General features: G+C 38.9%; 6 protein-coding genes across 6 annotated transcripts; 3 read left to right on the top strand and 3 right to left on the bottom strand.

Moving 5' to 3' along the window:
- The first annotated feature begins 3,696 nt into the window (after positions 1 to 3,696).
- On the top strand, positions 3,697 to 4,989 carry LOC127440419 (guanine nucleotide-binding protein G(I)/G(S)/G(O) subunit gamma-5-like). Its single transcript, XM_051696965.1, has 3 exons — positions 3,697 to 3,864; positions 4,294 to 4,451; positions 4,536 to 4,989. The coding sequence occupies exons 1-2, from the start codon at positions 3,784 to 3,786 to the stop codon at positions 4,417 to 4,419; spliced, it is 207 nt and encodes a 68-aa protein (XP_051552925.1). The 5' UTR covers positions 3,697 to 3,783; the 3' UTR covers positions 4,420 to 4,451; positions 4,536 to 4,989.
- A 3,407-nt stretch (positions 4,990 to 8,396) lies between these two features.
- Positions 8,397 to 11,265, top strand: zp3b (zona pellucida glycoprotein 3b). Its single transcript, XM_051697276.1, has 8 exons — positions 8,397 to 8,801; positions 9,038 to 9,153; positions 9,229 to 9,332; positions 9,875 to 10,055; positions 10,275 to 10,392; positions 10,479 to 10,564; positions 10,648 to 10,904; positions 11,000 to 11,265. Exons 1-8 carry the CDS (start codon positions 8,397 to 8,399, stop codon positions 11,263 to 11,265), a joined length of 1,533 nt encoding a protein of 510 aa, XP_051553236.1.
- A 668-nt stretch (positions 11,266 to 11,933) lies between these two features.
- arl14 (ADP-ribosylation factor-like 14) lies at positions 11,934 to 14,267 on the bottom strand. The gene has a single exon (XM_051696959.1). It carries the CDS (start codon positions 12,976 to 12,978, stop codon positions 12,370 to 12,372), a length of 609 nt encoding a protein of 202 aa, XP_051552919.1. The 5' UTR covers positions 12,979 to 14,267; the 3' UTR covers positions 11,934 to 12,369.
- A 5,450-nt stretch (positions 14,268 to 19,717) lies between these two features.
- On the bottom strand, positions 19,718 to 36,202 carry LOC127440412 (protein phosphatase 1L). Its single transcript, XM_051696957.1, has 4 exons — positions 35,249 to 36,202; positions 24,342 to 24,516; positions 22,219 to 22,380; positions 19,718 to 20,873 (listed from the first exon to the last, which is right to left on the bottom strand). Exons 1-4 carry the CDS (start codon positions 35,645 to 35,647, stop codon positions 20,524 to 20,526), a joined length of 1,086 nt encoding a protein of 361 aa, XP_051552917.1. The 5' UTR covers positions 35,648 to 36,202; the 3' UTR covers positions 19,718 to 20,523.
- Positions 36,203 to 44,713: 8,511 nt separating this feature from the next.
- On the top strand, positions 44,714 to 60,851 carry LOC127440411 (otolin-1-A-like). Its single transcript, XM_051696956.1, has 4 exons — positions 44,714 to 45,158; positions 45,453 to 45,542; positions 51,119 to 51,190; positions 59,257 to 60,851. Exons 1-4 carry the CDS (start codon positions 44,714 to 44,716, stop codon positions 60,135 to 60,137), a joined length of 1,488 nt encoding a protein of 495 aa, XP_051552916.1. The 3' UTR covers positions 60,138 to 60,851.
- A 1,925-nt stretch (positions 60,852 to 62,776) lies between these two features.
- LOC127440409 (structural maintenance of chromosomes protein 6-like) lies at positions 62,777 to 114,655 on the bottom strand. The gene is made up of 27 exons (XM_051696953.1): positions 114,600 to 114,655; positions 113,547 to 113,681; positions 101,704 to 101,821; positions 101,335 to 101,440; positions 100,941 to 101,077; positions 92,474 to 92,535; positions 92,308 to 92,388; positions 92,107 to 92,208; positions 91,823 to 91,942; positions 91,230 to 91,328; positions 86,870 to 87,016; positions 84,156 to 84,244; positions 83,889 to 84,053; positions 82,980 to 83,158; positions 82,281 to 82,482; positions 75,143 to 75,257; positions 74,879 to 75,039; positions 74,330 to 74,465; positions 73,918 to 73,998; positions 73,660 to 73,830; positions 70,703 to 70,840; positions 70,470 to 70,615; positions 68,198 to 68,323; positions 67,888 to 67,993; positions 67,490 to 67,642; positions 63,750 to 63,847; positions 62,777 to 63,452 (listed from the first exon to the last, which is right to left on the bottom strand). Exons 2-27 carry the CDS (start codon positions 113,679 to 113,681, stop codon positions 63,356 to 63,358), a joined length of 3,270 nt encoding a protein of 1,089 aa, XP_051552913.1. The 5' UTR covers positions 114,600 to 114,655; the 3' UTR covers positions 62,777 to 63,355.
- Positions 114,656 to 144,179: the final 29,524 nt, after the last annotated feature.

Genomic DNA, 144,179 nt, shown 5'->3' on the forward strand with positions numbered 1-144,179 from the left:
GGTGGTAGACCAGAACCACTCCATACTGCAGCTGAGAGGACAGGTAAAGGGAGAAATGGGTCCCAATGCCCTATTCCCTTCGAAGACTTTACTATTCAGTGTTAGATCTTTGTAGGCCTGAAAGGTGTTGGGCTCAAAAATAACGTTCATTCGGAACTCACCATTGATGTCATTTTTATAGGAAATTCTGTTTGAAGCGTTCTTACAGCATGACTATCGTGATTGTTCTCCCTTTGAAGTGCCCTTCTGAGGCTGATTTATCCCATTTGGAACGCAGGGGTATTAAAGGTGCTCTCAGTTACTTTTTTAATTGTGTCGACTTGGATTAATCTTGACACCTAGCAGTGTGGATGCTGCATCAATAGTTTTCAGTTACTGATGCCATTGTAGATATTCACTATTCACAGTCAGTAATGACTAATTTAATTCATGAGTTAAAGTGTCCAATATCATGGCAAACTGAGATTAATCGAGTAGTATCTAGCACAACAGTCTGGTTCCGAAGTAAAAATCCTATTATTTTTTTCCATAGACTAACTGATTTTAAACAGTAACTTAAAGACAGACCTACAGTGAGCTCCGAGGTGATGGTATATGCTCCTTTTAAAGCCATCAGTCTGCGTTATTTTAACTTCATTGTTTAAAAATCGTGTTTGATAGCGAAATTCCTGGTAAGCAACTACATTACTCATGGTCCCATGGTATACACTACAGTATATTCCCCTGGTATATATTCCCATCGTTTTTTTATCCAATTACTTCATTTGCAATGCCTCATGCATTGTAGTTTTTTCCCTCGTAAAAGACGGTAAGTACATGTCTTTTACCTTTGTCTTTTTGTCTGATTTTCAAATACTTTTTTACCTAAAATTAAAGTTTGTAATGTTGTGATTCGCCTCGGAGATGGTTGGTTTGGTTAATGACTTACAACTCTTTCAGAATTTTAAGAAATCCCTATGCAAGAAATGAATGGGGAAAATACTTCAGGGACCCAGATGGCTGAAAAAGTGGGCAGGCATTTTTGCGCTCTGGCTGGTCATGTGATCCTAACATGGCAGCCCCCATGAGGGGACCCTCTCCATGTAAAATAAAACTGCTTTTATAAAGTTATGACTAGAATCTTAATCTCAATTAAGTGGTCAAGATTTTATACATACATTTTAAAATTACAATTAATTTCTTTAGAAGTAAAACTTTTTAATTAGGAAAAAAAAATTACTGACTGAACCTTTAATCCTTTCTCAGAAAATAAATTAACCGTTAAATGGTTCTAATGCCAGTTCTGAATGTGGAAACTGAACTAATCAAGCCCATAATCAAACTTATCTTTTGATGTAATGTAGAAAATTGTCATCCTTTTTTACTTGACAGAAAGTGTACCAACCAGGTGCGCTGAACATTAACTTTGAGCAGACACCTTCGACTGATCTTTCTTCCTTTAGTGGCCACCAACATTAACATTAAAAATAAAGTTGGTAATTAGCATATTAGGTCATAATATAACACATTAAGTAACATATATAATTAGTTTATTTATTTATTTATTAATAATTAAAGGCTATGCCTCAAGCTGCAAAAGACTCATGTGAATTTAAATGTTTACTATTAGCTACACTGACGGCCAAATGTTTGTAATAATGTACAGATTTTGCTCTTATGGAAAGAAATTGGTACTTTGCCACTTTTGTGAATAATTCAACTGATCATAATGTATAGTCAGGACATTAATAACATGAAAAATTACTATTACAGTTTGAAAAAAATACTTCAAAGAGTTCTCATCAACAAATCCTCTACATACAGCAATGACAGCTTTACAGATCCTTGTTATTCTAGCTGTCAGTTTGTCCAGATAGTCAGGTGACATTTCACCCCACACTTCCTGTAGCACTTGCCATAGATGTGGCTGTCTTGTCGGGCACTTCTCACGCACCTTACAGTCTAGCTGATCCCACAAAAGCTCAATGGGGTTAAGATCCATAACACTCTTTTCCAATTATCTGTTGTCCAATGTATGTTTCTTTACCACTCTAACCTTTTCTTTTTGTTTTTCTGTTTCAAAAGTGGCTTTTTCTTTTCAATTCTTCCCATAAGGCCTGCACCCCTGAGTCTTCTCTTTACTGTTGTACATGAAACTGGTGTTGAGCGGGTAGAATTCAATGAAGCTGTCAGCTGAGGACATGTGAGGCATCTATTTCTCAAACTAGAGACTCTGATGTACTTATCCTCTTGTTTAGTTGTACATCTGGCCTTCCACATCTCTTTCTGTCCTTGTTAGAGCCAGTTGTCCTTTGTCTTTGAAGACTGTAATGTTCACCTTTGTAAGAACTCTTCAGTTTTTTGGCAATTTCAAGCATTGTATAGCCGTCATTTCTCAAAATAATGATTGACTGACGAGTTTCTAGAGAAAACTGTTTCTTTTTTGCCATTTTTGACCTAATATTGACCTTAACACATGCCAGTCTATTGCATACTGTGGTAAGCTTCATTTAACGAACCAAATAGCTTTCAACTGTGTTTGATATAATGGCAAGTGATTTTCTAGTACCAAAATAGCAATTTAGCATGATTACTCAAGGATAAGGTGTTGGAGTGATGACTGCTGGAAATGGGGCCTGTCTAGATTTGATCAAAAATGACTTTTTTCAAATAGTGATAGTGCTGTTTTTTACATCTGTAATGTCCTGACTATACTTTATGATCAGTTGAATGACACTTTGGTGAATTAAAGTACCAATTTCTTTCTGAAACAATAAAATCTGTACACTATTCCAAACGTTTGGATGCCAGTGTATATTTTAAAAATATAAAATGTCAGATTATAACATGCAGCCTAAATAATGAATTTACCACATAATGATAATCAAAATAATGTTTTTTTTTTTTGCAAATACTCCAAATAACTCTTATATGAAGAAACATCAAATTACCATATTGTGGCAAAGCACACGGTCCGATGATTGAGTAAAATAGGATAGAAAAACATTGCAAACAGGTTGATAATTAGAGAATACATTTGAAGCAAAATGTCGGGGGGAAAAAACGCATTATCGTGATCTCAATGCAAATGAAATCTTTCAGGTGTTTTTAAAGCAATGATGACTGAATAGTAGATCAAAGGTTGCTGAGAAGAGATTGTTTTGAAAAGATCTACCAATCATTTTTGCTTTACAAATAAGACAAACCAATCTTAGTACGACAACAGCCTAGGGCGCATTTTATTGGACTGTCGCGTTTCCAAAACAATTCCTTTTTGTTCTCACAAAGCATTCTCCGCCTGACATTCAAACATTGTGAATTTTGAGCAATTAAATATTTTTACAGCATTACAGACATATACAGTACGACATAATTTATTACTGTTCAATAAATAACAGTCATATAATATAAAGATCCATAGTTACTAAGCTTAAAATTACTACAGAGGTAAAGGCATAAATAATTAATATGAGCGGCGTATAATATGCTCATGAATATTAATTACGTTCACCCAGTAACCTTAACTGATTTGCTGAAATCTGACGTTGGTAAGTGGGCGCTTTACAACTGACGAATCAACGCGTCTACTATGTTGAAGGCTTGGCTCATGACTGGATGAAAGAGAAAAGAAACGTCACCAACATGAGCGTTTTAATATTCATAAACCTAGCCGTCGCCATAGTAGGGTTCGGAGCTCGGACGAAATCGTTTCACTCGTGTTCTTCCGGACTGAACCAAACCGGAAACGTGCTACGTACAGCTTTTGTTTTCGCTGTTGCACATCGTTTTGAAATATCAGGCATCATGTCGGGCACATCAAACATTGTTGCGATGAAGAAAGTCGTTCAGCAATTACGCTTTGAAGCAAACATTAACAGAGTAAAGGTTCGTGGTTGTTTTTGAGATTTCGACTGAATCTAGCGAGTTAGCCGCCGGGTTGAGCTTGGGCGTGGACCTGTAGCCCGTTAGCTTTCCTCAGTTACATTTAAGTACTATTGCTAACTGAATGTAAAAAGCTTCAATAACGCTAATAATTATTGATATAAGCCAGGTCTAGCTGGCTAGGATGGGTAGTTTATGTAGACTAGCCCAACTTCATTGAAATGTGAAGATGTAAACAGAATTTGGCGTATTACTATTATTTATTATTATACGGTCAAGATTTCTTATATATGTGCAGTCTTGCAGTTGTATTATGTGGTCGTATTTAGCAGTGTTCAGTTTGGAAGTTAATCATGCTTGGAAATATTGCCCAAACCTTCTTGTTTGTCCAGTTCCAAAACTCAAATATTGTGATATTTTGGATATTTCAAGGTTTCTCAGGCGGCTGCGGAGCTCCAGCAGTTTTGCATTCAAAACGCCTTACAAGATCCTCTGCTGACCGGGGTGTCTTCAAGCACCAACCCCTTTAGGACACAGAAAGTTTGCTCCTTTTTGTGAGGGTCCATGATGGCTTTTTTATTTTGCCTTAGGTGAGGATGCTTTTTTATTAGACTTGGTTGGACTAGAAACTAAACGGTATAAAACTGAAACTAACATTTGAATTGTCTTCTCAGGCTTTTTCCTGTTCCTGTGACATCTCTGCTGGGAAAAAATGAAAACCACTGCCATGATGTGTAATAGAAACAGCAACCGCACAAAGCTGTTCACTTGTCAGTCAGTACCTCACGCCATAAACACAGAATCAAGAACTGGAAGGATTCACCTCTCTGGCCTTTATTTCAGTTATGGTGCATTTTCCTGTCAGTTTTCATTTTTTAGAGAAGAAACTTCTTTTTTATATATTCTAACTTGTAATTGACTCTCCCTTCGACAAGCCTATTGTTCTTAAATTTATGCCTTAACAAGTGGTAAATGACGCTCCAGTTTTGTGGAGGAAAGGCTTTTGTATTTTTATCTGGAACAGCAGAGGGAAATTAGTAATTTATTGTGCCTTTTTAACAGTGTAGTCTATTTCTATCTTCTCTGCCTTAGGCTTTTTATAACCCCAAATAAACCAATTGATTTCTACATGTGTCTGTTATTGTTTTTAATAGTCTTAAATTTCTCACTGTGAAGAATTGCTGTGAATAAATTGAGAAATTCATATAAGCACAATGTAATGATTTTGGATATGTGTGTGTGTATATTGCAACTCACTGCCTGCATAATAGCAATCAAAATTTCTAAACAGTTTTTATTTCGTATTACCATTGCTCATTAATATTTAGTGTCTTTCAAAGATTATTTTCTTAAATTGATATTTTCTGCTCCTATAGTATATATTTCATAGGCAGAGACCCTTCATTTTAGTCTTTAATTGTAAAATTACATTTGACCGTGGGCCATTTTTTCCATGGGCCATTTATCAGGAAAAGGCAAGAGGGCATGTTTATTTGCATGCACAGTGTTCAAAATATGTTGTAAAATAAAAAAATACAATTCCAATTTGTGCATAAATTGATAGACAATTTCCATATTTTAAAGGTTTATGTGTATAAAATGTAACAAAGTTTTCATGTGTACTCAAATTAAAAGCCTATTTGCCTGTACTATCTTACCTGTAAGAACTGTACTATCACATGACAAAGATAAAATAAAAATCCCAATAACATTAAATCCAATGCCAATAAATCTGTTTAATATTATTAGTAATCTTTGGTAATACTTCACAGTAAGGTTCTATTTGTTAACATTTGTTAATGCATTAGGGATTATGAACTAAAAATGAACAGTATTTTTAAATGGCATTTATTAATCTTGGTTAATGTTAATCTATAAAGATACAAGCTCATTGTTTGTTCAAAATGCATAAACATATGTTAACATATGCATCCCTTTAAAATTTATTAGTAGGCCCTGTATGTTGAAACATTAACCAAGATTATTAAATTCTGTAAAAGGTTCATTGCTAGTTTGTGTTAACAGGCGTAGCATCATTTTAAAAGTGGGGGGACACAGACCCAACACTTACAGTGCAGAATTTATATATTTCAGTATATATTAATATACAAGTATTATATAAATATATGAGTATTATATACAGTACTGTGCAAAAGTCTTAGGCACTTAAGATGTTTCACAAAAGCATTTGTCATAAGATGGTTATTTATATCTTCAGTTTTAGTGTGTCAATAGGAAATATAAATGTTAGACTCCCAAACATTACTTTTGCAAATAGAAAAGATTAGAATAGAAGAACAGGGAGCCCTGCAACAGATGTCATGGCCCTCACAGAGCCTTCCACTGAACATCGTGTCTGTCTGATATTACATGGAGACAGAAGCAATTGAGACAGCCGAAATAGATAGAAGAACTGTGGTGAATTCTCCAAGAAGCTTGAAACATCCTTTCTGCCAACAACCAAGAAAAACTGTGTCCAGGTGTACCTAGGAGAATTGGTGCTGTTTTGAAGGCAAAGGTGGCCACATCAAATATTGATTTAGCGTTTTTGTTTACTGGACTTTGTCTGACATTAAGTGATAAATGAAAACTATTTATGGCATTATTTTTGAAGACATCCTCACTATGAAACAATTTCACAAGTGTCTAAAACTTTTGCACAGTACTTTACTTGTAGTATTTGTAGTATTTTAAAGATTCAAGTATTGCAAATTAAGTGCTAAATTAGCTGCAAAAATAAAGAGCATCTTGTGAAGCACTTCTGTTTCACACATGACAATGAAAGTCTGAGCACAAGCTGGTCCTGAATAAATTATATAATCAGTTACAATAATGACAACTGTGCATGTGCACAATATAATTTTTTACTCTGTGCTAGTGCATTGTGGGATTTAAATATATCCAAGTGGCTCGAGTGTTTTGACTAGTTCACCAAAATTCATTCAGATCCATTTAATGATTCGTTCAGTGTCCTCTGGTGGTACAGATTTCTGGTGATGCCACCTGGTGATGTCTTGTGTGAAATTAGTCACTGGATCACTGAAACAACGATTAAAAGAAAAATTTAATCCTTTAAAATGTGTATGTCTACAGACCTACAAAGAGACTTCAGCGGAGGTTTATGGATTATAAGAACAAAGAAAATCTATCATTTCCCTCCAGTTTGTGAGCTGCTGAGCATGACTTTTATCAAAAGACAACAATAGTCTTATATTATGAGTTTCAATAATGTCCATATGTTTTCATGTATAAAAAAGTATGTCTACATATCTATTCACATCAGTAAAATGCCTAAGTGTTCTAAGAACATCTATCTTTTTTCCTACAGTTTGTCGACTGCACACCAACATAGAGGTAAAAAACAGGAGCTGATTTTAAAAATAGCTTTACATATTTAACACAGATCTAGTAATCTGCTTAAACTGTCAAAAACATCTGATTAAACTATTACCTCACAAACACAACGTAAAAAGCATAACTTAATGAAGACTCACGCGCTGATATAAACTCCACTTATAATGTGTGCTTAAAAGAAGGATTGTCCTTTGTTTTTTTTCTGCAGTGCATTTCAAGTAATGCTGCCAATAAATAACTCTCGTTTGTATGTTCCTCATCTCTAGATTATTCATTTAGATCAACATCAATGCTAATAAAAAACATGCATAAATGAGCATTGTTGAAAGCAACTTTGTAGAAATGAACGGAGCCGCGTTGATTAGACTGTCTGACTGACAGCCTATAATGTAAGGGCTGTTTCGCTCATGACACTCACCTGTGATGGATGGTCGCTCAATCAGCCCAAAGTAACAAAACACAAAAAATACTGTATACAAATCCACCATTTGGCCTTGGTATTGGGTTGGAAAAGTGTGGGGGACCAAATCACCTTTTTTAAAGAGTGGGTGTCCCCCACAGCCCCACTGGCTGCTACGCCCTTGCATGTTAACTAATGTAGTTAACTAGAGTTAAGGAATACAACCTGATTGTAAATTGTTACTTAATATTTTGTATAAAATTAACATATTAAATATAATATATCTGAATGACAGGGTTTTAAAGGGTTCCAACTCGTTTTTTTTTTTTGACAGCCTTTTTGTAATGTTTATTGTTTAGATAGATATACATACTGTATAATTATATATAGGCTATATATATATATATTAAAACATGTTTTAAAATTATATATTGTTTTAAATAATATTGTTTAATGGTGTCTATTTATAATATATTATAAATAATAAAATATTTATTTGTAATATTTTACGTTCAGCTGGGTACACATGTTGTAACGCATAACCAATGCCAGTGTGATCTTAACGCAGGTGCATCAAATTGCATTTAAATATTTCATCCAACCCAACAAGGCCAGAACAAATCAACGTCAGGTGTCGGTGTTTTGGGCCTTGTGATTAGGCGGTTATTCTTCATTCAGACAGTTTCAAATTCATGCAAAACCAGGTTATTTAGAGGCATTTGTTATTTTTCCACAGCTCGTTGGATGATTCTGTACCTGTAACATTAACTTGTTTGGAGATATGTGGCTCAACAGAAGCGTAACGTGGTGTACTGTCTTTCTCACGATATTTTTGCTCGTTGAATGTCACCCTCGCGCATTCCAGCAGAGCCAGTCTTTTGTAAACCAACAGTTATTGAAAAGTCAGTTTCAGGCCGTGATTCCGCAGAGTCCAGCTATAATAAACGAGCCCGTTCCTACGCGCCGGCAGAAAACGATAACCGTGAATTGCCATGAAGAAGCAATGGAGATCGTGATAAAGGCGGACCTATTTGCGACTGGCCTTCCCGTGTACGCTGAGGAGCTGTGGTTGGGTTCGGACTCGATGTTGAGCAAAGTGTCTGGAGCATCATGTCGAGCTCTGCAGTCTGGAGAGTCACAGTTTACCATATTTGCTTATTTGAGGGATTGTGGAACCAAACTATCTGTAAGTTGGCATTATAACTTGAATAAACTTAAGCTGGTCTCTCAGCCTTACCGTTTGACAAGTGGCCAAACCCCCTCAAACCATTAAACCAGACCAGCATTACTAGAGGAAACCAGACTGGTGGCCAGCTAAGATCATCAAACTACCTGAGGAGCCTACTTTAAAATGTTTTTTGTTTTCAGTGTAGTAACCATAATACTTTGGGGAAATGTCTGGTATACAATTTCTTATTACAGATAACCGATGACTTCCTGGTGTATTCAAATGTCCTGATGTACACCCCTTTCCCATCTCCTGATGGTGTACTTCACACCAATGGTGCAGCCATACCTATTCAGTGCCAATACCGGAGGTAAGTGACAAACCTCAGTTTTCCTAATGGTTTGTTAGTCCAGCCTGTAACTTCATTGTTGAAATCCTCTTTAAGGTGGTATAATGCTGACAGTGCAGCAGTGGCGCCAACTTGGATTCCATTTGCTTCCTCTGTAACCGCTGAAGATGTTCTGGAATTTCACCTCCGACTGATGAGTGGTACAGTACTGGAGTTTCCTTTTTATTTGTGCACAATCTGCATGACAAAAGTAGCAGGGGTGTCTGGGAGTGTTGTAACCAGGACAGGTACTAGGATGTGATGGGGGAGGGGGTCATCCCCCTGTAGTCCTGTCATGGTTGTAATGCATTTCAGGGTGTGTGGTTTTTTTTTTTTTTTTTTTTTTTAAATGTGCCTCATATTCCCAAATTTTTTGCTACAAATTATGGTAGTTTAGAAATTTACAATTTAAGATGTGTATCTAATGTAGACTACAATAAGTGCAGTAGTTACAACCTACCCTGCTACTAAGGAAAATCTAATCAAATGAATGATTTTGAAACCTCAGCAATTGCTAATTCTGATGACACCAGTTCTCGTTCATGAATGTTCATTAAAATGATTGCAAATAAAATGAGCCACATCAGAAATTCTAATTCCTAATAGTTGAGGTCCCAACATTAAGTCATCTTCCTCATCCTTTTATTGTTTAAATGGGCTAATCGCTAAGTTTTCATACACTGAATGGTTCATTTGTCTTAAGATGACTGGCAGTATGAGAGGGGCTCAAATGTCTACTTTCTTGGGGATACGATACACCTTCAAGCGTCCGTGACCTTGGCCAATCACTTGCCCCTACTTTTATTTGTCGACCAGTGTGTGGCTACACCAACTCCTAATGTGGATGGTAGTGATCTCCGATATTCCTTCATAGACTATCACGGGTAAGTTTGTTAAACCTTAAGTACTGCATATCCATCTACCAGATTTTTAAGACGGGCCTTTCAGTGAGAATCATCAAATAGTGATGTGTTAAGTATGATGTAACCAGCTTTTTTTTTTTTTTTTTGGGTGGTTTTGTTGCCCACTCTACTAGTGGGTACATGTAATTTCACCATTACAAGCTTCTGAAAGGGAACTCTAATCATGTAGACCATTTTCAGATGTCTTTCAGACAGTATGCAATCATCCTCTCGCTCAAAGTTCCTGCAGAGGATCCAAGGGAACAAGTTACAAATACTATTGGATGCCTTTAAGTTTCACCGGGTGGCAGGCAACTTGGTGAGCAGAACTTTAAGGTTTCTTTAACAGTTTGTCTTTTGTTTGTAATTGTTCTGCAATGTTTTGTGCTTTTGCTTGTTCTGCAGGTGTACATCACATGTTACCTAAAGGCCATCCCTGCTGCTTATTCCGTGAACTCTCGGAATAGAGCTTGTTCTTTTATCGATAATAGGTAATGGGGGGGAAAAAAAAAACTCTTTCTTAGATGTTAATATTACTCACTGGTTCCTTGTATAAGATCTCTGTACCCTACAGGTGGCAGTCTGTAGATGGAGATCATCAGGTGTGTGACAGCTGTGAGCCATCCAAACAAGGCGCAGTGAAGCCTGAACCAATCCAGTCTTCACGCATCACACTGGCCCCTCCCATCAGGAATCCAACCTCAAATGTGGGGCGTGCTGACTTCTTTCATGTGAGGCCTGGTCAATCATTACAACCCATTAAAGCCCTTATTCAGGCGAGGCAATCTGCATATGGCAGTCTATCAAAGAGAGGAACTGACTCTAAGAAAGGTTGGCACAATTTCAATATTTCATTATTCATATTCAGAAACTAAAATGCTGCTTTGTAAGAAATGTAAGTTACCACTTTTTTTCTTTCTATAAAGAATGGCAAAAGATTGCCACCTTGGGTCCTCTGGTCTTGATTCCAAAGCAGCAAAAAACTACTACTAAACCAACTGGATCTCTGCTCAGCCTAGCTGAGGTCTCCACAGCATCCTTTACTGAGGAGCCTGAGCTCTTCAATTTAACAGAAATCACTCCTGTGTCGGATGAGTTTGAAACCACTGAAGAAACCCAAAGCTTCAGTCCATTAGATGAGGGCTTCTTCCTTGATGCTCCTGATTTTGAAGATGGGAGTGGGTTTCAATAAAATGTGCCCCCTCCCATTTAAAACCCAATCAAATATTCATTCTCATAAAAATAAATCTTTTATAACATGTCTTTTTGTGGTCTGTACTGTACATTTACCTAACATTTAAGTTGGTTGTATTCATGAATTAAAGTAGTAATCTGGGTTCACGTTCGTCTCGATGGACCGCATTTGTGGCGTAACATTGATGCCACAAATTTCTTGACTCATTTTCAACCCCCCTCCCCCTTTTCTGAGGTTACAGTGAGGCACTTGCAAGTGAATGGGGGCCAATTTTTGGAGGGTTTAAAGGCAGAAATGGGAGTCTTCTATAAAACCACTTCCATTAATTCTTAACTCCGATGTAATATTGGAGCTGTGAAGTTGTTTATCACTTTAGGTTTTGTTGACATTGTCATGGCTCATATTACATTATATGTACTTGTAAGGTGGTGTTAACACTAATCGGTTGAAGTTTGAAACTTTAGATTTTCAGTTTCTTTTCAAAGTATGTGTTACTGGAGGGTTTTTTTTTTTTTTTTTTCTTTTTTTAAAGTTTCACACTGCTGGAAACAAATGAAACCAAGGTATTAGATGAGAAAATAAACTGATCAGTTCCACGGCCTAGACTGTCCCTTATAAAACTTTAACCTAAAGTCTTCATGTTGATAAAGTCCATGGATGCATTGTCAACTTCCCATATATCAATTCACATGACACAGTAGGATAGTGTACATAACCTTCTATTGGTGCAAATTATATTCATGAATTATGACTCAAGGTACCTTTAGCACCTTGCATGGTTCCTGTTTGCATGAATATACCCAATTCGATGATAATTAGTAGGATATACATAACCTTCTATAGATGTTTTAACAAATTGTCATGTCATTGTCAACAAATTTGGATCATGGCACTGTCTGGGTCCTTTTGTTACTGTAAAGGCATGCCACAGAGGCAAATACAGTTGTGGTTAAGCTATTATTTATAAATATAAGTTAACACTGGCATGTTGCATGGTTCTGTTATCAATATATCAAAGTCAATAATCCACATTGTCCAACTATATTTAGCAGGATAGTAAACAACCTTCCATAGATGTGACAAGATGTTGCCATGTGTTGGCTATTTCTTCATTAACATCACAGATTTTGCTCTTATGTGTTTCACAGTCTCTTTGATGTTATGGTCCTCTGGTGTCATTTTCACCAGGTGTGCAATTCTTCTGAAGCCGTCCACCAGACCCGCTCCAGTCAATGCAGAACAAGGCTGAATGAACCAGTCTCGGTCACTGCAGCTCTTTCTCAGATTAAACTTCTCTGTGATCTCTATTACCGTTGCAGCTCCTTCAATATCTTGCTTGTTGGCAAGAACAACCACCGGCAGTCCCGTGAGGTGGTCGCTCTTTAAGGTCTGTTCCAGCACTCCCTTTGCCTCGTCCAGCCGCTTCATGTCAGAAGAATCTACAACAAACACAATTCCAGCTGTGTCTTGGTAAAAGTTCTTCCAGTGAGCTCGCATCTTAGCCTGGCCACCGACATCCCACACGGTCAAGGCAATTTTATCCCTGTTCCTCTTGGCCTCGATCATTTCCACGTTGAATCCAATTGTTGGAACAGTGTGGAAGTCTTCATTGTATTTAAGTTTGTAAAGAAGCGTTGATTTACCAGCTCCATCGAGTCCCAGGAGGTTGATACGTGCTTCAGGTTTATGTCTGGATCCCGTTTGGCCCATTCTAAATGTCAAACGTTCACGTAAACTAAAGCTCTGTCTTCTCTTGACGCATGTGAGTTTACCTAAGATGTTGTCTTTATTACTCAGTGATGTATTACATCTTGCTTATCTACACAGAGCTGTGTGATTAAAGGGTCAAAGTATGACAAGGACACCTCCCAAATAATATGCTGGGAATCCCTGGAATGGTGTCCTTTTTCATTTTCTCTTTACAGAACATTATTTAAAAAATCTACACATTTAAAACTTTATAAACTATTATATGAGTGAAACAAATCAACAACCCAATACACCCATTACCTTACATAAATATATTTTATGGAATCTCATGTCAAATATACAAACAACGAAAAACAAATTATATATATTTTTTAACCAATCTTAAGTTCAAAATCCTCAGGTATACAATGCCATTTAACATACAAAATTTACAGTTCCAGTTACATTTGATTCAGCTATTAAAACCTGCTATCAGAAGTGTTTTTCACAATGCTCAACACAATAATTTCATACAGTACTTTAAATTAGAATTGTTCTTTTTAAAAGAACAAAGAAACCAATCACAATTAAAGTTAAAACTGCCTGCTGCCCTGGCACATGTCCCCACATTTGAAATAAAATAAGAATGGGCTCACAGTTGCCTTCCAATTACATTTATCAGCTGATAACATTTTGGACTTCATGCATTACCATGTGGACTTAATGCATAACCACAGGCTATAAATAAAAAAAAGACAATGTTTTGGACAAAAGACCTTTTCGGAAATAATTGCCAGCATTTCCAGACTTGAATTATGTAGATCTCTTTCAGGCATTCAAGAATCCTTGACATCCCAGATACTTTTCCACTGGATTTACTGTGACCGTCACCTTCAAATATCTACAGGACGGGTTTTAGGGAGAAACAAGACTTTTTCCCAACAGTAGAGAGCCAAATCCAGCACCACATCCACAGGATCTATCTTTGTCTTCCGATAGCTTTATCAATCCATACGCCACCGGTTGGATCTGCCACGAAAACCAGTCCCGAGCACACGTCATGACCGTTGCAGCCGCATCGCCTTCTGTCCGATGGAGTCTCCACTTTATTTTCATTCTGAGAGAAGTCCACTCGCACTTTGCCTTGTGAAGTGCCAGGAACGCGTTTCTCAGTGAACTTTATAGTTGTAAGTGACGTGATCTCGTTAAATTGCTCATGCACTTGCTCAGATGTCTTTGAACTGCACTGACCCATATTTTCGAGCTTCCAACTGCACGTGGAAAAATCCTCAGAAATGTGTGCCTTTTAAGATCGGGAGAGTTTGTGCCAAAAATGTGCGCAAATTCACATTTATATGTTTCAAACTATTGGGTTTACACCCCCTTATAGCTGGCTGTCAATTCCAGTAAGAGTGTGTAGGAGCAGATTTATAGAAAGCTTACTCAAGTGACAACAGGCAAGAGTCATAGGGGCTTTAATACTGCGCTCCACAATGCGGGTGCTATTCTGAGGCATTACACCTGGTCTGGGGTCACGATGGATTGCATATCTTTCAGCCGTCGGAACGCTCAGCGTCACAGTTGAAGCTTGATATGGTACAGTACAGATATAGCGCTGCAGTGTAAAGTTACTGGTACTTGGACCCGTGCAAATGATACATGTACCGAGCAATATGTCATCCAGGGAGCATGCAAACATGCATACATCACATAGTTATTTTGTTTGTTTTTCATTACGGTGATTCCTACTAAGCAATATATTTTTATACGTACCCATCAGCCCAACTAATTATGTTTGGCTCCATAACAGAGCTTTAAGTTTATTTTATTCATTTCTTAATTTTTCTGTTAGCCAGGAAAGCTTTCTTGATGGAAATAGATATACAGTATATATATATATATATATATATATATATATATATATATATATATATATATATATATATATATATATATGGTTGTGCATAATGGTTCCCAAATGTTCCCTCAACGTTTCCTTTACCTCTAAATTCTTGGAACCTTTCTGCAACATCTACATCTACAAGCCATGTCTTAATTTAATGCTGTACTGCACTAATGTCCATGGGTGGCGCTATGGGTGGCTAACAGGACTTAAAGGAATAGTTCACACAAAAATGAAAATTTGCTGATAATTTACTCACCCTCAGGTCATCCAAGCTGTATCTGAGTTTCTTTCTTCATCAAAACAGAATTTAAGATTTTTAGGATTTCATTTCAGGCCTCCTCCTTTTAAACAATGCAAGTGAATGTCCTCCATTTTTTGACGGTCCAAAATGCATATTTAGGGACTCCAGTCGACAGATAAAGTTCTTCTGAACCCAAATGATTTATTATTTTTTAGAAACAAAACAATACTTATATCCTTTTTAACTACAAATATTCGCCTCCGTACATCTCTGTGACGCGCTCATGAGAGGGATGACGTAAGCTCGTTTGTAAGGTCACTCGTCACATGGAGGAGGAGGCAGGAAGCACGTCATTGTTTACAAGAGATGAGCACTTTACAAAAGTTTAGTTGTCTTTGCTGTAGATTTGTATTTGTATAAGTGTATTGTTCAAAATGGTCGTTTGGCATGTGTATCCTGGATGCTTCAACCTTCAGAAACCCCAAAGAAAATGCACGCTGGGAAAAATATTAACTTTTCATCAATTGCCTATACATGATCATGAGTGATAGAAGCTCTGGCTTATCGCGCTGAACCTGGATATCAGTACACCCCTACATTCTCTCAAATATTGGAGGGTGTGCAGTGACCATTTTACCCCTGAGGATTTCAGACCATCGAAAGAAACAAAGGGTCGATATCTGTATTCATCAGCTGTGCCCGTGCTGTTTTTCCAGCGAACTCCGGTATGTGTGAAAACGTTGTCATCCCTCAGGCTCTGCACCTCATCACCCGATTTCTAATTCACCGCACCTGCACTCAATTCACTCACTCATCACTGCCTGCAAAAATAACTCACCTTCACGCCACTTCACTGTCAAGTCTCACACAAAGGACTCGCAGTGTTTATTTACCTGTCTGTATTTGCTCTTGATCTTTGTCGATATCTGTTTAGTGCTTACCCTGTTGTTTTGCCTGTTACCACTTCTTTAGTTTGTGAAGCTTCTCTACTGTGATATCACCTGTACCATTGATCTCACTGTATAAACCCTGTAAATCCTGTGAATATCAGTAAAATCTCGCACTTGGTTTCACTAACTACAACTTGTGTGGCTTGAATTCCTGACAGTCATATAGCCTATATATTTCTGCTAAAGAAATTAGATAACGCAACGGCATTGCTCCGAAATAAAGGATGGTTATTTACTGCAGTAATATTTTTTTTTTATTATTATTATTTGGAAATTATTTTTATTTTATTTTATATTGTTTTGAAATTGTTTTGGACTGTTTTGGTTTGTGAACGGGGCTTGGTCTGTGGTCTGTGCAATTTTCTCTTGTAAACAATGATGTGCTTCCTGCCTCCTCCACGCGTGACCTTACCAACGAGCTTACGTCATCCCTCTCATGAGCGCACATCACAGAGATGTACGGAAGCGAACATTTGTAGTTAAAAAGGATATACAGTAAGTATTGTTTTGTTTCTAAAAATAATCAATCGTTTGGGTTCAGAAGAACTTTATTTGTCGACTGGAGTCGTGTGGGTTATTTTGATGCACCCTAAATATGCATTTTGGGCCGTCCAAAAAATGGAGTACAATCACTTGCATTGTTTAAAGGCGGAGGCCTGAAATGAAATCCTAAAAATCTTAAATTCTGTTTTGATGAAGAAAGAAACTCAGATATGTCTTGGATGGCCTGAGGGTGAGTAAATTATCAGCAAAGTTTCATTTTTGGGTGAACTATTCCTTTAAGCCCTGTTTTTTTTTATTTTTTAGAAAAACCCGGATCAGTAATGATATGGGGGTGCTTCAACAAGGATGGAATCTTTGTGAAGGATGCATGAATCAAGCCACATACAAGGTTATCCTGGAACAAAACTTGCTTCCATCTGCTCTGACAATGTTCCCCGACACTGAGGATTGGTTTTTCCAGCAGGACAATGCTCCATGCCACACAGCCAGGTCAATCAAGGTGTGGATGGAGAACCACCGGATCAAGACCCTGTCATGGCCAGCCCAATCTCCAGACCTGAACCCCATTGAAAACCTCTGGAATTTGGTCAAGAGGAAGATGGATGGCCACAAGCCATCAAATAAAGCCAAGCCGCTTGAAAATCAGGGTTAATCCACTAAATATTGGTTTCTGAACTCTTCCTAAGTTAAAACATTAGTATTGTGTTGTTTTAAAAATTAATATGAACTTGTTTTTTTGCATTATTCAAGGTCGGAAAACACTGCATCTTTTTTTGTTATTTTGACCAGTTTAAATTTTCTGCAAATAAATGCTATAAATGACAATATTTTTATTTGGAATTTGGGAGAAATATTGTCAGTACTTCATAGAATAAAACAAAAATGTTCATTTTACTCCAGTAAATCCAGAGAAACTGATAATTTTGCAGTGGTCTCTTAATTTTTTACAGACATGTATATGTGTGTGTGTGTATATATATATATATATATATATATATATATATATATATATATATATATATATATATATATATATATATATGTGTGTGTGTGTATATATATATATATATATATATATATATATATATATATGTGTGTGTATATATATATATATATATATATACATACATACATATATATACATACATATACACACACACTGATCAGCCACATTAAAACCACTGACAGGTGAAGTGAATAACATTGATTATATTGTTACAATGGCACCTGTCAAGGGGCGGGATATATTAGGCAGCAAGTGAACAATCAGTTCTTGAATTTCATGTGTTGGAAGCAGGAAAAATGGGCAAGCATAAGGATCTGAGCGACTTTGACAAGGGCCAAATTGTGATGGCTAGATGACTGGGTCACAACTCCAAAACGGCAGGTCTTGTGGGGTGTTCCCGGTATGCAGTGGTTAGTACTTACCAAAAGTGGTCCAAGGAAGGACAACCGGTGAACTGACGACAGGGTCAAGGGCACCCAAGTCTCGTTGATGTGCATGGGGAGCGAAGGCTAGCCCGTCTGTTTCCGATCCCACAGAAGAGTTACTGTAGCACAAATTGCTGAAAAACATAATGCTTGCCATGATAGAAAGGTGTCAGAACACACAGTGCATCGCAGCTTGCTGTGTCAGAGTGCCCATGCTGACCTCGTCCACCACCTAAAGCGCCTACAATGAGCATGTGAGCGTCAGAACTGGACCATGGAGCAATGGAAGAAGGTGGCCTGGTCTGATGAATCATGTTTTCTTTTAGATCATGTGGACGGCCGGGTGCGTATGCATCATTTACCTGGGGAAGAGATGGCAGCAGGATGCACTATGGGAAGAAGGCAGGCCGGCAGAGTGATGCTCTGGGCAATGTTCTGCTGGGAAACCTTGGGTCCTGGCATTCATGTGGATGTTACTTTGACACGTACCACCTACCTAAAGATTGTTGTAGACCACGTACACCCCTTCAAGGCAGCGGTATTCCCTGATGGCAGTGGCCTCTTTCAGCAGGATAATATGCCCTGCCACACAGCAAAAATTATTCAGGAATGGTTTGAGGAACATGACAAAGAGTTCAAGGTGTTGACATGGCCTCCAAATTCCCCAGATCTCAATCCAATTGAGCATCTATGGGATGTGCTGGACCAACAAGTCCGATCCATGGAGGCCCCACCTCGCAACTTACTTCAAGGATCTGCTGCTAACGCCTTGGTGCCAGATACCACAGGACACCTTCAAAGGTCTTGCGGAGTCCATGCCTCGACGGTTCAGAGCTATTTTGGCAGCACAAGGGGGACCTACACGATATTAGGCAGGTGGTTTTAATGTTGTGGCTGATTGGTGTATATACCTGTGTGTAAACATTATATATATATATATATATATATATATATATATATATATATATATATATACACACACACACACACACACACACTGTATTTATATAGTACTGTAAATATAACTATACACCTTAATAAGCCTACAGTAGTTCTGTAAAAGGGAGCAGTTGGTGCAATTGTGAAAAAACATGAGGCCCATTATACCTATATTTTATACTTATTCCCCAAATGAAAAAATATTTAAAAAAAATAAAAATAAAAGAAATTAAACAGATTAACATAGTATAATATGATTCAATTGAAGTGGGCAGACAACCTTATTCTTAGTATACTGTACTACCTCCATTACTAAAAAAAAAAAACCACAGTAATACACTTTCAGACTAATAAGAATTAATAATAAAAAGTTTTATTCAATACAGTGTTTGCCTACTTATGATTAGGTGGGCAAGACTCATGTTTGCCCACCCCAGCCCATGCCTACATCTGGCCAGGCTTTGAAGTGTCACATGGATGTCAGTAGCTAGGGCAACTCATTTGCTAGCTTGCTTGGGATACATTTCATTAACATGCAGGTGACAAAATCAAGATTACAAAGCAGACATATTCCAACAAATACAAAGGCTGAAATGAAGGAAAAGGGCATTTTTAAAAACGTGGGTCTTGCAAACAAAAGAAGCCAACTTGGCCCTTGAACTGAAGGTTGAGGACAGCTGCTCTAGAAAGTAATGAAGGGAAGAAAGTACTAAGAATAATGAGAACAATCATTCACTGTTACATTTAAAGACAAATGAGTTACAACAGAGAGAACAAAGACAAGTCATCTCAGATTCATATTAAGTTTATTTATTGCTTCAAACTCCCGCATACATTTTGCACAGTGCAAGAAATTAGACTTTTGGGGCTGTTGGCAATTTAATTTTTTGTTCAGTAAACTAGTTGTTAAGGAGAATGAAACGCTGTTTGCCAGTATTAATTAACTATCTACAATGGACACATAAAAATTACATAACACACCACCTTCGGTCCAACCATGTTTGAATTCATATTACAAACAAACATAGTGACTTAAAAGGGCAGGAATGACTTAAGAGTTCCTTCTGACAATAATGTATGCAGTTGATACAGACTTATAATCAAATTGTAACATTCTTTCTTAACCTAACATCACTTAATCTATCCCTCACTTACAGTATAACTGATGAGCAGCACCAGTGTGAATCAGCATAGATCCACTAAACTGATATGAGTCCAGATTGAAGAGCTAGATATGCTATCATCACAAAAACAACAAAGAAAACAAAATGAAGGTATAATATTAAAAACAAAAGTGCATCTTCAAGGCAATAAAGGCCATTTATGCCAATTGCTGTTTAATTCACAAATAATATTGATCTTTGTAAGGAATGCCGGGAATAACTGAACGAAAAGTAATGTTTAAAACATTTTAAAAAGTGTCCATTTGGCACAACAAAAACTGAGAATGCATGTGTTTGCACATGCATATGTGTGCCTAAATGGTTTATTATAACTGTGAGAACATGTTGTGCCTCTTATATTACACTGTCTTGCCTCTGGCAATACACAAGAATGGAAAAACAACTGTGGCTGTTCATGGGTTCAGAGTCAAACTATTCTCCAGTTTTGCTCCCAGAGCTGCTCTTGAACTTCACCACCATGACCGTGATGTTGTCGGGGCAGCCGCGGTAGAAGGACTGCAGCACAATGCTCTTGGCCCCAAAGTGCGGCTCATCCAAGCGTTCACGGACAAAGCGCACCGCTTCCTCATTGCTGAATGCATCCCACAGGCCATCGGAGGCCAAGATCATGAACTCGGGCTGTAGCTTGTCCAGGTCAAAGGTCAAGATGTCAGGGTCTGGGATGACCACGTTCAGGTTCTTCAGAGGGTAGTCACCCAGTGAGCGCGACATGGCAAGGATTCCCTGAACACGCCAAGAACCATTGAAACTGATGAAACCACCTGATGAATAAGAAGTTTAGCAAGATATCAGAGACATACTGTGCTATAATAATTTAATGTGTAGCGTAGGAAGCCATCTATACTCACAGAAAGCCATCATAAGGACTTGTGCTAGTGCTAATTTGTCAAACATTTACAACTGCCAACTTAGGAGTTTTGTTATGTCTGTGGACCTTTTTTTCCAGATTTTTAGAAGAATATCTCAGCTCTGTAGGTCCATAAAATGCAAGTGAATGTTGACTAAAACTTTGAAGCTTCAAAAAGCACATAAAGGCAGCATAAAAGTAATCCATATGACTCCAGTGGTTTAATCCATGTCTTCAGAAGTGATTCAATCGATTATGGGTGAGAACAGACCAAAATATAATGCCTTTTTCACTGCACACCTTGCCATTGCAGTCTCTAGGTACTATCATGAATTCACAGTGCTCTAGATGGCACAAGGAAGTGTAATCGAGCTTGAAATCATGATCGCAAAGGAGACTGCTGATGTCAAGATTTATAGTGAAAAAGGAGTTATATTTTGGTCCGTTCTCATCCAAAATCAATTATATCATTTCAGAAGATATGGATTAAACCACTGGAGTCTTATGGATTACTTTTATGCTGCCTTAATATGCTTTTTTGAGCTTCAAAGATTTAGTTACCATTCACTTGTATTATATAGACCTACAGAACTAAGATATTCTTCTGAAAATCTTCATTTGTGTTTTGCAGAAGAAAAAGTCACATCTGGGATGGCACGAGGGTGAGTAAATGATGGGAGAAATTTTTGTTTTTGGGGGAACTATTCTACTACAGGAGATTAAAAAAAATTTATTAATACACTAATAAGAAAATTATATTAAAATACACATAAAACAAGACTTTATGGTATTAAGAATATCCTTTAAAGATGTATAAATATACAAATAAGGCATCTTATGCACACAAATTGGCATATTCTATTGAAAATGATTTATACTCCACAGCAAATGTATCTTTTGTTTTTGTTTTTTTATTAGATTTTTAATGTGATCTCTGAGTGGTTGGTAGTTATCTGACTCCTATTAAATGGTTGTACTTTATCAAAAATATTTAACAAAACACTTTGTATTTATGTAAATGATCATGCTTTTTGCCTTTTTTAGGATAAAATGGGCCATAAAATGCCATAGTAAAAAGATTTTCAAAAACCTCTCTGAAAATTATCAGTAATATCAATTAAGTCTATTATGAAACAATAGATATTATATTTAGTATATTAAGAAAAATATAATTTCAAGAAAATATTATCAAAAGTCAAAATAATACAATATTTTTACACTTATGCCTGTAATTGTTGATAACTTGAAGACAAACTCACCTGCTCTCTTGATCCTCTTGCGCTCCTTCAGCTGGTAAGGCTTGTGGTCATGGGACAGTGCCACAGCATTGCCATCCTTATCACAGAGAACACCGCGAGAGTCCCCTACATTTGCCACGGTCAGTTCCCGGTCAGACAACAAGGCTAGCAAACACGTTGTGCCTGGAAATGAAGGGGTGTAATTCAGCCTACGGTTTACCATTTCCAGCCAATGCTGAAAGATATAGTAAGATCAACCTAAAACTGACATACACCACCATATATACACACACATGGCCAAAAGTATGTGGACATATTTCAGCTCAACCCATTCCTAACAGGTACAGTGCATCCGGAAAGTATTCACAGCGCTTCACTTTTTCCACATTTTATGTTACAGCCTTATTCCAAAATGGATTAAATTCATTATTTTCCTCAATTCTACAAACAGTACCCCATAATGACAACATGAAAGAAGTTTGTTTGAAATCTTTGCAAATTTATAAAAAAAATAAAAAAAATAATCACATAAGTATTCACAGCCTTTGCTCAATACTTTGTTGAAGCACCTTTGGCACCAATTACAGCCTCAAGTCTTTTTGAGTATGATGCTACATGCTTGGCACACCTATTTTGGGCAGTTTCTCCCATTCTTCTTTGCAGGACCTCTCAAGCTCCATCAGGTTGGATGGGGAGCGTCGGTGCACAGCCATTTTCAGATCTCTCCAGAGATGTTCAATCGGGTTCAAGTCTGGGCCACTCAAGGACATTCACAGAGTTGTCCCGGAGCCACTCCTTTGTTATCTTGGCTGTGTGCTTAGGGTCGCTGTCCTGTTGGAAGATGAACCTTCGCCCTAGTCTGAGGTCCAGAGCGCTCTGGAGCAGGTTTTCATCAAGGATGTCTCTGTACATTGCTGCATTCATCTTTCCCTCGATCCTGACTAGTCTCCCAGTTCCTGCCGCTGAAAAACATCCCCACAGCATGATGCTGCCACCACCATGCTTCACTGTAGGGATGGTATTGGCCAGGTGATGAGTGGTGCCTAGTTTCCTCCAGACATGACGCTTGCCATTCAGGCCAAAGAGTTCAAACTTTGTTTCTCATGGTCTGAAAGTCCTTCAGGTGCCTTCTGGCAAACTCCAGGCGGGCTGTCATGTGCGTTTTACTGAGGAGTGGCTTCCGTCTGGCCACTCTACCATACAGGCCTGATTGGTGGAGTGCTGCAGAGATGGTTGTTCTTCTGGAAGGTTCTCCTCTCTCCACAGAGATACACTGGAGCTCTGTCAGAGTGACCATCGGGTTCTTGGTCACCTCCTTGACTAAGACCCTTCTCCTCCAATCGCTCGGTTTGGCCAGGCGGCCAGCTCTAGGAAGAGTCCTGGTGGTTCCAAACTTCTTCCATTTACGGATGATGGAGGCCACTGTGCGCATTAGGACCTTCAATGCTGCAGAAATTTTTCTGTACCCTTCCCCAGATCTGAGCCTCAATACAATCCTGTCTCGGAGGTCTACAGACAATTCCTTGGACATCATGGCTTGGTTTGTGCTCTGACATGCACTGTTAACTGTGGGACCTTATATAGACAGGTGTGTGCCTTTCCAAATCATGTCCAATCAACTGAATTTACCACAGGTGGACTCCAATCAAGTTGTAGAAACGTCTCAAGGATGATCAGTGGAAACAGGATGCACCTGAGCTCAATTTTGAATGTCATGGCAAAGGCTGTGAATACTTATGTACATGTGATTTTTTTTCATTTTTTATTTTTAATAAATTTGCAAAGATTTCAAACAAACTTCTTTCACGTTGTCATCATGGGGTATTGTTGGTAGAATTTTGAGGAAAATAATGAATTTAATCAATTTTGGAATAAGGCTGTAACATAACAAAATGTGGAAAAAGTGAAGCGCTGTGAATATTTTCCGGATGCACTGTATATCAAATCAAGTCATACTGGTTTGGAATGACATGAGGGAGAGTATATTATGACATACTTTTTATTTTCGATTCAACTAATTCTTTAATACCCACACTTTCGAAATTAAATGTTTAACAAACACATATGGTTGTTGTGTTCGAATGTCCAGATCTTGTTGGCTATGTAATGTATGAAATATCCAACACATAGCCATGCCTGCTCACCTGCTTCATCATGAGAGGCAGAGAACTTTTCCACCATGTCCCGATCCACAGCCAGAATGCGCTGCTCTAGGATTGCGGGATAGGAGAGCAGGCTGTCTTTCTTTTCCCGCTCATAGGCCTGCAGCTGCTGTTTCAGAGCCTCGGGCAGGTGGGCCTTTGCGTAATCAGCGGCTGCCTGAGAGAAGAGAAATATAAAATACAGCAAAGACAATGAGAAATCTGAGCTGGTGTTCCTGTTTGTTGATATTACATTTAAAGACCTTCATCCTTGTGGAAAATCCAAGTTCATTTGTAATGCTGCTGCATAACTGAACCATTCAGTGTCACTAATAATGGAAAAAGCTTTTAAATGAAGGAAAGAGAAAAGAAATGCAGATGAGCACACTGATTGCAGTGAATCGAGTTGCTAATCAGACTATTCTACCACATTAACACATCTTAAGATGACCATCACACTTACTGTATTCTTACAAATGGTAAGACGTTTGCAATTCAAATAACCTTAGTTACCACTTAGGTATTGCTCTAAATACTAAAGCTAAAGGTAAAAAAAAAAAACTGGACAGACAACACAGGTCAAGTAAACATATCCAGGTCACATTTCATCAACAAAAAAATAAATAATAATAATAATAATAATGTCTATTTTTAGGACCATTACATTTTATTATTTATTTTTTTACATTGTGACATTTTAATGACTATTAAGCACCCCACCCCCACCCAAAATTCTCCTTACCTTATACCTTAATGCAACAAGTATCACTGTCATTTCCAGTGTTTTGCAGATTACTTCTGCAATGTAATCCAGCACTGAATACAAATTACAAGACTAAAACTGTAATCAGTAGTGTAATCTTTTAGATTACACCTTTAGGTAATCTAACTTGAATAATTTTGGATTCCTTATTTGATTTTTTTGCAATAAATCTAATCATCAAAAAAATCAAGTAACTTGATTACATCACATTTTCAATTTGACTTTTGTCATTTTGATCACATAATCCAGATTACATGTAATCCGGTACTACACAACACTGGTCATTACTGTTAATGCAAAAAAATACATTAATGTATTCTTTCATGATAGCATTTGTCTTTAACCCTCACGGTGTCTTCCGGTCACTTTTGCCTAAAAATGCTAGTTAATGTTATTCTATTGGACTGAAACTTTGTTCACACAGGGTATCAAAAAGTCCCCCCCAAAATGGCTAATTTTTAAAAACAAATTGTGTTTTTTGTTCACTTTGTTACACTTTTGGTGTTCCCGGTCAAAAATGACCAGTCTATAAAAATTGCTTATAAATCTCTCATTTTGCTATATTATCACCAAAAATTGGATTAGATCTTTTTGTCAACTCGTTTTCTTTCAATTAGCACAAGTTTTGTAATTCTGTTTGGAACTTATTGATCGTAGACCTTATTGACCTGATCTTATGCACCTAATTTTTGAAAAAAAAAAAAAAAGCATTATTTGTGGATAATTTTGGCAATATTAAATATGAAAACATTCTATACTATTTATCGCACTAGTGTGCTTTAATGTTTAACCTGGAAGTTTGTTTTGAAATGCTTTTATTTTGTACAAAATGGCACAAAGTCACACTTGTGTTCCTGGTCAAAAATGACTGGCCATTGAAAATGAATGGGGGAGATAAAAATAAGAGAACAATTTAGTGTTCAGGAGCATGTTCATCCATTAGATATACATATGTGCATGTGTGCTTGCAAACATAAAGGCCACGGACCTGTGCACGCACACATACACACACACATGCGCGCGCATGCACAAAAGAACACACACACGTGCACACTGGACATGCCAATCTCTTGAGTATTACATGCTTTCTTTTCCACAGAATTCACTTTATCCTACCCTGAACTGCATCCAACTTCCATCCAACATCATTACACACACACACACACACGAATAGTACATGCTTTCTTTTTCAGGGGATTTTATACAACCCTGAACTTTATCCAACATCCATTTATCCAGCCAATATCATCACAGACACACACAAACACACACACCTGAAATTTCTTTGCCCCACAGTGACCCCTCTCCAATAGAATCTTTCTTTCATGATCTTTCTTTCAACACACCTTTCAGACAAAATATTATGACAATATGTTTTGGAATTTTCATGCTCTCACAAAGAAGCAGATCAATAGCCGCTTTTCCACTATCGGGCCAGTGCGAGCCAGGGCTATCAACTGGCCAGCCGGGGACAATAGCTGGTGCAAATGTCACACACCTCACCGATTTCACAAGCAAAAGGGGAGGTCAAGCTGAGGTATCATGTTATCTAGTTATCTAGAATAATGTGTTTATATCATATGTAAACATTAGCTAGCTAGCAAGATATATTAGCAATAACAACTCCCGGAAGCCCCGGAAGTGACAGTGGGAATGCAACTATCCTGGCACGCACTAGCACACCCTCATTTGGCACGATAGTGGAAACGCAGCTAATGTTTACTAATATACAGAAGCTTTCCCAAAGCTTTATATAAAGTCTCATAGGGCCTCATTCACTTTGTGGCAGCACAATGGTCAAGCGGTTCTCTGTGCATGAGGCTCTTGATCACATACTTGATCATGACACTAGACCACTTGCCCTAGTTCATTTAAAAATAAAAGTCTTGTTTTCTGTGATCTTCCTCATTCATTTTCAATGGCCAGTAATTTTTGACTGGGAACACCAAGTGTGACTTTCTGCCATTTTTTTATTTTTTATTTTTTTCTTTAAACAAAATAAAAGTGCTTCAAAACAATAACCCATAAAGAATGCTTTTTTTCACAAAAACATTAGGTGCATAAGCTCAGGTCAATGAGGCCTATTATCAATAAGTTCTAAAAAGAACAAAACCTGTGCTAATTGAAAGAAAACAAGTTGATAAAAAGATCTAATTCAATTTCTTGTGATAATATAGCAATTTTTAATAGGCCGGTCATTTTTGACCGGGAAGACCAAATTAGGTAAAAAATTTATAGAGCACAAGGGTTAATTTATGCTGATTTAAATAAAAAACATGGCATTAGTATTTTTTTCTTGTTACACTGAAAAAATATTACTGTATTTTGGTAATGAAAACTACCATCGAAAATAATAGGAATAATAATAATAAAACAAACAAACAAAAGAAACATGTCCAAATGCATTATGGTAATGAGGATTTGGGGAAAATTAGCTGAAATGAATATTCCGGGTTAAATACAAGTTAAGCTCAATCAACAGAATTTGTGGCAAAATGCTGATTACCACAAAAATTACTTTCAACTCATCCCTCCTTTTTCTTAAAAAAAAAAAAAAAAAAAGCAAAACTCGATTACAGTGAGGCACTTACAATGGAAGTCAATGGGACCAATTTTTGAAAGGTTTAAAAGGAAGAAATGTGAAGCTTATAATTTTATAAAAGCACTTAAATTAAATCTTCTGTTAAAACTTAGGGAATATTTGAGCTGTAAAGTTGTTTCAATTTTAGGGTTTTTAAGTTTTAGGGTTTACGGCAGTATGTCGTCATAGCAACTAATGTGTAAAATTGGATAGAACTTTGCACAGAAAAGGTTAGTAAGTGATTATATCACACTAAATCATCTTAAAACACATATTGTTTACGCCTTGTGGCTAAACTTTTGAAACAGTGAGTATTTTAACTATTGGTTGACCAATATATCGCAGAGGCCGATACATTTTAAATTAAAAAATGTAAATACATTTCCCCTTTGGCCAATTTGTTTCTTGAGGGTGCCGAAAATCGCTGCTTGCATGTGAAACGACTGAGAAATATAACGACCAGTCACGGTTCGTTTTGTTGTTACGTGCCATCTTGTTACTACAATAATAGACCGGTGTGCAGCACAGTCTCATTTAAATGATCCGCATATCAGAGCCGCAGCAGATGCGTTTGAGCTCAATGTTAAAGAGCTCATCTGTTTCATTCTCCCGCTCTCTCCTTAACAGTTCCCTGTAACTTTTAACTGTCTTGTCTAATGATAAAAAGGCAAATATCAATAAAACTAATATCATATATATACCGTCTGCAAATATGAGCATATCTCATTTAAACAGATGTAATAAACCAGCCTCACACAACTTCAGCAGATCCAGCATCCTGTGGAGCACTCATAAATCTTCCTCTGAAGCATTTATTCTAACATGCTGGATATGCACGAGTGCGTGAGTGCAACCAAAGTCTTTCTAGCAAGTCAGTCCACTGTCGGACATGTTTGGAATGCTCTCGGGAGGCTATTTCCAGTCATGACAGTGCAGCTCCTATCTACTTGAATGGGAAAAGACCGAAATCTCCAAAACAGATGGCCAAGATTGCGATTAATGAACATATTTTAAATCAGCCGTACAATTTGACAACACTGGTATCATTAATGATGCTTCTTTACCTCAGACTACGCTAAAAAACACAATTTTCCCAGCTTTTATAGCTAATGTGCAAGCGCATTTTCAAGTTGATTGACAGGCAATGTCTGTATCTAACAGGTGATTTTACTCTTTTACCTGTAAGGCGGGACTTCCTATCTACATCTGTTGACTGCAGTTGTGCGTTCAAATTTTTCCCATTCATTTTAATAGAAGTGGTCCATCTCTGCTAAATAATCTCTGGTGCAACTTCAAAGTAAAAGCACTTCACGTGCGCTATGAGTAAATGTCTTATTCACTATGCACTGTATGTACAATTGGTTTGATTCAGTATTTTTTGAGAAAATGCGATTGCTAACATGGATATGCCATCCATGGTTGCTGGACTACTGTGTGTACTGTTATTTACTTTTTCCTAATATATTTACAATTTCTTAATGTGCAAATAAATTATTACAATTTGATGACTAAACAGAAATCAGAAGAAACTGCTATCTACCATTTAAAATACAATATTATTTTTTTTAGATTCTTTTTTACAAACTTAAAGTTTTGTGTGAAATTTTGTAAATATAGTGCTAAATAAGAGTTTATTTATTTATTTATTTTAGCAATTTTACGTTTGTTATTTACTATATTAAATTGTGTGATATATCGGCATTGTATCAGCCACCCTGCTCTCTGGATATCGACATCGGCCATTAAAAAAAATTACATATCGGTCGACCACTAATTTTAACCCTTACAGATTGGCCCAATTCACTTCCATTGTAAGTGCATCACTGTAATCGGGATATGTGCTTTTTTTTAAAGCAGGGAAAGTCTAAATGTTTTTTGTGGTAATTAATATTATGCCATGAATGCTATTGATTGAGCTTAATGTGTATTGAACCCAGAATATTCCTCTAATTGTCATGAAAATTTTCACAATGTGGAAAAAAATCGTAATGGTCCTAAATATGCTTCAATTGCTTAAAACAATATATAAATACTAAATTCTTTCTTTTGATTTTGGGGTGAAATATAACCTAGAAATGTTCTTGAAAGGTTTTGGTGAGATTCACACTCACAATAAAAGATGCCTTGTCATTTGGTAATGGTAAAAAAAAAAGAAAAAAAAAAAAGAAAAAAAAAAGATTTAATCAATTCAGTTTTCAATTTAAAAGAGGCCTAAGAGCTGCTGCCAGATGGGGTTTGCAGCAGAATACAGATAAAGGGACAGAAAGTCTCTGGAGAGCGAGTGCCCTTTCTAAACACTGCCAAATCACCAAAACATATTGAGAGAGTAACGGCATTATTTAATTCCCCAACTCTCTTTCCTCATCATCACTCAGGATAGTTTGGATTCCTGTCAGCAGCTCACACTATAGCCTCGTGCATCTTCTGCCTTTAAGCCCTCGCCAGTGACTCAGCAATGACATGCTATAAATACAATAATGATACCAGAGAAGCAAACATAATACTTGTCTGCCAAGAGAATGCTGCGGTTGCTTTCTATGCCCCTTCCTGGGTAACAGAGTTGCTGCTTGTTAGAAAAGACACTGCAGAGCCTCCTGATGAAGCCTATGCATTATTTACACAGAGGCACTGCTCATGCAGAACACTTTCACAGAATGAGCAGATGTTGCTCAGGGTCACTTTGCACATGGCACTGATTTTAAACCTGTAAATAGCACAGAGTTGCTATGAAGAGGACCCTCTCTGGTGTTAGATCAGTCAGTGACTGAATCCTTGAATTGTGAACAAAGTATTAGTTCAGTATGACCAGCATCTATGGTAGGCATCTAATCTGTATAATTCCAACATCATTATTTTTATGTATATATTCTTGCACACCTTGTACATTTTCTGTATGTTATAGCTGTGCATTCCTTAAAAGTCTCCATTAAAACACTGAACCACAAATTGAAGAGTTCTACTAAAATAGCACAATTTGCAGGATTATACTAATCCGCTGCAATACATCTGCAGGTGTGGCAGTCTGCATTATTCAAAGTCTGTTCATCATTGTGTCTTAGGAACAAAGAAAGCAGGGTGTTGGTGACCTGAAGTGACCGTAATTCACCAATCAAGATCCCTCCTACCGCAAACTCACTCTGCAGTCAAGCATCCATTTTACACCAGTCACACATCAACACAATGAGTTCTTTATTACCGATGCGCACCTGTGTTTTGATGATTCAGTGGCTTAACAGATCTCAAACATCTCAGTGTAAGAGCATTCGGGGTGATGGCCAGCTATTTTACCCCCAAACCAATAGAAAGAAATGTATGCATATGTGTGTGAGTGTATATATTTATATTTATACACACACACACACTACATATAATTATTTATGCATATAATTAATGTTTTGCATAACGTAAAATACTTTCGTTTTATTGTTCATTACAGTAATGAGAATTGAGGGGGATACTGGTCACAACGCAAAAAATCATATTCATAATAATTACTGCACTGCCAAAAACATATTACTCAAACTGTGAAGTATTTATACATTATGGTAATATTTGTTGTACTGCCTGTAAGTAAAAATGACAGTTTTACAGTAATGAGAATCACCATTGGGAATTAAAAACAACTCTAAAGTTAAATGTTGGGACGCATATGTTTTTTTGCTTTATTTTTTTTTTTTTATTGACATCTAATGTTTGATCCAACACAAGTCAGATTTTTCATACCACCATCACTAATTAAAAGCCCAATTTACTAGGCCTAATTCAAGATTATTATAATGAGGAGACCAGGTCACCAGGGAATAGAAGAGCACACAACAGAAGTGTAAGACAGGAGTTGATTAAGTCAACCGTGTTAGTCATTGTTAGCAAGAGCTCATCAGTAGCAGACACCATGGGGCAAAAGATGATGGAACAGAATGACTTTGTGTTCTTTACAGGATATTTTTAACAAACCTCTTGGATCCACTATATTAAAGACCTAGTTTTTCTTTTAAATCTGACATTTTTAATCAGAACTGTTTATCAAGGTTCCCGAACTTTTCGGCCATTGAATTTTCATGACCTTTCCAATCTTTTGTGATTACTGGATAAAGATTTGTAAAATAATAATAAAAAAAAGTTATTTTATATATATATATTATATATATATATATATATATACAGCCATTCCATGCCGAGATGTGATTCAATCAACTGGCTGTCAGCACTACCTGTTTCCCAAGAAACCAATTACAGCAGCCCTTCACTGCTATAATAAATGAACATGAGAGCATTGTATAAAAAAAAATCTGTCTCCTCAGGCAGCTTGCAATAAGACATCTTTTAAGAGTTTATCCATTGATGAGCTAATTTTTTTTCTTTCAAATAAATAGCCGATTTATCTGTCTGTCACTAATGAAATCTTACAATTGTTAGAAAATTCCAGGTTCAATACAAGTTAAGCTCAATCGACAGCATTTGTGGCATAATATTTACTACCACTACATTAATTTGGACTTTTTTCTCAAAAAAACAAAAAAAAAAAACAAAAAACAAATCTGGGTAACACTGTGAGGCACTTACAATAGAAGTGAATGGGGACAATTTCTGAACGTTAAAATACTCACTTTTTCAAAAGCATAGACACAAGATGTTAACGTGTGTTAACATGATTTTAGTTGATAACACCTTTTTTGTGTGAAGTTATAGCCAATTTTACAACTTTGTTGCCATGACAATGTAATGTCAAATGCTAAAATGACTGTAAAAATGACAATTTAAACAACTTTATAGCTCAAATAATACACAAGTTTTAACAGAAGAATGAATGTAAGTGCTATTCTAAAATTATAAGCTTCACATTTCTGCCTTTAAACCCTCCAAAAATTGGTCCCATTCAATTCCATTGTAAGTGCCTCACTGTAACCTCGATTTTTGCTATTTTCTAAGAAAATAAATTATTTTTGTGGTAATCAACATTACGCCACAAATACTGTCGATTGAGCTTAACTTCTATTGAACTAAGAATATTCCTTTAAGAAAACATTCATATTATTACAATTATAAACACTATAAACACATTGAACATCACTGTCATTGAATGTTTAGTAGTTTTAATCATTCTGAGCCTTGTAACTAACTTACATTTAACAACCAAAGAAAAATGAGCAGATATCATTGCGACAATGACAAACTAGTGAGACTTAAAATGTTTGGATCAGCAAATATTTCTGGGAGTAGATAGAGTGTAGATTAGAAGGCATTTTTCATGGGCCAAAGAGCATGAGGTTGGCATATTTTAATCCATTAACTGCTTGATTTGCAGAGAGGCCTGTGGCCATTTGTATAAACAAATACCACTATAAATAGATTTTAGACATTCCATATACAATCTCAAGGGCCAGCAACAGCCAACTCGGTTTTGAGGAAGATGGTTGATGGGTAAAATTCTTAAAATGTAAGATAATTTGTCAGAGCATTATATCAGATTTGCAAATCAATTAGTTCCCTTAGCATTTTGATTGGTTATCACACCCATAGGATCCCCTTAAATCTTGTAAGCAGTTCATTTCATTACATAACTTTACATTACTGCGTCTTTAAGGGCATTCTAACATCAAGCCAATCAGTGTTTGTCTGCCTTATACTACACAACATCTGCCTGAGTCTGGAAAATAAGACGGGTTAGAGCAGATGTCTTCTAAGTCCGGTGGGAGGGGAAATTGACTGAATGCAACAGAAAATGATCACGGGAATCTAAATTGGCACCATTAGGGAATTTATTTTCAGTACAAGTCTCACATAAAACCATTATAAAGGCAGTTGGTGTTAATCTCAGGTTCTAGATTTTACATAATTGCACTAAATAAACATCACTTTAAGTTAATGTTAATTATTTAGAAGCAATACCAATAAAAGAACCAATGCTGGAAGCAGGCCCGTTACCAACATCGACACTGAGGGTATATTCAAATTAGTGGGGGTTATGCAAATCTTAAAAATAACGGTTGACTAAAATGGTCTTTTTAAAGGCTGAAATGATAATGATATCTAGAAAGCAGGATGGCCGATATGACGCTGGTATACAATTTAGCGATGGCAAATAAGATGTGAAAAAATTGCTGAATTTAACACTTATTTTACACAATATTTACTCAAAATTCACTTAGCAGTCGAGCATGAACAGTTCATCTCAAAATAGGCTGATAATCTCGAATATTGGCAGACTGATAGGCTTGGCCGATATATCGATTGGTCACTATTACTTAGTAATTTTTTCCTCATTAAAAAAAGTTTTACTCCTAAAGAAATTAATTGTCATTTTGAAACGTATGTATAAAATCATTATCACTCACATGAGATGAAGACTCCAGTCATATTACTAACCTTATACAAATACCTACAAGAAGAGGGTCCCCTCCTGTTATTGAACACTTTCACTTATGGATTAAATTAATCATGGCTGACTGTGAAGAATAGTGAATATGTAAAATGGCATCTGTAACTGCTAACTATTGATTCTGAATGATGCTTCACCTATAATTGTGCGTTAACGTCATGTCGGAATTACTGTATTTACGAGATGGCAACTCGTAGATTCAGAGCTATTCACGTCCTCAGACCTCGTAAGTTATTAGTTTCTATGGCAACACTTATAAAACCAAAACAGCTTTGCTGTTGATAACAGCAAAATGTTTAACACTACATTAATGAATTCACCTCTATATTTTCTTGCAAAATGTTTTAGAACATAAAAAAATGCTACAGGCAATAATGGCATAATAAAATGGCGTATCAAACAGAAATGTGTGTTCACTACCTTCAACTGTTGACATCACGACCGTCAAGATGGAGTTTTCATTGAATTCCTAATGCTTTTTTACAAGTCGGAATCTCGTAATTACGGTAATTCTGACATAACGTGAACGCACAATTAGTATATGGCAAGGGAGTAGCCAGGAAATTTCTTTTGGATGGGCCTCAATAAAAATGGATGGGCCAAATTTTTGGCCCCATATTTTTTTTAACCACATTTTCAAACTACAGAAAGCTGGCACATTTAAACAGTTCTTTCACACTTTCAGAAATCAGAATTTTTTTGTTTATTTTTCTAAATATATATTTGAAGTCAAAGAATAATCTGTAATATTCTGGGTAATTTGAGTGGACCCAAGCCCACCCCAGCCCACCCTTGGCTACGCCACTGGTATATGGACATTCATACCCAGCTAGTACCTTAAACAGCCATTGAAAACATCTTAAAAAGACAGCACTTTTGAGATAATTCAGGGTGCTTTTTTTCAGTTTTGGAGCTTGACAGTCCCAGTCCCCATTCATTTTCATTATATGGAAAAGAACGGCCAGAATGTCCATCAAAAATTCTAATTTTGTGTTCCACGGAATACAGAAAGTCATACGGGTTTTAAAAGACATGAGGGTGAACTCTTCCTTTTAAGTTCCAATAACGTTAAGGTAATTTTTTGGGATGTTTATTTTTTTTATAGCCATAACCCAAAAGTCTGAGCTGGCTAATGGTTTCATTATGAGTCTATGGCATCTGCTCTCCTCAGCACCCCAATGTCTTACCTCTCCACCGTGGCCGTCAAAAATGGCAAAGATTGAAGGGTGGCTCCTGTTCACCAGATCGGTTAGGACTTCAAAGCGGTCCTCCATGTGGTCTCTTCGGCCCTGTATCGAGTACACCGCGACATTGTTGTTCCTGAACTCCCATGTTTTGGAGAACTCCGCGTCCAGGACGTCCAGACCCCCGAGTCGGTCGTTCATCATCATCTCCGCCACTTTCCCCTTCACCATCTTCACGGCATCCCGGCTGGACTTGACGATGGTCTTCACCTCGTCCGTGTGGAAGAAGTAACTCCAAAGGGCCAAGCTGATACACAACAGAAACAAGGTCTCTGGCCTGAGTAAGAAATAACGCATGATGCGACCCAAAAGAGACAAAAGCGTCATTGTGTCTCCTATCATCACACGCTCAAGACTGCACCCGGGGACTGAATGATAGGCTTCAAATTACTTCATCTGACCAATATTAAAGCCCATTTGCAGTCCGACGAATCAAAGACCGAACCAAACGACGGAAGTACTCTCTGCACTTTGTATATCAAATCGCCGATAGATCGCAGAGGGTTCCGCTGCAGTCCGGCTCCCGTGTCCTACCGACAGGCTGCATATAACCGTAGAGATCCCATTACCCCCAACGACAGCGAATACAATCCCTCCAGTAAAGCCATATGTGCCCCTAGTTACAGTGTTCGACTCTCTACATAGGCAATAACGCAACGCGAGCTGTTATGTTACTCGATTACGTATGTTGCGGATAGTTAAACCGCTTTATATCGCTAATTCGTCGATGCACATGCAGCCTGCGGATTTCCTCCGCACGCTACATCACTGAGTAACGCGTGCACCGTGCAGCTGCACGCATTTAAAGATCACATCGAACCGATCAGTTGGGTAGAGGAGCCTACGTCAGACTACATTTCAACGCCCTGAAATTTGAGGTTCCAAATTCCAGTACCGCAACTTGACGTCACAATCAATGCGTTTGAAAAGTCGTGACATCATGCCGCAGCTTTCTCCTGAAGAAAAACAGGTTGCCCACTCATTCATAATGGCAAAAATAACAAATGTCTCATGTATTATGACCTCGTTTTCCCATCTTATTGAGTATTTGTTATGTATTTATATTTCAGTAAATAATATTATATTTAGAATAATATATTTTAATTATTATTTACAGTATAACTTAAATATATAAATGCTGTCTTTTTTCTTTGATTGGGTCCCCACCCCCTTTTCAGTATTTATCCAATGCAGAGCTAACTGTTCTGTTAATGTGACAAAAATAATAACAATAATAATAATAATAATAATAATAATAATTAACCGTAATTAACGGGATAACATTTTATTTTACATAATATCCAGTTATAACTAAAGGGATAGTTCACCCAAAAATGAAAATTCTCTCATCGTTTACTCACCCTCATGCCATCCCAGATGTGTATGACTTTCTTTTTTCTGTAAAAAAACAAACAAAAAACAAATAAAGAGTTTTAGAAGAAAATCTCCAAAAAGCAAAAAAAAGGCAGCATAAAAGTAATCCATATGACTCCAGTAGTTTAATCCATATCTTCTGAAGTGCTATGATAGGTGTGGGTGAGAAACAGATCAATATTTAAGTCCTTTCTTACTATAAATCTCCACTTTTGACCAGTAGGTGGCGATATGCATGAAGAATGTGAATCGCCAAAAAACAAAAGAAGAAGAATGTGGAAGTGAAAGTGGATATTTATAGTACAAAATAAAAATCATAAATATTGATCAGTTTCTCACCCACATCTATCTTATCACTTCAGAAGACATGGATTTAACCACTGAAGTCACATGGATTACTTCAACATTTTGGCCACCATTCACTTGCATTTAATGGACCAAAACAGCAGAGATTTTCTTAAAAATATCTTTGTGTTCTGCAGAAGAAAGAAAGGCATACACACCTGGGAGACCATGAGTAAGTAAATGATGGGAGACTTTTCATTTCTCTGTGAACCAAAATGACACTTCTGACCACAAAACACACTTCTAAATTATTAAAAATTTGAAAAACTTGAATGGTGACCTGTCACAGCACCTTAAATATACACTCTCATTTATAAAGTGTAACCTAAAATCTTCATGTTGAAAAAAATTTCCCATTTAAAGCCGCTTATAGCCCACATTTAAAAAATATAGTCAGCTGAGGAAAGACATGGTGTTGTAAATCTCTTGTCTTTGTAAAATGCTGATGGAAACACTTCACTATTCAAAACCTGTTATTTTACTTCATGCACTGACTTGTTGTATGGGTTTTCCAGTGGTATCATGTGGTAGGGCTGGGCGATATGGCAAAAACTATTATTACAGTATTTTTTTCATGATATTTATCACAATATATATTTCATATAATTAACTGGGAAGGTAATGCATTCCATATGTTTGTTAGACCTCAAGAATAATGTTTACAAGGAAACACCACAGGGTAAGCTGTTGAAGTTCAAGAAGTATACTCATTTTAGGATTTAATTGTACACAAGTTGTGTGACCTCTTTTTGCCACAATTTCATCTTCTTCAGCAGACATTTGATTCTCCTCATGGTCATTCATTTTATATTTCCCTAAAGTGTTCTTCTTTCTGGTTTTGGCCTGACTCATGTCAGCTACTTAACCTGTACATGACGTTATTGCTGTAGCCTAAAATCATTACATCCACGGAAAGACTTTCTTGCCTGTGTCAAACAAAAAAAAAAAAAAATGGCACTATGTGACAGCTCTATGCATCATGAAAATATGTAAAAAAAATAAATAAATAAAAAAAAATAAAAAAACAGTAACAGTGTTGATGTCAGAGTTGCTGTGATTGCATTGTCAGCGCTTTCTTGTTTGGCACACAACGAGGTCATATTAGCCAGATAGCTAACTACCTAGCCTCATTACTGGTTTACATGACAGCAGGGCTAGGTAGCCACTAGTCAGCTAATATTTCCAAACCTTTCATGACTGAGATTCAGTAAGCTAATTGTGTAAAACTTTACTGAACTGCTTGCATTTTTAGCGACACACACCTGATCATCTAGATGTAAAATATCGGCTAAATATAAAAAAATTACTGAAAAGTTTTCAAAGTTTATTCCCCCAATTTATCTCCTAGCCCTATCATGTGGTAAAGATTCTAGTCATAAAATGCCCAATTAAGCATTCATTGTGATAGTGGATAAATTGATGCACAACTTTTTAAATGATTCCAGTGCTCTTGGACTTCTGGTATGGAGGCAGTCAGCATGAATTAATGGATGCACATCATATTGATTTAACTTTCATCACAAGTCCAGTGGGATTTATTTTCATCTTCCTCCAGTGCTGGAAGCTTAGTGAGGTGTAGAGAAATGGATCTTTGGTTTGACTAATGGTCTCCATTTTGCCTACCTGGCAATGTCATTTAGCCTAAGGCATTTGAGCCTCTTGAAGCTAATGCATATGGCCGCTGTAAGGGCAGGGGAGGGTGGATATCACAGGCTCAAGTAACAATTCACAGCACCATGACCCCTCTACACCCCCATCTCATCCCGTACTCCCTAATGGTGCCCTTGTGTACACAGAAACAACAGTGGAGTAGTCTAATGGGGACTGTAACTGGAGAGGGTAATACCTGCTAAAACATATTGCTCATGGAGCAGCTATCTCCCTGTTTGTTTTTAATGGCACTTAAGTGTAAAACTTGGGGTTAGGGATTTGAATCCCTAACCCTAAGTATCATGGCCGGGTCTAAATATTTAAAAGTACTTAAATATTGATCTTTTTTCACACCAAAAGCGATTGAGTCACTTTATAAGACATTAATTTAACAACTGGTGTCATATGGCTGAAGTTTATGCTGACTGTTTGTGATTTTTGGAGCTTCAAAAGAGAAATCGCCATCCACAAGCATTTTAAGGACCTACTGAGCTAAGATATTTTTCTATTTTTCTTCAAATGTGTTCTGCTGAAGAAAGTAAGTCATACACACCTGGGGTATCATGAGGGTGAGTAAATAATGAGAGAATTTTCATTTTGGGTGAACTATCACTTTAAAAAAATGCTAAAAAGCCTTTTTAGTGTTAATTTAGGATGACATACCACAGTCACAGCAACACTTTCAGACTACACTCACAGTGAAATCACAAACAGTAGGTTGACTTTTCTTTAGCTAACATCGGTCTCTGCTTATCGAAACGCAAAACACTACCCCCTGTGGCCAAAGCGGTATGAGCTCCATTTTTCAAGGTAAAATGCCCACAGAGGGTCGCCAAAAGCAAGTTGTTGAATCCCCTTGAAACTGAACTCCTCAATCCAAACCTTAAAACTAACAATCAATGGAGTAAAGATGTAATTTTAAAGGGAACTACAGTGCATCCGGAAAATATTCACAGCGCTTCACTTTTTCCACATTTTGTTATGTTACAGCCTTATTCCAAAATGGATTAAATTCATTATTTTCCTCAAAATTCTACAAACAATACCCCATAATGACAACATGAAAGAAGTTTGTTTGAAATCTTTGCAAATTTATTAAAAATAAAAAATGAAAAAAAATCACATGTACATAAGTATTCACAGCCTTTGCCATGACATTCAAAATTGAGCTCAGGTGCATCCTGTTTCCACTGATCATCCTTGAGATGTTTCTACAACTTGATTGGAGTCCACCTGTGGTAAATTCAGTTGATTGGACATGATTTGGAAAGGCACACACCTGTCTATATAAGGTCCCACAGTTAACAGTGCATGTCAGAGCACAAACCAAGCCATGATGTCCAAGGAATTGTCTGTAGACCTCCGAGACAGGATTGTATCGAGGCTCAGATCTGGGGAAGGGTACAGAAAAATTTCTGCAGCATTGAAGGTCCCAATGAGCACAGTGGCCTCCATCATCCGTAAATGGAAGAAGTTTGGAACCACCAGGACTCTTCCTAGAGCTGGCCGCCCAGCCAAACTGAGTGATCGGGGGAGAAGGGCCTTAGTCAGGGAGGTGACCAAGAACCCGATGGTCACTCTGACAGAGCTCCAGCATTTCTCTGTGGAGAGAGAACCTTCCAGAAGAACAACCATCTCTGCAGCACTCCACCAATCAGGCCTGTATGGTAGAGTGGCCAGACGGAAGCCACTCCTCAGTAAAAGGCACATGACAGCCCGCCTGGAGTTTGCCAAAAGGCACCTGAAGGACTCTCAGACCATGAGAAACAAAGACTGAACTCTTTGGCCTGAATGGCAAGCGTCATGTCTGGAGGAAACCAGGCACCGCTCATCACCTGGCCAATACCATCCCTACAGTGAAGCATGGTGGTGGCAGCATCATGCTGTGGGGATGTTTTTCAGCAGCAGGAACTGGGGACTAGTCAGGATCGAGGGAAAGATGAATGCAGCAGACTGGGGCGAAGGTTCATCTTCGAACAGGACAACGACCCTAAGCACACAGCCAAGATAACAAAGGAGTGGCTCCGGGACAACTCCGTGAATGTCCTCGAGTAGCCCAGCCAGAGCCCAGACTTGAACCCGATTGAACATCTCTGGAGAGATCTGAAAATGGCTGTGCACCGACGCTCCCCATCCAACCTGATGGAGCTTGAGAGGTCCTGCAAAGAAGAATGGGAGAAACTGCCCAAAAATAGGTGTGCCAAGCTTGTAGCATCACACTCAAAGACTTGAGGCTGTAATTGGTGCCAAAGGTGCTTCAACAAAGTATTGAGCAAAGGCTGTGAATACTTATGTACATGTGATTTTTTTTTTTTTTTTTTTAATAAATTTGCAAAGATTTCAAAAACCTCTTTCACGTTGTCATTATGGGGTATTGTTTGTAGAATTGAGGAAAATAATGAATTTAATCCATTTTGGAATAAGGCTGTAACATAACAAAATGTGGAAAAAGTGAAGCGCTGTGAATACTTTCCAGATGCACTGTATGTGACCTCCAATTTGTGCTAGTCATTGATAATGCAAACTCAATTACTTCCTGGTTTCAACGTGTGATCTGAACACTGGTCTCCCACGCTGCTGACACAATGTGCTTCCTGTCGCATCACAAGTGAAGGAAAACATGCTGGAGCCGATAAAACAATTTCTGTGATTGGAGATGGCGCTTGTCAGTGAGTTGGCATAATGTGGCCACCCCTAGGGTACTGGAACTCTCAGAAACAACATGCCGACTTCCCATGTGATCATGTTGACACTTTCATACACTACTTGCCTAACAAACACTGCAGGTGTAATTTAAAGGGTTCAGTTTTGTTTCCGAATGATGTCATTGCACCACTGGGAGACATCATATAAAAAACTGAAGTCTGAGATGAAAATCTTAACTCTATAATTCCTGGGGTCAGTTACCCCTGGAGATCTAAAAATCACTAGTGCTGAATTTCCTAATAGGGGTCTGCAGAAAGTCTGCCATGACTTTGATTCACGGGTCAATGTCCCATTCGCTTTGATTACTTAACTTTGCTTTGAGCTTCTGCCAAATGGACCAGTTACTTTGAATTCAGGCCACATTTCTGTAGAAGGCAGTTTTGATCAAGGGGTACTTCGTTCAAAATTTGTACATTTATACTGTAAGGAAGTAGACTGTGTGTAAAGACAGTTTCTTGTGAAGTGCAAGTGTTTGATGGAGGGATCTGAAGGCGTGTAGGATACATGACCATTCACCCCAAGTGTAAGCGTTTTCTCCGCTGAGACTCTTCAAAAATTCCCCAAAAGTCTCTGATTCTCTTTGATCCTTGGGAAAATCATGACTTACTCAAACCTTTGTTCAGCATTGTGGAGTTTGTAGGAATAATCATGACACATTGTAAGAAAGCATCAATAAACTTGGACTGATATTCTCAATTACACATTTTTATATGATAATTAAATATGAATTCTGTTCCATTATTAGAGGTCAAACCGTGTGGCATGTTGAGGAGGGGTGTGCTATCACTTTTCTCATCAATCGTGAACTTCGTTGACCATTCAGACCACCGCAGTAACAGCCTGGCAACTGCACAGCAACATGTTAAAACCACCCAGAACACCTTAGCCACCGTATAGCAATGTCCTGGCAATCGCCCACAATGTGGAGACAACTTTTTTAGGCACCACTCACATTTTCTTCAGATATACTAAAATCTTGTTTATCACTGACACTCTCATGTATGATTATATTTTGTCTAATTTTAGTTCTAAGAAAAAATATGGCAGACATTGTCATTTGAAAAATAAATGAACAGCATGCACAGGTGTGTGTAAGTACTCTTATGTGTAATTGCCCTTCTCAATGATATAACACAAGGGATACAGATGCATGAGAATGAGGTGGACTGATACTCTCAAAAGCCACCACATTAGCTTCTCCTCAGGTATCAAGTCCCCAGCACTGTGCCAAAGAATCTCATTGGCTGGACTGAGGGGGACGGGGTGGCACAGGTTGTTAAAAGGTAATAATCTGGATGCAGTTTTCTCTCAGATAAGGGGCAGGAGAGTCGGCAAGCAAGTTGAGTGACTAGGTGAGTATATGCCATATAATTTATTCTTAATCATTGTATTCCATCTTTATGGTAAATGGAATGGTGGAACCACATTTATTTAACGTTTCTCTCTCTTATTAGTGGCAGGCATCTGTATTGCTTCACTCATATTAGAGTTAGGGATGTGAACAAATCCCTATACCTCAGTATTAAACTTCAGCTTGTACTACAGACATGAATGATGCATCAAATCGTGGGGCTTGTTGAGTAGAGATGAGCTATTATTTATACAACCGCAAGTTCTGGTCCTCTAATCTGATCGGACAAGCAGCGCTCCAAGAGTGCTGGTATAAAAGCTGCTCAAACTACTACTCAAAAAGTGGAATTTATTAATGAAAGTAACTACCTTTTCTCTCTTTTTTCAACAAAATAGGCAAAATATCCAATTATGAAAGCTGAAATAAATGTGTTATGACAGATAGCAAATATCTGCCCTTTTGAGAGCTTGATCAATCATCATGAAGAGAAGCCAGGCGGGACAAAAACACGTTGATTTAATGCCCAATATCCAATAGACAATCAGATGCAGATGCAGATCCAGCTATTTTCATTGGCGGAGCAAAAATAGACAAAAACAACAGGCTATATTGTATCTAAAATGTAAGTTACTTCTGGTTTTTAGAATTATTGTATATAAACCAATCGCTGGTAATAGAGCGCAAAAACAGTGCCCGCCCACTTTTTCAGCTGTCTTGGTTCTGGAAGTATTTTTCCCATTCATTTCTTACATAGACTTTTCATAAAATCCTTCATAAAAGAGTTGTAAGCCATGAACCAAACCAACCAGAGGTGAATGACAACATTACAAACTTTATTTTGAAGCAAAAAAGTATTTGAAAATCTGACAAAAAGACAAAGGTACAAGACTGTGTACTTAACGTCTTTCACAAGGGCACGAACTACAATCCCATGGAGCATTGCGAATGACATAATTGAATATAAAATACTATTACAATATATTATTGATTTTAGGTTGATTATAAGTACGGAAACTAAATTGTATATGTTTATTGTGAAATATTCCAGTGTATCCACATATTGAAGTAATTTAAGGGTGAAGGGAGACCAACTTATTTGCTTCATTTACAGTGCATCAGGGAAATGGGCAGTTGCTTTGGGCTTGTTTGGCGGGCTTTCTTGGCCACAGTTCTCTGATTGGTAGATCTTTCTCTGTTGGACCATGGATAATGTAGTTGTTCACCAGGAATTCCGCTATCAAACAAGATTTTTAAACAATGTAGTTGAAATAACACGGACTGATGGCTTCAACGGAAGCATATACCATCGCTGAACAACCTCGGAGCTCATGGTAGGCAAAAATGCATTCTTTTATGGAAAAAATAAATGGGATTTTTACTTCCGGTACCAGACTGTTGCGTTCTGTTCTGTTCTACGGCTATATAAAGCTGTGCTGATATTCAATACAACATTACATTTGCCAATCGCTGAACAACCTCAAGAGCTCATGGTAGGTAAAAATGCATTCTTCTATGGAAAAAATAAATGGGATTTTTACTTCTAGAACCAGACTGTTGCGTTCTATTCTGTTCTATGGCCACATAAAGCTGTGCTGATATTCAATACAACATTACATTTGCCAGTGTGATATTGTTTAACTAAACAATCTGACTGATTTTCACCTGGCAGACAGGGAAAATTTCTCATAGACTTACATTAGAGGGGCCCGAGCCATATCTAGAGAACAGATTATCATGGAAACTTGGGGGTGGCAACCACCCATAACATGCAATCACAAAGAAACAACGTAAAATCCACTCTGAACACCCTTTTAAAGGCAGAGCAATGCCTTGGCAACCACCTCAGTGCCGTAGGCATGGCACGCACCAGTCACATTTCCTTTAGAATGTGTATAAATCTAGGTTCTCTCTTGTGCTTTCTTTTGGTGTCCACTTCTGTCATCAGCACTCTTGGCATCTGTTTGTGTGCAGCTGTTTGTACAATGCCCAAACTTCTCCACCTGGTCATCCTGGTGATGGCCTTGCTGGTGGTAACAACAGAGACTCAGGCATCAATAATGAAGACCACACAGTGGCCACGACTGAAGCCCACTAAAAAGCCTCTGACTCAGGATGAAGTTGGTCCTCCACAGCCACCTGGCCACTTGAGCACCCGGCAGATCACTACCACTATGAGCCCGACTGCCAGTGGTGTCACAGAAGAAACCACAGACTCCATGATGGATGTGTACTCCACTTCGCCTACTGACAGCACCACCTACTCTAGTGATGCCTATTCTGCTGACTACCACACTGAGGCCATGGTTCCTCCTAGGGTGGGCCCTGGGAACTACACGCTGGAATACAACGAATGCTTCTTTAACTTCTGTGAGTGTTGTCCACCAGAGAGAGGTCCTCCAGGACTAGTGGGAGAAAAGGGGTTGCCAGGTAAGAAAGATACATGGTAAACATCTGAAAAACAAAACAAAAACCTACTATTACAGCTAACCTTGCTGTAGGATGTAACATATGTTGTGTATTGGATGCTGGTTGCAGTTGGTCTTTTCAGCTGGTAAGTCAAAAATCAGAATGCCTTATTTCATAGATACCGATTGAAATTTTCTTGCCCTTGCCATGCTGGCTGTTGAGGAGGCTTTGTTAATGCACATTGGCCTAGCTGATGTCTACTTCATTAAATGCTACATGAAATTTTCCCCACAAGTTTTTATGTCATTGTGCAAGGTATTCCAGGGGCAAAGGGGGAGATGGGACCTCCTGGACCTCCAGGTAAAGATGGACTCACCAGTGCTCCTGGGCAACACGGAGAGAAAGGTCAGTATGGTACAATCCTTCCCTGGTGTTCAACATATGTGCCAGCAAAAGATTTTCAAAACATTCCAGTGAAAGGCGCTCCATTTGTATACACAAGATTAGTTCACATCTATTCAAATGTATTAATTACAAGGCTCTGGAATACTCAGTTCTGATTGGGCAATTGTGGCATTTTGTGGTCAAATATTTTTGTAAAATGACAGCAAAACTGTATAATTGACCGTGGTCCCAGGCAACATATTTCCTACATAGCTCTGCTAGTTTCATCTCTTATATAACTCCATGTTTTCTCCTCACATAATGAAATAAATCAATTTAATGTCCATTTTATCTATTTGTTTGATAAGCCATGTAATAAGGAGGATAATATACAATCAGCTGGTCATTATTGCTAAATAAACCTCTCAGGATGATACAAGACCTGTCCGGATCACCATGTCAGACTTTATATCGCAATAATGACCGACTGACTATCCATCATCCTTTACACAATGTTTGAAATACATGTTTTTCACCTTGTTGAAAGCAAGCAAAATCTATGCATCCAGCTTGATCTCAAAAATTAAGTTACTGTGGTGGCATTATTTAAAAATGACATTACATGGTTCATTACACATATTGCGGCAGTTCCAAGGCAAAATGTCCGCTGTGTGGCGCTAAAAGTGGTTTAAAGGTTCTCCCAAACAAATTATGTTTTTTGCCCCCTGATTAACACTTTATTGATTCCAACACATGAAACAGAAAAGCAAAACATAAATGCAGAGAATCAGCTTTTAACCCCCATTATTCCCCCTCCCCAACCCAACCCCCCAAAACATCCCTGTGGTCAAAGCCAAATCACACACACAAAAAACAAACAAACAAAGAGAAAAAAGAGAAAACTATAAATCCCTCTCCATTGCCCCTCCCCAAGAGCCCTCCAAAAAAGTTCAGATAGCTGCCCCACTTCATATCAAACACCCTCAGGTTGCCGAACCTTCTATCTGACATCTCTTAAAATGCTGCCACCCTGCCCGTCTACGTGCACCACTCCCGAAATGAGGGCACACCAGCCAACTTCCATCCCCTCAGTATGATCTGTCTACCGATCATGACACTGGCCAGGACCCAATTTCTTATGTATTTATCCCCTTTACTAATGACTGCCCCATCACCTAAAATACATAGTCTGGGGCAAAATGAAATTTGAGTGCCCAATACGTCACACATAACACTCTGAACCCTCAACCAGAATTACAGATGATGTTTTTAAGGTTAATGCTCTATCTATCGAGTTTTCAATCAACAAAACCTAACCGATAGTGTCATAAGAGCAAATATAAGAAAAAAAATGCAATTGCTGAAGCAACTACATCATTTACTGGTGCTTCTATTACACTTTCGACTAACGTGAAACTCGGGTGCTCATCAGGACTTCTAAACCAATCCTTTGCATCACAAGTGCAATGCTCTATCAGTTGAGCTACCGCGCAATTTGATCGCACTTGAACAAGCTTGTAAATGTTTTTGGGATCTAATACAAACGTTAAAATGTATCACCTTACAAGTACAATAAAAGTATTTAGATGTGCGAGGAACAAGGCGAAAACTAAGTGTTTTTGAACGCATAATCTGCCGTTTTACTCGTAATTTGCTTGAAAGTGAATAAAAGCCCTTGTTGTTGAAGCACCTCTAGTGTTCACCTAACCAGGAAACTGCCGCGATACATACAACGAGCCACATAAAAATCCTTTTGCAAAAATATAGGTATAGTAATGTGATTCTGAAACAGTGGCGATTTTAGGGGGTGGCCTGTGATGGCCTGGGCCACCCCTGAAATCTCATTGGCCACCCTGTGGCCACCCCAGAACTGATTGGTAGTTCATCATATTCATCAACACAAGAACGAAGAACCAATAGAAACACCTGTCAATCAAAGATGACATCTCAGGTCATTTGTTTATTTAGAGCCACACTGACCCAGGGTCAGTTTTATATTTCTGACCATTATAGTAGTGGTGGGACTGAAGCTGTGTGAGCTGATCTTTGATCAGTGGGGGGAGGGGCAGGTCGCGGGCAGCGGGCGCCAAGTCTGGAGTATAATGGTCAGTCAGAAGCACGAAGCTGACATGAGCTAGCGTCTACCTCCAACTTCCAATGAGTTGACGACGTCGATTTGTGGTCAAAAAGAAAGCTGTTATTTGAGAGGTATGTTCATCTAATCTAACGTTTAATTTATCCCGAATTTCCATGTGAATGTGAAAACATTTTTTCATTGTTACAGTAGCTAGGTTAAAGAGTAAGTTAGACCCTACACCACATTCAACATGTTATCTTTATATTAACATGAAATATGAAATGCCATGTTTTCTGATTTAATGACGGAGGTGTGTAAAGCGTTTTACAGATGTATATGTTCAATAACTAAAGTTATATATATGGCTAACCTGTGTGTGAAATTGAAGGGTTTGTGTTGTGACTGTACTTTACATGAGTTATTTATGTGTATTATTGGTCAGTCAGACCAATAAAATCTTCAAAGTTTTTATACCTTATTTGACATTTTAAATATGCAGAAGCAGGGCAAATTGCACTTAAATGCCGCAAATGATTTGACTAACTATTTTATTTGGTAATATTCAAAGGAATTGAAGCTATCAGAACATGTGGAAAATAAACCTGAGTAGACACTGTAAATAGAGTTTTGTTTTTAACTGTATTCAGAGCTATTTTGGGGTTTCCAGACAGACACCTATAAGCCCTCGTAGCCAGTTTCACACACTGATTTGTACCCAATTTAACAATATTTCTGCTGGACAGTGCAGTTATAGCTAATAAATGAATGAATAATTGATTGAATGATTGATTGAATTGCGCCTCAATCAGTTATCACCTGTACTTGTATCTTTTTATGATTATACACTATACCTGATGTTATATGCAGATTAATTCTCTACAATGAGAATAGCTCTTAAAAATGTGTAACTGACTTTTCCTAAACAATTAATGATTTAAAAATGGATGTTATGTTAAAATAACCAGAGATTCCCAGAAACTGTAATAGGTTGAAATAGAACAGGAATAGAAAACTGTCAAAACAACAGTCTGATATTGAATACAAACAATTCAGTTAATGCTAACATGAGTTTAAGAATTCATTTATTCTACATGTGTAGATGTTGAAGCAAAGCAATGCGATATTTACACATTTTGATCATGTGCCATTCATAAAGGTTCTCCCGGTATCGCCACCCCACACTAGGTCTGTGCCCCATCTTGGCCACCCCAGTAAAAATGTCCTGGACACGCCACTGTTCTGAAACCAGGTTGCATGCATCAGGGTAGAAAAGGCGTTAGAGGTTAGAAATTGCTATTTCAAATGTAAACTTCCATAAAAAGGAGCAAAAAGATATTTTAAAGAGATTTAAAAACTGTTTACACAAGGACCATTTTCCCTCACAGCTTCGCTCCATATTTGGGATTTGGTTTATCCAAAGTTATATACAAAGAATCAGAGATACTGAAGACAGTGTGCTCGTCTGTACATATAAATATGTATTGCAAGAAGGTCAAACATTTGAAGAGACCTTGCAACTTGGTTTTGGAGAAATATAGTTCTCCAACAAGGTTTAGTAAAGCAAGCATGATTATTACTATTGCTCATACTTACACAAGCCATATCTAGGGACCAAAATATCATTGAGACTTTAGTGTGCTCTTTTTACTCTTGATCACTCTCAATCAACCAGAACTTTGAATACTTTTGATCATGGCAGCAAGTTTTGCATGGGCCAGCACCTCTCACATTTCTTCAGGAAATATAAAACTCTTGTTATATTTATGCTTTACATTCATGGAGTGCATTTTCATGGTTATCTTTCCATGTCCATCAAAAAAAAAAAAAAAAAAAAAAAATTTACATAGCATAGATTAAGAAAAACTGAACCTATTTCTTACCTAAAGTGCTGCATGCTCACACATGTTTGCGAAACCTTCAATTTATATCTCAAGAAACTGAGACTGGAACTGAAAGTTCTTTGAAGTTGCTCAAAAGCTTCAATCAGCTTGCAGACCTCTTACATCTCTGAATCTTCTCGTCTCAACATGAACATGCTCTTCACCACTGGAGAAAAAAACTGTGTGCAGGGTATTTGTCCTCTTGTGAGCTTGTGTGTATTCCAGTTTGCCCATGCATTTTAAGTCTAGGCCTTCAGTGTGATTCATGCCATTAAGAAAACACAGTTTCACAATGAATAAGACACCGTATGCCGTATCATACATCACGTGGCAGTCAACTAATAATACCAACTGACATTTTAAAAACACATCCACGCACGAAAGCCAGAACCAAGGAGGTCTAATACTAAGAAAAAGCTCTCTAATAATATTTGCGATTTAAACGTTGCTCGCAATACATTTTGTTTCGTCAGGGCACACGGTTACTTTTCAAAACTTGATCCGACACTGAATGCTCAAGCAGCCTAATTTACACTTAGAAAACTCCTGATGTTGCTATAACAATGCAAAAAGCACTTACCAATTTACTTGAAGTGAAAATCAGTCCTCCTTTCCTGTTTAATTAATCAATCGCACGATCATGCAGAACAACTCGTTTTTAAATTCATAAGGATCTCTTTTATGATGACAGCCGTCTCGTCAGCGAGATCTCACACTCTTCGCTTTCAAATTACGTACGCACTTAAAGCATGATTGCGTCACTCAAGGCCAGCTAGAAGGCCTGGACTGGGACATATCCTAAAGACCACACCCACCAAGAACAAATAAATCAATCTGATTGGCTGATGAATCTGACAATCTGAATTTAGATGCCTATTCACTGTAATATTGTTGGAAATTTTGAAGGCCTGACGGGGTGGAGCTCAGACTCGCGCACTGCTTTGGCTAAGGAGCTCAGCTTCGGACATGTGATTTGTGAAACAGTTGTCACACTTTGTTTGTAAGCATCGAGGGATAAATTCTGATTGGATAAACTTTTTGTTTTTTGCTATTAGGTTTGTAGATGAATTAGGAGTGGAAAGTGATTGAAAATACATAGGCAAAAAGGTCAATGAGAATGAAAGGAAGAAAAATATTTATTAGGCATGTTACGCCAGCAAAGAAGGCTTTGCTGGCCCTGAGAAATCGCCACTGGTGTATTCTAATAGATGAAGATTTATTCTGACCAGTAGTGAACAGTGGTAGATACGCATATATCATTTCAATTTGGTGCTTGGCAAAATCCAAACTCCACTGATGACAATGCCTCTTGAAGGGAGAAGAAAATAATGGGAACATGATAAAATCTTAAACTTAGTTTATAGTACAGTGTTTCAGACCTAAAATAGGCCTGAATTCTAAGATTTTGATGTTTCCAACACACTTTACCCTGAGCAACAGATTTCCAGAAAGGCCTATGTTCTTAAAAACTGTTCATTGTCCTATTAAAAACAGTTCAGCTTGTATTAGATTTGTATGGGATCATACCCTGAAGAACTGAAGCCTCACCTCTAAATAATGGTACTAACGCAAAATAGTGTTGTTGTTAATTCACAGGCAATTTTTAAAAAGTTGTTAATATATGCCTGGTCTTCTTTCAGGAGAGAAAGGTGATCCTGGAGTGACTGGGCTGCCTGGTATTCCCGGCATTACTGGGAAACAAGGAGAGAAAGGTACATTCACCTGCAAGGGCTTTAGTCGATGATACACTATACAGTACATGTCTTATGCTGATTTTAATATTAACGGGTCATTTCTCAGGAAACAGTGCCATTTGTGTTTCCATGGCAATTCCCTTGAAATAATGGTTTGACCATTCTGACATATTTGAATGAGTAACATTATCAGTCTTTTGCCCAATTGGTTGAAACAGGAGTAGTTTCCCTTGCATTCTTCATCAGTTATACAACATGTTCACAATTATATTGTTTTTTTCGGCACAAAATATAAAAACACTAAGTGAATAATATGGAGGGGTGCAATAATATTTACCATAAACTATTTTATAAGCCATTATGAGCCATTTTTAATGTAACAGTGTTGTATTATTACACAAAGCATATTTTGAAAAATAAATGACATGGGTTCTTTTTTTTTTTTGTTAATTATAATGTGTAATTTATTACAAGGCACACCAAAGGGATACTACAGAATTGATCACAGAAGTATATGAATTCCACACTTACTGTGACATGGTTGAAATAGTGTAGTGCTTCATGCTTAAAGGTATATTCCCAGGTTAAATGCTGCCAATTGACAGCATTTGTGGCAGAATGTTGATTATCACAAAATATAATTTAGAGTTGTCTCTCCTTTCATGTAAAAAATAAATAAAAATAAAATCTGGATTTCAATAAGTATTTTAGTAGGATAAAATAACTTACAAGCCTTTTCTGTGTAAAGTTATATCCAATTATTGCCAACTTCGTTGCCATGATTATGTAACACCATACACCCTAAAACAACCGTAAAAACAATGATTTAAACAACATTACAGACCAAAATACACAAGTTTTAACAGAAGGATTAATGCAAGTGTTTTTATAAAATAATAAGCTTAAAATTTCGGCCTTTTAACCCTCCAAAAATTGTCCCCATTCACTTCCATTGTAAGTGCCTCACTATAACCTTGATTTTGTTTTGCTTTTTTTAAAATTTAAAAAAAGTTTAAAATCTTCTTTACACAAGTCCGTGGATGCAGACACTTCTAGCTACACAAGGTTGATTTCGTGCATTGTTGCATTTCAAAACGCAATTACGTGTTGCATTCTCAATGTTACCACAAGAGGTGCTATAGTGGACAGTAGTGTGAATGGTCTGCTTCAAATAGTGAGTTTCTCTTTCAAGCCAGCTACTGTCATGGTGAAGCAACAGTTTAAAGAGGATATTGCTCAGTATGTCAACATATTTTATAGCAGCTTACCTGAATAATAACATTCAATTTAATGGCACAGAATGTTTGAAATTAACTCTATTGCCCCTTTGAATACTGAGGTTTGTAATGCACAGTAACACAAGAATGCAAGTTTAGCACAATATATAGTCAGAGGTCAGTAGTAACGTGCTACATTTACTCAGTTACATTTACTTGAGTACATTTTTGGAGAAAATTTACTTTTAAAAGTAGGTTTAATAGTAGGTCCTTTTTACTCTTAAGTACATTTCTACTGAAAAATTACTTTTACTTTGTTACAATGGGCAACATTCCTTACATTTATGGTTTTGATTAAATACATTTTAATAAATGTGTAATTTATTGAAAGATTTCTGAATGGGACTTTTATGACAGCGAAACTTTACAGTTGCGCTTTGTCACTTGAGTCGAGTTCATTACTGCAGCAGCAGCAGCAAGCGCTAAAAACAAACACGCCGAGTTCACACATCCTCCATGAGCGGGGCGTGAGTGGTGCGTTTTTGTTTTGGCGGCCTTATTAACAGATCAAACCGTTCCCACTGCAAGCGTGAGTCACGAGGTGATGCATCTCAGAAGCGTCACAGACGCGGCAGTGAGCGGATAGTTTCGCCGTTGAGCCTATTTTTGCCGCGCGGCTCACGCTGAGCTCAGCAGCTCTGTGTGCTGTACAACACTAAAATAATCAGGAGATTATAGAAAAGCTAATAAAAATTATTCAATCCGAACAGAGTACACTACAATTTATATGTCTGCATGCAAGTTAACTCAATAAAATAACTTAAAAAAGGGAAGAATTAATAAACTGCCGGACCTTTTGACATTGTGTATATAGGTGTACAGTAGATGCCAGTGTTTCTCAACTGGTGGGTCGCGACCCAAAAGTGGGTCACAGGTCCATTCAGACTGGGTTGCAGACAGCAGGAAAAAACAATGCCATGTTTCTCCCATTGAAACATTTTCAGCAGACGCCCAAGTGAAATTTAGGACTGCTGAGGCAAATTTAATAATAATCTCGCATTCAAAAGGCTTTTCATCTGCAACGAGATATTTTTGCGGTGCGATAAAGCTGTTTTTTCGCATGAGTGTAATCGAAACAACTTGCGCCAATGATCTGCTCTAATCTACTGTATCTCTGGTGCTCGCGTACACATCAATGCCCATTTGAATTCTAGTGAGAATTTTTCTAGTTTAAATAGCTATGGAGGAAGTCAAACCTCTCAAACAAGCAGCCCCAACATTATAAACAGCAGTCAGTTGGAACAGAGCAACACTGTGCTATTTTTTCTTTTAAATTACACATCATCACCCTTACAAAACTGTTTCACGATTTTACTGTAGTAATAATAACTCTGATATTTTGACAAAAATTTAAATAGTTTCATATTAAATAATGTATTAGGTGGAATCTATACTATTTTTCACAAACACAAATTTATTATTATTATTATTATTATTATTATTATTATAAAGACTAGCTGCATTGACCTAACCATGGTAATAAGGAGCCATCAATGGTCTTTCCTGTGCTTACATGTCATTGCACTGAAAATATAAGGTCAAGTTCATAAAGGGCTTTAAAGTCTGGACTTCCAAGACTTGTGGACAAATTATGAACAACGTTTTCCTGTGTAATATATGTTTTGTTTGAATGATGTTTGAAATTAGGAAATAAACTGGATAATAAAAATAATGGGCTCATATAAATAAATATGCTCATCAACTTTTTAAAGGGGGGAGAGGAACATTTCTGTATCTTTTGTTGTTGACATCAACAACAAAAATAATGTCACTTGATACATGCATTTATACTTGAAAACCATGAACAGAACTACGCAAGATAAAAGAAAATACGACCCAGGATACATTAAATACAGGTTCTTGTTTTTTTTTTCTATGGTGGGTCTCCACTTGATGTCCAATGTAAAGTCCCGAAGTAAAACCAGTTGAGAACCACTGGTAGACACAACATTAACCAATCACAACCAAGTGTGCTGATAAAGATGAAGTGCACGTGACTGCCCGCTTTTGTCCTTGAAGCAGTAATAACCTCATCTTATTATGACCTTATTAAGGAAAAAAATTGGCATAGGACCCCATAGATAACATTACTTTCCGTGCAGAGGCACTGCTGTTTCTCGCAGAAGAGACGCAGCCAATGTGAACGTCCAATGCGATGATCAGGGTGATTCTGTATTTATGGGCTCTCATGACATCAGTTTCTATGTATACATTTTTATATCAGTGGTGAAATATATCAGTGTTTACTGTATAAATCCATGTAAACATCCACGTTAAAGGTGGAGTAAGTCATTTTAATCCAATAAAATTTCTTTAATGTGAGATGATGGTGCCGCGGATGGCCGCCTTGGTGTGGAGCTCTCCAATTCTTTTGTAGTTTTTGTTTGTTTGTCATGTGTTTATTAATTTTTTTCCCAATCATTTTTACCAGAGATGTACTGCTGTATATTCGGCAGCACATACCAGACAATCTTTTCCCAGTTTTTGATTATTCAGACGTTTTACTGGACATTTTAGTCGGGAATAATTTTAGCCGCGGGAATTTTCCTCATTTATTCTGGTGAGTGTTTATATTCCTCCACATGCGTGTGTGAACGCAGCGCTGCAGCAGCTGGCTGATCAGATCACAAACACGGAACAACAATACCTAGACTCAGTTATTATTCTCTGCGATTTTAACAGAGCCAACCTCACTCATGAACTGCCCAAATACAAACAGCACACTACATGCCCAAACAGAGACAGCAATATGCTGGATCACTGCTACACAGCAATAAAGGATGCATATCGCTCTGTCCCTAGAGCAGCTTTGGGACTCTCTGATCACCGTCTGGTTCATCTTCTTCCAACCTACAGACAGAAATTAATATCTGCTAAGCCTGTATTAAGGACTGTAAAGAGATGGACCAACAAAGCAGAGCTGGAACTACAAGCCTGCTTTGACTGCACTGATTGGAGTGTTTTTGAGGCTGCAGCCACAGACCTGGACGAGCTCACAGATACTGCTACATCATATATCAGTTTCTGTGAGGATATGTGCATTTCTACTAGGACTTGTTTAACATTTAACAACACAGGAAAACTCAGACAGCTTCATCATGCTAAACAGGATGCTTACAGAAGCAGGGATAAAATCTTGTATAATCAGGCCAAAAACACACTAAGGAAATCAGAGTGGCTTAAAGAAGCTACTCTGAGAAGCTGAAAAACAAGTTCTCAGCTAACGACCCTGCATCAGTGTGCAGAGGCCTGAGACATTACTAACTTCAAGCAACATCCCCCAACACTGTAGGATAATCAACAACTGGCTGACGACCTGAATGTGTTTTACTGTAGACTTGAAAAGCCCAGTCTCATACCCCACACCTGCTCTGACCTTCACTTCACACAAACATCAGTTCACTTCCAGCACCTGTACAATCAGCACTGGTGCCCCCCAGGGATGTGTGTTCTCCCCACTGCTCTTCTCCCTGTATACCAATGACTGCACCGCCAAGGACCCCTCTGTCAAGCTCCTGAAGTTTGCAGATGACACCACTGTCATCGGCCTCATCTGAGATGACGATGAGTCTGCATACAGAAGGGAGGTTGAATGGCTGGCTGTCTGGTGCAGTCAAAACAACCTTGAGCTGAACATGCTCAAAACGGTGGAAATGATTGTGGACTTTAGGAGGAACACCCCAACACTGACCCCCATCACCATTCTAAACAGCACTGTGGCAGCAGTGGAGTCATTCAGGTTCCTGGGCACTACCATCTCACAGGACCTGAAGTGTGAGACACACACTGACGCCATTGTGAAAAAGGCCCAGCAGAGGTTGTACTTCCTTCGCAGTTGAGGAAATTCAACTTGCCACAGGCGCTGCTGATACAGTTCTTCTCAGCAGTCATTGAGTCTGTCCTCTGCACTTCAATAACTGTCTGGTTTGGTTCAGCTACGAAATCAGACATCAGAAGACTACAAAGGAAAATTCGGACTGCTGAGAGGATTATTGGTTGCCCCCTACCCCCCCTTCAAGAACTATACACTTCCAGAGTGAGGAAAAGGGCTGGTAAAATCACTCTGGACCCCACTCACCCTGCCCACTCCCTTTTTGAACTGTTGCCTTCTGGCTGACGCTACTGAACACCAGAACCGTCAGGCACAAGAACAGTTTTTTCCCTTAGGCTATCCATCACATGAACAGTTAAAACTATACTATAATTACATGCAATACACAGCCTAGTCAGTTATATTATTTAATATATTCTACCTCTTCTGCATTACATAACAGATTTGTATTTGTACATACTATATGTATATTTTTGTCTTGTGTATTTCTATATATATATATATATATATATATATATACTTATATTTCTATTCACTTTTTATTTTTATTCTATTTTTTTAATTATTATTTCTGTCTTGTATTGTTTGTGCACTGGAAGCTTCGGTCACAAAGAAAAATTCCTTGCATGTGGAAGCATACTTGGCAATAAAGCTCTTTCTGATTCTGATTTGTGAAATTCTGCGAACATCTTTTTACGGTCCACTAGCTGTCCGTTCAGTCTGTGCGCTGGAAAAAAAAAAATCCGGTGTTTGTACACAGCCCTGGCTCTGTAAATGGGAAAATAAACAAAGTGGATTGGACCGATCCACCAAACACTATTGCAGCCAACCACCAACAGTGGGCGGTTCGTGCTTGTGCATAGTATGGGGGGAAGGGGAGGGGAGATGGGGCAGAGAGTGAGAGGGAAATTCATTAGAAGAAGAGGGACGGTAAATCTGGCTAATGCTCACTTACTGAACTCCAAGCAAGAGAGATGGCTGAGAAACAGCCCAAGAGAAAAAGGTCAGATGAATATAAAATGAAAAAGAAGGGGTATGATCAGGCAAGGGCTAGGAGCCGTGTAAACATCGGAGAGGCTTTCCAACGGTGGACAGACCTGTGAGAGCTGAAAGGCCTGAAGACTGATGCAGAGGTTGCTCTGTTTCTGCTTGATAGGTGGGTAATATTAGTTTTGCTATGTTTCACAGAACCAAGATATGCTGTTGTTGTGATATTAGCTATAGTAAGCTCTTCCTCTGCTTCTTCCACGTCCTTGCCGACGAGGAACGGAGCTACACCATGACAGTAAGGAAACATTCCCTTTTAAAATATGGAGAAAAAAACATGCAGTGAAAGTAAATGGTGACTATAAGGCTAACATTCTGTCTTACATCTCCTTAATTGTGTTGCATTGAAGTCATACAGGTTTGGAACAACATGAGGGTGAATGATGAAAATTTCCAATAATAATAATAATTATTAAATTATTATTATTCTGTAATATATGTTAAATGTGTATTATGTAATGGAATATTGGAGATTAAATGTCCATAATGTTACATATGAAAGTAACTAGTTACTCACTAGAGTATTCTTTTAATTGGATACTTTTTTTACTCTTACTCAAGTAATTATTAACATCATTAATTCAAATAATTGTACTTTTACATGAGAACAGTTTTTAGCTACTCTACCCACCTCTGTCTGTAGGCCAAGTGCTCGCATCTGTGTGCACGTATTTGATGTATCCAGCCTTAGGGTTAGTACCGATAACTATTACTTTGCAAGGCTGTAACCACACATTTAGAATTGGGAAAAAACATTTAGAATTTGCCATTGAAAAATCCATGTTTGAACATTAATCTGAATACTGGGGGTATGTGTCCCCCTATGGTGGACCTGAAGTGGGAAATTCTAATTCAAGCAGTAACTTCAAAGAAAATAAAAATCCTGCAATTTATCGGTACAAATGGCACTTTGTCCTGAAAATGAGTCTTATAAGCAGTTTTCCAGAGCAACCACTGGGCGGCGCCATTATGATTGTAATTGCCTGTTTTCTGTTTCTGGTCTCGAGAAGCAATGAAAAAACTAACAAAACGGGGGGCCTGGGTAGCTCAGTGGTAAAAGACGCTGGCTACCACCCCTGGAGTTCGCTAGTTCGAATCCCAGGGCGTGCTGAGTGACTCCAGCCAGGTCTCCTAAGCAACCAAATTGGCCAGGTTGCTAGGGAGGGTAGAGTCACATGGGGTAACCTCCTCATGGTCACTATAATGTGGTTCGTTCTCGGTGGGGCGCGTGGTGAGTTGAGCGTGGTTGCCGCGGTGGATGGTGTGAAGCATCCACACGTGCTATGTCTCCGTGGCAACGCGCTCAACAAGCCACGAGATAAGATGCGCGGGTTGATGGTCTCAGACACGGAGGCAGCTGGGATTCGTCCTCCGCCACCCGGATTGAGGCGAATCACTACACGACCACGAGGACTTAAAAGCACACTGGGAATTGGGCATTCCAAATTGGGAGAAAAAGGAGAAAAGGGGAAAATCCCCCCCCCCCCCCCCAAAAAAAACAAAAAAACAATAAATAACAAAACAAGCGATCCAGATGGAGAACAACAAACATTTAAGTTTTTTTTGGCATAAAAATTTATTTCAGCCTCAACTTGTGCAGTTGCTGGCGGTCATTGCAACTCAAATAGTTAATATCAACGTAACTCACCTCGGACAAATGTTTCATGACATCTACACACTCAGGTGAGGCACTCTCTTTAAAAACGGTCATCTCGACTCTGCGAAGTATCGGCATTATGCAGCCACATGGTTTTTTTTCTTTTTACAAATTTAATACCTTAAACATCACATTACCCACTAAGAATATACACCGTTGCGAGTGAAAACACTGGAGACCGGAAATTGAAAACAGTCGAATTGTGGAACACTTCTGAGTTCAGAAAAAAGGTTGATATTTGGAATTCAATTGTTGATGTTAATGTCTCCAGGTGAAATAGGCCTCAAAGGAGACAAAGGAGATGCAGGTATACCAGGGCCGAAAGGAGACCTAGGGGACCATGGAGAGCCTGGCTGGAATGGAACAAAGGGAGAGGTTGGTGAGCCTGGCACGCCTGGAATGACGGGGCCCTCTGGACCAGATGGAACCAAGGGGGAGAAAGGCGACAAAGGAGACTGTCCATTTGGGGAAAGGGGGCAGAAAGGCAATACAGGTGAGCCAGGGCTTCAAGGGCTAAAAGGAGACATGGGCATGCCAGGTCTGAATGGCACAGATGGCCTTCCCGGTGCTAAGGGGCCCAAAGGAGACCCAGGACCCCCAGGTAAGCAGGGAGAGCCTGGTCCTCCAGGACCTCAAGGACCACCAGGGCAGAGGGGGATGCCAGGGATGAAAGGAGCCAGGGGACTGAAGGGAGCACGAGGTGTTAGGGGGTTGAAGGGTGCTAAAGGTGAACCTTCCATTCAGAAGCGCTCAGCCTTCAGTGTCGGCCTCTTTCCCAGCCGATCGTTCCCGCCACCAGGCCTGCCAATAAAATTTGACAAAGTCATTTACAATGAAGAAGGTCACTGGAACCCAAACACCAGCAAGTTTAACTGCACTCATGGGGGTGTTTATGTGTTTTCCTACTACATAACTGTGCGTAATCGTCCCCTACGTGCAGCCCTGGTTGTGAATGGCATTCGGAAACTGCGAACTCGTGACTCGCTCTACGGTCAGGACATTGACCAGGCGTCCAACATGGCAGTGCTGCGTCTAACATCTGGTGACCAGGTATGGCTGGAGACTCTGCGGGACTGGAATGGTGTTTATTCCAGTAGTGAAGATGACAGCACATTTTCTGGATTCCTGCTCTATGCAGGTGCCAAGGATTGATTGCCAGAAATCGCACAGGCGATCAGTTTAAACCATTTTAGACCCTATACTTTGTTACCTAAGGGCGAAGTGGAAGACTCCTATATTTCCCAGTAATTTGAACTAAAAACAGTAATTGTACAGCCACTAATTATTACTTATCCTGCTGTAGCATCAGAATAATCAGTGTCAAATTGTTAATTTTTTTTATAAGGTGATGATTTGTGGAAGCTATTTGTTTAGCTCTTCACATATTTAGTTAATACAGATGGCAGCTTATACAATAAAGAACAAGAATGCTTTATTTCTGTGCTGTTTTTTTACCCAAAGGCCACATTGCTCTTTTTATTTTTACGTCTTTGAATGTTTTTTTTTTTTTTTTATTTTAGCGCTATGAATGCATTTTTAAAAGGGGAAAAATAATTGAAATCATTTAATTAAATAAAATCGCTATCAAAACAAAAGGCTGTTAGCTACAAAATCAAATCAACCCAACATAAAATAAAAAGCAGCTTTAAATAATGCTCAAAATATAATAATAAATGATCTGCTAGAATCCATTTAAGTAACTGGCTACAACTATGTCCATTGTAATGGTAGCTGCTGATATAATCGCTTTTACAAGTTAAGTTGATTGTGTTTTCTTTTCATGTTCTTTTCAGGTTTTCAGAGCTGATTTTAGTGTTTTTCCTGCTCTCTGCAGGAAACACACTATACAGGTGCATCTCAATAAATTAGAATGTCGTGGAAAAGTTCATTTATTTCAGTAATTCAACTCAAATTGTGAAACTCGTGTATTAAATAAATTCAATGCACACAGACTGAAGTAGTTTAAGTCTTTGGTTCTTTTAATTGTGATGATTTTGGCTCACATTTAGCAAAAACCCACCAATTCACTATCTCAAAAAATTAGAATACATCATAAGACCAATAAAAAAAACATTTTTAGTGAATTGTTGGCCTTCTGGAAAGTATGTTCATTTACTGTATATGTACTCAATACTTGGTAGGGGCTCCTTTTGCTTTAATTACTGCCTCAATTCGGCGTGGCATGGAGGTGATCAGTTTGTGGCACTGCTGAGGTGGTATGGAAGCCCAGGTTTCTTTGACAGTGGCCTTCAGCTCATCTGCATTTTTTGGTCTCTTGTTTCTCATTTTCCTCTTGACAATACCCCATAGATTCTCTATGGGGTTCAGGTCTGGTGAGTTTGCTGGCCAGTCAAGCACACCAACACCATGGTCATTTAACCAACTTTTGGTGCTTTTGGCAGTGTGGGCAGGTGCCAAATCCTGCTGGAAAATGAAATCAGCATCTTTAAAAAGCTGGTCAGCAGAAGGAAGCATGAAGTGCTCCAAAATGTCTTGGTAAACGGGTGCTGTGACTTTGGTTTTCAAAAAACACAATGGACCAACACCAGCAGATGACATTGCACCCCAAATCATCACAGACTGTGGAAACTTAACACTGGACTTCAAGCAACTTGGGCCATGAGCTTCTCCACCCTTCCTCCAGACTCTAGGACCTTGGTTTCCAAATGAAATACAAAACTTGCTCTCATCTGAAAAGAGGACTTTGGAACACTGGGCAACAGTCCAGTTCTTCTTCTCCTTAGCCCAGGTAAGACGCCTCTGACGTTGTCTGTGTTTCAGAAGTGGCTTAACAAGAGGAATACGACAACTGTAGCCAAATTCCTTGACACGTCTGTGTGTGGTGGCTCTTGATGCCTTGACCCCAGCCTCAGTCCATTCCTTGTGAAGTTCACCCAAATTCTTGAATCGATTTTGCTTGACAATCATAAGGCTGCGGTTCTCTCTGTTGGTTGTGCATCTTTTTCTTCCACACTTTTTCCTTCCACTCAACTTTCTGTTAACATGCTTGGATACAGCACTCTGTGAACAGCCAGCTTCTTTGGCAATGAATGTTTGTGGCTTACCCTCCTTGTGAAGGGTGTCAATGATTGTCTTCTGGACAACTGTCAGATCAGCAGATTGTGTAGCCTAGTGAACCAAACTGAGAGACCATTTTGAAGGCTCAGGAAACCTTTGCAGGTGTTTTGGGTTGATTAGCTGATTGGCATGTCACCATATTCTAATTTTTTGAGATAGTGAATTGGTAGGTTTTTGTTAAATGTGAGCCAAAATCATCACAATTAAAAGAACCAAAGACTTAAACTACTTCAGTCTGTGTGCATTGAATTTATTTAATACACGAGTTTCACAATTTGAGTTGAATTACTGAAATAAATGAACTTTTCCACGACATTCTAATTTATTGAGATGCACCTGTATTAGCTTGCTATACATTCAACAACACTCACCTTTGAGAGAGTACAGAATTTATATTAATTTATACATTATAGTGGCATTTTTGCCATGATCTTTAGTTAATTTGTTAATAAACAATTTTTAAGGCTGACTGCCAAGCAACAGTAATCAAGACCGGTGTCCTGAAGGCAAAATGATGGCCCTCATTTTTGTTAGATCCTTCATATTTACATACTGTTAAGTGTTTCTGTAATACAAAGCAAAGATGATCAATGCATCAACTAAAAGGGGTTTTATAGCTGAATTAATGAATGATCAATGTGCCGGTAAATAAAATGACAGCTTATTAGTTTTGTTATTTTCAACTAGGAAACATACTTTATTTCCTTTTTGATTAGATCACATCCATATATAAATAAAACAATTGAAAATAAAAATAAAAACAACATTTGAAATGAATAATAATATGCTATAAATGTCTCTAAATGAACAGGACAAAAAACTTTTGTAACTATTAATCATAACTATTACAATCTTGGGTTTACTGAATCAAGTATAAAAGCAATTGCCATTGCATCATGCTGATATAAAACTTAAACTACTCTTACTTAGAACAATTTAAAGTGCAGAGTAAAATAGGACTAGCAAATGTCCAAACCAACTAGTATTAGATAACTAAATGAGTCTTAAACCGATATATTTTCCAGTATTTATGAATTATGAATAATTATTTGTTTTTAAAATTGTACATTTTTGTGCCCAAAGAAATGTAAAGTGCAGAGACGTATGCCACTTTCTATCAAAGAAAACCTTGAGCGTACTGTTTAATTAAAAGTTAGGAAGAAGGAAAATTTCCCTGCACATTGGAGGAAATCTGAAAGGAATCTCAAATGTGCAGCTGAGGCAGTAATAGAGATAACATGATCAGAAGGGTTGTATTCTACATATAGGATGATCTTCAGTGAAGAGCAGCTTCATTCTGGGTTCCTCTGACCAAACGGAAGAGTAGACTGACTACGATCAGGGTCGTTCAGACGCAGGATACGGATCAGGTTATTGACTGGAAGAGAACTGGGGAAACAACATTATGTTATTAACATCTGTACGAGTGGGTCTCACATTCATAATCAGCCTCAAAGGTCCTACTTTTGCGAACATCCTACTTGTGAACAGCCACAACCAACCAGAAGAACAGGTCTGTGGCAAACACTACACATTCTTCAATCTCAGTTTTGAGCTTCAACCTAGTTGAGGCTGAGCTGCACTGAAATCATCTTATACACCAGCCAAACTGAAGGGTCCAAATGTCCTGTTTCAAAATGTAACATCTTCAGTATATTATACATTAGTGTTAGAGTAGCTCTTTACCTCATGCTCTGTGGGGTGAGGAAAATAAACTGTCTGTAGCGCTGACTGGCGGCGATCTTCAGCATCATGTCCATAGAAATCCTTCGGTTCACCATGTCCTGAGAGAGTGAACACAATGGAATGATTGCACACACTCAAACCACTTCTTAATGACTGCTAATCACTTGATTCTAATCAGCAGATATGAAAAAAAAAAAAAAAAGCTTCTTTTTGTATTTGCACAATGACCTTAGGTTTTAATTCAAATCCATTTTGAATTTGAACTGTGATTGCATTTTTTAAAATAAATTAAAAAAAAAATTAAAAACAACTTTTGTTCAGTTTCTAATGTTACTGGACATTTGACATGCAATGTCAAGTAGTGACAGTAGTGTCCTGCAGTGTAACCTGGTAAACTTAATCTAAAAGTGTTTTAAGCATTGTTTAATTACTACATGCAGGTTTTCTTACATTGTATTTTTAGAGGCAATATGGAACACTGTACTTGTATTTATCAAATTACAAGACAATTTAAGTGAACTGCAAAACAGGCTAAAAGGTTATTAAAAAAGGTAAAAAAACAAAGAAATGGTTACCAGTTACAACAGCTAAAGCACACACACGCACGCGTGCACACACTTTTCCCTTTCACCCCAAAATGTAAATTCTCTCATTATTTACTCACTCTCATGATATCCCTTGTGTGTATGACTTTCTTTCTTCTGCAGAACACATTTGAAGAAAAATAGAAAAATATCTCAGCTCAGTAGGTCCTTAAAATGCAAGTAGATAGTGAACAGACCTTTGAAGCTACAAAAATCACACAGTCAGCATAAACGTCATACATACGACTCCAGTGTTTAAATGAATGTCTTCTAAAGCGATTTGATCGCTTTTGGTGTGAAAACGATCAATATTTAAGTACTTTTTAACTATAAATCGTCACTTCAGGTATGCTTCACGAGAGTGATGATTTCACTGCCTCTCGTGTGACGTATTCGTGTTGTCATGATACAGAGATAATCTCACATTCTCCACTCGGTTGAGATATCCAGGATGAGCACACAAACGCACCATTGTGAGTGAAGGAACAGATAAAAACCAAAACCAACAAAGCTTCTTCACAGCATTCCTCCTCCTCACTTGTAAACAGTGCTGCACTTCCTGGTGTGTCCCACGTGTGTCAGATCTTGCATGTCTCAAATGCAAAGCGATTACATCACACAGGCATACTGCTGCTGACTGGTAGCAATGATTTAGGGTTAAAAATATTAATCTTAAATATTAATCTTTTTCGCAAAAAAAAAATGATCGGATCGCTTAAGACATTAATAAAACCGCTGGAGTCGTATGGATGACATTAATGCTGACTATCTATGATTTTTGGAGCTTCAAAGGTCGGACCACCATTCACTTGCATTTTAACCCTCTGGGGTCTGAGGGTGTTTTGGGCCCTGGAGAAGTTTTGACATGCCTTGAAATTTGTGCTTTTTTCAGTTGCTTAAAAACATATTAATGGCTAAAGTCTGATAACACTGTATTCAGCACAAACTGGGCTACAGTAATATGTGAGCAATATGTACGTACATGTTTGTATTTTTAAGAAAATAACGTTTATGCGTGGCTTTTGAAAAAACTAACATTTTAAATCACTGAAATAAGGCACATACACATATAACACATACTAAACATTTGTTCACAAGACTTCTGAGAACTGGATCTTGTAGCCTAGCGTTTTTGCTACAAAAATAATGTGAAACCATCCTGATTGCTCATTCATACAAAACAATAGAGTCATTTAACTTTTGTAAGACACTTTGTGTTAGAAAGGCCATATGCGAGGAGGCGTGGATGATCATGAATATTGATGTGATTCACACCTGAGGAGACAAAGACCCCTCCCCTGAGAGAGAATGAATGTGAGGAGACTTAATGATTGAATGTATTGTTTGTAGCTTATTCACAAAATCAAGTTTAAGTTAAAAGTAATCTGACTATACATTTTCTTTACACAAAGACTTTACTTAAAAACTTTAGACCTACTCTACCATTTAAAAGTTTATAGATCTGTAAGATTTTTTAAAGTTTTTAAAAGAAGTCTCTTCTGCTCACCAAGACTGCATTTATTTGATCCAAAATACAGCAGAAACAGTGATATTGTGAAATATTTTTACAATGTAAAATAACTTTTCTATTTGAATATATTGTCAAATGCAATTTATTCCTGTGATCAAAGCTGAATTTTCAGCATCATTACTGCAGTCATCAGTGTCACATGATCCTTCAGAAATCATTCTTATATGCTGATTTTCTAATATGTGCATATTTACAGCACATTTGACACATTTACACCCCAACAGATATTTGCAAGCACAAGCTTCGTTGATGATGAGGCAGCATAAACACTAGTTAAAATCTAATCTAAACATTCATATTATTTTTATATCATATTACATATCATATTTATATCATACAGCATACAATTTAAATACCTGCTTTAGCCGAAACAACATTCAAATGTAAGTAAAACTTGTCTGTTAGGACATATTTCAAATTTCAATACTCTGAATCCTGGCTGGCAAGTCTGGAAATAGTCCAACTAGTAAAATATGTATATGTTTATATAAAATAGCATGTCAACTAATGTAAGTAAAACTAAATGACTTACTCATCCGAAATCGTATCCTCGGCTGGATCAAGTCGCTCTTCAAAATGCAAACGTTCCTCGTCGGATTCCCGCTATTCTTCTGAGGAAAATGTGAACTCCTCGTCACTATCCAGGACCATCTGAAGAGCTTCCTCACCTGTGTAGCGTGCCATCTTCCAAACGCGCAGAAAAGCGAATTAATCTGATGATGAACTTGATGCTTTTTAAGGCATTGTTGGGCGTTTACCATTTGCATTGATCGTCTCAGCACATTACCGTATGAATAGAGCGCTCTGCTGGTGGGTGTGATCTCATTAGGGATAATTAGCTGAGCCAGGAGAAACTGTACATCGCTTAGTTTCATAGAGATTACATTGCAGGAGAATATTTGTTTTAAATTTGAATTGTTTTATTTAAAAGTAGACATTTTAAGCTTTCTTTAGACATATGTTTCATGTTTGTGTAATAAATATTCACGGAGTTTCAGTTCATTTTTTTGACGTGTTTCAGAAAGATGCTCGCGGAGACAGAGACGGCTGAAAGCGCACCCTGTTTATTTTCCAAAAGCACAAGGATTTGTTGTTATTGTGAGTGTACACAAATAAAAGTAGACCCTTTATTGTCTCTAATGATGTCTTACACATATCTGTATGCCCAAAAGTATTTTAAGTTGTTTCCGCTGTTATGAGGAAAAAATCCAACAGGATGCGCCGGTGCGTCCGTCGACCCCAGAGGGTTAAGGACCTACTGAGCTGAGATATTTTTATATTTTTCTTCAAATGTGTTCTGCTAAAGAAAGAAAGTCATCCACACCTGGGCTGCATTTCCCAAAAGCATTGCAAGCTTAAGCTGATCGAAGAGATCACTGGCGCCAATGGTTTCTACGATCTACTTAGCTTACGATGCTTTTGGGAAACGCATCCCTGGGATACCAAGAGGGTGAGTAAATGATGAGAGAACTTTCATTTTTGGATGAATAAAAAAAAAAAAAAAAAGTGTTATTCTGTTAATATAAATATATATATAAAAATAAAAAAAATCACTGTGAAAGTGGTGAATACAATCAACAGGGCTCTAGGACTCTAAATAAATCTTTATTTTTTATTTTTTTTACCATATAGACATCAAATTCATCGAGGGCACGGAATGGAGCTTCAGCTATGGCCCAAAGTGACAGGACGAAGCACACAGTAGAAAAGGAACGCTCTCCTCCAGATAAAGAACGCATGTCACTCAGGGCAGCCTTACCACCCTCTCCTGGCTGAACCTGAGGAAAAGAGAGAAACTGTTATCATGGGCAAGGACTATGTCTTTCAGGCTACATATCAATGAAGCTTGAAACATCATGGATACTGGATGTCAACAAAAATATTACCCACAAAGCCATTCTTTGAAAACAAGGGGGGTCAGAGTCACCCGGTGCTAATTTATCAAGAAAACAACTGTAGATATTTTTAAGAAGGCTAAAGATGACCACAACATTAATGATTTTAACATCATACAAAGTCTTACTGAGATGGAGAGACACTCATTCTTGTGGTCAAAGGTCATCTTCCCTATATATCCTCTCTGGGACAGCATGGAGTCAAAGTAGTATTTACAGCGCACAGAAAGATACCTGCAAACTCACACATACACGCACAACATGAGTACAGAAAAGGTGAATAAAGAGGGACAGTTTGTAACATATTTGTTTGTATATATAAAAAACAAAACAACAACTGTACTCTAAGATTAAGCAAAATTAATTTGTGGAGTACCCTAAAATGTAAAGCACCCTAAAATGTAAAGCACCCTTCATGCAGGTAAGAGTTAAACTTACATTCTCAGTTCACTGTAGACGTTGTGCCTGATGATCATGATCTCAGTTAACAGTTGAATAAAGGCTTCCAGGCCCTTGACCTGTCGTACAATATTGTTGAAGTTCTCCTTCGCCTCGTGGTACTGCCTGAAAGATACAATGACAAGAACATTATTATTATAACATCAACAAATGTGCAAAATGGAGGCTTGAGGCAGAATGAACACTTATTAAATGCTGTTATGAAACCCCTACACCCACGTATATAAACTTTATACATAGATATAAACACAGCGGAATGGTGAGGAAAATAACTCCTATAATGCTGTAGTAGTACCTTGGTACTTGTCAGATGGTAATCCAAGGTACTTAAGAGAATACCATGGTACTACCATGTGACATGTCAAAAGCATCATGGTATTACTAAGGCACATGTCCATAATACCATGGTAGAACTAAATTGCTCTTGCCTACTTTTTAAGATCCAATAAATTTCCCATGGATTAAATCAAATCCTGCCTTACATTTTTTTGCTTATTATATATCTGGTTTCACTCTGAAATACAGCTCTGGAAAAAATTAAGAGACCACTGCAAAATTATCAGTTTCTCTGGATTTACTGGAGTAAAATGAATATTTTTGTTTTATTCTATAAAGTACTGACAACATTTCTCCCAAATTGTAAATAAAAATATTGTCATTTAGAGCATTTATTTGCAGAAAATGACAACTGGTCAAAATAACAAAAAAAGATAGTGTTTTCTGACCTCGAATAATGCAAAGAAAACAAGTTTATATTAATTTTTAAACAACACAATACTAATGTTTTAACTAATGTTTTAAGAGTTCAGAAATCAATATTTGGTGGAATAACTCTGATTTTCAATCACAGCTTTCACGTGTCTTGGCATGCTCTCCACCAGTCTTTCACATTGCTTTTGGGTGACTTTATGCCACTCCTGGTGCAAAAATTCAAGCTGCTTGACTTTGTTTGATGGCTTGTGGTCATCCATCATCCTTTTAATCACATTCCAGAGGATTTCAATGGGGTTCAGTTCTGGAGATTGGGCTGGCAGATACAAGGCTACAGGATAACCTTGTACATGGCTTGAGTCATGCGTCCTTTACAAAGACTAATCTGCCCGATTCCAGCCTTGCTGAAGCACCCCCAGATCATCACTAATCCTCCACCTGGTCATCTAATGGTTAGATGGAGTCCCGGAGAGGCCTTAAAGCCACAGTGTCTCACACCCTCTGTGAAATTTGGAGGAGGATCATTGATGATCTGGGGGTGCTTCAGCAAGGCTGGAATCGGGCAGATTCATCTTTGTAAAGGACACATGAATCAAGCCACATACAAGGTTGTCCTGGAACAAAACTTGCTTCCATCTGCTCTGACAATTTTCCCCGACACTGAGGATTGGTTTTTCCAGCAGGACAATGCTCCATGCCACACAGCCAGGTCAATCAAGGTGTGGATGGAGAACCACCGGATCAAGACCCTGTCATGGCCAGCCCAATCTCCAGACCTGAACCCCATTGAAAACCTCTGGAATGTGATCGAGAGGACGATGGATGGCCACAAGCCATCAAACAAAGCCGAGCTGCTTGAATTTTTGCACCAGGAGTGGCATAAAGTCACCCAACAGCAATGTGAAAAACTGGTGGAGAGCATGCTAAGATTGAAAATCAGGGTTAATCCACTAAATATTGGTTTCTGAACTCTTCCCAAGTTAAAACATTAGTATTGTGCTGTTTAAAAATTAATATAAACTTGTTTTCTTTGCATTATTCAAGGTCTGAAAACACTGCATCTTTTTTGTTATTTTGACCAGTTGTAATTCTCTGCAAATAAATGCTCTAAATGACAAATTTGTTTTTTGGAATTTGGGAGAAATGTTGTCAGTAGTTTATAGAATAAAACAAAAATGTTCATTTTACTCAAACACATACAGTACTTATAAATAGTAAATCCAGAGAAACTGATCATTTTGCAGTGGTCTCTTAATTTTTTCCAGAGCTGTATGTCACATTATGGGTTGCAGATGTCATTTCAAGATGATTTTAATATTTTGCACATATGGAGAAAAAAAAGAACTGATGTTTAGTTGATATGGATCCATAATCATGCCGTGCCCTTTTTCAGTTTTGGATCTTAAATCACACTTTCATTTCATCACAGCATAAATACAGTTACATTTCAGAAAAAGTGATTTGTTTGAGTTCCACTGCCAGAACTGAAAATCATGATGTGGAAAAAGAGAGAACTGGATAGAGCTGAGTGCATGTGTACCTGACAATAGTGTCTCTGTCTCCTTGTTGGCCCTGTTGCGTATTGATCTTGAATTTAAGGCGGCTTATCTCGGAGTCCAAACTCTTGGCTGTTCTCCTCACATCAATGCGCTCTTGGCAGATTTCTGAGGCCTTTGCAATGGAAGCCTGTAAAACAAACAGTTACAGTCAAACAAACATGAATCTGCTTATATGTAATGGATCAGCATTAGACGCATGTCAGTGTTTGTTCACCTGTAACTCCTGCTCTTTCTCGTTCAGGCTTCTCTTCAGTGCCTCTATCATGTCCATGTGGCATTTGCGTTTGTCCTCATAGTGTTTTTTGTGGTGTTTACTCCTCGCCACCTCCTGATCGCAGTTAGTTAACTGCTCCTACACTCAAACACATCAAAACAAAACTATTTACTTAGTCGGCCACATGGATCAATAAGAAATGAAACTGTTATGAAACTGTGTTTCACTCTGCTTGATGTATCCACCTTTTTCCCGAACACGAAAGTGTTCCACAATTTGCCTGTTTTCAATTTCCGGTCTCCAGTGTTTTCACTCGCTTTGGTGTATATTCTTAGCGGGTAATGTTTAAAGTATTACATTTGTAAAAATTGTCAAAAAAACCCAACTTGTGTCTATATAGTGCCGATACTTCACAGAGTCAAGATGACCGTTGTTTTTTTATAGAGAGTGCCTCACCTGAGCGTGTAGATGACATGAAGCGATGGCCTGAGGTGAGTTACTTTGATAACATTAACTTCTTTGAGTTCTTATGACGGCCAACAACTGTCCAAGTTGAGCCTGAAATAATTTTTTTCTCCAAATAACACTTAAATGGTGGTTGTTCTCCTTCTGGATCGCTCATTTCGGTTAGTTTTACAACACGTCTTGAGGCCAGAAACAGAAAACAGGCAATTAGAATCATCATGGCACCGCTCAGTGGTTGCTCAAGAAAACTGTGGACAGATGCAGTGGGCAAGGAAGCCCTGCCCACTCATGGGGGAAAGCAAAGCCCGGTTACCATAGTTAATCATTCATTCCTATGAGAAAAATGGGAAGAAATACATACAAAGTGACGTTGACTCTTGATTTTAAATCCGGAAGCAGAAAATAATGCAACAAATCCCTAAATCACTTTCCTCCTAAAATTATAATTAATGTGTGCTAACATTATCTTCTTTCATGTGCAACACTTTCATATCTGTTAACATGTCAGAAAATTTGGTTTAGTGTTTCATGACTCTTCAATAAGCACTTTGTTTGGCAGTAAACACTTTCAAAAAAATCTTTGTCATGTTTTTTGTTGTTAAAATTGCCAAATCTATAAGAAATTTCTCCCCGTTTTTCTCATATGAATGAGTATCTATGGTAACGGGGAGTCTGTTACCCCCACGCTAAACCACGGCCCCAGTGTATGACGCGTTGCTGACTGTATCAATGAGGTGAACTTGAGTTTTGTGCTCATGAAGCAGGCATGGACTGACATGGATAGAAATACAAACGGAGACAGACAGATAAAATATAAAAACAGACAGACAGATAAATAGACAGACAGACAAGAGAGACAGACACACAGATCGACAGACAAAGACAGACGGATAAATAGACAGACAGACAGACCTACAGAGAGACAGACACACAGATCGACAGACAGACTGACCAATAGACAGAGATAGACACACAGCTAGAGAGATAGACACACAGATCGACATAGACAGACAGACAGATCGACGACAGACAGACAGATTCGACAGTCAGACAGACAGACAGACAGATAGATAGCTCTTAAAACTACCTCCCACCTCCACAAATTCAAACTTGCTGGTCAGTGTTTTCATTGTATGGAAAAGAGAAGCACGAACATCCTTCTAAATTTCTCCTTTTGTGTTTCACAGAATAAAGTTATATGGGTTTGGAACAACATGAGGGACAGTACATGTTGACAGAAGTTTTCATTTTTGGGTGAACAGTGTTGCACCATGTTGGAGTGTAAGTTATGTTTCATTTACAAGTAGTCTTTACCCACTAATAATGGAAAAGTGAGTCAAGTGTGTACAATAGGGTTGCGCGGTATACCGGTATTAACGAAATATCGTGATACCAAAAAAAATGTAAATGGTGCGATTTTATCTTGTTGCTAATTTTGGTACCATTTTACAGTATGTTACCATTAGCAAAATGTTATGAGATGTGAAAGTTTTGATATGAAATCATAAAAAAAAAAAAAAAAAAAAAAAAAATCCTCGAAGAAAACGCCAAGCATTATCATTAAACAGCAGAAGGGTGTCATTTAAATAAATAATATACAGTCCCATTCGCTGTGTGCTACAGAATGAATGAGAGGCGCCGCTCTGCTCTGTCTACTTCACACACATACACACACACACACACACACGAATATTGGGAATATTACAGCATTAATGGGATGCTTGATATAAATAACCCATCAAAAAAAAACAAAAAAAACCTCAAACGTCTGTCAAAATAAAAGTCCCGCTAAAATGAAAGCTCTATGCCTGAAAATTGAAAACAGAAAAATATCACTTTATAGTGTATAAAAATGTAATATTCAAAAAGTAGCAATAATACTCATAATAACAGTAGTAGAATATTAAACAGCTGTATTATGATTACTATCATCTGTAAGCAATATCACAAAAGTTTACTGAATATCAGCATGTTGTGATTCAGCCATAGCAGCCTTGTACCTGAGGTAATCAGATTTTTTCATGAATGTTTTTATCAATACTGTACAGCTCTGTTGTGCAGCATTTTATTTTACCAAAAATAAAATGTCAAATTATTTGTTCAAAATGATTTGTTATATTTTCATTTGATTAAAGCTGCATGTATTAATCATAAGATTTAATTAAAACATTTAACATGGAATCCAGAAAAATGGGAATGGAAAACACAGAATCTGTAAGACTTTATGCACTTCATTTAATCAAGCCATTTTCTGTGTAAAGAAGTTTTTTTATTTGGTAACTAAGTATTGATTTAGTATCGATACTGAGGTATCAGGGTTGGTATCGTACCGAAGCCAAAATTTTGGTATTGGAGCAACCCTAGTATACAATATGTTTGTTGATCTCCAAACCAAAAACAATGTTGAAAACAAATCAATATTGTTCCAGGTTATACAGGCTAATTTCTGAAAATTCGCTCAGAGGAATCTGGACTCTTAATTTGCCTCTGACCTTAATGGGCTCAGCTTCCTCTGCGATGCTGTTAAAAGCTTCCCTCTGCTGTCGGTAGAGTTGCTCTGCCTCCTCATATTGCCTCTTGAGTGTGTGTGTCTGCTGCCGTGCGGCTTCACATTCCTCTCGGCACGCACTTATCCGACTGCTCAGCTCTTCTAATTCCTCCTCCTGAACACAGAGATAGAATGAGACACACAAATCCACATACTTCTCAACATATGCAAGTAATCCACATAATGAGTGATTGTTTTCTACCAAAGGTTTCAAGTCCTCTGACTGAGGCTCCTCAACATTCTGCAATTCAGTCAGCTCTGACTGAAGCTTCCGACAACGTTCCTGTGGATTAAAATCCACAACAAAAAACACATTAGATCAAATCCATAAGTACATTCAAATGCTTTGATGCGGTTTGTGCATAGAACAGGGTTCCCACATCTTCTGACCAATGAATTTCCATGACTTGTCCAGCCATTCATGATTTGAAAAAAAAAAATAGTTTTCTAGATAAAAAAATAACTGCTTACTGAGCATACTGTAACTAGAAAAATGTACACTCACTACAGAAATGACTTGTTTGGTTTTAACTTTTCCAAGCCTGGAAATGACAATTTTAAAATTCCAGGTTTTCTCACTACTGTTAGAACTCTGCTAGAAGATATTCAGTCACCTGGGCTTTCTTGCGGTCATCATAGGCTTGGTTCTGAAGAGCTTGGTTCCGTCTCTCATCCTCACTGACCTGCTGCATTTCTTGCTGAAAGCGCTCCAGATCCGCTCTCTGGGTTTGCAAAGCCGCATGCAAATGTCTGCAATACAAAGACACAATTTTTCTTTGATCTTGCATGCTTGCTAAACAGATGACTGGAAAACATCCATTTCAATATCAATTCCAAATTCAAGCAAATATTAAATAATAATAAATAAATACATTTTATGACTAGCTATGCAGAAGAATGTGCACATGACTGTTTTCCATACAACAAAAGCATATAGTGACCTGGAGCTGTCAAGCTCCAAACAGGACCAAAAAAGCACTACTGAAGTAGTCCATATAACTCCTGAACTATGTCGCCCTCAGATGTAGTTCTCAAATGTCATTCACCTCGTATTCAATTCAATATATGACATGTCAAGACATGTTGCACCAGGTTTGATGACAATGATGTCATTGGTTCTCACATGCCTTGTCAAGATGTGACTGAATTTTTGAAGAACAAACCTGATTTCCTCTTCAACGTCTTTGCTGAGGTAGAGGGCTCTGTGCTGTTCAGAGGAGTAATAACGGTTATAGAAGACCTGGTCTCCCTCGCGTGTGAAGGCCTCTCTGCAGTTGTGTGGTGGATGACCACCCTGCATAACTCTTCTTGCATCTTTAGAGTTCTGCCAATAAATCAAAGCATAAACGAAAAGCTCTTCACTTCAAAGGACAATACAGGATCATCAGCAAACAGGAAAATGCTTGTACGCCTCCACACTGTCTCACCTTGATAAGCAGAATAGTTTCTATCCCTCTCATGTCAATCAGGCAGTTGGCAACAACTGGATTCTCAATGTCAAGGGCCTGGAGCACTGATGGATATTCAGAATGATTGACAGCTCTAAGAACAAATGAAAGGAAGAGGGAAATTAGGTTTAAATGTCTGCATCTTTTTCATTCAAAACAGCAAACAGCAATTTTAACACACAAAAAAAGCATGTTAAAACAAATAGTTCTATTTATTGTCTTCACGCTATAATGCCGTATTTATCAAATATGATACACAATGTTTGACGGCTCCTGTTTCACTCTCTGTTCAAGTTAAAAAGCCAAAAAATGTATGGTTTGTACGTTTTACATGTTTATGGCACCATCCAGTGGTTATTTGTAAAAAAAAAAAAAAAAAAAAAAAAAAAAAGAAAACAAAGTGGTTTCATTGTTTATATCTCTCTATTTAAAATGGCGGCGAACTTGCACGAAAAATGACCCTTATGTTGGGATAAATGACAGCTTAATGACACAAAAGTAACAGTAATGATTATATTGTTACTGATGAGTATCTGCTGAATATAAACAACTTATGCTTGGTTAAAAGTTGGATATTATTTTATTGAAAAAGCATGCTGAAATCCATATGTATTAGATATGATACAACAGGCTTTTGAGGTATCTCTCAATCAGAGATGGAAACTTGAGTCGCACTTAAGTCGCAAAAACAAATGACTTGCGACTCGACCCGTGCTCTAAACAATTGACTTGAGACTTGACTTGGACTTGAAATCATAGACTCGTGAAAAACACAAGTCATTTTGCGACAGTTTTCTGTCGGTGCGACTACATAGTTGGCCAACTCTCCCTCTCTCGCTCCGTTTATGCGCTGCTGTTTTCTGTTAAGCGATATCAAATGGCATACGCATCAAAAGTGGAATGAAACAGCGTTATTCACCGCCCGGATCAATGGTCAAAGCAGCCCGAGTGCAGAGCAGCTGCGCTTATGTGTCTCACGGACCAGTCTCGAGCTCTCAACCTTACATCTCACATTACAGCGCTGCGAGGACCAGTGAGAAGCACAGCTCGAGTCACGGAAAAATCTGAATTCGGCACAGAATTCTCTGGTGCAAACCTCTCAGTGAGCAAACATAAAACGGCCTGACAAAACAACCTTTGACACTGAGAAAACACAGTGAAATGCACAGACATAAATTAACAGGCTTTTCACACATCATCACCTTTATCATGAATTTACTATAGTAACACTAACTGTATTGACTGTAGTATTTTAGGCAGAAATATATTCATAATAAATCTATTACTACTACAGCTATTACATTTATAATAGGCTACATTAGGGAAGTGAAAGAATATCATTCATTTTTGTTACAACTATAGCTGTTTATAAAAACTTTTTTTTAATTAATTAAAATTTTGTATTTATAGTTTTAAATGTGTTTAGGATACTGTTTTTCTTTACAAAAACACCAGAGTTTATTTTATAGAAATCATGTTACATTTTACCATGGTAGTGATGATCCACGTTTGATTTTACCTGAGGTTACCCCATGGTCTTGTTACAAATAAATACCACTGTTTAAACCATAAAAACTGTTACATTTTCATAAGGGCAAATGCAAAATAGAATAAAGGGCTTAAAAGCCCTACAGATTTATGGACAAGGCTAGGTTTCCTTCTGTGTTAGTTCTCTTTTACTGCAAAAAAAAATAAAAAATAAAAATAAAAATAATGGAAAGTTTATTGATTGTTTCCTGAATAAAATCAATGATTAAAGTAAAACCTTATGTATTTTATTAGAAAAGTTAAAATAAATTAACAAGGCAATCCCTTAAAGTAGTCAGTTTTACAGTTTTTCTCAATCGCTTTGGCTCAATTCTTGAATGAGAATTATTTTTTTCAAAACATTGTTCAAATCTCTGAACAATTAGTTTAGATTTGAATTTCTTATTCATTTAAGCAAATTGCACGTCTTTTGGCATGTGTGCAAGAGAGTAAGTACAATTGTCTACAACTAAATGCACATGGCTTGCTGATCAAAACTGATGAGTTGATTCTCAGTGAAATGGTCATACTCTTCACAACTTCTAAACATTCTTTCATCATGATCCATTCAATTATGAAAATCTGTCAGACATACATGTATAAGCCATAAATATCTATGACATGGAATGTTTGTGATGTCTGCTAAATCTCTGGCCAGACAAACAAGAGCGACAGGATGTCCACCAGAAGATGGGAACTTGTAGTTTTACGTACTGTGAGGAGGTACAATTTGTTTTTTACAGAACTACTGCAAGTGTTTTCATTGTTGCAGGTTTTTTTTGTTTTTGCATGGATGTAATTTTGTGGCAATTGTCTGTTCACTATATATGAATTTACATGTAAGAAATGTGTAAAATTGGACTTGCAAATGTGCATATCCTTTTTCTGTGTACTACAGTATTGTACAGTATTGACTTTTCCCAGTAAACTCTTTAAGGCTCAGTGTGATACACAATAGCATTCAGCTAGACAAAACTGACATTCTTGTGTAGTACAGTAAATCCTGCTTTATATTGACCCTCATTCACAAAGCAGCCCGGTGTAAAATGATTTGCTCAAACATACACAAATTTTGGTATGTTTTGGGGCACATTTGCTTCAAAAACAAAACTTGTCCACTGCGTCTTCAGTGGCTCTGATGCCGGGAGTACATGAAGACTCTTATGTTCACTTTTACAGCCAACAACAGAACACTTATGACGCTTACGAAGCTGAGACATTATTCTTCTCACCGTAGCTGCTCCAGCACGGAAAAAAATGTCGGACTGTGTGTAGATCACTCAGGGGAGGATCTATGATAATAGGGTGACGTCACGTTAGAGCAGAAACGAAAACCAATCACTTTGAGACACTGTTTTAGATTAATAGAAATATAAGAAAGAGGAGTGGGTGGACTTTTAACATTGTAGGGTGGTTGTGTACACACACTGCCCACTCATATTTATGTTCAAACACTATGTAAAAGTGAATTTTGCATAATAGGTCCCCTTTAAATAGTTTTTTGTACATCTATGAATCAAATTTAACCTAAAAATACTACATTTTTTCGGAAATTTAGCCCCTAGCCCCATATTGTTCTCTAGGTTTCCCACCTGCTCCACTGGGTATCTTTGCCACAAATTGCATATTTTTTTCTCAAAACGGGTTAACAGTCAGCACACACAACCACACACAGACAGAGTATTTTTCAGTTCTGAACAGGTAAAATGTTATTAAATAAGTTTACAAACATGATTTTAGGTGATAGGATACAATGGGGGTAACGGCACCCCAATGGTAAAATACCTTTTGGTTGTCATTTTCTCCTAAAACACAAGATAACAAAAATAACTATTATGGCACCTTCCTAATCCCCTGTAACACCACAACAAATTGTTTGACATTATAGAGGGAAGGAATGGATATACTGCAATGGACGTACAAAGTGAGCCCATTTTGATTGCTGGAAAATGCAATAGAGATTCATTTGTGAAATGGGCATGTACTTAATTTGTAACTCTAATATGTACAGTACAATGTTGATTTTCTACAAGCAGAATAATTCAAATTGTTTTAAATTGTTGTAATATAATTAAAATATTATAAAATGCCAAAAGTGATTGAAATAAACGTAAACTGAGACATCCTTGGCCAATGTTTGCAAAGTTTTTAAACTTTTGTTTTATAATTCTTTAAAATTATCTTTCTCCATGAAGAAATATTTTATTTTTTCCCTCTATCATTATACACTTTGGGACCACAATAAAACAGATTTTAATTAAGTTTTAGTGCCATTGTACTCCAATCAAGAATTTGTGCATTTTAAATGGTTTTCAATTCAGGTCAAAAATTACCCGAAGTACAATAGGAGGGTCAAGTGAAAGTCACCTTGATTGGAGTAGCAATGCAAGGCAACACAGCAAAACTAGACTGTTTCAATTATAAACATCATAATTTTCTACACTGCAAGCTTAGCGATGTGTATTTGCCATTAGGACACATATCTTTACCATTATAGTAAAAGCGGTCAATATCTTATCTGTTTTCTTAAAGATGAAACCATTTTTTAAATTATTTTCTAGGGGTGTGCAGTGAAGCCATTATCTGTATTTGTATCTGTTCATATGACAAAATTATCTGTATCCGTCTCTGTATTCGGATAGAACCAGGTGTAGGCGGGGCTTAAACTGGAAGTGCATCAAAACTAAATGAAACGCCCATTTTTAAGCATTACTCTTACAGTTTCTATTAATAAAATATGCCTTGTATATGCCTTTTCATAATAATAGCATAATAATAATAACAATAATAATAATAATTATTATTATTATACAATTATTATTGAAAAAAATATTTTTTCTTATCAGATAAATTTTAGGTTACATTAACTGTGGAATATGTTGTGGTTTCTCCTGGTATTTCAGATATTAATATCTGCATGAAACAGAAATTTTGTTTGTCCGTGCATGTATAACAACATTATTCTGGAGGTGTAAAGCAAAATGTGAAATTTCAAGCACATATTTTGTAGTGAATAATAAATACAAATTCAAACATTAAAAGAAGTGAAAATAAAATCAATATAGTCTACAAACAGGTGAAAGTCCTGTAAATCTATCAGGAATTTTTACGATAAGACACCATTATTTAGTTAAATAATAATAATAATAATGTTACATTTATATAGCACCTTACCAGAGTTCAAGAACACAACATTTTCAAATTAAGTTTAAAGTTTAAAGAAGAAAAAAAGACCGAGTATGTTTCAGTTTCTTCGTTTGACATAATGAGGAATATTCCTAATAGATGAATACTCTATGAAACATTTAAACCTTTATGGAGCATTTTAACTTTTTTCAGAATAAAGTCTTAACCAGTTAATTACCTTAATCACTGATGTGGATATAAATGAATGTGAATGTGATCACGAGCTCCGACATGAAATCATCACTTCAGGTCAGGAATTTAACATCGTGCTCAGGTTTAGGCTATAAATAAATACATGAGAATCACGTGTGAATCGTGTGATATGTTAACATTGACTTGATAAGCTCCAGACGCGAACAATTAACAGAGATCGCAAATGGAGTCGAGACCACGCCCATCCAATCTGAAATCACACCGTGCACATTTTCATTCATAAGGTTTACACTTTAGAAACACTGACTGCACAGATTCATAAATTAACTGTAATATTGGATATGTTTATTGAAAATGTCACTTTATCCTTGTGCTATTTGGAGAATCAGTTATACTAGTGTTGTCATGGTACCAAAATTTCAGTAGTCGGTACTACTGAAGTGAAATTTCACGGTTCTCGATACCAATTTCGATACCACAGCAAAAATAAGCTAGTATTATAATGTGCTTTTGAACACACCAGTCGAGTTATTTTGAATTATTTAATAATTATTTATTGCATTTTTTCGCCAAACTTTTATTCAAAAGCTGTCTTGCTTGTGATATATTCATCAATTTTTATGATTATTATTACTACAGTGAATATTACATTTGACTATACAGTTGTAATATATTTTTATACAATTTCAGACATCTACCTTATATTTTGAAACGTGCTTTTATTATGACGTGTATTTTTTTGCCTGAAACTTCACTTTCCGGATAAACAGTTTGCGACACTTAAGTCACGTCTGAAATCTCATGTGTTTACATTGGCCTTCGAGTTTGACAAATGAAATGTAGGACACAGATTTGAAGTGTTTGTATTTTAGACTTCTGGTGTTTGTGTATGTGGTAATTTTGAAATGTTATATTTTAAATTTTATTACTGTGAAGCACTTTGGTCAACTCTGTTGTTTTAAATGCTATATAAATAAAGTTGAGTTGAGATTAAAGCGCAAATGCTGATTTTAATTATATAAATATATAGTTTACATGCGCTGCACGCTTCACAGTGGATTAGTGCTCTGCTTTATCATCTCATACAACGTGAATGATTCTCAGTATCTGTGGAGTTTCCAGTGTTTGAGCAATTGGATTTAAAGTACGTAGCTCGTCCATACTAAGACTGCAGCCTTTAGCAGTTTAATAAATCACACTAGGACATGTCACGATTTTAATTAGATTAATTGTCCATTTCAGTGTAAAATGAGTAACAGAGCACACGTTCAAAATAAGCCTGTGAGCATTTTAAAGCTGTCGTGTGTCAGTCATACTGTGCGCTGGTACCAGATAGAGTTGGTGCTTGGTACTACTGGTACTGCAGAAACACTGGTTACATCTAACCGTCTGGCCCGGGATAGCTGGCCCACAAGGAGAGCCGTTCGAGATGGGGTCGGGGTGCGGCCGGATGAGTGCCGCCCCTCTCCCATCATGCACCGCACGTTTGTGGAGAACCTGGTACTAAATGACTCATAGACGACCTACGTTACATCTTTTTTATTTTGGTATCGACTTGGCACCGAAGTACCAGTACTTTTGACAACAATAAGTCATACAAATATTTTTTATATTATTTGGTTGAATCCGTTATTCTTTTTGAAGTCATTATTCATGCCATGTATTCGGCTTTGGGCACATCACTATTATTTTCTGAAAAAGATGTGAGTGGTGCTTGCCCATGCACAACTCACCGCCACATTGCTAGGGTGTTCTCATTTTGTTTTAGGGCATTGCTATGTGGCTGTTAGGATATTCTGGTTCGTTGCAATGTGGTTACTTAGTGGCCCAAGCCAAAAGAGCCCACCCCCAAGTCTCAATGATATTCTGGACCCTAGATATGACTTGGGTCTCTCCAACACAAGTCAATGGTATTTAGTTGCCCGTTTTAACATCCGCCAATAAAAATGTGCAAATTTGAAAAGTTAAAGCACACCCGTTCTCAATAGACTGCATTATTTGAGGTTTCATTTATGTCCGTAGCAAAAATGGCGCAGGATGAGTTTAGCATTGACGTTTAATATTTAGGGTTAGATATTTGAGCAATTGTAATATCGTAGCTTGTCTTAGCAAGCACCACAACTAAAATAAATATATGAGAGCAACAAATGGAGTAAAAAATTATATTTAAAAAAGATGAAATGCTGAAATCACTGCTAATTATTACTAAATGAGACATCAGCTCAGGTAAGCTATACTCTACAGTAGCTACCTGCTGTCGACGTCGTAGAGCATGTTGGTAAATTTGCTGACGATGATCTGGGGTCTTCTGCCCTGCTGGAAGCAGCGGTTCATGATGCCCTGCAACACTCTCTCATCGCTGTGATTATCGCAGCAGAAAGCCAGCATCAGAGCTTTCAAACAACTCTCCACAGCAAGATCCAGCTCCGGATCCCGCAAACGGATACAGTATCCTAGAAATAAAAGAGCCTCTTCACAACGCACATCCTTACAGCATTGCTTCTCCTAAGATCTAAAACTAAATCCTGATCCAAATAAGGTTTTATTCAGAAGCAATCACACATCTGCAATGATTATTTTGATCTACATTATTAAAATAACCCATGACCAGGCCCAAACGAAACCAGTTTAATTTTTTCACATTTTCTGTGCTGTTTTGGGTGTTAAATCTGCAGAATGGATTTAAATATGGAAACATTTAATAAGTAGAGCTAAAAGTATGACACTATTGATTGCTGAAAAGATGATCAAAACAGCCAAAATATTTAACAAATGAAACCCCATGGAGCAAGGGATGTAACTTTGTGAATGACGGGTGCTCAAATTCTGCAGAACTTTCTGCTGAGTTCTGTGAGCGCAGATTACTTAATGTTAATGTTCAGAGCAATCTTTTACACCGTTCTCGCTAAATAGAGAACTGTAGTACTGTTGTAAGGATTAGTTGCCATACCAAGTGGTCCAACAGGTTTTCTCTTGAAGTTGCCCCGGCGGTCCGCCTCATCTATGGCCTTCAGCAATGCCGGCATCTTCTCGCCGAAGCGACAAAGACGATCATTTCGACTGCCTTCCATAGCAGCCAGGTCACGACTCTTAGCCTCAATCGCACGCTGCAGGTCCTGCTTTTCACGGCTACAGAAAAAGAGAAACAAAAGATTGCAAGACAGAAGAAGTGAGACATGTCAAGATGAACATTAACCAAAAACAACAAAAGAACAAGCTCATCCCTGGCCGACTAAAATATTTCTGAAATCACTTAAATCTCATTAGAATTTGAAAAATTTCTGACTCCCACACATTTTGAACAATGAAATTTCAAGATTTTCTAGTTATAGTGATTACTGGATAAGGATTTAAAAAAATCATTTTACATGGATTGCTGGAGCAAATTTTCATTTGTATGCCATGTCTGGTATGTATCAATCCCTGGAATTAATAGTTTTAAACGATTATATTTTTTGGTGTATATATGTCTTTCAATAAGGTCAAACATCTCCAGCGTTTTGAGTGAGCCCTCTGAAGGAAGACCATTTTGTTACATTCAATGAAGTGCTATTAGCTAGTAACACTTCCTGCCTAATGAGTCACAAACGGTTATCCTCAACAAACAAACAAACAAACAGACTGACATTTTAGACCAGACCATAACTAGAACTAATTATATTCACAACAAAAAATTCTATGACTTTCAGATCTAAATTGGAAATCAAATTTGTAAAAATTCCCTGATATTTTCAGGTTTTCCATTCAATCTTAAAAATCTTATAGTTTGTTTAACATTCAATATAAATCAATAATAATACTTGGAATTATAACTACAGCTCTAGAGACATGGCATGCATATATATGCATATGCACTAACCTCATTTTACCAAGCTTTTCTTTAGCAGCAGCACAAGCCTGATGAAACTGATTGATCTGCTGAGCCAGAGTCGAGTCCTGGAAACTTAGATCTTCCAGCTCAGCCTGAATGCGATTCATCCTCTCCATACAAGCCTGAGTGTCTGCTGAGTTCAACTGACTTATGCTGGGCAGAGAGGAAGAGATGGTAAATAATCAAACAGTTACTGCAGTAAGAATATATTATGAAACAGCACTGTTGTTTCCTTTCTGTTCACATATGACATACTTGTATTTGAGTTCTTTGATACGTTTGTTGAGTTGATCTTTATCCTTCTCAAGGTCCCTTAAGTTAGTCATCTTTCGATGAAGTCCAGCCTAAGCAACAACAATAAAAAATAAAAAAAGTTTGCAACACATTCCAAAAAAGTTGAGACAGGGACAATTTTAACAATCTGACAAGTAGAACAGTGGAATCATGTTTTGTGGTCCAATGAGTCCACATTTCAAATAGCTTTTGAGAAAAAAACAAAAAACAAAAAACATCCGTTGTGTTCTCCGGGCCAGAGGAAAAGGACCATCCAAACTGTTATCAGCAGCGTCAGGTCCAAAAGCCAGAGTCTGTGATGGTATGAGGGTTCAGAGTCTATGCGCATGGCATGGGTAACTGTGGGAGCATCATTAATTCAGAAAAATATGTACACATTTTGGAGCAACATATACTCCCATCCATACACGTCTTTTCAAGAGATGTCCCTGCATTTTCCAGCAGGACAACGCCAAATCACATACTGCCCGGATTACAAGTACATGGCTGCGTAAACAGAGTGTGCAGGTGCTAGACTGGCCTGCCTTCAGTCCTTACCTGTCACAAACTGAGAATGTGTGGCACATTATGAAGCGTAAAATACAACAACAAAGGCCCCGTACAAATGCGCAGCAGAAGACCTACATAATGGATGAATGAAGGAAAATTCTGCTTGCTAAACTAAACAAAATTGTGTATTCAGTGCCCAAACACTTAAGTGTTATTAGAAGAAATGGTGATGTTTCACAGTGGTAAACAATCGACTGTTTTGTTAGTGATATAAAATGAATCAACATTGTGAATATCGCAATGATTTTGATGCACTTTTTATTTGGCCCTGAGCATGAGTGCACTTAAGACAAAGGCATTTTAGTAGCACCTCAGATTTAAACCTCATTAAAAAGTTGAAAGAGTTAAATCAGTTCTTTCAAGCAGTCCATTTCAATCAATTCAATGATTAAACAGTAATGGTTTATTATGGCATGATACACAGCGGTACAAAAATGTGATGATGCGCATCGTGGAGATGGGACTTATTTTATTTTATCCAATACGCATGACGTCCTACACATACATTACACGGGAATACAAATGGAAATCGCTTCACTGCACACAAGCAGCCACAGGTGTTGAGTTTGGCTGAAACCAACAGCAGCCTTTTCAGCATGAGGGATCGGCTGTCCATTTGATGCGTAAGAGTGATCTGCTCTGACCGCGACAGAGACAATTTAAGTTTACATAGGTTTAATGATAGTGCCATATTAATCTACTATATAGTAGGCTAATGCTGAATATTATGCATAAGAACGCTATGGGGGAATATAATCCTAATGTCAAATGTCATGTCTGATTTGATTTCAAATCATTAATTATTTAACTGGATAAGCAAGCACTTCCGTTAAATAAGTATTTTTGGACGCTGACTACCACACCTGGAGTCGCAAGTTCGAATCCAGGGAGTGACTCCAGTCAGGCTTCCTAAGCAACCAATTGCTGGGGTGGGTAGAGTCACGTTGGGTTAACCACCTTGTGTTCGCTATAATGTGGTTCTTGCTCTCGGTGGGGCGCGTGGTGAGTTGTGGGTGGATGCCGCAGAGAATAGCGTGAAGCCTCCACACACGCTAGGTCTCTGCGGTAACGCGCTCAACAAGCCACATGATAAGATGTGCGGATTGACTGTCTCAGATGCGGAGGCAACTGAGATTCGTCCTCCACCCGGATTGAGGCATTGGTAATTGGGCATTCCAAATTAGGGAGAAAAGGGGAGAAAACCAGAAAAAAAAAAAAAAAAAAAAAAAAAATATATATATATATATATATTTTTTTTTTTTTTTTTTGAAAATAATATTTAGATGTAATCACAGACAATATTATTTTTAGAAAAGTACAATTTTAATTAAAAATATTTTAAATGTAATCAGTGACCGTAAACAGCATATGTATCTAACAAAATTCTATTTTTGTTTAGTTAGGAGAAATATTAGCTAATATTTCCATTTGGTGTAACCATTTCTGGGCTGATTTTTAGTCCCAGTACATCTCTGATGGAACATTTAGTACTTTAAGAACAGTACTTTTAGCTAAATTTTAAAGGAAAGGAACTGTCTTTAAAGTAATAATAAAAAATTAAAAAATCTTGATTCATGTTTAGTCTGAAAAATCCTTAACTGAACCATGAGTTCAGTATCGTGAACCGAACCGAATCGTGAGATGAGTGAATCGTTACAACCCAATTAAACGATATATCTGAATAAACACTGACAAATGTTTATTGAAGTTTCTGCATGGCATTTTACATAATAATGTTTTGATAATAACTAAGTAAATATGACTGTATATGAATATGAATGTTTATATCAGTGCATACATTTAAAAAAAATATTAATTACTTTTGCTCATTTAGAACAAACAGTGTGGAAAACATGCTTTGATTCTTTTCAACTATGTTTCTGTATTTTACTTCTTGTATTAAACTAAAAACTCCCTTTTAGCCCATTAAAGAGCAAATAAATAAATATTGAAATAAATAATAAAAGCATGCAAAAATACTGGATTTCTTTTCTTCTTTTTTTACTTTACCACCCAGTCTGTACTTAGAAAAGTTCAATGCTACTTCTTCGTGTTTGATCTGCAAGTGTGACAGCCTGTGCTGTATTCCTCCGATTGGTTTTCTGTTCCGGGCTGTGATTACGTACCTCTGCTGCTTTGAGATCTCGATTTTGCTCATGTGCTTTACTCTTTAGCTGAGCGCACTGTGGCTGCAGCTGCTGCATTCGCTCCGTCACACCCTCCAACTGATCCTGTAACTGTTTGAATATCCTGTTGGCCTCCTGAACTTTCCCCTGAAACCAAACATCATCCAAAATAAACACTGCAAAAAAAACAGTATTTCAAACATGAACAGATTTTCCTGAAGCACCATTTCTTCAAACTCATAACAATGGAAGTATTGCTATGATGGGACTTGCTTTCTGTACTTTCTGAGCCCAACAGAGCTTCCACTGTGCTACCCTCCATGTCAGTTTGGCCCATTTCCATTTCAATTAGTTTCTGCCAATCAGAATGTGCTGCCAGAGGGTCATGTGATTATTAATGCCTCTCAAATATCAAATCTGCTGTTTTTTTTAATGACATTACCATGTGATGGCATTAGCTGAGCATCTATAAGCCAGCTCAAAGTTTCCTTAAAGGTAACAATCCTGATCTACTGTTATTATTCCCAATAATTTTCACTTCCAAATGTTACAGCCTCATGTAATGCACGCAATGTGTGAAGAAAATCCTGGTCTCTAAAATCTTATTAGGGTATCTGCAGGTTCGACTGAACTTTTTAAGACTATTTAAGACCAAATGTAAGAAAAATTTAAGACCAGTTTTGCAATGAAACAAAAGGTTTAAAAACACATTAAATAATTAAACAGCAGGTCAATACAAAACCACTGAGGCTTCTTGGATGTCTCTGGACATGTTAATTAGGACTGAAACGATTAGTCAACGTTATTGACAACGTCGACAATAAAAAATTGTCAACAGAAATTTTCATTGTCGAATAGTCGTTTGATCTCATTTAACGTAACGAGATCACATTAAACTCTAATGATGAATGAGCAAGAGCAGAACTACAGTTCACGCCTGACTGAAGAGAGGAAGAAAACAGCTCACAGTCCAGACGCACTCTAAACTTTCCAAATTGTTTCAGGTGATGTAGATCGCCAAGTATGAGGGAATTATAATGCAAAAATACAAAATAAGTAAATACAGAAGCACTCTCGTTGTAGAATAAGCAGAGCGGAAGCTCTTTAAATAAACACCCAGGCGTTAAATCTTTAATGCAGTTATATTTAATGCGTTATATAGCTTTATTAAAGTTCAAATAATACAGAAGCAGTTCATGTAAATAATTACAAACTTCGAAACAGGCATTTCTCTGTGCGGTCAGCACCTCTTCTATGAGCTGCGCGAAGGGTCCCGATCTGAGGGGGAGAGATTGAAACTGCACCCGGCTGATGTATACTCTGTCACAGGGATGCTCATCCCTCGAGTGCACACACGCTTAATGCAGCTAGATTATAACGTGATGGCTCGCGACTTATTGCATCATAATATATGTGTATCGTGAAGAAAATTGGCAATACACAGCTTTGTTAAAAAGAGAGAGTTTGTTTTTTTGTGAGTTAAAATTGGATTGAAGTGAACAGAAAGGTGAGAAAGGTAGTCTTCGTCCCATTATTCACTGCAACAAAATACATTTTTGATTTGTTTTGGCTTGTTTTCCCTTATAAATATCTAAAACACCTTTTAGATAAAACAACGTACATTTTCTTTAGCAGCTATACTGCAGTAGAAAAAAAAATTGTTATCTGAGAATGTTGAATATAATATTAAAAATACAAATATTTTAAAATATCTAAAAATCCTTTAAAAAAGATGCATTCACCTGAGAAGCAACACATAAGATATTTAGACTTGCTTTTAGATAATATATCTTGAATATAAGTATATCTTGTCTTAACTGCACTGGCAGAAGTATGAACAAGTGAAAAAATACACTTATATTTAAGATACATTCTCTTAAAGCAAGTCTAAATATCTTATATGTTGCTTCAAGTAAATGTATCATGTTTTAAAGATTTTTAGATATTTTTAAATGGAAAACAAGACAAAAACACTTGATATCAATAGGATTTTTTGCAGTGAATTTCTTTACTTAATTAAATTTAATAAAAAGTATTTTTTTCCCTTTAATTCAGTGAATGTCATTTAGAGGTATTTTTAAAAGATGATTTTGTCCTTTTTATTGTTAGTAAGCACATTTAATACAACCTTTTAAGTCAGGGCACAAGCTGAATAATCAGTTAAGAGCTAATGATTAATCGTTGCAATAATCACTGAATAGTCGAATAATCGTTAGATTAATTGATTATCAAAATAATCGTTAGTTGCAGCCATAATTTTAATTATATCATATTGTGCAATTATGTATTTTCTTTATTAAAATATTATAAAATAATATTAAAACTCTAAATGTCTAATGCATTTATTATGAATACATGTTAAAACATAACTTTTACAGTCTATATGTATATATGTAGATATTAACATTAAAACTCTAAATGAATTCATTTTTCAAGCATTACCAAGGGACTGAAATTTTGATTTAGAATGGCTGTTTAATGACAAAATGTATTGAAAATGTTAACACGAGCTCCTTAGTTTTAATCAGTCCGAGAACCTCATTACTTCACCTCATAATCCACCTCAGTGCATCCCGTAATGCTCTAACAGCTCTGTTAGCATGAATTCAGTTACCACAGTTATTACCGCCAATTAAAATACACGTTTGCTGTTTTAAACCTCTTCTCTAATAACGCCCAAAATGTAAGACCTCCACAAACTAAATTTAAGACTTCTTGTATTTTACTTAAATATTAAAATGTTAATTTAAGACTTTTTAATGAGCAGGTACCCTGCTTGTATTGAAAATGACAAGTGTGTTAGTGTTAGAAAGATTCCAGTTTCATTTTCATGTATTTTTCTATGTGAAAATATAAACCTAGTTATCTTCTATAATGAGGCGTCATACTAGAAAAACCAGAACAACCTGAATTAAGTTAACAAACTATATCAATGCCCAGAGCTGACACAGCTGTCAGTTGAGTTATAAATGAAGTGAATATAATAGTTCTCTATAGTTTGTCCTAACAAAAGACAGGTCTGCAAAAATTCAACAAAGCTGGGCCATCAGACTGAACTGTTTGAGGAACCTCACTGGTTTCTCTGCAGCTTGTTATTTTAGTGGTTTGTTACTGACAATGCCCTGACAACTGGAGATGATGAGATGCAACAACTGCAAACTCAATAAAGGCCCCTGCACACTTCATACGAAATCGAACGAATGGGTGTGACATCATTTAAAACAAAATATGGCTAAAACGTGTTTTTGAGTTTGTTTCGGTCGTTCATAACAGCTCGTAAGGGCGAACTTTCAGGAAAAATTTGTACCGGCTGCTAAATACCTTCTAACTGCCATTGGTCCACGTCATCAGTAGGTGTGACATGGAGAGTTATAAGCTAACTGGTGCAAATTTACCTACATCTGTTCAACTGTTCACGTAGAGACATTTTCCAAGGACATGCCATTCACTCTGTTGTTTGATATGCTGCTTCACTCATGTGCCTTCTGCAGCCGAAAGCCATTCACACATGAGAAAAGGAAGAAATGCCTGCCATCATTCTTTTGTCTGTATTCTACCCATTAAAACTCTTTTTTTACATCCATCTTTGCAGTAGTATCAGTGTCTTCATAAAATAAAATAAGTGTAACCAGCGCATATTGTGGTCGCGTATAGCATGTTAGCGGCATTAATCCAAAAGGTAAACATTACATATTACGCATTTTCTACTGCATATATATTACTTTAAATCATCGTCGAGTGGTTAAAAAAAAGCATCTTTTACTGATCTCATATGAACTGTGAGGCAAGTCATTGATAACACATTTTAATATCATATTAGTTGATGTTTTACATGTAGTCTTGTGTGTCTTCATATTTAAATGTTCCTCTAAACGCCTCCCACAGTGGTGTGGCCGGTGTCTGAATGTTCAAAAACTGTATGTCATTGCTCAGCTCAAACAGTTTCAAACTTTTTTGGGGCTCTGAGCGAAGAAGCACTTCACAGTGAGTGTGCCGGGGCCTTAAGGGGAGACTGCAACCCGTCATTGCGTTTGGAAGTGTGTTTAGTCTTAAGTAGTGAGCCTGTTCTCACATAGATGATGTCCTGCCTAAGTATAATGCTTTCTTCTTGTGTTGATAAATTACTATTACAATAAAAACTGGATATCTCCGAACCACCAAAAAATTATCACATGTCCATTGCGTCATTTACAGTGCTTCTAATTTTATTAAAAAGATGGCGAGTGGTCTGGCCAGAACCTGTTTGGACACAATAGTGGGAGTGGCACTTAAGACAGACTTAAACTGTTGACCGAAAGGAAGCAGAGGAAACTGGAAGAAGCGGAGTAATATTTGGTAAAACATGAAAGGTTTTAATCACCTCCCACTCCTCCACCTTCTGGTCATATTTGACGTTGGATTTCTCTTCTGCTGCGATTCGTTCTCTCATGGGCTTTATCTCATGCTCAACCTCTGCCACCTGATGAAAACAGACAGAACGAAAAGACTGCAGCAGTTCTGATAATCCATCTACATGCTCAGCGTCCACTGAAGCACACAAGATGCTCTGTAGAAAATTCTCAAACCAAGCTGGGATAACATAGATCACCATGTTTTGCACAAACTTGCAGAGTCCATGCCAGTTCGACTGCATGCTGTCATTAAAGCACAAGGGGCCGGGGGCACATACCAAATACTCAGATATTCTGAAAATCATGCTAATGTTTCAATTAAACTTTTAACTCAAATTGTTATACTGATAATATAATTTGCAATAAAAAATATTAAACTAAAAAAATACACAACAGAAGTGGACTTTTGAACCCCACTATATGTTTACAGCTTCCATTACAATTAAAACATGATTATTAGATTGACAAAATTTGGCTTTGGACAGTGTTGCATTCACTTTGGTTTGAGACCACAGATATTATAGTGCAATGGAAGGTCAGTGTGTTGCTTGTAATTTCTGACCAGAGCCCAGGCCATCTGATTCTTCATTTCATCCAATTTCTGCTGCATTTCATCCAATGAAGCCAGATTTTTATAGCGCTCCTCTTTTTCATGGTACTTCCTCTTTAGCTCATGCAGAGTCTGCGTGAAAGGGCAGGGTCAAAAATCAGTTTGAGAGAGAGCCATACAGATGTCTGAAATAGCAACTCTTCTAGTGATCCAATCAGATATAGTTTCCAGAGCCACTCCACCCAACTATTCATTCCAATTTAGTTACATAAAACAACATGTGCAAGTGTGATTACCTCCTTGTGTTTCTCCACTGTGTTCTGGGTCATAGTCTTGGTCTTCCTGATGTAGCTGTAGTCTTCTTTCATCTGATCAAGCTGAGTGGCTTTCATAAAAAACTATGTAAAAACAAAGAATATTTAATAAGAGTTTGCATTCATCTTTACACAGTGTAAACAACTGTAGTGTACACACACACTTTCAATGATGAGACTCACTTTGTATTTGTCCCCCTCTCCTTTGGAGTGGAGGAAGTGTTTACTCATTTCCTGGGTTAGAATGGAGACTGGATTGTCCACCTTAAAACGGAAGAGCAAAGAGATGGCTCAGTTTAAACAGAGTTTTGTTAACAATGTTTTGAGGACTGAAAATAACTCACACTACCTGGATGTTGAAGTGATCCAGAATAGAGTTCAGCTCCTCCTTTTTGGATGACACTAGATAACCTAGTTGGAAAGCGAGGCAGGCAAATTAATAAATGGTGCTTGCTAAGGCATTACTTTTTATCATTGCTCATGCATTAGGTATAAAATGTTTTCTCCTAAAAAACTCCTAATCCTATATATTAGGGTTACTAACTTTGGTACGCAAATCGTCCCGCATTGTTTGTACTGACATGTGGCACTTTTCTACTGCACGTTACGGTTCGACTCGACTCTACTCTGCTCGCTTTACTTTTCTGAGCTTGCTTTTCCACTGCAGTTTAGTGCTGCCTCATTGTGGGTGGGATTATAGGCTGATCGTCAGTCGCGCCACCTCTACTGCCGTGACATCATCTTAAACGCAACACAAACATTACTGACCATAAACAATAACACGACCACTAGCTGTTAGCTACTAGCTCATTGTGCTGCATAAAGCAGTTGTTGCATGGTGATTTTGCCTGTTTTTTTTTTAGAAGCAAGCTTTCCAGTAGCTGGTCAACTAAATAAAGTGAAGCTTTCAAGCAGAATATAGAGTTAACGTAACAAAACGTACCATCCAGAAAAGTCCAGGGCACTCTCCCTCCCATTGCCATAGATAGCGTCCATTTGGTCAAACCACTTCCACTTTCTTCTGCTTGAACCACTCCGGCTGTTGTGGTCCTTGATGGTTCTGTAGTCACTTTTAAGTTTTTTTTTTACTTTTCCCTACACTGTTGGTAGGTCCGGTGGTAGCCGTGTACGGCCATCAGCTGAGACACTTCCTGAAAGGCTTTTTCATTTTGCTCATTTCGTTCGTCGCTAACGAGAGGAATGTCTGCACCTCGTTTATTGACCACGGCGTGGTTTTGCGCACAGCCATTTCTTTTTACAATTCGAAAGTCGCGTGAACAAATGATATTGCTGTCAATGTTGCTAACTAGCGGGTTGATGTCCCGTGTTGCAAATCCAGTGACGCTGGTAGTGACGATTCTCTCTGACCAATCAGTGATCTGCAGGGTTTTGACGTCACATTTAGTATTGGCTCGGCTCCCTTGGAACCTTGACTGAGGTGGTACTAAAAAAAGTACCAGGTACCAGGTACTATCCACAGTGGAAAACCCCCAAAAAGCGAGCAGATTCGAGCTGTACCGTGCAGTGGAAAAGCCCCAACAAATGGTACCTCATGGTAAATTTCAGATGCACCACTTATGTTATTAGGGATGTGCACGAGTAATAGATTAATCAAGTACTTGTTAAACTTCACATATTCAACTTGTAAAAACATTACTCAAATATTACAATTTGATTTTCCTTTGTGCCTTTGCCTGCCGTGGGCAACAATGAAACTGCTTCTCTCAACTACATCTTGTCGTTGCAACTCAATGCAATGGTTGGTGCTGTGGATGCATGACGCTGGTGAAGGAAAAGATCACCCAAAAAGAACATTTAAATTAAAGTGATTATATCGCTTCAGAAGACTTGGAATAGACCTTATTCACAGAAGTGCCATGTTTGATTTTTGACGGGAATGAAAACGAGGCTGTGAGGGATAGACTTAGCATCTCTTCAATGGCACACACAGTGTAAAGCTGTATAAAGCTCCTAGATCCCCATCTGATTTTCCATAACTTACAGTTGTGCTCAAAAGTTTGCATACCCTGGCAGAAACTGTGATATTTTGGCATTGATTTTGAAAATATGACTGATTGCGCAAAAAAACAAAAAACAAAACTGTCTTTTAAGGATAGTGATCATATGAAGCCATTTATTATCACATAGTTGTTTGGCTCCTTTTTAAATCATAATGACAAGAGAAATCACCCAAATGGCCCTGATCAAAAGTTTACATACCCTTGAATGTTTGGCCTTGTTACACACAAGGTGACTCACACAGGTTTAAATGGCAATTAAAGGTTAACTTCCCACACCTGTGGCTTTTAAAATTGCAATTAGTGTCTGTGTATAAAGAGGCAATGAGTTTGTTAGCTCTCACGTGGATGCACTGAGCAGGCTAGATACCGAGCCATGGGGAGCAGAAAAGAACTGTCAAAAGACCTGCATAACAAGGTAATGGAACTTTATAAAGATGGAAAAGGATATAAAAAGATATCCAAAGCCTTGAAAATGCCAGTCAATACTGTTCAATCACTTATTAAGAAGTGGAAAATTCGGGGATCTCTTGATACCAAGCCAAGGTCAGGTAGACCAAGAAAGATTTCAGCCACAACTGCCAGAAGAATTGTTTGGGATACAAAGAAAAACCCACAGGTAACTTCAGGAGAAATACAGGCTGCTCTGGAAAAAGACGGTGTGGTTGTTTCAAGGAGCACAATATGACGATACTTAAACAAAAATGAGCTGCATGGTCGAGCTGCCAGAAAGAAGCCTTTACTGCACCAATGCCACAAAAAAGCCCGGTTACAATATGTCCGACAACACCTTGACAAGCCTAACAGCTTCTGGCACATTGTAATTTGGAGTGACGAGACCAAAATAGAGCTTTATGGTCACAACCATAAGCGCTATGTTTGGAGAGGGGTCAACAAGGCCTATAGTGAAAAGAATACCATTCCCACTGTGAAGCATGGTGGTGGCTCATTGATGTTTTGGGGGTGTGTGAGCTCTAAAGGCATGGGGAATCTTGTGAAAATTGATGGCAAGATGAATGCAGCATGTTATCAGAAAATAATGGCAGACGATTTGCATTCTTCTGCATGACAATGACCCTAAGCGACAATGACCCTAAGCACAAGGCCAAGTTGACCCTCCAGTGGTTACAGCAGAAAAAGGTGAAGGTTCTGGGGTGACCATCACAGTCTCCTGACCTTAATATCATCGAGCCACTCTGGGGAGATCTCAAACGTACAGTTAATGCAAGACGACCAAAGACTTTGCATGACCTGGAGGCATTTTGCCAAGACGAATTGGCAGCTATACCACCTGCAAGAATTTGGGGCCTCATAGACAACTATTACAAAAGACTACATGCTGTCATTGATGTTAAAGGGGGCAATACAAAGTATTAAGAACTAAGGATATGCAGACATTTGAACAGGGGTCATTTAATTTTTTTCTTTGTTGCCATGTTTTGTTTTATGATTGTGCCATTCTGTTATAACCTACAGCTGAATATGAATCCCATAAGAAATAAAAGAAATGTGTTTTGCCTGCTCGCTCATGTTTTCTTTAAAAATGGTACATATATTACCAATTTTCCAAGGGTATGCAAACTTTTGAGCACAACTGTATGTTGTCTGGAGTTTTTTGTCTTGTGAAAGTTTTTGGAAAGATAGTTTTTCAACGGTTTGTCCACCTTGAGTGCCACACGCACTGAGTGCAAATGTTTTTGTGATTTTTTAATCTAGATATTGTTGTTTATGAATTGTGCTAATTTTTTCATAAGAAAAATGGGTTCTGAACTGAAACTCTAAATTTCAAGTCATCGATTAGTGTTTTGTGTGTGTGTATGTGCGTGTGTTACCCGACTACAAAATTACTAAGTGCCCATCCCTAGATGTTATTTAATGAACTGCTGATTCTGAAAAAAAGTAAGTAAATAAACTTTTCCAAGATCAGATGTCATTCTGGATCAGAAACACCATTCAAATCTCCTACAACTCAATTCAAAAGTCATGTTTGAATTAGGGATGCACCGATACCACATTTTCCCTTCGATCTGATTCAGATACCTGAAATATCAGTATCAGTATCTGATACCAGTGTTGTTGTTTTTTATTGTTAGTTTAGAATAGCTACACCTCACTCTTTGATACTAATTGGGGGCACTTTTTTCTATGTAAAGAAACACAATCCTCTAACTACACATTATTTCGAGATAAATGTACAGCCTATTAAGAAAATCTTTATTGTTAACTAGTTTACTTGATAATGTAGCAGCAAAATTAATAGTAATTCCAGTAAAAGTCTTCAGTGGAAAAGAAGCCAGTTTTCTTTGCAAATTTTTTCAACTTGTATCTGGACTTTAAAGGATTCAGATCTCTTTTTTGGAACCCAGACAACCTAAATATTGTTGTAATTTGTAAACAAATATTAATAACTAATAAATTATTATTATTGTTATTATTATTATTGACTTTTAGAATTTTATAATACACAAGTAATATATTTCAATCGTGCACAAACCCTCTGGCTTTTAGTTTGATGGTTGGAACACTCTAGGAAATCCTGTAAGTGTCTGTATTTGGGCTAGTTCACAGAAGTTTAATTTGCTTATTCAAAATCTGGTAAAATGCTCCTCCGGTGCTGTTTTCAATGCATGTTATAAGCAAATGTAACTTTTGAGCATCTACATCTGAGATTTTGTTCGTGTGGAGCACTCACATATTGCACATCGCTTTGAGGGCCGCAAACACATCAACAGCATGCAAGTGCTATGTATGTGTGTCAGCAGAGTCGCGCCATATACTAACACGCTGCGCATGCATAATGCATATTTACTTATCAAATGACTCACAAAGCTACTGCATGTCTTCAAGTGGCTTTGAATAAAATGCACGAGTCATATGGACTACTTAAATCAAGGATGTCCAAACTTTTTTTAAAGGGCGCCAGATTAGATGCTGTGGACACAACTGGGGGCCGGATACTTCACACAAACACACACACACACACACACACACACACATATATATATATATATAAATTATCACAAAAAATTAGAGTGAAAAATAATCAATCATTCACATTATAATAATAGGCTACGCTTAAGTTCAATATTCTTAATTTATTGTTAGGTCACAGTCAAACTAAGTGTAGGACTAAACGTTTGTTCAAGGTACCAATTAACCAATAATAAAGCAAAATTACTTTTCCCCAAGTTCAATCAAGTTGAGAAGTGCATTACAGTAAAGTACATTATAATTTTATATATTCCATATTCAGCTGCATTGTCAATTTATATTTTAATTAACTGTAACTTTAAGTAAATATTAATGAAATATGCAATTATTACTAAACCAAAGTTTCCAGCAGCATTTTCCTTTAGTTATAGAAGCAGGAGCCTAGCATAAACGCAGACTTTTAAACAATTATGTAACATATGAATATATGAATGAAAAAAAATTATACTAAAACCAAGTTTCAAGCAATCCTGTCCATTTGTGATAAAGGTAAACAGGAGCCAATTGTAAACAGTAAAATCAACAGGCTTTTTACAAGTTATAACTTTACAACAGTCACCTGCAAACTCAGACTAGACAGGCAACTCAATAGAAGGATGGTACTGTGATCTGCATTGCAGCACACTTGTGAGGTCCGGTTTGACAGCCGTGGTCGCAACCCGCAAAACATCACGCAGATAGGCGTCGGTTATTCTGGACCTCAAGTGGTTTTTGTTCAAATTCATGAGACAGAATGTCTGTTCACAAAGGTATGTGGACCCAAAGAGGCTCAACATCCTCTTGGCATGTGCTCGAAATTTGGGGAATTTCTCTTTATTCAGATGTCGATAAAAGTTGATTAGTAAGAGCTGCTGATATCAGCTGCGTAACATCATCGCACTGCATGTCTATGAGCTCCAGTTGCAGTTCATGGGGAGCAACTTGTATTTTGCTCAATGATGGCAAAATCCTTAAAATGCAAGTTAAACTCAGCAGAGAGGGCTTCGATCACTTTCGCATAATTTCCCACATGCCCACGTTTCCTGTGGGAAACAGTCCATTCCCTCTCGCAGCGCATGGAAATGTGAGGTGTTGGGATCACTTTGTGAAAGGTGTTTTTTGAATAGATAAAGATTAATCACAAACACCTTGATGTGCGCATACAACTGACTCACAACTGCATCTTCTCCTTGAAGGCTGACGTTTAATGCATTCAGGTGTTGGTAATGTCAATTAAAAATGCCAGATCTGCCAGCCACTTAGGATGCGACAGTTCTTTCAATGCATGACCCTTTTCATCCAAAAACTGGCCTATCTCCCTCCTGAGAGAGAAAAAATACTGCAGTGCAATCCCCCGACTGAGCCACCTAACATCGTTGTGATAAATTATCTCCATATTGCGCTTCAATGTCGGAGAGAAACTGCTGAAACTGGCAGTGGTACAGGGCTTTGGGATGAATAAAGTTAATGGCTTTCACCACTGAAGACACAACGTGATAGAATTGCAGACATTTGGCGCACAGCACTTGTTGGTGAATTAAGCAATGGAGTTTAACGGCATTGCTCCCTTGCTCGCTGGCTTTGTTGCAGAGCAATGATGCTAATCCACTCCTTTCCCCAGTCATTGCGGGAGACCCCTCGGTAACGATTCCGCATAATTTTTCCCACAGCAGTTTCATGTCATCAATAGCTTCAGAGACACACTGCAGTAAATCCACACCTTGTGTCTTGCCCTTGAGATTTTTAGGTCCAGCAGTTCTTCTGTGATGTTCATGTCCTTATCAATTCCTCTCAAAAAAATGAGCAGCTGTGCAGTGTCTGAAATATCAGTGCACAGGCCAAAGAAAAATGATCAAAATTACAGGCTCGTTTAGTCACTTGTCTTTGGATATCGGATGATATTTCTTAAATTCTCCATGACATAGTGTTGTGAGCAAGGCAAACATTTGCAAACTCTTGCTTCTTATCTGGGCAGATGTTTTCAGCAATCTTCATTACACATTCTTCAACAAACATGGAAAGTTTTCCATGTTTAGCAATTAGGATTGCCACCTCATAGCTTGCTTTATGTTTTCATTTGTCTCTTTTGCCCTGATGAATAATCGCTGCTGGGAAACTAGGGAGGCTACCAGTTGTTTTGACCACTTTATCCTCTCGTTCGCTGCTGGAGAACCTTTGATAGGAGTTTGCATGCTTTGTCTCGTAATGCCTCACATTATATTCTTTCATAACAGAGACTGTCTCTTGGCAAATGAGACAAATGCAATTATTACGTTCCAACGTTCATTAAAGCGACGGCCCTCCTGATCTACTTTACATTTCTTTGATGTGGCCATGGTGGCATCCCGATAACAAATCTTGTCCTAATGTCACTCACTGACCGTTTACCGCTACACCTTGCCTAAAATCGAGTGCAGCCACCATGTGTTGATATTGTAAAATTGCATGATTTGTAAATTATGTGTGGCAGGCCACATATAATAATATACTTTAATAGACAAGCTGCGGGCCGTCTGAAATCCATTCCTGGGCCGTGATTGGCCCGTGAGCCGGACTTTGGACACCCCTGACTTAAATGTTGCTTTTATGGTTCTTTTATGTCATTTTTGGAGCTTGAGAGTAATGAACATGACTAACACACGGTATCGAATTTGGATCGGGCTCATCAGACCGACACCCGATCCGTCTAAAAACTTCAGTATCGGCGCATCCGTAGCTTGAATGTCTAAAAAGTACTCTTGCCAAGTATACAACTTCCAAAACTATTTTACTGGATAGTCTTAAACCCGCTGCTCGAATGTGCTGTAATGTGTTTTAATGCAAAAAAAAAAGTATGTGTAAACAGACCTAGAACAGTGGTTCTCAACTGGTGAGTTGCCACCCAAAAATTGGGTTACACGTCTGTCCTAATTGGGTTGCGGACAGCAGAGAAAGCACAATTCCCTGAATGCAAATAATAAAATACAACTAACCATAGAGTCATGCATATTTATGATGGCAGAGAAAAAAAAAATAGGTTCATCAACTTTTAAAAGGGAGAAGAAACTTTCCCATACATTTTGATGTTTACATTAAAGGCTGTGAATCCAATCAAATGGTATAGGTGCAAATACATTTTTGTCACTTGTTTGAAGCTAGCCAAATAAGACAGATGCCAACATTGACAGGTTGAGTGACATGCCTTAATCCTTGGGACAAAAATAAGCATTTAATATGGGTTCACTTGCAATGATGATAAACATGGTTTGTGTTGATTATAATGTGTTCTGTGCAGGGAATTATTGGCTGCCAAGAGCATGAAACCATCAAAATAAAATTTTGTATGATAAACAATTTTGATACTGCATTGGGTCACCACTTGATGTCCAACGTAACAGCTGGGTCCTGAGGCAAAACCAGTTGAGAACCACTGAAATGCCACATGTTGCGCATATGTGCCCATCTGACACAGTTGATTACACATTGTGAAAAAATTTGATTCTGGCTTTAATTACAAGGGCTTCACCAAATTTTTGCTTGACTCCTCGGTGTTCTGTATGGATGTCAAAACACAGAAAAAGCACAAACATCTGTTTAAACTCATGCAATCCTCCTCTATAATGATGGGCTGTCGCTAAATAAGATGCCAATAATTGTGGAAGAGTGGGACTATGTGCACAGCTCTAGGCATGGAGCGAACCAGCTGTATAAACTGCTCAATACTCAAATTGAGCTATTTTAAGGAGCTATACAGCTGCTGAGGTCAAATAAGTTCAGTCTGATCATCCTATCAGTACATTTAAAGGTCTAATCAAAATAATCAAATGTTAAAATGTCTGATGATTATACCTGTTTTACTTTTCAGTTTATATGTTCTCAGCCCCTCACTGGAGATGCGAAGATCGATGATGATGGACTGGCCAAACACTTCTGGTTTATATGCATCATGACCCCTGTTCCTCAGTGTGATAGACACATCGGCAGAACTGCATTTAGAACACACGCACAAGCAGTTTGAGAGAGTCATAAAGACATGTCGATGCACTGCTGGACATTGATATTTCACAAAATAAGCTAGTGAGTGTTAAAAAAAAAAAAAAAAAAAAAAAAAAAAAGACTTTACTTTCTAGAAATTCACAGGTGTGAAAGTGGCCGAAGTTGAAGAAACTCTCATTATCTGCAACAGAAATCAGTACTGGCATTGGCACTTGATAAAACTCTGAAAAGGGAAGATGTGTTGTACCTCTCTCCTTCCTTAACAAAGCCTTTCAGTGAGGAGCCCCTGTTGGTGGTGTGAGCTTTCCCCCCCAGAGCCACAATCAGAGCTGTCAGCACTGCGCTTTTGCCACCTAACACACAAATACACAAGACACAGCTACAATGAAAGAAATACAAGATATAAAATAATAGTTCGGCAACATTTACAATGTCAACAAAAAGTATCAACTTTGCAATGTCACAGAATTGTGCCTCTTTGTGCACGTTTTTTTCTTCATGTTTTAAGCAGTATTGCAGTGGCACATTTGATCTGATGTTATCATAAACACTTCGTAAGAATGGTTTGTTCTAAAAGTATTTTATTTCAAAAAATGACACATGGAGAAAAACTTACTTCCATTGTTTCCTACGACAAAGTTGACATTTGGACCAAATGCAAAGGGTCCGAGCAGCGAGTGACACATGAAGTTCTTCAAAGAGATACTCTCTATGATGCCAACCTCACCTGAAGCCTGAAAACACAAACATTATGTAAAGGTTCATCAGGAGTGAATGCCATAAAACTGAGTGATGCACTGAATGTGCATACATTTGATAATGTAAACTTGTTGTTTACCTGTAGGTGCTCAATACTACACACTCAAAGCATTTCTTTGTGTACTGGCAGTTTATAGCAGTGTTGAGTGTAATTTAATAACAAAGTAATTAATTATGGTATTGTAATCTAACTGCTTTTTTTAGTACAAAAAGTTGTTTTACATTTCAAATTCCTGTATTTAGATTACAGTTACAAACTTTTAATTAAGTTAATCACTTTTAATTACTTTCTTTGGGTTATAAATATTTCTAAAATAATAATATACAGTTGAAGTCAATTAGCAAACTATAGTTTTGGCAAGTTGTTTAGGGCATCTACTTTGTGCAGGACACAAGTAATTTTTTTCAACAATTGTTTACAGACAGATTGTTTCACTTTTAATTGACTAACACAATTCAAGTGGGTCAGAAGTTTACATCCACTAAGTTAACTGTGCCTTTAAGCAGCTTGGAAAATTCCAGAAAATGATGTCAAGCAGACAAGTAGCTTCTGATAGGTGTACTGAATTGGAGCTGTACCTGTGGATGTATTTTAAGGCCTACCTTCAAACTCAGTGCCTCTTTGCTTAACATCATGGGAAAAAAAATAGAAATCAGCCAAGACCTCAAAAAAAAAATTGTGGACATCCACAAGTCTAGTTCATCCTTGGGAGCAATTTCCAAACGCCAGAAGGTACCATGTTCATCTGTACAAACAATAGTACGCAAGTATAAACATCATGTGACCACGCAGCTATCATACTGCTCAGGAAGGAGATGCATTCTGTCTTCTAGAGATGAATGTAGTTTGGTGCGAAAAGTGCAAATTAATCCCAGAACAACAGCAAAGGACCTTGTGAAGATGCTGGAGGAAACAGGTAGACAAGTATCTATATTCCCAGTAAAACGAGTCTGTAAAACTGTTCAATGGAAAGGAGGTGGCGAGAACCGGCTTGATAATATAAATAATAGTTTAGTGAGAAACTTAAAACAAAGACACATACACGGGGATGCGCGCAGATCATGGAGTAGTCGCTTTTTTCTGAGCTCCTCTCCGCTGACGCTAGATTTTGAATGTCTTTGTATTTGAAGTACCGTCAATCCACTTTACAGTCAATAAGGGTAATTTGAGAGTTACCCTTTGTCAGTTGTTTTGAGTACTTCGTGAAATAAGTGTGTTGAGCGTGATTTTCGTCATTTCGCTGACTCATTCTGTGTCCGCAAAATGGCATCTAAGATATCTTCAAAAACCGTTGCAACTATTAAGGAGGACGCCAACCCAGGTGATTCTATCTCACAAGGAAATGTGAATGCGATACTCGCCACAATCGGTGCCCAAGGAGATGATTTGAAAAAGCTGATAGAGGACAAGATGACAGGTTTAAGCGCTCGCTTGGATGCGTTGGATGCCACGCTGGTTAACTTGCAGTCAGAACAGGCCAGCGTTAAACAAAAAATGGTGGAGATAGAAGGTGCCATAAACTGTACGGATTTACGCCTCGGAGAGGTTGAAAAGGTGTGTGAAGATTTGTGTGCGGAAAATAAATCTCTCTGGGCTGAAGTAGACAATCTCAAATTTGTGGGAATAAGTGAAGGAGAGGAGCAGGGGCGACCCTCGGTGTTCATTTCGGACTTGATTACTGAGCTCTTCGGCCGAGACAACTTCCCCAAACCTGTGAAAATTGACCAAGCCCATTGGACACTGTTACCCAAACCATCTGAAGGCCAGAGACCTCGCACCATTATCGCACAGATCCACAATGATTGGGATAAAGATTGAATCCTTCGTCTGAGCCGGGAAAAGTTTCCTCTGGAATACAAAGGAAAGTGGATTCACACCTTCCCTGACTATACATCGGAGGTGGTTGCGCGGCGACGTGCCTTTAGCTCAATCACGAAAGCTCTACGGGAGGCTGGGTTGAAATGGTCCCTGCGTTTTCCAGCGAAACTGATGCTGCATTATAACAGTCGAGAGCTCTCTTTTGAATCGCCGGAAGAGGCTAAGAAATTTGTGGATAACTTGTCAAATGACTCAGTGTAGCTTCTATGTATGACTTTACTCAGCTTGGCCTGAGTATGGACCTCGACTAACAGAAGTGGACTATTTTTGGAACATTCTGTTAATTTTCATTGTGGTACGTGATTCAGATGACTGGTTATTTGCGCGGCGGAGAGCAGAAGGTTTTTTTGTCACTCCTTGTTTTTCATTATTTCTGCTCTTCTTTTGGGGCTAAGGTAAGCTAAGGATTAGACTCAATTTGCACTCTTGTTTTCTACGAGACGATGGGGAATATTTGCTGCTTCATTTCCTGGGGCAGCTGTGGGGAGTTCGTGAGTTCTTTATGTTTTTTTTTGCACCAGATAATGTTTATTCTTGCTATGATTATTACTGATTTTGTGTTTGCTATGTTTTTGAAGATGTTGTATGAGTGGCACTATTACTAATAGTAATAACGATGCTGGAGTGAATATTACATTTGTTAGTTGGAATGTAAGAGGAATGGGGCACCCGATTAAGTGGGGAAAAGTGTTTGCACATTTAAAGTCATTGTCGGCTGACATTATTTTTCTTCAGGAAACCCATATTAGACCCAGCGAACAGATGCGGCTTAGGGCAAATTGGATCTCACAAATTTATCAAGACACTTGTGGCTATACTTTTTAGGAAATCAATTCCTTTTCGAATGCACTCTGTGTTGTCTGACCCTGCGGGAAGATATATTATTGTATCCGGATTCATTAATAATTTCCCGATTACGTGTTAACGTGTATGGGCCAAATATAGATGATCCTGTTTTTTTAGGAAATTATTCAGGCTTATTCCAGATACTAACTCAACTAATTTGATAATTGCTGGAGACTTTAATTGCTATTTGGATCCTCATCTCGATCGTTATTCTTCACAAGTTCCTCCTCCTATTCAGTCTGTAGGTGTTTTAAATAATTTGAGAAAATCTATGAATCTTGTGGATATATGGAGATTACTTAACCCGACTGCTCGTGATTATTCTTTTTTTTTCCATGTTCATAAATACTATACACGTATTGATTATTATTGACTCCAAACTCATTCAGGGGGTGACTCAGTCCAAATATCATAATATTCTCATTTCTGATCATAGCCCTATTTCTATGGGTCTGAAAATTTCGCTACCAAGGGCGCAGTATTGTTGGAGTTTCAATCCTCAATTATTAATGGACATACAGTGTCAATCTTATATGTCTGATTGTTTAAGCCAATTTTTGGAGACCAACGACAAGGGGGATGTTTCAGATTCTTGTCTGTGGGAAACCTGTAAAGTAGTGTTAAGAGGTCATATTATTGCATATGAATCTTGGCTGAGGAAGAAGCGTAGGTGTCTGTCTGAGATAGAATCCATACTTCCATCTTTAGAACAAACATTTCATTCATCTAAAGCTCAGAGTGACTAAGAGGTGCGCAGGCTAGTAGGGCCATTCATCAAATAAAATCTCAGAATGGTACTTTATTAACACATCCTAAAGAAATCAATAATCGTTTTGCTGAATTTTATAAGCATCTTTATTCTTCCAGCTCTTCTGAGCTGAACGTTACAGGGCACCAATTTCTTGATGCAGTGGACTTTCCAAAACTTAATGAATGTGCCAGAGAGGAATTAGAGGAACCGTTCAAGCTCTGTGAAATTTTGGAGGCAATTAACTCCTCCTCTAATGGGAAAGCAACAGGCCCTGATGGGTTCGGTGTGGAATTATATAAGGCTAATGCAAATGCAATCGCTCCTTTGTTGTTTAGAATGGTAAATCATTCGATTGAGAAGAAAATATTTCCCGACTCTTTGTATGAGGCACATATATGCCTTTTGAAGAAAAAAGATAGAGATGTTACAGAGCCCTCTATTTACAGGCCAATAAGTCTCCTCAATTTTGGCCACCCGTTTCAATAAACATGTGGCCTCGTTAATTCACCCAGATCAAACTGGCTTTGTCCCAGGAAGATTTTCATTTTTTAATTCACGTCGCCTGCTAAATATTTTGTATTGTAATCAGAGTAAGAGTTCTAAGACAGCTGTTCTTTCTTTAGATGCTGAAAAGGCCTTCGACCGAATTGATTGGAGTTATATGTTTTCAGTGCTGGATCGGTTTGGCTTTGGTGAGAATTTTAAACTATTCATAAAAATGCTTTATTCTTCCCCTAAATCTGCAATATTTACTAATTCGGATAGGTCTGTTTTCTTTCCTCTTCAGCGTGGTACACGACAGGGCTGTTGTCTAAGCCCACTGTTATTTGATCTAGCTTTAGAACCCCTGGCCATCCATCTTCGTAATTATTTGGAAATTAGGGTTATATCATGTGGTCATTCTGAGGTTAAGCTGTCCTTATATGCAGACGATCTGCTTTTATATTTGAGTGATCCTTCTTCTGCTTTGCCATTTTTAATGGAATCACTTCAGGTTTTTGGCTCTTTTTCTGGTTATTCTGTTAATTGGGAGAAGAGTGTATTCATGCTCTTGGGTGAAGGGCTGGATGCTCAGTCTCTGAGGTCATTACCTTTTAGAATCACAGAGGATCACTTTACTTATTCAGGGTTAGCCATTCCTAAAAATTTTAAACATATTCAGTCTAAATTTCACAGAAGCCATAAATAAGTTAAAAATATCTATTGATAAATGGAGGGTTCTTCCGTTATCTTTAATCGGTCGGGTCAATGCTATTAAAATGGTCTCTCTGCCTCGCTTTGTTTATCTTTTTCAGAACCTGCCTATATATTTGACATATTCTTTTTTTAAACAATTAGATTGTCATTTTGCCATTTATTTGGGGCTATAAAGCGCATAGAATTTCTAAGGCCCATTTGCAGAAACCGAAAGAGTTGGGTGGTCTAGCGCTACCTGTTTTCTGTCATTATTATTGGGTTGCTATTGCCAGGGCTATGATGTTCTGGCGGATTAGCGATCAAGCTGCCGATAACTTGACGGACACGCATCCCAAGTGGCTGTACTTGGAGGCTCGGTCAGTTGTTGGTAGCTCCCTAGCTGCTATTATTTTTTCCAACCCTGCATCTTTAAGGACATCACAATGTAACATTTATATTGTGCTCAATGCCATTAGAATTTTGAATCAATTGAAGACTGCGCTGAATATTACGCATCCTTCAGTGCTCCTGCCCATTTGTAATAATCATAATTTTTTTGCCTGGTCAGTCGGATAAGGTATTTTCACTGTGGAGAGGCAAAGGACTGACCACGGTTAAGGACTTTTATATAGATGGAAAATTTGCCTCTTTCGAACACTTGTATAAAACCTTTGATCGTTCCCAATCACAATTTTTCCGATATCTACAGGTGCGTCACTACATAAAACATTATTTTACTGAGTTTCAGGATTTGCCTCAGGATCATTATATGTATGATCTTTTGGGTCAGCCTCCTATAGTCAAACATTTGGTGACACGGTTTGTTTCTTTCTCATTTTGCAGTGTCTTCAGATCACCTCAAAGTAGCATGGGAAAATGATATTGGAATTAATATCTTAAACGAGATTTGGGAAGAAGGACTGAAGCGAATTCATACCTGCTCTATTAATGCAAGATTACAACTTATACAGTTTAAAGTGTTGCATAGGTTACACTATACCAAAACTAAACTCAATACAATTTACCCTTCAGTTTCCCCGTTATGCGATAGATGCAAGAGCTCAGATGGGATGCATGCTCATCATACTTTTTGGTTTTGCCCTGAGATTTCTGAGTTTTGGAAGAATATTTTTCAGTGGTACTCAAATGTTTTTGGAGAAGATATCTGTCCAGATCTTGAATTAGCTTTGCTTGGATGTTCTGTCCCTATATTAGCATTGACACATTCTCCACAATTGTCTCTTGTGTTTGGTATGGTGGTGGCTAAAAGGGTGATCTTGATGGAGTGGAAGTCCACTTTACCACCCAGTTTTCATAAATGGCTGGCTGAAATGGTTGCTGCACTCAAGCTCGAAAGGATTTGTCTTTCTAAGGTCGATGCTTCTAAAAATGTGATAAAATCTGGGGCCCCTTCCTTAGTTATCTTTTTAAGAGTTGAAATTTGCTTGGGCAATTAATGAATATGGATAACGTCACTCTTTTATTCCTTCACTCCATTTTTAACGTTTTGTTTAAGTTTGATTAAGTATGGCTTGTATTTTTCCTTTGTGTGTTTATTTTATGTAGAGCATACTTTTTGTATATATTTTGTGAGACTTTGATCTGTTTTATGTTTGTATAAAATCTGTTATAAATAAAATATTAAAAAAGAAAAAAAAAGAAAAAGAGACACGCACAGGTGTCGGGCAGCTGCCCATAACTCTCTCTCTCTCTCTCGCTCTACTGTCTCCGGTCGGCTTTATCCCTCATATAACACATAACCTGAAAGGCTGCTCAGCAAGGAAGCCACTGCTCCAAAACCGCAGTAAAAAAGCCAGACTACAGTTTGCAAGTGCACATGGGGACAAAGATTTTTTTGGAGAAATGTCCTCTGGTCTAATGAAATAAAAATTTAACTGTTTGGCCATAATGACCATAGTTATGTTTGGAGGAAAAAGGATGAGGCTTGCAAGCTGAAGAACACCATCCCAACCATGAAGCATGGGGGTGGCAGCATCATGTTGTGGGGGTGCTTTGCTGCAGGAGGGACTGTTGCACTTTAAAAATAGATGGCATCATGAGGAAGGAAAATTACGTGGATATATTGAAGCAACATCAAGACATCAGCCAGGAAGTTAAAGCTAGGTTGCAAATTGGTCTTCCATATGGACAATTACCCCAAGCATACCTCCAAAGTTGTGGCAAAATGGCTTAAGGACAACAAAGTCAAGGTATTGGAGTGGCCATCACAAAGCCCTGACCTCAATCCGATAGAAAATTTGTGGGCAAAACTGAGCGAGGAGGCCTACAAACCTGACTCAGTTACACCAGTTCTGTCTGGAGGAATTGGCCAAAATTCCAGCAACTTATTGTGAGAAGCTTGTGGAGGGCTACCCAAAACATTTGACCCAAGTTAAACAATTTTAAGGCAATGCTACCAAATACTAATAAAGTGTATGTAAACTTCTGACCCACTGGGAATGTGATATAAGAAATAAAAGCTGAAATAAATCATTCTCTCTACTATTATTCTGACATTTCACATTCTTAAAATAAAGTAGTGATCCTAACTGACCCAAGACGGGGAATGTTTTCTACGAGTAAATGTCAGGAACTGTGAAAACTGAGTTTAAATGTATTTCTCTAAGGTATGTAAACTTCTGACTTCAACTGTACATGTAGAATACATTAAAAAAAAAACAAATTACACCAATAAACACATCGGTTTGCATTTCTGTGGCAGCTAAAGGGAGCACGCCCCCAATGAGTCAGTGAACAAGGAGGAAAATAGACATTATTTTGAATTCATTGAGCAGATAATCAAAAGCTTTTCTGCCAAGTTTTTCAGAAAGTAATGTGAAAGTAATTAGTAATGTGAATACTTTTTCCGATTAAGTAATCGGTAAAGCCAATAATCTGAATACAGTTTTAGAAAAACAATTGAATCTGTCAAAAAAAGTCATGAATCTGTTGAACTAGCTAATTTTTTATTAATAACTTAAGGATATTACCACAGCTTATTAAAATAACACCATGGGGGAGGTGTGACGCCATGCGAGGGTCGGACGTGTGAATGGCGAGCTCTGCGCACTTTTTAATAGTTTTTAATACTTTTTGTGTCATAAACCGGTGAGATTCGATACACCCTGTTCCATAACTGTTCTATGAAGACAATATGTCAAAGAATTCAAAATCCTCGGGCTCTGGAGACATTAAAAGACACTTACGTGCTCAAGCTGATACCCCTGACAGGGCCGCAGACCAGGGACTCAGTTTGGACGGTGCGGCAGGAGAGATTCAGCATCAACTGTCGAGCATGTCGGCAATGCTGACAAAGGTTGTAGCTGACTTACATGCTGTAATATGTCGATCGATCACTGCCATGGAGACTAAATTCTCTGAGTTGGTTACAAGAATGGGGGATGTCGAGAAACGGATCGATTATCTAGAATCATCGGACAGGGAATTAGCCCACTGCTAACCCACTAGCGACCAAGATAGACTTGGAACGTGTTTGGGAAAAATTGGAAGACCTGGAGTTTGTTTTGTGGAATAACACTCCTTTCCCCACAGGATGCTGAAAAATTTGGGAAGATATGGGGTGGACATGTTTTCTTTAGTGCTGGCTCAAGTAAGAGCAGGGGAGTCATTACATTGATAAGTAAACATCTACAATTCAAATATCTCAAACAGATTAAAGATAAATTAGGAAGTCTTAGCAGAAATTTAGGGGCAACGGTTGATTTTTATGCACCTAACGCTGATGATCAGGGCTTTTTTATAGATCTTGAAGGGATGTTCCAAGCCGCTGGCACCCCTCATGATATAATATAGGGAGGAGACTTTAATCTATTGATAGATTCAGTCCTTGATCATAGTGAAGCAAAATTGTGTAAGCCCCCTAGAGCAACAGTGATGCTTCACAAGATGTGTAAAAATCTTGGTCTTACAGATATTTGGAGACTTTTGAACTCATCTGGTAGGGATTATAATTTTTTTTCATCAGTCCATAAGATAGAGATATATATATATATATATATATATATATATATACGGATTGCCAACGGATTGCTCAATTTTGCCTCACAAATTTGTGAAGCAAAATTACATAACAGAAAATACTTTGTAAAATAACCCCCAGCCAAAAGGAAGAATGAATACAGAACATGTAGATTAATTCACAGAACTGTTTTAAAGGTGTGATCCTCCACAAAACAAATTTCAGCTGATATAAAACCATTCAGTTTCACGGATAGACAAACGAATGTTCAGTGTGCCAGCTGTTATGTGTTCAGTGGATGACGTAATCATTCCCGTGTTCCGTAAACGGCACAAGCTCCAGCCGCTAGGCGGAGCCAACACAAAAAGAAACAAAACCGACATCCCGGTTCCCCGGATGGTCAAGTCAATTCACTCGGAGGCCGCATAAAAGTATATACCATGACTTACTCAATCCGTCAACTTTATAAAAGACATCCTTTGTGTGAGCATGTAGATATTTTGTGGTCATCCGTAGTGTCCACTCTCAAACTGGCCGGGAACTTCCATGCAAAAGTAATCTTCCATCAATGCAAAAGCTTCTTTAAGGAAAGTGTTATTCACAAAACAAGCTCCAGCTAGGCGGAGCCAACGCAAAAAGAAACCAAAAGCTTCCTCAAAGCCAGAGTAAGTACAGCGAGTCAGACCTATTCATATGAGAAACATCCAATGGTTTACTCACCCATTGATTCAATAAAAGACATTGCCTGATTGGGACATGTAAATACTTTGCGACCGTCCTTCATTTCTATTCTCAGTTTGGCCGGAAACATTAGAGCAAAAGTGTTCTTTCGCTGATGTAAGAGTTTCTTACATTCCTTGAACCGATCACGTTTCTCTCGTCGAACTCGCAAAGTCCGTGAACAAAAAAATATTATGATTCCTCCAAGAAAGCTTCCCTTTGCTCCTCGCCTGACGCAACACGAGATCTTTATCGGATGACCTCAGAAATTTGGCCAGAATCGATCGGGGCCTATCTCCCTCAGCAGATCTCCGAGCAGGGACTCTGTGAGCTCACTCGATTTCCAGCTTGTGGCCTGTTATTTCGAACAGACTCCGGAAGAGCTTGTCTAGGAATTTCACCATATCTATGCCCTCCTCATGCTCAGGAATCCCAACAATTCTGACTTTATTCCTGCGGCTTTCTATTCTCAAGATCTTCAAGCTTTTCAAGAATACGTTCCAGATCAACTTTGGTCGCAGGCAGATTAGCGGTTAATTCCCTCTCCGAAGACTCCAAATAATCGATTCGTTTCTCAGCATTTGACACTCTTGTAACTAACACAGAGAATTTTATTTCCATCGCCGTAATTGTTCGACGTTTTACAGAGAGATCCTCCAAGTCAGAAAGAACCTTCGTCATCATCAACGATATGTTGGACAACTGACGCTGGATTCCTTCTCCCGCCGTGCCATCCAAATCGAGTCCCTGGTCTGTGGGCCTGTCGGGGCTTTCATCCTGAACACGTAAGTGTCTTTTAATGTCTCCAGAGCCCGAGGATTTTGACTTCTTTGCCATGTTTTACCTCAAAGAGCAAATGTTTAACTGGGTGTATCGAATTTCACCAGATTATAACATGAGAATAATACAAAATTTAACAAAGTGCGCAGAGCTCATCGTTCACACGTCTGCTTCTTGCATGGTGTCACGTGACCCCGACAGTCATATTTTGAGTAGGGAGACAAATCAGGGAAGCTTTTGGCTAGATACAGTTGTGCTCAAAAGTTTGCATACCCTGGCAGAAATTGTGAAATTTTGGCACTGATTTTGAAAATATGACTGATCATGCAAAAAAAACTGTCTTTTATTTAAGGTTAGTGATCATATGAAGCCATTTATTATCACATAGTTGTTTGGCTCCTTCTGATCAAAAGTTTACATACCCTTGAATGTTTGGCCTTGTTACAGACACACAAGGTGACACACGCAGGTTTAAATGGCAATTAAAGGTTAATTTCCCACACCTGTAGCTTTTTAAATTGCAATTAGTGTCTGTGTATAAATAGTCAATGAGTTTGTTAGCTCTCACGTGGATGCACTGAGCAGGCTAGATACTGAGCCATGGGGAGCAGAAAAGAACTGTCAAAAGACCTGCGTAACAAGGTTATGGAACTTTATAAAGATGGAAAAGGGTATATAAATATATCCAAATTATAGCATATCTTTTGTGTTTGAAAACTATTTGTTGCCGTTTCCACCCACAAAATAGCACCACTGGGAGCATTTTTTACAGCACTTAAAGCTTTAGTGGTCGGTAAGATGGCTTAAAGGAATAGTTCACCCAAAAACTAAAATTCTCATCATTTAATAATGTTCATGCTATCCCAGATGTGTATGACTTTTTTTCTTCTGTAGAACACAAATGAAGTTTTTTAGAAGAATATTTCAGCTCTGTTGGTCCATACAATGCAAGTGAATGGAGGCCAGAACTCTGAAGGTACACATCACAAAAAAAGCGGCATAAAAGTAATCCATACGACTCCAGTGGTTTAATCTATGTTTTCTTGGGCGATCTAATAGATTTTGGGTTAGATGTACATCTTGCCTTTGCAGTCTCTAAGCACGATCATGATTTAAAGCTTGATTACACTTCCTAGTGCTTGACGCACGCGCAGGACGCTAGATGGTGACACAGGAAGTGTAAACGAGCTTGAAATCACAATCGCCAAGGAGACTTCTGTTAAGATTTATAGTGAAAAATTACCTGGAACCTATTGGATCGCTTCAGAAGACATGGATTTTAACCACAGAAGTCATATGGATACTTTTATGCTGCCTTTATGTGCTTTTTGGAGCTTCTGAGTTCTGGTCACCATTCACTTGCATTGTATTGACCTACCGAGGTGATATATTCTTCTAAAAATCTTAATTGTGATCTACAGAAGAAAGTCCTACACATCTGGGATGGCATGAGGGTGAGTAAATGGTGAGAGAACTTTCATTTTTGGGTGAACTGTTCCTTTAATATGTACTGTTTGTTCCCATACTACAAAACTGCAGAGTAGTTTGTGTTGTGCATGTACGTCTTACACTCTGTGGTGTGTATGTAGCATCTCCCGAACTGAAGTTGTCCAACTCCTCTTCATCCTCTGAGGGCTCAGGTCGAGATAACTTGCACCTTTTATCAGGCGTGAGCCCTGCATTACTGCTCTTCCTCTTCGGCATCTACACACAACATGTTAAGCAGTAATTATTAACAAATCACAGAGAGTCATTGATAAATAAAAACTATTCATAGCATTATTTTATGCTATATATATATATATATATATTTTATATCATCACTAAAAGTGCCCAAAACTTTCTACCTGACAAATTCTCCAATATCTTTCTGCATGTCCGCACAGAATGTTAACCCAATTTTTCTGTGTTCTGATAACAGTTTCCATCAATATCACTGACATGTCAGAATAGTTACGTCAACTTGGTATATTAAAAAATGCCACATGAAATCCTAAAATCCTTAACTTGTTATTATAAATGGTAAAAGATTAAATATATTACATCATCAAATATGCTATTTAAATAAAGCATCATGTGTGGCCACATTAATGTGCATCACGATTACACTATTTTCACAGGAAACCCGCTAAAGGAAATGTGTGACGTAACTGAACCATGTGCAATTAGAAACACCAAACTGTTTCGTTTCATGGCGTCATATATATAGAAAAGTTCGTTTCATGAACGTAACATATATTTAGCAACATGATCTGCACTCATAAAACAAATAATCTATGCTGACAGTCGTCTGAAACGCGAAAGAAAAGGTTTTGCTTTAGCTCGACTTGCCTGAAAACGAAACTACTTGAAGCATTTAGAGAGGAAAGCCGCCACAAGGAACTCGATTAAAAAATTCACATGTTTGTCTGTTAATTACGTTTCATGTCTCCTTGAACTTTTCTGCTAAATATGTTAGCGGACAAGCTACATGTTTTAAAAGAAGAAACTACACGTTTCTACCTCAAAACGACTACAGATGTGTCAAAGAGATAAACAGTGTTTATGTTTGTGTACGTTTTATTCGTGTGAATTTAGCGCGTTGCGTGTGAGAAAAATAACGCCAAAAATAACGCCACATACCAGTAAACACTGCAGCTCCTCGCGCGCTTTGACGAGCCAGTACGGAGAATGTTGACGTCACGCATCTTCCGGTTCGCCTCCACCAATCAGAGTTGACTCTGATCAGCCAAAAAATTATGGCATTTGTTTACAGTAAATGTGAATGACCCCCCCCGTAATTAATTCTAAATACATATTTACAGTTATTTAGTACATTTATTGTTACACAGCTGTAGGTAAAGAAATTTCTTAAAGAAATTCAGAAATACCCCTTCTAAGTTAAACCAAATTGTCTCTGAATAAATCTAGAAACAAAGGTCTGCTTTGCTTGAACTGCATTTGTAGCACAAACAAGATTTGTTAAGTTCAGCAACAACGAAGACATTTAAAAAAACATTTACAACACTGAACACTACTCCATTGGTGACTCAGCCTAGATTTTAAATTCAAATACTGTTTTTCATTCTCAGTTCTCAGTGCACATGGCACAGAACCACTGATATATAATATAGAACTGGATTGCTGATGATGTCATAACAGTGAAGCCACTGCGCCGCTATATGGCTATGCCCAGACATTCCTGTGTCCCTTTTGACTTAAAAGGAAATCATCTCATTTCAGCAAGTAAACATTAGTCATTTAATCACCGATTTTATATCTGAAATCTGCATGTACACCCGGACAACGCAAACGTCAGACCCTGTGCAAGGTAAGGACATACTGTCACCCCAAAACAAGCAGATATTACAGCTTTTCCTCCTTACATCACAACTTGTGGACAGTTTTCCCGCTTCCTTTGGTGATCAGTTGTGCTGCACTGATAGGCTGAACACCGTGGCAGGTGAATACTCTGATATCGCGATCCGCGTATATCTTCTCCCTCGTAACGAATATTATCCAGAACGAGAAAATTAAACATTAAACATGATTGTCACTAGAGGGCGAAATGCAACTGTCATATCCGCAGGTCAGAGATAGTGAAATGGGGGCTTTTCCGCCTGTCAGTCATTGACGCTGTATGACAGATTGGGCATACCAAGATGGCCACTCGAATACTTCCGGTAACTTCACCTCCTGCTGGCAGTTTAACGTTGTGTCAGTAATTAAGTTATATATATATATATATATATATATATATATATATATATATATATATATATATATATATATATATATATATATATAGTATCATTAGTGCACAGAACCCATTAATGTATTACATGTCCCTTGAATGATCTCAATGAGTTTTGATGAGTAAGGTCATCTGTGACATATTTTAGTTTATAATTGGTGGTATAAAATCATAGCCAATCTAAAAATAAGAATAAATAAATGAAATAAAATAAAAAAGGCAGAAGGACAGTTTTTAATTTGCTTTTAACACCAGTGGATCACATTTATAAATAATTTTTCCCTAAATGGAGAATATTGGTCAGTGTTGCAGATCAAAGGAGAACTGCTGTAGACTGAAAAAAAAGGTAAGTTCTTTAACATGGGTGTAATTTGGGCCAGACCTTTTGTAATACCTTTTGTATTATCATAGGGCATAGAGTTTTTCATCTAGCAAAAATCTTTGCATATTGACAATTATCCTTCAAGCTATATTTACCAGCAAAATAATAATAAAAAAAGTTAACCCCTTTACAGTACATGTTTTAGATATTTTTTACTCATAATTATGGCTGGAACAAACAATTATGTTGTGTTAATATAATTTATTGATTATTTCTTCAATTTATCATATATATATATATATATATATATATATATATATATATATATATATATATATATATTGAAAAAACATGTTCCACATCCTGCCCAATATTCTCTTCCAAACAACGTGCAAATTGAAAGCTATAAAACAAATATTAATGTATGAATATAGGCAATGCATTATGAACAATAAGTCAGTCAGTCAGTCAGTCAGCGAATGGTTTCTTTGAAGTCACTGGCATTTTATGTCACTCGATTTCTCGGATTACTACTAAATTACAGCTGGGAAATCAAGTTAAATTAACAGCTTCAGCATTAAGGCTTATCACAGCTGAGAGACACACCAAACAAAGTAATCACACATACTCAAGGCGCTTACCTGATACCGGAGTTTCCGCTTTGGGAGGAGATGTAAACATTCAACATGGTGGATGAGAGTACACACTGGCTACCACAAAATAACAAAGTCTTTACTCGGGGAGGGGGGGGGGGGACCCTCTCGAACAGCTATTTTTAATCAGAGAAATTAGAATGTATTTGACCAAAGTGTCATTATCTTCAGCAAGTTGACTAACATGCAGCTGAGAAATAGAGTTAAACAGCTACAGCTTTACTGTTCATCTCTGCTTGGGAGTCGCAACAGACCCAGGTAATTGCACACGCTCGGTCGATCTCTCTTTCTCTCACTCTCTCTCTCTCTCAAAAACATGTACACATCCTTGTTTCTCCAATAACTTGTAAGGAACAGCCCAAGCCATCGTTACTAGCTCTACAATGACGTTTTCAATTTAGTAATGGAGGCTTGTGCACATCTTTTCAACTAGCAATGACAGATCTTGATCCGTGGCGTAAGAAAGTAGTTCAATGCATAGGTGCGGTTTTTTTTGTGACAGTCCTTTTGTTTTTCCTTATTTATTTATTTACTTGTTCATTGAACTGTTGTAAAAAACAATATCAAACTCGCAATCTCGCTGTATCAGCCCAGATGTGATTACCTGCGAATCACTGCGGTGCTGATATAGGGCGATATTGCTGTGCTGATATAGGGTCATACAGCACTCTTGCTCGTGTGATATTGCTTTAATATGCTTTAAAGGTGCAATAAGTAACTTTTTGGTTTGTGTCATTTTGGACATAAAGGGGTCATGTCTTGAGGAATACAATTTTCTTTGATATTTTGACATATAAGAGGTCATTCTACTATAAAAACAGACTGTAAATTTCAGAACTTAATCTCCAATGCAATGCAAGCATTTATTGAAACCAAGCTGCAGAGACGGCTCGTTCTCCCTGTGTCACTAGGGGACCCATTAATTCCTGACCACCTCTATAGCAACAACGTCAACACCTACTTTAAGTTCATAAGCAGAGAGAGCGGGACAGACAGGCCTAGTGTGCCCAACTACTCCTGAGCACCATAGGGGATCTGGACTATTTTAATTATTTTTGTATATAAACATGCACAGTAGACAGACATCTTTGACCGTTATCATGTATCTCGCACCGCTTTTAAAAGATGCGGTATCACGTTACAACTCTGAAAAGGAGACGCTACTCTGTTTCATTCAGCTGTCTTGTTGTTTTGAGCACAAACGCATCCTGGATGACTGTTTTGATGCATTTCCGGCAAAGTGCACTGCAGTGCAGGATGATACAGTATGTGTGTGCATCTTTTCACCGCACTTTGTATTATGTATGTGTAGTTTTTTGGCTCATATCAGCATGGATTGCTTGTGAACCAGTCATAATACGATGCAAGCTTTGCAAAGGAACTGTTGTTGAAGGATGGGGCAGTTAAAAACACTTAAACCTGATCCCAAAATCGTAAGAACAAAGTTTCATTCATGAATATTTCAAATGTCATGACTATTTGACAGTTTATGGTGCTGTTGGGATTACAGTAAGTGAACGTTTTAATATATTCGGATGCAATGTGTTGGATGTGCATCATGCGTAAACCCTGAAATTTAGTTTTATAATGTGATTCTTGTTCATTCTCTTCCGACTGAGTTTCAAATATTGCTGTATTCAAAGAGCTGCATGATGTTAGCCAATCATAACAATGGACATTTACGTTGAAGTTTAAAGGAGGCGCTGAGGCCAAAACGGAGCGTTTCAGACAGAGGGCCAGAGATAGGGTGGAAAATGATTATATATTACTAATTTATGACGGTTTTGGTGCAAAAAACTTCACTAACATTATCAGTGGACCTCAGGGAAGATAATACAACTATGAAAAAGAGTATTTCATGACCACTTTGACACCTAATGGTGTGGATGCAGCATCATTCAAAATGAAATTTTTTCAGTTTCAGATGCCATTATAGAAATTCACTATCACCAGTCAGCCATGAACAGGGCAGTTAATGAGATTCAGCGAGTAGAATTCGGCTGGTCATGTGATCGTAACATGGCAGCCCCCATGAGGGGACCATCTCCATGTAGATTTAAACAGCTTTTATAAGGTTACTGATTTGACTAAAGTCCTCATCTCATGTGAGTCATCATGACTTTATTAAAAATTACAATTACTAAATTACAATTAATTTCTCTTGGAGTAAAAATTTTAACGAGGACGAAATTACTGAGTGCACTTTTAATTGAGCGTTTCACTTTTTAAATACATGCTCAGAGCGTCCTCTTTTGGCACAACGTTGTAACACATTAGAAAGGGAAAATCTGTTTATTTTTTTCTTGTTTGGGGACCCCTGTTAGCATAGCCCCCCAAATTAGCAAAAGTTCATAAAGTTTCCCCTCCATGAAAATCCTTAGTAAAAGGCTAAAAGTAAAAAAAAAAAAAAATTAATAAAATAATAATAATAATAATAAGAATAATAAGAATAATTTCAATTCCAATTGGGTGGAGCAAAAATCCAAAAAATCACATTCGTTACAAAATAAATGCAATCCCAAAATGCAAAGTCAATGTGTCAGTGTTCAGCTACTTCTGTTGGTTTTGTTTATATCTCTTTATGGCTGAATTCTGACATTCATTTTTTGTGTCATATTGTGTGAACACATGGCTTTGTTTGGTTTTCATTGCCATGGGGTATTCCAGAAAGCAGGTTAAGCGACTTACACGGGTAAGTTTACTCAGAGTGTGGATAACCACAGCTTTCGGTTCCAAAAACTGAGGTAACTTTCAGGGTGTGTTAGTAGCCATAGCAACTTATTCTCTGAACATAACCTGGAGCAGGTTATGTTCCAGAGTTAGTTTATATCAGGTAGATATCAGAACATTTCAGAGATTGTCAGCACAGTCATGCGTGCACTTTTAATAGCGACACAGTGGGTGTGTAAACTCAGGTGACGCATAATATTATACTTTTAAAGCAATATTACGGTATACTGCAATCTTTACTTTACCTCACAAATCTTCTTTACTCCAGCATTTCTAGTCTCACACCACAGATTTGCATTCAAAAGTGAACAAACTGTGTACATTGTGCTTTAACTTTTAATGGAGTTTTTTAAATACTGTAATATTTTTAAGATAAGAAAGGCCTCTAATCTCTTCCCTGTAAAGACCGGGCTTTATGTATTTATATTTACCTCTTCTAATAAATAATTTTCATTCTATAAATTTAATAGAATAAAATTATTATTGCACCCACATTCTATTTACAGTTCCTTCAGTCAGTGAATATTAATGTTATTTATAAAATGACATTCCATAGTATCAATATACAGGTAATATCTGCCAATTCAAAGCTTAAGCAATTAATCTCCCATTCTTCTTCTTCACTAACATGTGATCATTTCTTGAACCATAGATATAGCATAGAGGTTAGTGATTTTATTTAATATCACTTTAATTCATATACTGTAAATACACACATTTCCAGACTTGTTCATTGTACACTCCTTATTATTTGAAAATATAAATGAGACATGCTGTCATTTAGCTGGTGGTCAACCGATTCAGTGAAAAGATGTATCTTTCTGATGCTCAGCTTCCTCTACTCCATTAGAAGCAGCTGTACATGGTCCTTCTCTAAATAAAATGTTTATTTTGCCTTTCAATATAGGGACCTTTTACAGCTTCCAATTAACAAGGAAGAGATGAGTAACTTTTCCCGAATGCTAAGATCATGAACATCTAAAATGTATAATCAGACAAATGATCTTCAATTAAATTAACATCATTTCATTCAGTACCAAGTTGCTGGAGATAGATGGACCCTCCACTACCTGAGAATGCCCAGCCATGGCCTTTTAGGGGACAAGACAACAAGCAGGTTTTAATGCCACACCAAATAAGAAAAGAAAATAATGGACATATAACTCATATCATTGTCCACCTCCGTTACAGCAAATCTTCATCTTATAATGCACATGAATAATCATGAGTGGCCTACCGAAAAACATTGCATTAAATCTATGGAAAATGATGACAACTGTGGGAGATCCTACAACTGACAGAGGGTCTATTAATACAATGACATAATATGATAATATAAAGTTTTCTGAAACCCCAATGTTAAACTGGGTACATCAAATGCTATTCAAAATAAAAGAAGTACAATTGAAGTCAGATGCTTACATACAACTTAGCCAAATACATTTGTAACAGATAAAGGACAGGCAAGGAGGCGGCGGGAACCGGCTGAAGAGTAAAGTTTAATAAGAAACTCAACATAAAAACAAACAAACAAACACAGACACACATGCAATGCGGCCGCGTGCATCACTCTCTCTCGAACTGGCGCCTCCGGCTCCCCTTTATCTCACTCTCCCTCTGATCAGCTGATTCAGCGCCCATCTCTGGCACTTCCGGCCGTTCTGTCAGCCGGTGGTCCACCCAGCCTCCTATGAACCTGGGGGAGAGACGAGGGTAGGTGTGGGGAGAGAGTAATTGCGAACGGAGACACACAGAAAGAGAGAGAGGAGAGAGAGAAGAACTTACCCGCTGGCTCCCGGACGCGCTGTCGCCCTGTCCTCAACCGCTCCTCCGACCCTCTGGCAGACGCCAGCTCGCTCCTCCCCCGGTGGACGGCAGCGAGTCCTCCGTCCCTAGGCAGACGGCTGCAGCTGCTCCTTTGGCAGATGGCAGCGGCGAGGACTCCACGACAGCGCATTCCTCCTCCCTCCCGGGTTTTGGCACCACTGTAACAGATAAAGGATGGGCAAGTAGGAGGCAGAAACTGGCTGAACAGTACACAAAGTTTAATAAGAAATTCAACATAAAAACAAACATAAACACAGACACACATGCAACACGGCCTTGTGTGTCTCTCATCATCATGGCCCGCCTACACCCTCCTTATCACAACATTTAAACTCAGTTTTTTACAATTCCTGACATTTAATTGTAGAAAACATTCCCTGTCTTAGGTTAGTTAGGATCACTACTTTATTTTAAGAATGTGAAATGTCAGAATAATAGTAGAGAGAATGATTCATTTCAGCTTTTATTTCTTTCATTACATTCACAGTGGGTCAGAAGTTTACATACACTTTGTTAGTATTTGGTAGCATTGCCCTTAAATTGCTTAGCTTGGGTCAAATGTTTTGGGTAGCCTTCCACAAGCTTCTCACAATAAGTTGCTGGAATTTTGACCCCTTCCTCCAGATAGAACTGGTGTAACCGAGTCAGGTTTGTAGGCCTGCTTGCTCGAACACGCTTCTATCGGACTGAGGTCAGGGTTTTGTAATGGCCACTCCAATACCTTGACTTCGTTGTCCTTAAGCCATTTTGCCACAACTTTGGAGGTATGCTTGGAGTCATTGTCCATTTGGAAGACCCATTATCTGAGCTATAACTTCCTGGCTGATGTCATGAGATGTTGCTTCAAAATATCCACATCATTTTCCTTCCTCATGATGCCATCTATTTTGTGAAGTGCACCAGTCCCTCCTGCAGCAAAGCACCCCCACAACATGATGCTGCCACCCCCATGCTTCACAGTTGGGATGGTGTTCTTCGGCTTGCAAGCCTCACCCCTTTTCCTCCAAACATAACTATTTGTGGTCATTATGGCCAAACAGTTCAATTTTTGTTTCATTAGACCAGAGGACATTTCTCCAAAAAGAAAGATCTTTGTCCCCATGTGCACCTGCAAACTGTAGTCTGGTTTTGGAGCAGTGGCTTCTTCCTTGCTGAGCAGCCTTTCAGGTTATATCGATTTAGGATTTGTTTTACTGTGGACATAGATACTTGTCTACCTGTTTCCTCCAGCATCTTCACAAGGTCCTTTGCTGTTGTTCTGGGATTAATTTGCACTTTTCGCACCAAGCTACGTTCATCTCTTGGAGACAGAATGCATCTCCTTCCTGAGCAGTATGATGGCTGTGTGGTCCCATGGTGTTTATACTTGCCTACTATTGTATGTACAGATGAACATGGTATCTTCAGGATGAACCAGACTTGTGGGGGTCCACAATTTTTTTCTGAGGTCTTGGCTGATTTCTTTTGATTTTCCCATGATGTCAAGCAAAGAGGTACTGAGTTTGAAGGAAGGCCTTAAAATACATCCACAGGTACAGCTCCAATTCAGTACACCTCCTATCAGAAACTAATTGGCTAATTGTCTAATTGTCTGGAGGCTTGACATGATTTTCTGCTGCGTAAAGGCAGAATGGATGTAAACTTCTGACCCACTAGAATTGTGATTTAGTCAGTTAAAAGTGAAACAATCTGTCTGTAAACAATTGTTGGAAAATGTACTTGTGTCATGCACAAAGTAGATGTTCTAAATGACTTGCCAAAACTATAGTTTGCTAATATTAAATCTGTGGAGTGGTTACAAAATGAGTTTTAATGACTTCAACCTAAGTGCATGTAAACTTCTGACTTTAACTGTACATAAAATTAGCATGCACAGTATATGCTAAATACTAGTAAAATTAACCTTAAAATAAAAATATAGTAAACCCATAGCTATATGGCTATAAAACCTATATTATTATTATTATTATAATTCTAATAGAATATGAATGTTAATACCTATTATGAATTTCAGTGCAAACAAATAACATAATGGTCAACCTATTGAACATTAATGTAGACGAGAGAGGCCTAATATTAATGTTGAATTAAACTTTTAAAAGTATGATAAAACTTTAAAATGTAAAATTTCACGGATTAATACAGTATATTTGCTGTCATGCAAACTCTGTCCTAAACCAATGCAGCTCCTATTGCTATTACAAGTGAACACTAAATAATTCTCGTTTCCGCATCACTGAAATATGGTGGGCTTTTTAGCTCCGTGGTGACTCCTGAAATCGACGCTCCATTGACAATACCTTTTAGTACTCACCATATGCGTGCGTTAACGCAGGCTTACCAATAGGAGGTTGATTAAACTAACTCCTCACAGGTGTTCTGGAACCGGAATACTGCGAGTAGGCAATGTTTGGGTTAATCAACCTAGAGTTTAGGGTTTATATCTCAGTAGGTTAACACTGCTTTCTGGAATACCCAGACCAACCATATTTGTTGTGTGAGTGCACTTGGCTTTATGTTTTCTCATTGTAATGTGCACTCGTGTCAGTTCAGTTGTGAGTGATACCCCGTTCCCTTTGTTACCTTGTTATCAGTGTATTTGCCTCACCTGCTTTTCCTAGTTAACTCCTCATTTCCTTGCCTATTTAACCTGGCTGTGTTTTCTGTCCTGTGCCAGTTCTTTGTGGATGTCATCCCTGATTAGGTTGTTTCCTATCAGTCTAATCCTGTTTGTTCTTGTTGTGTGGTACAGAGCCACACTACCTATGAGGAATTTACTCTTTTTCCCCTTTCCCCCTTCTGGGTTTTTGTTCGTTTTATTTATCAATAAAAGCACACTCTGTGCTTGTGTCCTGGCATCTCTCCACACCCAAAACCTGACACACTGAAGATCATAAGTTTTTATGTTATATTAAAATTAGGGTTAATTGAAATACAAACATTTATTTGAAGGGACTACAGTTTATATTATTATTATTATTATTATTATTATTATTTACAATTGTTTGGAAGCTTAGCACCATATTTTTGTATTTAATGACTGAAATATACACCACATATATCAATGTACAGGACTATTTGCAAGCCATAGCCCTTTGTTGACAAGCATCAAATGTAAGTTGGAGCATTATCATTCGCCACAAGATGGTGCCATTAATCATATTTCTTTTCAAAACATCCTTTGAACTGCAAAAACGGTCAGCATTACATTTACTGTGCTGATTAGTTATATATTGTCACTTCAGTGCATCAATTTAAAGTTACTAATTTCATAGATACCTCAGAAATGTATTGACTCAAACTTCATATTGTTACTGCTCAAAATAATGATACATTTTCACAAACAATTGAGAAAACAACATTATTGTGTTTAAAATATTTATATTGACAAAGAAAAAGAGACTTTCAACTTTAAAATAGTCAATAAAAATATAGTTAGTCCAATAAATATGTTTAATAAAAAAAGTTAGTACATAAAGTATAATCATGCTGCAGTCTAATAAACACAGTGCAACCATTTCATTGAATTTTACAATAATTGAAAATAATATCTTCATGTAACTGAGAGAAGAAATTCTTCACCTGAAAGTTTCACAATACAAGGAAGTTTGTCATTTTCACTCTTGTGTCATCGGCCCTACTCAATCCGCCCCGAGCAGGATTCAAACCGGCAATCCCCGGCATGGTAGTTGGACGCGCTAGCAAGGAAACTAGAAAAGCTATGGCTCTAACCTCAGTCACTAGTGTGTCTCTTAAGGCCAGGAGAGCGAGGTTTACACACTGTACAGTTATCACATACCAGCTGGATACCATTACACTCACCCCCTAAACCTCACTACCATCCCAGTCACGACATCAGTGTCACGGTCCTACTCGACCCATCCTGAGCAGGATTTGAACTGGTGATCCCCAGCATGGGAGGCTGAGGCAGGGCCGGTCAACCCATTAGGCGACATAGGCAACTGCCTAGGGCGGCATTGCTTCGGGGGCACCGATCTACTGAGCCAATTTTAGCATGTGTCCAATCTCTTTCGAACAAATTGCGCCCTGTGCATTCCGATTAAGTGTTATGGCACCCCCTACGGAACATATAGACCGTGTACTAAATGTTTTACTACCATACTGCAGTCTGTGAAAAATCGTCTACTTCAGATAAAGACATTTTCTAAATAAAAGTGTATCAAAATACTAACATTATATGAAAGCACTTAAAAGTACCAAAAAATTACCAAGCCAATACCATGTTTATTGGACATGTTCCTTGGAGTAACCTACCATATAAATACCATGATATATTATAAAAATACCAAGGTTTTACTATATCGTACCATCACTGTACCATGATACCATGCCACAGCAGACTTTTGAGAAACATAACTTTGATCAACTTCATCAGTACATGACCTCTTTGGCCCAACTGCAATTGACTCCAGACACTCTGGGTCTGTTCCAAACCTGGTGAGCTGCCTCGCTGCTGCCTCCTTCCTTACATAGGCAACTGCTTTTTATGAAGCATCCTAATTGAAATGAAGCTTCAAGTGAGTGATTTGGAAAGCTCTATATAGGCAGCAACTCCATGGCATTCAAAAAGTGTCTTTGACTCACAACTGATTTCAATACAGCCGATGCAAGAGGAATGAGATGATCTTCTGATGAGCATAAATATACATAGCACACACACATTTTGGGTAACTGTATTCGTTTTTTTTTTTTTAATCATTTTACATATTGCCAATTCATTTACATATGTAAATTTGACATCTTAAGTAATAAATGACGTCAACACGTGATTTAGCTACAGTACTTTTAGACACATTTCAGCTAGCCTTTGGTGACTTCCTATGAGAAATAGTAGAAAAACACTGCTGAGTGCACCTTTAAAACAACTTCTGCTTGGCTGTCAAAGGCATCGGCTGCTTTGTTGCAAATATATTAAATCCAAATTTATTACAAAACAAGATTTGAAGAGTTGTTCTCTAAATCGAAACATTTGTGAACTTCTTTGTGCTTTACATAAAAAAGTTTACAGTTTGCAGCAGCGCTCTTTGTAAATTTATGTTTTATTCACAACTACTGTACAGTATGGTTTTACATTACAAGGAGAAAATAAGGTGACCATAAAAGCTGTGAGTGCAAAGTTTGTTTGATATTGCATCATATCATTAGGATCACACAACACAAGTATTAGAAAATCAGCTGCAGAAAGTCAATAGATCTAAATGGAACAGAGTATACGAGACAGAATGTATACTATTTAGGGCTGTCGATTTAACATGTTAATTCAGTGTGATTAATTACAGTATATATATATATATATATATATATATATATATATATATATATATCACATTCAAAAAATCAATGCAATGAATCATGCCCCTAATGTAATAAGGCATTTTCCTACCACCATCATGTTTTTACGAGTCTCAGTCAGCCGGGGGGAGAAAGCGCATCGCCAGCCAGCTGTACAGGCTACAATCTACACTTAGGCTACTGACAGCAGACAGCACAAGATGAAGACTTGTTCTTGGATTCAAAGACAGCTGGTTAAAAATCATTTGTTTATGATGTGACACAGCCAAAGTGATTCGTTCGAAAGTGTCGGTCTGACACTTTTGGCTCAACAGCTTACAGCCAGAAAGCAGTCTTCATGGGCTTCTATTTTTGTCGGTTGACAGTTGATAAAAATTCAGTTCTTGTTTTGTTTTTTTTAGCTTTGTTTGAAGTGCAACAAACTACTCAACAACTTTTCGTCATGTTTTTCATTGTTAAAATAGCCAAATCTGTCCAATATTCCCTCCCATTGTCCTTATAGGAATGAACAAGGAACTATGGTAACAGGGCTTTGCTTTCCTCAATGAATGGGCAGGGACTCCTTGCCAACTGTTTCCAGAGATTCTTTTATATTGAGATACCAACCTCCGCGGCTCTACCATAAGAGAGAATTTAATAACAGGACCCCTCTACCAATGGGGAGCCTTCAAAGTTAGCAAAACAAAATGTAATGCGGTGGTACTCTGGCAAGGAGACCAGAGGTTGTTCTTTTGAATGGATGTCTATGGAGAAGATGCTTCAGTGTGCTAAATAAACTGCTTATTTTGAGGATACAGCTCATGACTTAATGAACTGACTGCATGTCTGCTAATCTTCAACATGTTTTACACTAAACAATCCTTTTGAAGTGAACTATGTGCTGAGATGACTATGATAAAATAGCAACCCTAACCCTAACCTTACTGAAAGTTATCATCTATCCATTTCTCCTGGAATAGTCTAATAATGTACGTACACTGTATATCTCTGCATGCAGATTCAAAACCAAATACCACACAAGCTTAATTAAGCTGATGAATTATTACATACAATTATTCAAAGCATTAATATAATCAAACAATAATGTAAATAATATGGATCTTTTTTTTACTCATAAACTGTCTATAAAATTGAGCAGCAATCATGAACAAACTTCTATAGCCTTAATTAAGTCCAAATGTGACACTAGTCTATTCACCAACTACTCAGCTTACACAGCAACGCATGTTGCATACTGCTCGGCTGTGCTATTATGGCCCTGAGTAGCGCTTTTTTGCCTTGCTCCATGATCGTGCCATACCGGATTGCGCCAGATTGCACAAACGAATTACAATGAATTCTACATTGGTCATGGTATAAATGTTGGGTGGGGGGGGTTGTACTAATTATTGAGGGGGGATGTGGGGTTACCTCTCCCCATTCCACTAGGAATCTACGCCTCTGCACAATTTAGTCCGCGGATGTGATAGCCGACTATATCTGAAAAAGATTCAGCATGTTTGTGGTTCAACAGTTTTCTCTTATGTGTTTGTTTCTCTGGTTGGTAGTGTTTAAATGTGCTGTCCTTTCCGAATCTGGCGACCTCCATTTCTACTGTTTTGGCATCAGTAGATCAAATAGGATGAAATCATGAAAGGATGTGGCTTGCGTGTGTTGTAAAAGCTTTAACCATATGCTTTGACGTTTGTAACCCACACAAACTGTCAGCCTCTGTCAGCACATGCTGCTAGATATGCACATGTTGCGTGTATTATGATGCACTAGTTGATGCAACAATAAGAGGGAAGACACAGCGAATGACCAGCAGCAGGTGATTAAATGCTATCAAATGCACATTAAATGCTGATGTACTTGCATTCTTGAAATTTTTAATTTAGTTTTGGCAGTCAATGATGAAGCTGAATGAGTCCACGAGAACGTTAGAACGCATAAGAACGCACATTGAGAAACAGCCAAGATTTGACTAGTTAGCATAGACAGTTAGTTGCTGCGTGAAGGTGCCATAACTGCAGTATTATGTGGGCAAAATACATTTGATGGCTGTTAAACTTCGTTTAGTCTGGTGAAATATTTATTTAGCAAGAAACATATACATTTTATATAAATTTATGTTGATAAATGTAAAAAATGTTTTTGGAGGGGAGCGTGAAATGAGCTCACGTTTTCCCCTGTCTGCTGCAAGTAATTCTAATATAGCATTATCAGTCAGTGCATTTATGGCTCAAGTGATTGGCCCAAAATTGTTTCTGAAATTGAATGCTAATGAAGCAAAATGGCAGCATTCAGGTCACATGATTCTGAGGTGTATTTGGCAGCCAAGCAACTATCATTAAGATGAACAGAAATGCTAAAGGATAGCTTTTTCTAGATAATTTAGATATCCTTGGACCCAGTTGTGTGGGAACCCTTGCTTTGTTAGACTCGAGCTTCTTTAAGTGCAGTCACAAATGACATGGTTACTTTCATGATTCCCAGGAAGCAAACAGGTTTACTTGTGCTTGACCAAATCGACTCCAAATCAGCTGGACCACCTGAGGGTGGAGTCTCCACTCTCCCCTGAGGATAACCTGACGTGACAGCGCGTCCACTGCGGTGTTGAGGTCGCCCGGGATGTGAGTGGCTTGAGGCGACTTAAGGCACTGCTGACTCCAGAGGAGGAGACGGTGGGCGAGTTGTGACATGCAACGGGAGCGTAGACCGCCTTGACTGTTGATGTACGCTACCGTCGCTGTGTTGTCCGTCCAGACCAACACGTGCTTGCCGTGGATCAACGGCCGGAACCTCTGCAGGGCAAGCAGTACTTCCAACATCTCTAGGCAGTTGATGTGCCAATGCAGACGCGGGCCTGTCCAGGAGCCAGCAGCTGTGTGCCCGTTGCATCCGGCGCCCCAGCCCGTCTTGGAGGTGTCTGTTGTTACCACAACGTGCCCGGAGACCTGCCCTAGGGGAACCACTGCCCGTAGAAATGCAAGGTCAGTCCAAGGGTTGAAGAGGCGGCGACAGATCGGCATGAAGGTCACACGATGTGTCTCGCGGCGCCATGCCCATCTCGGGACTCGAGTCTGAAGCAGTCTCATATGCATCAACCTGAGCAGTGTAGTCGCCGCTGAGGATGCCATATGCCCCAGGAGCCTCATAAAAAAATTCAGTGGAACTGCTGTCCTCCATCTGAATGCCTTCAGACAGTTCAGCACCGACTGTGCACTCTCCTTCGTGAGGTGCGCTGTCATCGAGTCTGAGTCCAACTCCAAACCGAGAAAAGAGATGCTCTGAACCGGGGAGAGCTTGCTCTTTTCCCAGTTGACCCGAAGCCCCAGTTGGCTGAGGTGCCGGAGTACGAGGTCCTTGTGTGCGTACAGCAACTCTTGAGAGTGAGCTAGGATTAGCCAGTCGTTGAGATAGTTGAGGATGCGGATGCCCACTTCCCTTAGCGGGGCAAGGGCTGCCTCTGCGACCTTCGTGAAGATGTGAGGGGACAAGGACAGGCCGAAGGGGAGGACCTTGTACTGGTACGCCTGGCCTTCAAAGGCAAACCTCAGGAAGGGTCTGTGTCGAGGTAAGACCAAGACATGGCAGTACACGTCCTTCAGGTCTACCGCCGCGACCCAATCTTGATGCTGGACACTCATTAGAGTGTGTTTTTGCATCAGCATCTTGGACGGGAGTCTGTGCAAAGCTCGGTTCAGAACTCGCAGGTCCAGGATTGGTCACAACCTACCACCTTTCTTCGGTACGATGAAGTAAGGGTTGTAGAACCCTTTGTTCATCTTGGCTGGAGGGACAGGCTCTATTGCGCCCTTGCGCAGAAGGGTAGCGATCTCCGCACGCAAGGTAGCGGCGGTCTCGCCCTTCACCTAGGTGAAGCGGACGCCGCTGAACCTGGGCAGGTGCCTGGCGAACTGAATTGCATAGCCGAGTCGGACAGTCAGGGTCAGCCATTGCGACAGGTTGGAAAGCGCGAGCCATGTGCCCAAACTCCGGGTGAGGGGGAAAAAGGGAATGATCACGTCGGACGTACCGGCAGGTGGGGCCTCGTGGCAGGGCTGAGTCCAGGGACATCGAAGCACTTACCTGGCTCCTGCCACCCACCATATGATTGGCCGAGGAGGGGGGAGGAGGAATCTCGTCCCCGTAGTCCACTGGAACCAATCCCGTGTGGGCGTGTTTGTGCCACAGCTGGGCGCACAGGGGTGGGGGGTTCTGCCGCTGGAGCGCCATACCTGCCAAAATGGGATGGTGGACGGTGGTCATGACAAAGGCCGTGCCACCCGAATATGTGACCAAGGAGACGAGGGAACCATTCTTTTGTCAGGCTTTTGGGTGCCACAGCCTCCTGGGCATGCGGTGACAAAAGATTCTCCTCCCGGCCCTCCACCGGGGGATGGAGTGGTCTGTCGACCAGCCCCAGAGAAGTGGGTCTCCTCGCCCCTGGGTCACCCATCTTGGGGGTGCTTCGAAGCCTTCCTCAGGTACTTAGCAGTAAAAGGTGCCTCCCACGATCTTGTCAGCTCCTCATGCACTTATGGGAAGAAAGGAACGGGGGAGGGGCGTGGCCATGAGCGGCTGGAAAAATCACTCTGGACCCCACTCACCCAGCCCACTACCTTTTTGAACTGTTGCCTTCTTGCCGATGCTTCAGGGCTCTGAGCACCAGAACCATCAGGCACAGGAACAGTTTTTTCCCCCAGGCTATCCATCTCATGAACAGTTAAAACTGCCCCTTTGAGCAATAATTAATGTGCAATACACAGCTTACTCTTTTTATATTATCCAACACATCCTACCTCTTCTGCCATTACATTCCCTTGCACTGTATATAACCGATTTGTATTTAGATTTGCACTACGTATGTGTGCGTATGTGTGTGTATGTATGTATGTATGTATGTATGTATATGTATATGTATATTCATATATATGTATATGTGTATATATGTGTATATGTATGTATATATATGTGTATGTGTGTGTGTGTGTATGTATGTATGTATGTATGTATGTGTGTATATATATATATATATATATATATATATATATATATATATATAGTCTATTGTGTATTTTATATATATACTTTTTCTTTTCAATATTTATCTATTTTGTATTCAATTTTAATTATTTTTTAAAAGTCTTGTTGCTGTTTTTGTATTGTTGTGTACTGGAAGCTCCTGTCACCAAGACAAATTCCTTGTATGTGTAAGCATACTTGGCAATAAAGCTCATTCTGATTCTGATTCTTGAAAGACATAAGTCATTAATCTTAAAGTTCATAAAAAAAACATTTTTTTTTTTTTTTTAAACACTGGACCTTAATGCTTACTTAATTTACAAATTATAAACCATGACTTGCACTGCACACAAATAACTAATATTGGCATTATATTTGGTTTAGCCAGAGGTGAACTATCCCCCACAGTGAGCCTGGTTTCTCCCAAGGTTATTTTTCTCCATTAACCAAAATCTTTTATTATTTTATTACCAAACTAGCACCCTCTGTTTTGCGGAGCCACAGGGCAGAAGGGGATATTACAGGCTCAAGGTTGCAGAGTCCTGTAAGTAGAAACACAGTTTCACACTTAGTGGGTGCATGTCCATCAATTACCGTGCCCATGCGAGGGGCGCAAGTAAAGTGTCTTTTAGACACTGGGTCAATGGTTTCAACCGTTACTGACATGCTTTTCTTTCCGAATTTTACAGAGAGTCCCCATGCATGTCAATGGTTACAGTTAAAGGCCGATAATGGCCTGGACATTCCTTATATTGGTTAAATTGAGCTTGATGTTCAGGTGCTAGGTAAGGTCATTCCTAAGTGAGGAAATTTGGTAGTGCAGGGCCCTCCAGTGTTCCTGTCCGCAGCTCCGGTGCCTGGAGTTTTGGGCATGAACATTATTAGGGAATGTTATACAGAGTTGTTTGGGCAACATGGCCCTTCTCTTTTTGATCTTCCTCAGGTTACACAAGCCCCTGAGGTTTTACAGCAAGCTCTTCAGGTGTGTCATCAAACCCAGTCTGCTGCACGGACTGGTGGTCTGGCTAGGGTTAGAGGTAGATACGCAATCCCTGTTCCCGCAGAATCCGTTAAGTTCATTGCCATTAGCTGCTCCCAGCAGGTCTTTTCTTTGGCCAATACTGCATTTTTTGAGCCCTCTATATAGTGTAGCTTTTTCCCCCAGCTGTGATACTTTATCCAGCTGTGGTTAGGGTTTTTAGGGGTACAGTTTATGTTCCAGTAGTGAACGTTAACACAACCACAGCTAAACTTCAACCCTGATGTGCATTAGACATGCTACACCAGGCACAAATTGTCATTCCCTATCTGTCACTCACTTGACGTTGTGTCGATGTAGTGACACTAGGGGTCGCTCTTGGGAGCCCGAAACACCTCTGGTCTTTGATAAAAGGCCAATAAAAATTGGTGAGTGGTATTTGCATGCCACTTCCCTGGACATACGGGTATAAAAGGAGCTGGTATGCAACCACTCGTTCAGATTTTCTCTTCAGAGCCGAACGGTCATGCTCACTGAGCTGAATTCTCACGACTGTTCATTCACCTCTGCTGGATCTGACGGTGCATTTCAGCAGCTTCTCCCTCCTCTGCACTGGTGCACTGCAGAGAACGCCCCTGGGCACTTCGGCAGAAAAAAAAGAAAGTATATTTTCCTGAAAGAGTATATTTCTCTAAAAGAGTGGCACAAACGGAACGTCTTTGTAAAGACGCGACTTTTTAAAGATGCCTTTCTGATTGTGTGCTATTCCTGGTTGCGGTCGTTACTTCTCAACTTCAGATGGTCACGATCGCTGTCTTTCGTGTCTGGGCGTGACCCACACGGAGACAGCGTTCATGGATTGTTCATGTTCTCACTGCGAGAACATGACCATGGCAATGTTGTGGTCGCGGCTTGCTTTCATAAGAAAGCAAGCCACCCCAGCGGCTCCCTGCCTCGGTCCTTCTACCTACAGGTTTGAGGCCAGCGCGGCTAGCACTGGGGGCGTTTTGGGGACCCCAATGGGATTGCCTCCGCCGGGTATCCCCCCGTGGACCTCCCATTCCCCAGCATGCTTGTCTGCCCTGATCGGGCTTCCGGATGAGTCTGCTGGCTCATCTCACGGCGAGTTCGATCTCTTGTTCAGAGCTCAAAGCAGCCACATTCCGCTCCAATGCCTTTCTTCCCGGAAGTGCACGAGGAGCTGACAAAATCGTGGGAGGCACCTTTTACTGCCCGGTCCCAATTTCTCAGTTTCCCCGCCCTCACTACCCTCGATGGTGGGGCGGCCAGGGGCTATACGGCGATTCCCATGGTATATAAGGCGCTCATGGTGCACCTATGCCCACAGAGTGCCACCACCTGGCGCGGATGCCCAAAGCTCCCGTCCAAGCCCTGTAGGTTCACGTCGTCCCTGACGGCCAAAGCCTACAGCACTGCTGGACAAGCCGCCTCTGTCCTGCACGCCATGGCTCTCCTGCAGGTCCACCAAGCCAAGGCACTAAAAGAACTGCATGAGAGTAGTTACGCCCCAGATCTGATGCAGGAACTGCACTCGGCGACCGACCTCGCTCTCCAAGCGACGAAGGTCATGGCGCGGTCTCTCGGGCAGACGATGTCCACATTAGTGGTCCAGGAGCACCACCTTTGGCTCAACCTGTTCGAGATGGGTGAGGCTGACAATACCTATTCGGCGACACCGTCGAGGACTTTGCCCAGCAGTTCTCGACAGTGAAGCAGCAGACGAAGTCTATCTGGCAAATCCTGCCCTGGCGCGGCTCAAGATCCCGCACCCTGTCTGCTTGTCGCCAAGGGCGTCCCCCTGCGGTGACTGCACCGGCTCCGCCACAGCCCGCCCCTTCGGCCTGGCCCCGGCGTGTAGCCCACCACAGGAAGCAGATGCCACCCATCTCACGGCCAGCCGGCAAGAACCCACAAAGGTCGTCAAAGCGCCCTCGGTGGAGGGCCGGGTGGAGAATCTTTTGTTGCATTTTCATTTGATTTCGCCGCATGCCCAAGTGGCTGTGGTACCCAACAGTTCAGCAAAAGGGTCACATACCCAGTGTGCATGGTCGTCATCATGACTACTGTCCACCTTTTTTCCCTTGCAGGATTGGCGCTCCAGCAGCGGTCTCCCCGCCCCTGCATGCCCAGCTGGGATCCACCCCCGATGTGACAGTCTCCATGGGTTGCGAGGACAGGCCTCTTCCTCCCCCATCTCAGGCTGTTCCGGGGGTGGTCACAAGGAGCCAGGTAAGTGCTTCGATGTCCCTAGACTCAGCACGGCCACGACATGGTGTGACACCTCGAGCTCTGCCCCGCCGCGAGGCCCCACCTGCCGGTACGTCCGACGACATTGTCCCTTTGGTCCCCCTTGCACGGAACTTGGATGCGTGGCTTGCGCTTTCCAATCCATCGCGATGGCTGGTCCGGACCGTCCGACTCGGCTACGTGATTCAGTTTGCCAGGTGTCCGCCCAGGTTCAGCGGTATCCACTTCACCTTGGTGAAGGACGAAAATGCTGCTACCTTGTGCGTGGAGATCGCTACCCTCCTATGGAAGGGTGCGATTGAAACTGTCCCTCTGGCCGAAATGAAGGGGTTTTACAGCCCCTACTTCATTGTACCGAAAAAAGGCGGTGGGTTGCGGCCAATCTTGGACTTGCAAGTACTGAACCGGGCTTTAAACAGACTTCCGTTCAAGATGCTGACGCAAAAACACATTCTGGCGAGCGTCCGGCATCAAGATTGGTTTGCGGCGGTAGACCTGAAGGACGCGTACTTTCACGTCTCGATTCTACCTTGACACAGACCCTTTCTGTGGTTTGCATTCGAGGGTCAGGCGTGTCAGTACAAGGTCCTCCCTTTTGGCCTGTCCTTGTCCCCTCGCGTCTTCATGAAGGTCGCAGAGGCAGCTCTTGCCCCGTTAAGGGAAGTGGGCATTCACATTCTCAACTATCTCGATGATTGGCTAATCCTAGCTCACTCTCAGGACATGTTGTGTGCACACAGGGACTTGGTACTCTTGCACCTCAGCCGATTAGGGCTTCGGGGTCAGCTGGGAAAAGAGCAAGCTCCTCCCAGTTCAGAGCATCTCTTTTCTCGGTTTGGAGTTGGACTCATGACTGAGCATGCACAGTCAGTGCTGGCCTGTTTGAAAGCCTTCAAACAAAAAACAACGGTTCCATTGAAACTCTTTCAGAGGCTCCTGGGGCATATGGCAACCTCAGCAGTGGCCATCCTGCTCAGGTTGATGCATATGAGACCACTTCAGCACTGGCTTCAGACTCGAGTCCCGAGATGGGCACGGCACCGCGGGACACATCGCGTGGTCATCACGCCGGTCTGTCACCATCTTTTCAGCACTTGGACCGACCACTCGTTTCTGCGGGCAGGTGTTCCCCTAGAGGAGGTCTCCAGGCACGTCGTGGTCATGACAGATGCCTCCAGAATGGGCTGGGGTGCTGTTTGCAATGGGCATGCAGCTGCCGGCTTATGGACGGTACCGCAGCTGTGTTGGCACATCAACTGCCTCGAGTTGTTGGCAATTCTGCTCACCCTGCGGAAGTTCCAGCCATTGATCCAGGGCAAGCACGTGTTAGTTCGGACAGACAACACGGCAACGGTAGCATATGTCAATCGTCAAGGCGGTCTGCGCTCTCGTTGTATGTCACAACTCGCCCGTTGTCTCCTCCTCTGGAGTCAGCAGCACTTCAAGTCGCTGCAAGCCACTCATATCCCGGGCGACCTCAACACTACAGCAGACGCACTGTCACGGCAGGTTACCCTCAGGGGAGAGTGGAGACTCCATCTTCAGGTGGTCCAGCTGATTTGGAGTCGATAGGTAGACCTGTTCGCCTCCCAAGAATCCTCCCACTGCCCGCTCTGGTACGCCCTGACTGAGGCACCCCTTGGCATAGACGCGCTGGCACACAGCTGGCCTCCTGGCCTATGCAAATATGCATTTCCCCCAGTGAGCCTACTTGCACAGTTGTCCTGGTAGCACCCTACTGGCCCACCCAGATGTGGTTCTCGGACCTCATGCTCCTCGCGACAGCCCCCCCGCGAATTCCCCTGAGGAAGGACCTTCTTTCTCAGGGACGGGGCACCATCTGGCACCCGCGACCACACCTCTGGAATCTCCATGCCTGGCCCATGGACCTGCGGTGGTAGACACGATCACTCAGGCTAGGGCCCCCTCTACGAGGCGCCTGTATGCCTTTAAGTGGCGTCTATTCGCTAAGTGGTGTTCTTCCCGACGGGAAGACCCCCAAAGATGCGCAGTCAGATCTGTGCTTTCCTTCCTGCAGGAGAGGTTGTAAGGGCGGCTGTCCCCTTCCACCTTGAAGGTGTACGTTGCTGCTATAGCAGCACACCACGACACAGTGGACGGTAAGTCCTTAGGGAAGTACGACCTGATCATCAGGTTCCTGAGAGGTGCCAGGAGGTTGAACCCCTCCAGACCGTGCCTCATTCCCACATGGGACCTCTTTGTAGTTCTTCAGAGTCTACAGAGAGCCCCTTTTGAGCCTTTGCAGTCAGCTGAGCTTAAGGCACTCTCCTTGAAGACTGCTCTCCTGACTGCGCTCACTTCCATCAAGAGGGTAGGAGACCTGCAAGCATTCTCTGTCAGCGAAACGTGCCTGGAGTTCGGTCCGGGCTACACTCACATGATCTTGAGACCCCGACCGGGCTATGTGCCCAAGGTTCCCACGACCCCTTTTAGGGACCAGGTGGTCAACCTGCGAGCGCTGCCCCAGGAGGAGGCAGACCCAGCCCTGTCGTTGCTGTGTCCAGTGCGCGCTTTACTCATCTATTTGGATTGCACGCAGAGCTTTAGGACCTCTGAGCAGCTCTTTGACTTCTTTGGTGCACAGCAGAAAGGAAGCACTGTCTCCAAGCAGAGGATCGCCCACTGGCTCATTGACACCATAGCTATGGCATATCACGCCCAGGACGTACCGCCCCCGTTGGGGCTACGAGCCCATTCTACCAGGGGTGTAGCGGCCTCCTGGCGGCTCTCCGTGGTGTCCTCCCCTTGGGAGGGACACCCCCCGACTAGACCTGGCAGCCCAGTCAGATAATCCCCCTTGTTTTTTAGGGAGTGGAAAAAAAGAAGGGGAAAAGAGGCCATGACTGGTTTAGCCTGTCTCTATCTTTTGGGTAGTCGACTTGTCCCCAAAGGGCCGTTTGACACTCATAACTATGTTGGGGGAGGTTACGTGTCGGCCTGGTGCGCTGGCTACGAGGCACACAGTTGTGTAACGTCTGTGTAAGATCAGTGATGGCTAATTACACTTTGTTTGAAAAAAACTTTGTTTGAAAAAAAACCTTTTAGCCTTTTGACATTTGCATATAAATTACTGACCTGGTCTCCACGTTTACATTTATATGGGCGCTAAATTGCAGATGGTCTTTATCACTATCAAAAGGATGCTAAAACAGGTCTCCTCTGAAGTGTCTCCATCAAGCTTCAAACACATTCCACAGAAAGGGAGGTGACTCCCCCCCGTGCCAGGCACCAGAGCAGTTGTCTGTCTCCAGTAATTCCAATACACGTCACACACACACCTAAAGACATTTTCTCTATTTAGGCCATAGTAAGCAGTTATAAATGTATCTGCTATGTGCATGTGTTGTATGTATATTCCCCTATTATATTAACTTGGTTAAAACCCTTTACTTGTATTAGTTAGACGTTAAATGCCTATATTCAAGTGTATGAGTGTATCTCTGCTTTAATATCGTCTGGAGGTTACCTTCTTGGTATCAAAATGATCTTCCCTTTATTTCTCACACAATAATGTACACCATGTGATCGTGAAATGCATCGAACAATTCTTACTTTGTTTTGAATTAAAAGCTGCACTAGCGGTCCAGATCAGCAATAAAATGCGAATGGCCCATAAACGGAGACAAAGGATGTTTCTCCCGCTCAAAATGCATGCCTCTGATTGGCCACTCCACCCACAAAATGGGTGCGGCAATGAACTATCAAAACTCCAGAGCGCAGACTAATCATCGCTCAAAACTTCTTCTTCTTGAGTTTAACCTTCTGGCAGTGTTTACCTTCAAGTAACTTTGTGGATTTCCTGTGGACTTCTTCAACTCACTCCTAAAGAAATCATCGAGAACCTCGTCTACCGCATCAAGACTCTTATTCAGCAACAAACCAATGCAAGTAACCATTTACAACTGATTAGATGCGCGTTTAAGTTTGAACCCCTTTTAAGGTGAATTGTGCCTCTGATGATTCTCATTTAGGTTGTGGTTATCTGACGTGAAATATTGCCATTCTGTGCTCTTCTCTCTCTCTTTTCCTTACTTTCCTTCATTCTATATATGTATGTTTTGCTTAGTTTGTTTGTATGTTAGTTATAGTTTCATTTATTAAATCCCTTATATTCACAATTGATTGTCTCTGTGTTCCGCTCACAATTCAAAGTCACTGAATGTTGCTCCTTGCTACATGCTAAACTACTGCTAGCACTGTATAAGTAGGAAGACTATTGTTCCTTGGCCAGGAAAGTAATCTTCCTAGAATTGATAAATAATTATATTGTCTGCTCGCTGGATGGACGGATCAAGTAATTGTAATATCGATTCTGCTACAGTTAATTCTAAGATCTAATCTAAATATTTATTATTAATTATAACCAGTTATAATTAATTATAAATAATTCCCTTTTAAGCTAATTCGCTACAGTTGTCTGCCCATCACACACCGCCAGTTCACGTAACACAGTTCAGCTAGTTGCGGCATTTTGTATAGGGACCCCTAGTGTCACTACATCGACACAACGTTGAGTGAGTGACAGATAGGGAACATCCCGGTTACTTGCGTAACCTCCGTTCCCTGATGGAGGGAACGAGTGTCCCTCCTGCCACAACGCTGAACTACCCACTGAAATGGCCGGACCTTGTCTCGGCTCCTCAGCATAAAACCTGAATGAGTGGTTGCATACCAGCTCCTTTTATACCCGTATGTCCGGGGGAGTGGCATGCAAATACCACTCGCCAATTTTCATTGGCCTTTTATCAAAGACCAGAGGTTTTTTGGGCTCCCAAGAGTGACCCCTAGTGTCACTACATTGACACAACGTCTCGTTCCCTCCATCAGGGAACGGAGGTTACGAAAGTAACCAGGACGGTTTACCTGCAGGGGTTTCCGAAGTCCATAGTAAACCAATGTGGTTATGGTGAATTCTCAAGTTGGCCAGGTAGACAGAATGTATGATTTTATTCTGTCAGTGGATTTGCAAGCCTTGTCTGAGCCAGACCAGCTGAAGGTGAGGGATTTACTGTACAAATATGCTTCTGTATTTTCAGCTCATGAAGGAGATTTAGGGTGTACCATCCTTATAGCTCACGAAATCCCCTTGGTTGACGAACTTCCCATTCGGCAAAGATACAGACGTATTCCCCCATCTGATTATGACACTATTAAGGCCTACATAAATCAACTTTTAGAGGCCCAGGTTATTTGGCAGAGCTGCAGTCTTTTGATTTTACCATCCGGTACTGTTCTGGCCAAACAAATGTTAATGTGGCTGGAGTGTTAGTGCGAGAGTGGTTTTATAAGTTTGGGGTACCTGCACGCCTTCACTCCGACCAAGGCAGGAACTTAGAGAGTGCATTAATTCAGCAGCTGTGTGAACTATATGGGGTCCAGAAGACTCGCACTACTCCCTATCACCCCCAAGGGAACGGTCAGTGTGAACGGTTCAATAGGACTCTGCAAGGTCTCTTATGAACTCTTCAGCCAGACAAGAAGCAGGATTGGCCTAACTATCTACCCTGGGTCATCTTCTCTTATAACACCTCTATTCATCAGTCCACGGGAGAGTCACCTTATTTCTTAATGTTTGGTCAGGAGCCTCATCTGCCTATCGATTTTCTTCTTGGCAGAGTCAAGGAGTAAGTAACAGGGTCTGTTGGTGATTGGGTGCAGGAGAACAATCAGCATCTGCAAACAGCACTTTTTGGAGCAAAGGAATGACAACAGGCTGTGGCCCTTCCCCGGAAAGTGTGTCATGTTCGTCAGGAGACCCCTTGTGACTTTAGAGAAGGGGAGCTGGTCTATCTTCGAGCCAAAGATGTTCGAGGGAGAGCAAAAATTCAAGATGTGTGGAGATCTACAGTTTATAATGTGGTCAAGGCCCCCAGGGGAGGTGGGACTGTATATTCCATTTTGTCCCTCCATGGGCCAGGTAATGTCATGTGCAGCGTACTCATCTTAGATCTGCATCTATTGCTCTAACGTCTGCTTCCTAGGATGTGTCCAGGCTCCCCAGAGAATGACGAAGAGTTGGATGGTGATTGGTGGATTGTTCCTCAATCTGTAGGAGAGGCTCCCATCACAGCTACCATTGATAACTCCTCTTTGCTTCCACCAGTAGGGGAGCCAGTTGCTGTCAGAGCTGCTGACGACCACGAAACCATCAGGAAAATATAAGTGACGATGGACCTAGTCCAAGCGGGCTTCAGCCATGACGGAGTACCTAGGAGATGGCAGGAAGGGGTAGGAGTAGGGGGAATGGGGCGGTAGTCTCCCGAGTCCCTAGGTCTACTAATATGACTGTGGCCATTTTTGGGCCTTAGGATTAGATATCTATTAGTGTTCTGTTTTTCCTTTGCTCTTTTATTCTCGGGGCGCCAATACAAAATGGGGGGGTGGATTGTAGTGAGATCTCGTTAAGAATATTGCCCTTTTAAGAGTGTTTCCCCTTTAAGAGTAAGAGGAAGTGTATGAATTAGCGATACAGCGAATGGGGGAATGTTTTGAGAGGATCCGGATACTTTATAAGGTGTATTAGGAGTGGTTGAATCAATACTGCCGCAAGTGTCACCCGCTTTGCTTCCTGGTGTTCGGGTTTCACTCATAATAAAGTAACAGGGGGACTTACATTCCCTTTTATCTCCTCCTTTAAAGCTGAACAGTGAAGTTGCTGTTGACTTGAAAGTGTTTTCTGTTCTTTATAGGCCCTCTCCCCTCCCAACATGTAAACACTAGGCATTCTGTGCAAGTTAGGTTGGAATTATTTCCTCCGATCCTTTTAGCTACATTACTGTCAGTATATGTGTGTGGATCAGTGTTAATAAAAATTTAAATGTGCATTTGAACCTGAGAAATACTTCTCTGCTCTTCCTTTTATACACAACGAACCTGTATTTGTCTCAGTTAATTGTGGAAATTAAACATATTCCCTGGGTAAGGTGCCCAGGGTGGCATAGTCAAGCTATTGGTTGTTGAGCTCAGGAGAGGCTCCTAGGTCTTACAGTTGCTTGCGCCACGCTACATAATGTTAGAGGGGAAATGCAACTTCCAAATCATGCTCCTCACTTATTATGCGCACATGATTACATCCTGGTTTCAACAGGGGATTTGTACCCGGGTCTCACATGATACTGATGCAATGAGCTTACGGTCATGCCACAGGGGAACATAATCACATTGAAGCCAATGCAAAAATGTCTGATAAGAGATTCCACTTGTCAGTGAGTCTGCATAATGTGGCTGTTCTTAGGGTATCGGAACTCTCGGAAACAACATGTTGAATTTCTGTGTGATCATGTTGGTACACTGGCCTTAATTAAGGCCTTGCAAGGTCCTTGTTTCTTTTTAATTTACAATGATGATACCTAATTGTGATTTTAATCTTTTCATCACAAAAAAATTACAGAAAAGGTATCCATACATGCTATCAATGTGGTATCTCACACAGAAAATTGTAAAATAGTTAAATTGCACAATGTCTGTTTTAAAATAATTAAGTAGACAAAAATAGCAATGGACCCTTTTCACAGACCTGTGATGACGCGTTTCCACATTATTTAGTGGCGAAAATCTAGCAAACTTTTTTATATTTACATATTTAATTATTATTTAGTGCAAATTTATAACATTGTACTTTTTATTATAATACCCTGGAATTAGTAAAAAAAAAAAAAAACGAGTTTCCACAGCTGCGCTGAGGTTTCTAATGTAGCTGCTAAGAGAGTGAAGAAAAATTGCCATCTTCTCTCTTCTGTCGCAATCCACCACTCCCTATTTTTTTTGTGTTCATTTGAAAAGTTGTGGAAATGTAAAAGTGGCTGTGGCAGACTAGCCTCTCGCTCATCTGGAAAGGAGGAAGCAGGAACCAAATTAACAATCAAAAAGACTTTAATTTAACATAAAGCACTGAACTGAAACATAACAAAAGCATACACACAATACACTGCTGTGTGCGTCTCTCTCTCTATCTCTGGCATTCCCAGCTCCTCCTTTTATTTCTCTCCCGCTGACTGGGCAAATCAGCACCGGGCGTGAATCCTCACGGGCTGGCCACCCCCCCGCCCCTTTGGCTATTCCGTTGCTGGCTGGTCTTCCCCGCCTCCTTGGTACCTGGGTAGGATGAGGGGAGGGGAGGGGAGAGAGAAATTTAGCAGGAGAGACAGAGAGAGAGAGTAAAGAAAAGAAAAAAACTCTGGTTCTTGACCACGCCGCCATTCAGTCCTCAGCCAGCTGTCCAGCAATCCTCCTCGATGCCGGGCGATGGCACTGGATTCCACCTCCTGGCACCCGGCAGTGGCTCCTCCGTCCCCTGAAAAATATATTGCCGTGGCCTCCTTTTCACTACCATTTACCAATATCGAGGTTTACCCTGCAATCCTTTACTTCAGTTCCATATGAAGAGTTGGGTGTGATAAGACATTCCTGTAATATACCTCATTGCACCGGAAAACAGTTTTTCCTTATTATACTGCAGCAACCATAAATTTGTGAAGTTGGGGATTTAGGTCAGAGAGATAAGATCTGTTTACATTGAGCTTTAATGCAAATATAGAGCTCTTAATGACGTAGGCTTCATGATCCGTGATGACACTATCCAATGGGCAATTTTGATTATGTTGATTTAATGTTAGTAGTACTTGCATTAGGTTAGTCAGTCTCTTTGTGGATACTAATTTGAAATGTAACATTTATTCTAACAATGCTTTGAAAATGTGGGGGTGAAAATTAATTTTGAAAGTTACCTACCAAATTTGGAAGCTGGGAAATCCAACGCATGTTTTACACCTTGCCATTACCTGAAGCTCTTCAAAAGACACATTTAAAAGTGTCCTTTGAAAGTGTCAAACAATCAGTTGAAACATTTACTTTACACCAAAGGCAAGTCAGTCCACTTGGCGGCCATCTTGGGAATGCTCCTGGGCAGCAATTGATTGTTCTCTTGTAGTGTTGTCTGCTTTCATATATCTTATAATGTTGACATCCAGCAGTTTTTTGTTGTTGTAGCCAGTAAGACACAATCTAATGAAGCAGGTTTTCCACCTCTTTAAATTAAAATATACTGATGAGACCACAATTATATGATTAATTTCTGAAAACAACAAAGCACAGTATCAGTTAGATACAGCAGTTGACACAGCAATGGTTAAAGGTGATGGACAATGGAAGCAAATTACTCAGAATGCTTACAGAGCATCTGATCAGCCACAAGCCTGCAATTTTCTCACAAAGAATGGAACATGTTTTTTCCTGTGTAACTGGGCATTAAAAAAAAAAAAAAAAAAATTTGTGTATGTGGCATGTCTATTCTTGTCCTTAGTAGCTGAGGGGTCTAGACTGATCACTTGGCCTCAACTTCCCTTCTGTC

Source organism: Myxocyprinus asiaticus, chromosome 5, assembly GCF_019703515.2.
Source record: "Myxocyprinus asiaticus isolate MX2 ecotype Aquarium Trade chromosome 5, UBuf_Myxa_2, whole genome shotgun sequence".
NCBI lineage: Eukaryota > Metazoa > Chordata > Actinopteri > Cypriniformes > Catostomidae > Myxocyprinus > Myxocyprinus asiaticus.

What these genes read in the sequence shown, in the direction of transcription:
- LOC127440419 (XM_051696965.1), top strand. Translation starts at nt 3,784, where the DNA reads ATGTCGGGCACATCAAACATTGTTGCGATGAAGAAAGTCGTTCAGCAA. An exon ending in CAAACATTAACAGAGTAAAG is followed by an intron (nt 3,865 to 4,293) that starts GTTCGTGGTTGT and finishes GGATATTTCAAG; the next exon opens with GTTTCTCAGGCGGCTGCGGA.
- zp3b (XM_051697276.1), top strand. Translation starts at nt 8,397, where the DNA reads ATGTGGCTCAACAGAAGCGTAACGTGGTGTACTGTCTTTCTCACGATA. An exon ending in ATTGTGGAACCAAACTATCT is followed by an intron (nt 8,802 to 9,037) that starts GTAAGTTGGCAT and finishes TTCTTATTACAG; the next exon opens with ATAACCGATGACTTCCTGGT. An exon ending in AGGAACTGACTCTAAGAAAG is followed by an intron (nt 10,905 to 10,999) that starts GTTGGCACAATT and finishes CTTTCTATAAAG; the next exon opens with AATGGCAAAAGATTGCCACC.
- arl14 (XM_051696959.1), bottom strand. Translation starts at nt 12,978, where the DNA reads ATGGGCCAAACGGGATCCAGACATAAACCTGAAGCACGTATCAACCTC.
- LOC127440412 (XM_051696957.1), bottom strand. Translation starts at nt 35,647, where the DNA reads ATGATAGGAGACACAATGACGCTTTTGTCTCTTTTGGGTCGCATCATG. An exon ending in TTGACGGCCACGGTGGAGAG is followed by an intron (nt 24,517 to 35,248) that starts GTAAGACATTGG and finishes CTCTTCTCTCAG; the next exon opens with GCAGCCGCTGATTACGCAAA. An exon ending in TGCCTCTCATGATGAAGCAG is followed by an intron (nt 22,381 to 24,341) that starts GTGAGCAGGCAT and finishes CTTCATTTCCAG; the next exon opens with GCACAACGTGTTTGCTAGCC.
- LOC127440411 (XM_051696956.1), top strand. Translation starts at nt 44,714, where the DNA reads ATGCCCAAACTTCTCCACCTGGTCATCCTGGTGATGGCCTTGCTGGTG. An exon ending in TGGGCAACACGGAGAGAAAG is followed by an intron (nt 45,543 to 51,118) that starts GTCAGTATGGTA and finishes GTCTTCTTTCAG; the next exon opens with GAGAGAAAGGTGATCCTGGA. An exon ending in TGGGAAACAAGGAGAGAAAG is followed by an intron (nt 51,191 to 59,256) that starts GTACATTCACCT and finishes TAATGTCTCCAG; the next exon opens with GTGAAATAGGCCTCAAAGGA.
- LOC127440409 (XM_051696953.1), bottom strand. Translation starts at nt 113,681, where the DNA reads ATGCCGAAGAGGAAGAGCAGTAATGCAGGGCTCACGCCTGATAAAAGG. An exon ending in GAAAAGCTTGGTAAAATGAG is followed by an intron (nt 83,159 to 83,888) that starts GTTAGTGCATAT and finishes CTTTTTCTGTAG; the next exon opens with CCGTGAAAAGCAGGACCTGC. An exon ending in AAACTATTCTGCTTATCAAG is followed by an intron (nt 75,040 to 75,142) that starts GTGAGACAGTGT and finishes ATTTATTGGCAG; the next exon opens with AACTCTAAAGATGCAAGAAG.